Source organism: Citrus sinensis, chromosome 1 (genome assembly GCF_022201045.2).
Source record: "Citrus sinensis cultivar Valencia sweet orange chromosome 1, DVS_A1.0, whole genome shotgun sequence".
NCBI lineage: Eukaryota > Viridiplantae > Streptophyta > Magnoliopsida > Sapindales > Rutaceae > Citrus > Citrus sinensis.
The window spans coordinates 17,819,631-17,959,544 of record NC_068556.1 but is presented as its reverse complement, the minus strand read 5'-3'; the positions used below and the strand labels follow the sequence as shown (position 1 = coordinate 17,959,544).

The following is a 139,914-nucleotide window of genomic DNA, read 5'->3' as shown; positions in this document are numbered from 1 at the left end:
TTTATATAAGCAAGAAAAAGTGTTGACATCCTTATCTTGCTTTCACTAAAGTAGGATGTGTTTAGGATTTTCAATTTTTAGTAGATATCATGCTTATTATTTTGCCAAAAACTAACAATTTACATTATTGTGAAAATATAGTGCAATCTACTAAACTAGATTTCGTATTCTGTAAAATTTAATTTGAGAGATGAAAAAAAAAATTACTTAAAAAGGTGTCATATTTTTCTAAAAGATCTGACAATACCGTTAAAACTATCTTATCATCAGATACACAATTAAGACTGTCAGATAGGATATCTATATTTATACATAATTTATCCATCAGATTTAATCATATTCATGATAGAGTTACTTGAATTAATGTTATTGTACGTACCGCTCATAGTTTATCGAATTGTAAAACCACGTTTATTTCTTTTCTTTTTTTTCTCTATTGTTTATAAAAATAATTACCTCAAATAGTTTCCTTTATTGGATTTCTTACTCAATAACATTAAAGAAAAATCTAGTGCTCTTGCAGTATCACACAAATGAAAAAATAAAATGAACAAAAATAGAGCAAATGAGGACTAAGATTCTTCTTAAACTTGGACGTTGAAAGTATATAATTATGGGGTTCAAAAGGGTTATTTCCACCCAGCCCCCAAATGTTTTGACATTTGCTATTGTGCCCCCAAAATGTTCTAACAATTTTACTCCACACCCAAATCTATGAATTTGACTGTTATTTTTAACGGAACTATTTGAAATTTAATTAAATGTCCAAAATAGTGAAAATACTTCTTATCTTGAATTAGAGAAGAATTAAATGACATAAAAAGCTAATACAATAATTGATATTTACATTAAAAATTTTAATTAAAGGTAATTAAATAATAATCCCATCAATTAACTTATCAAATAAATTTAATTTATCATCATTAAATAATATATAGGGCATGAACTTCCAAATTTCGCTTTTGACCATTAGAATAAACAGTCAAATTAATGAATTTAGGTGCGGGGTAGAAATTGTTGAAACATTTGGGGGCGCAGTGAAAAATATTAAAACATTTGGGGGTAAGGTGGAATTAAATTTCAAATAGTTCCGTTAAAAATAACAGTCAAATTCACAGATTTGGTGTGGGGTAAAAATTGTTAACATTTTGGGGGCACAATAGAAAATGTCAAAACATTTGGGGGCTGGGTGGAAATAACCCTTTTGAACCCCATAATTATATACTTTCAACGTCCAAGTTTAAGAAGAATCTTAGTCCTCATTTGCTCTATTTTTGTTCATTTTATTTTTTCATTTGTGTGATACTGCAAGAGCACTAGATTTTTCTTTAATGTTATTGAGTAAGAAATCCAATAAAGGAAACTATTTGAGGTAATTATTTTTATAAACAATAGAGAAAAAAAAGAAAAGAAATAAACGTGGTTTTACAATTCGATAAACTATGAGCGGTACGTACAATAACATTAATTGCAAGTAACTCTATCATGAATATGATTAAATCTGATGGATAAATTATGTATAAATATAGATATCCTATCTGACAGTCTTAATTGTGTATCTGATGATAAGATAGTTTTAACGGTATTGTCAGATCTTTTAGAAAAATATGACACCTTTTTAAGTAATTTTTTTTTTCATCTCTCAAATTAAATTTTACAGAATACGAAATCCAATTTAGTAGATTACAATATATTTCCACAATAATGTAAATTGTTAGTTTTTGGCAAAATAATAAGCATAATATCTACTAAAAATTGACAATCCTAAACACATCCTACTTTAGTGAAAGCAAGATAAGGATGTTAACACCTTTTCTTGCTTATAAAACCATAAGTAGTTGTGGAAATAAACATTGTTTATGTCTTATTTCTTAAGACTCTATAAGGTACTTCAAACTAACTTAATCAGTAGTTGTATCTTATTGTTTGATTCATTTAAGTATTTTTGTAGGTTTTCATGCTACAATTATTATTATTTTAGCATCAATTTAGGGAAATTTTTACTTGCCAAATACAGGTTCCTTAACATTTTCATTTTTATTAGAGATCACAAACTTAATGATTTTAATTATAGTGTTAAAATAATCATTTATAAAGAGTAGTTATAGTACTTAAAAGATAGATGTTTTTTTGCTTTAAATTCGTTATTTGAACCGCTTCTATTGTGATCAACTTAATGTTAGGAAAGTTTTCAATTTCAGTTACTCTTTTACTTTAACATTTTCCCATTAAGTAATGCAGGAGAACATTACTGATGAATTAACTTGCTGAAAAGATTGCTAATTTGCACTAATCATAGATAAAACTCTACAATTAGTCTATTTAATTTTCATATATGAAGGAAAATTCAACTGCCAAAATGATGCTTGGAGAAGGTGAATCCAGCTCAAAGAAAGCAAAGACCATGGGAAATCCCTTAGCCAAAAATTTGCTTTTTCATGTACTCGTGGTTGATGATGATCCTTTCATCCGTACAATCCACTCAATGGCTTTGAAGTCCCTCGGGTTCAAAGTTGAATTAACCTGGTTCAGAATGTAAAAACAATGGCTTGTCCTTTGAAATGCTTTTAAAAATATACGAAAAATCAATAAGTAATTCAGTAAATTTGTTCTTTACAGACACATATATATACAAAACACATATACAAAGATGATGGTGATAAATTTCAAGTAATTGAAATTACTGTTAGATTTCAAGTAAATGTAATTTTACATTTGTTCATTCTTTATTATTTTGTGATATAACAAATATATTTTTTCCCGACTAATATACTATTGTTAGCTTGCTCATGGACATTCAATAAATAATATATAAGATTTTACCTTTATCCAATTCGCTAGAGTGTCCGTAACATAAATTACATGGGGCAGTTTTCGTAATATTAAATTTTAGGTGGGGTTATTTTAACTCATCAAATACTCTCTGCACCCCATTTTAATAAATATTTTTATTACATAAATGTCTTTAAGTTACAACACTATTATAACCCAACATTATAAATTTTAACGTGTTTCTCTTTCTAACATTTTTAAGTTTACATGCTTTTGTCTCTTTTTTCTTTGTCTATAATTGTTTTTCAACTTAATGTTAGGTTTTAAATTTTTGGTACTCATTCTTACATTTAGCAAAATTTCTCTTAATTTAAGCTTTCTTTCAACTAATTAGCTCCGTTTCTTAGTTTTTAGGGAGAGTGTCAATTTTTCCCCTTACTAAAATCAATATAAACTACTTATTCTCCTATTATTTTCATACAACTATTAAACCACTGGCAATATAATTTTACAGTATTACCTTTATTTTTAAATACACTTTCATTCTATTTATTATAAATTAAATAGATCATATAAATGGAAAAAAAATTAAATACTAAAAATAAGAAGTATTGTTTTGATGTGATTAAAAAATTAATAATTTTTATTCACGTTAAAACATCTATTTCTTGTTTTTAATACTTATTTTTTTTAACTTTAGTTTCTTTTGGTATGATTTAGTTAATTTATAATAAACATGCGTGAAAGTGTATTTGAAAATAAGAGTAATACTGTAAAATTATATTGTCAAGCAGGTCTTTGGCTATTACAAAGATAGTAGGAGACAAGTGGTATATATTGACTTCAGTAGGGGAGAAATTGACAATCTCCTTAGTTTTTATTAAGTATAATACATATGATGCAATGCATTTTATGAAACTTCAACAATTAAGATTCCATAACCCAAAAAAAAAATTAATTAATTTGAAAAAAGTATTTTCAGAAAGATAAAAAATTACAAATTTATTTTGAGTTTTATCGGTACTAAGATTTATAAGACTTATTGTCATTGACATAAACAAAACAACAATGCAAATGACTTCACAAAAAAAAAATGGAGTATTAAATGGGAAAGAGTTTTATTTAGGGAATAAAAAGAAAAAAAAAATCCACTGCAACAAGTCAATAATGGAGGATTTGATTTTAAGACCATTACAGAAGACAAAATAGAAATTAGTACTAGAATTGCTAATAATTATAAAAATGATATGGGTATATTGGGTATATTAGTGGGTTTATACAATAAAAGATAAATTTTAAAATTTTTCATAATGAATTTATTAAGTACATGAGTTTATTGAGAGTTATGGTGGGTTCAAATAACCTATCCTAATTAAATCTTGTTCAAAGTATAAGTTAAGGTGCAAGTAATTCCACCCAAATAAATTTTTGATCCAATCGCCCCAGTTAACATTTTGTATTATATGCATTGTTTGCATTAAACATATATACAAGTAAAAATAATTCGCTTTAAAAAAAAAAGAAAAAAGAAGAAGAAGTACCTTTAAAAGTTAATTAAGTTGAAGTTTGGAGATAAATTGTTGGTTATGTGTACTTGTTTTCATTATAAGTTATTAAGTGTTTAAATCCTTACAAAGTATAAAGAAGATGCATGTAAACGCTTGCATAATTTTGATGTAATCAATGCAAAATTGATGACATAATTACCAATTTACTTTCATTTGCAAACCACAGATAGGAATTATAATGAAATGATGCGGCATATAATCATTTATTTATATTGTAAAATTAATGTTATTAGTGATAATATAAAAAAAAGTTATGACTACTTTGGAGCTGCTCTAAGATAGAATACGAATTACGGCCACACACGTAAAGTGATAAATAATAAAAAAATCCATTATAACTTTGATCATATAATTATAAAATAATATTTTACCTTAAAACGATTTTAACATAATCAGACCCTATAAAAAATTAATTATTATGATAATTACTAAGTTGCTACGCAACATACAAAATATAAGAGTCGTGCTAGCGTCAATCAGCCTTTGGAAGCGATCGACGCGGTTGCTACTTTAAAGGGGGACACGTGACTCTTTTTTTCCTTTTTAACCCATACAATTTGTGATTAAAAAAGCCCTTATTCTTTATGCTTAGTTACTATATTTCCATTTCTTTCAGTTTTCTCAAGAAATATCATTTATTTAAGAGTTTAAATTGACATATTAGTTAACATGACAGTAACACCCTTACATAAATATTTCTTATCAAAAAAAGAAACATTAATGCTCCAATATTTCTTTTCTACTTCTTAGTTAACCTCTCTCTTTTATTGTGATACCTACAAATAACTTGATTTTTTTGTGAAGTTTATAGGTTCTCTTAATTACATTAATATGGTAGATTTAGCTCATTTTGAATTTAAGTTTTGATTTAAATATTCAAACGGCTTCGTATGATTGATTTAAGAGATTCAAATAAAAATTTTCATTATAAATATTAATTTTTTTGTCAAGTAATTTAGTGACTTATAACAAAAAGTAATTTTTATTTGTATAATTTTTTAATAAATTTAATGCAGTAATGACTCCATATTTTTATTCATAAACCTCTTTTGTTTTGTGGTTAATTGTTTGTCTCTGGAAATAAGTTAGTCAAATATATAAAGGGTGATTACATTACAAATAATCCATACAAATGGCAAAAATTGAAACTAAAATAAAAGCGTTTAATCAACCACAAAAAGCAAGAAGCAGCGACTTCGACAATTGCTCCAAAGGCGACTGACTGACGCTAGCAATGCTCGAAATATAATTTTATATCAATTCTATAAGAATATTATTATTCGGAAACGAAATTACTTATTGTTTAATGCAATGAAAATAAGTCCATTAATTGCAAATACCGCAGTGAATATAATTTCATCTCGATAGTTCTTGAAGTAAAAATGAAACTAATCGCTGGCCAATTCCGCTCATTTTTCCTCTTTGACTGAAAATAAATGTCGCATAAATTAATTAATGAGAATTAAACTTGCACGGCAACAATAATTTTTTAATATGCACCACCATGTTTTCATTTACCATAATTGGATGGTAGTAATTTCACATTAGATATTAAAGAAATTTTCCATTGGGAATATTTAATTTTCTCCAATATTTCAATAATATTGCTTATTATAAATGCTAGAAAAAATAAATAAAACAAGATACTTCTATTGACTTCTCCAACATATCATGCGTATCAAAATTATTGAAATATATTTGTGTAAAATCACATGCAAAATATGCTTTGAAATATAAGTGTGCAACTCAAGACGGGGGTGAATTGAGATTCTAAAAATTATTTGATTCTAAAACAAATTATCATGCAAATCTAAAATGAAATTAATGAAATAATAATTAAATCAATTACAACATAAAAAGATAAGGAAAGAGAGATTCAAACACGAAGATGTTTACGTGGTTCAGCCAACCTCGCCTAGGTCCACGCCTCCAAGCTTTCCGGGCTTGAGGATTTCACTAAGCAAGCCTCCAAGGCTTCAAATGTTTACACTTGACTTCTAAGGTGTCAATGAACCTTTACAACAAAAGATTTTCCCCAATCTCTTAACCCAAGTGTATCCCAACACTTACAATCACTCAAAGTAAAAGATTAAAAATTATTTTTCTCTCACATAATATTTAAGATTACACATCAATGCCCAATGTGTGAATAGATAAAGCAAGAATGTGTTTTAAAGCTCTATGAAGATTGTATTCTCGAATATAAGCACAATGATCGTGTTGTGATCAATCTTGTTTGAATTTGAATGAGCTTATTTATAGTTAGGGCTGAAAAACTAGCCGTTACAGACTGTCTGCCCGAAAACGGTTCGTCGTTAGCCATTAACGATTAACCATTTAGTCTGGTCAAAAGTTACCGTTGGGCCAAATTTCAAATAAACGGTTTGCCGTTTAAGCTTACCCGTTAACTGTTAAATTTCAGAGACCTGCAAAATAAACTTCAGTTATTAGTTCATACTAAACAGTTAAAGATTTATACGAAATAACCTTTCTGGAATTTATCAGTTAGCTGTTTGTAATTAACGGTTCGCCGTTTGTTTCCAGTAATCTACAAAACAAGTTAGCCTTATCCGTTTCAGTTAAACTTTTGCCGTTTGTTTCCAGGTACAATCTTTCATTCTGGATTTTATCGGTTAACCGTTTCAATAAATGGTTCATGGTTTAATTCCAGTGGCCTTCCCAGCTTTTTGTATTTTCCGTTTTTCTTAACCGGCTAAAGCTTAAGCAATTTGATACTCTCTGGTTTTAATCGGTTAACCGTTTAAAAGAAAAACGGTTCACCATTTATTTTCAGAATCACAGTTTAAGCCAGATTTTGCAGAGAATCATTTTCCAATTTGAAATTTAACAGTGATCTAACTTTTATGAATATAATTGAAATGATTATAAGGCTTTCGTTTATTAAGGAATAGCTCCAACATTTTAATTAAAAACCATTTAAAGTTTGTTATCATCAAAATCAATATTATTAACATATTCATGTTAACATGCTTATTTTCCACTTAAGTGGGCTTATAAATTAAGATAAATGCTCTTTTAGTTATTATATTCTAATTTTAAGTGTTTATTTAATCTAAATATTTTTTAAAAAATCTCAAAATACCTCAATCTTAAATATGTTATATTACTAATAATTATTTATTAACAAATTGACCAATAAATATCAATCTAAAATAACGAGTATTTTTTGTGCCGTTACAACAATCTTATTAATCATTATTTGAAGTAGTGTTTAACACTAATCAACTTTAAGAAATGTTTAATCTTCAAAAGGAAACAAAAATTAATGACTTGAAGATCGCTAATTAACTAGCAGTATATATCGTAAACATTAAGTAGCGTTGTTTCGGTTATGAACTTATGGTCCGTTACTAAAATTAAAGTAGTACAAGTTAATCACACTGCCTCGGGTTTTAGAAGTACTTATGTCACATGTACTAATGTTAAGTTGGCATTAATTAGAAGTGACACAAATAACGAATTCCGGCAACTTGCAGCAGAAAACCTAAAATTTATTCTGCTAATTAACTAATGACTTGCTAAAACTATCCGAGAGAAAAATTATTAATTGAACACATTTTAAATAAATACTTGCTGTTATCTGCTATGGAGTGTTTAAACACTTGCGGATACATTCAGTACACCCGAGAATGATAGAGGATACGAATAATATCCAACTCTTAAACAAGAGAATTGGCTACACTTCTATCCATCAAACACCTAATTAAAAATATGTGTCGGTGTCACATTATATTTTCCTGGTCAAAATTAAAAAGAAAACTGAAATTATTATTTTCAGAACAGACAACAATTCTCATATGTTAGAGATGAAACCATGAAGCAGTTTCACTAAACATTATATGAAATAATTTCATTTCCTACTTACAATATACTTTTTCCCTGTATGGGGCTTAATTGACAGTCCAAACTCTTAAGAATCTTCACTAGAAGTCAACAATAATATGATCCAATCAGTTGGTAGCATGAACAACCTCTAAACCAATTTCCTAGTTGAAAACTTGAAATAGTAACTAAATGGGTCTCTCGATTATACTCTATGATATAGTAGTAGTATGCACGATAAAAATAAATAAATAAGTGGCTACTGGAATTTCAAAGCCATATTCTCTATACAATACTGAGGCATGAATTAAAATTAGACAACTACATATTTAATACTAGTTTGCAATATTGAAACCAAATTTACAATTACAAGATTGAAAAAGTCGAGGGCAAAAGTAGAAGGCAAACACTCAGTATAGGCTATTGAGATTGCTGTAAACAATGACATACAGACGAGTGGGGCATAAAGGCCACCGTTGATTGAGAATGACATGCTTGAGTGGGATATTGAGACCTTATGCAGATTAGGAATCCTTATTATCTTATGATTAGTTTTCTTACTAAGTAAAGTTTATTACTTTGTTTCCTTTTTAGTTTAATTTTTTTTAATTTATGGTTTAGAATAATTATTACTAATATAAATAGTCTTCCTTTATAGGTTTTTAAGACAAAGTTCAATAATATTCTCAGTTTCCAAAACTTTATGTGAGTTTTTTAATTTAGTTAATTCTCGACATTTTACAAAATCAACGAGTCTTAATTCTGGTATTCTCTTGAATTAACATAAATTTAAATAACTCTTTTATTCCAATATTTTCAAGAATATTGAATATTTGAATGTTAAGCTTCCTCTGCATTAGTTTGGTATCAAAGCTGAAAGCCTGATTCTTAATTGTCCTCGACCACCTACCCTTTTGCTTTTTTTTTGTTTCCCTTTTTCAAAAAAATCAAGAACAAATAAATTTAAAAAACCAAAAAAAAAAAACCAGAAGCCATCATAGCAGGAGCCGTCTACAACTGCTGACGTTCTTTCCTATTGCCATTTTAACGACCAGTCACTGCCATCAAATTCAAAGGAAGCCAGCAACCAAAACCCAACCTGCATTCCATGCACCATTCCGCTGCTGAAATCATCGAAATCTGCCAAAATCCCTGCAACACAGCCGCCGACTTTCGCCATAGTTTAGCCAGCTCCACCACCATCAATCAACTCGACCTTTCTCACTATTCCTCATTGTCAACTGACGAACCAATTGCTGAAAATTGAAACCAACACCAAACCACCGCTGTTATCTCCAATTTCCGGCCAAAACACCATTTTTTTAGACACCACTGCCATCATACTTACCGACCATAAATCTTTCAGATCCACCCAACTAGTCGATTTCAGACAACTGTCACCAAAAACCTAAAATTTTGCTTAATTACTATTTTACCCATTAAATTTGTTTAATTTTCAGTTTACCCCCAGTTCTTTTAAGGCTTCCGTCTTTCTTACCATTTTCACTTAACTTTATCATATTGATATCATGCCTTTAAGAAAAGCCCATAGGCATTATGCCCTTGAGGTAGCAACTTACGACCAAGATGATGTTCCGATAAATGAATCTATGGCTAGCATGAAAGTCAGGATTGACATGTTAGCTGCACAAATGGCAGAGTTATTCGTCGATCGTCATTGTATACTAGAATGCGAAGATAAATTAAGTGAAAACTTTGCTAACCCATTCTCTATGTGTCGACATAGAATTGAGTCTACCGATCATTGAAGATGGAAATTTGGGTTGATTGACATTCCTAAATTTCAAAGAAATAGACAACCAGAAGAATTATTAGATTAGATTAATCCCATTGAGGAAGTTCTTGATAATAAACTAGTCTCACTTACTGCAACTCGGTTTCGCTGTAGGGCAACAACTTGATGGCAAGAAACAAACTTACAAGTATGAGGTAAGGCAAAAAGAAGATTGACTCTTGAGAAAAGTTGAAGAAGCACTTGTGTGGATCATTCTTACCTCACAATTACGCCAAATTGTTATACTAATAGTTACATAATTTAGGCAAGATAATCAATCAGTAGATGATTACACCATATAATTCCATTGATTGGTAGTATGCAATCACTTAACAGAGACAAAAGAACAAAAAGTTTCTTACTACAGTGGAAGCCTACAATCACAGTTTCAGGACTAGTTGAATTTAGTTGATCCATTCTCAATCTTTGAGGCACATCAACAGACTTTACAATTGGAGAAATAATTTAATCAGGATACTAATGACTCAAAGTTTCGGGGTTCTCAAAGTGTTGTTCGTAATAATTCATGTCCAACTTGCTAAACTCACAATTTCACTCCTCCAAATAAAACAAAAAAAAAATCTAATGAAAGTGGTCAAAGTAGCAAGACCCAATCCTTGGGCTCAGGATTATATTATTTCAAGTATAAGAAAAATGGACACTGAATGACAGAGTATAAAAAGGGTGGAAAGTATAGTAAAGACTTATTCGTGGGCATCGGGAAAAGTGAAGAGCACCAACAGGAATAAATCGAAGAGTTTGCTAAAGAGCCAGCTTTTGATACTAGTGACAGTGCACAATCCATTAAAGAACATGGTGATAGCGGGCGAATGTTGATAGTAAATCGAGCATTCTTCACTTTTAAAAGACAAGACAAGGACAAGCGATTATAAGAATGTTATTTCAAAGAAAGCTATATCGAAACTAAACTTAAAGACGGAACCTCATGAAACTCTGTGCAAGCTCATATGGCTGAAGAAAGGAAATCAAGTAATAGTATCTAAACATTGTTTAGTTTTGTTATCTATTAGATCAATTTACAAAAGCCAAGTTTGGTGTGATGTTGTGGCTATGGATATTTGTTATCTATTATTGGGTAGACCTTGGCTGATCGAAATTTAGTGCGCGATGGGAAAAGAAGCACCTACAGTTTTATGCTTGACAACACAAGGATTGTTCTTCTATCTACCAAGAAGCTCACTCTCAAACAAAACTTGGGTAATTATTTGTTAGGTAAGAAGCAATTTATATATGTTGTAGCAAATACTAAGATGGCCTATATTTTATTATGAAAGCAGAGCCGCGGTAATTCTAAGATACTGAAAATTGTGAAACTTATAATTGAGGAATTTCAAGATTTGTTCCCTGATGAGCTACCAAAAGGTTTACCGCCTTTTAGGATATACAACGCCAAATTGATTTAGTACCAGGTTCTACATGACCAGATTGATCTTATTATCTTATGAGCCCTATGGAGCATGAAGAATTAAGGCATCAAGTGGAAGAGTTACTGGGAAAGGCATTTATTTGTGAAAGTCTCAGTCTTATGCAGTCCCTGCTTTGTTGACTCTAAAGAAAGATGGTTCTTGGATAATGTGTGTGGACAGTCAAGTCATTAATAAAATTATAGTTTGGTATCACTTTCTAATCCCTCGATTAGATGATTTATTGGATCAGACCAATGGAGCAACTTTGTTTTTGTTTTACTTCATGGTTTAGGATAATTACTACTAATATAAATAACCCTCTCTTATGGCCTTTGGAGGCAGATTTAAGTTCAATAATATTCTCAGTTTCCAAAGCTTTGTGTGAGCTTTCGAGTTTAGTTAATTCTCAACATTTTGTAAAATCAATGAGTCTTAACGCCTTGGTTCACAGTATTCTCTTTAATCAACATGAATTTAGATAGTTCCTTTATTCCAGTATTTTCAAGAATCAACAAAATATTTGAATGTTAACTTTTATTGTATCAGTTGGTAGCATGAACAAAAATAATATAATCCGATCAGATGGTAACATGAACAACTTCTAAACCAATTTCCTGGTTGAAAACTTGAAATCCTAACTAAATGGTTCTCACTATTATACTTAATGATATAGGAGTATGCACGATAACAATAAATAAATAAAAGTATACTGGAATTTAAAAGCATATTCTGTATACAATACTAAGGCATGAATTAAAATTAGACAACCAGATAGTTATATATTAACTTAATACCAGTTTACAATATTGAAACTAAGTTTACAATGACAAGATTGAACAAGTCACCGGCAAAGTAGAAGGCAACCACTTAGTATAGGCTGTTGAGACTGCTGTAAACAATGACATGCAAAAGAATGGGACATCAAAGGTACCGTGGAGAATTGACATGCTCGAGTGGGATGTTGAGACCACAGTGGACAATATCATGCATTCCATAGATGTTTATCTCGTGGATAGCTGATGGTAAATTAGTGAATGGATTAGTTCATACATAATTTTCAAGGTAATACACCATCCACAGTCAGTGTAAACTGTATCTGTAATTGTCACCAATATTTCAATATTACCCAATATTTGTAAAAATAAACCGAATAAGAAGCTTTTATCGACTTTTCCAATATATGTTGCAAGTTAAAACTATTGAAATATATTCTCACGAGAGTTCAAATCACATGCAAAATATTGAAATATATTCTTCGTATTATACATTAACGAATAGCAATGAACATGTAGCTATCGAATCCACCAAAAAGATGTATATATATAAATATTAAAACTATACTTGCAACATTTATATATAGCCTAAAAAAGGCTTTATTCTTTATAACTTTATTAAGAAAAAGGTAAAGTTTACATAGACACTTAACAAGACACAAACTACAACAAACTCTTAACCAAAACTCAAACTTTAACTCTTAAGAAATGCAAATTTGCATTCGTTTTAAAACGAAAACAAATTAATGAGACCCATGAGACAAACCTAAAATATATGACTCTTTATTCTTGGGTAGCCAAATCTATATTCTGCTAACTCTTATTCAAACAAACAAGACAAAACTAAGATAGTTATATCATCTGAAAGGTGAAAAAAAAAAAAAAAGCACCAATCCATTGGCCTAAATGATTAAGAAAATTAACCCCCAGAGGCAATGAGATATAGTGCCATTTCTTCAATATGGTGATCAATTATTCTTCATGAGATCCTCCATGAGAGGGAGGATCTTGTCCACACTGAGTGGTTTTGTGTGGCACAAATCAAGACCAGCCTGCATAAAAGCTTCCCTCTCAGCCTCTGAGTTGAGTGAAGTGACCCCCACAATCTTGATTTTGATGCCCATGCTTCGTATCTCTCTGGTTGCCTGTCATATACAAATTAAAACAATAATAACAAGACTCCAATGCAATAGTTGTTTATTTATACTATATAGTAAACACGATAGTTACTTTAATATGTAGCAATAGAAAGCTATATATCTTTTAAATTAAAATATTTTAATTTTCTGAAATTCATTAATTGTATGCATATATATACCTCAATTCCATTCATGACCGGCATTTCCTTGTCAATGAATACAATGTCAAATTTTGCCCCAGAACGGAATAGATCAACAGCTTCTTTTCCATTTTCAGCTACTTCAACTTTGAACCCAAGCGACTTCAAGGCCATGGAGTGGATTGTGCGGATGAAACAATCGTCATCAACCACAAGGGCAAACAAACGCAAATTTTTGGCTGATGGATTTTCCATGATCTTTGCTTTCTTTGAGCTGGATTCACCTTCTCCAAGCATCATTTCGGCAGTTGAATTTTCCTATATAGATGAAAACTAAGTAAATTAATTGTAGAGTTTTGTTTACGATTAGTGAAAATTAACAATCTTTTCAGCAATTTAATTCATCAGTAATGTTCTCCTACATTACTTTAATGGGAAAAAAAGTTAGAGTAAAAGAGTAATTGAAATTGAAGATTGTATTAATACTAAGTTCATCACAATAGAAGTGGTACAAGTAACGAATTTTAAGCAAAAAAAGCATTTATCTTTTAAATACTATAACTCTTTATAGATGGTTATTTTGACATTATAAGTAAAATCACTGAGTTTGTGACCTCTAACGAAAATGAAAATGTTAAGGAACCTATTTTTGGCAAGTAAGAACTTCTCTATATTGATGCTAAAATGATGATAATTGTAGTATGAAAACCCATAGAAAATGCTCAAATGAATCAAATAATAAGAAACAACTACTGATTAAGTTAGTTTGAAATACCTTATAGAGTGCTTAAGAAATAAGACTTAGACAATGCTTATTTCCACAACTAGTTATGGTTTATATAAGCAAGAAAAGGTGTTAACATCCTTATCTTGCTTTCACTAAAGTAGGATGTATTTAGGATTTTCAATTTTTAGTAGATATTATGCTTATTAGTTTGCCAAAAATTAACAATTTACATTATTATGAAAATATATCGTAATCTACTAAACTAGATTCCGTATCCTGTAAAATTTAGTTTGAGAGATGGAAAAAAATTACTCGAAGGTGTTATACTTTTCGAGAAGATCTGACAATACCGTTAAAACTATCTTATTATCAGATACGCAATTAAAACTGTAAGATAGGATATCTATATTTATTCATCAGTTTTACTCATATTCATCACCGAGTTACTTGCAATTAATGTTATTGTACGCACCGCTCATAGTTTATCGAATGGTAAAACCATGTCTATTTCTTTTTTTTTTCTCTTATTGTTTATAAAAATAACTACCTCAAATAGTTCCCTTAACAAGATTTCTTACTCAACAACATTAAAAAAAATCTTGAGTGCTCCTAGAGCATTATATATATGGCAAGAAATAAATGGAAATAGAGCAATGTAGCACCTAAGATACTTTCTTAAACTTGAAAAATGGAAGGATGTAACTTTGGCGTTTAGAATATTAAAAAAAACTGCTTGTCCTTTGAAATGATTTTAAATATATACAAGAAATCAATAAATAAATGGAAAAAAGACGCCTATACCCACAAAATCTAGGGAAATGGTCACAAAGATCTCAAGTTTTTGAAAAGGGATATCAGAACCCCTTTTTGACCATAATACCTTTGAATATAATAATTAAAAAAATAAATTTAAAGTTTTTAATTAATACAAATTTAATATAAATAATATAATCTATCTAGTGGATTAATAGCATTAATTTTTTTAACATTTAAAATAATATTAAAATTTTAAGTAATTATATTTATTCTAATAATATATTTATATTTATTATAAAGAGTTTAAATAAACCTTTGGGTTAAATAAATTTTACAATTAACAAAATATCTACCTATTAATAATATAAAAGTATTTTTAAATATTAAATCACAATAACTAATAATCTTTGACATAAAAAATTTAAAGAAAAAGACGAATTAATGGGTCATTTACTTGATATTTTGTCTTGAGAAATAAAATATATTTTTATTATAAGAAAAAATATTTTAAATAACAAAGAGTATAAGAAAAATATCTTATAATTATTACTTTTGTTTTTCACACTGGCTAGAATCTATATTCCTTATTTTTTGTATTTTATTTTTATTTTACTTTATATATATGATTTATTTAATTAATAATAAATATAAATAAAAGTGTATTTCAAAATGAGGATAATAAAGTAAACTTATTATGTGAGGGGTTGTTGTTTATTATGAAAACAATAAAAGGTTAAATGACATATATTGATTTCAATAAAGAGAAACTGACAATTTTCCCTTATTTATATTACAAAATAATAAAGAATGAACAAAATCAAGAATGTAAAATTACATTGACCAAATTTTATTTCCTATACGTTAATACGTACTCCTCTCCACGTTCAAAACATAATTAGTGACCAAACATTAATTTTGATTTGACTACATTTTGCACCAATTGCAAATCTGAAATTACACAAATAATTAAAAGAAGCGTTCTATTGTAAACATTTTTATGGTGTCAAGTTACTTAGGTGAGAAAAATGGATGTAAATTACTTAAGTTGACTTTCTTTCCAAAGTTTGTATCAATTACACTCTCTTATCAAATTTTATAACCTATGCTTCGCTATTAAAACTTTGAAATCTGTCATCGTTATTTATGTATATATGTGTGTAAAGCACAAATTTATTAATTTATTTAGGAAAAAAGACACATACATCTTCAAAATTTGGAAAAATGATCATAAAACCCTCAAGTTTTCAACGAGAAATACTAAGACTCCCTTTTTATTTTGACTCCATAACCCAAAAAGGGTAAAAGCTCATTTAATTCATGTATTTTAATATTAGTATCCATTTAGTCCCTATATTTTAAAAAATATCTCGAAACATCTGCCGTTACTTTTTTATTTCTTTTGGCTTATTTTTACAATATTATCCTTTTATAATAATTTTTTTGTTTGAACATTAATAAAAAATAATAATTAAATTACCAATTTAACCCTAGAAAATAAAAAAATTATATTAATTTTTTTACAAGCACAATTTGCACACTTGGTAGTTTGCATACAATTTTTGACAATTTAATTTTTGACAATTAAAAATTAATATAATTTTTTTTTATTTTTTGGGGTTAAATTGGTAATTTAATTATTATTTTTTATTAATGTTCAAACAAAAAAAAATTATTATAAAAGGGTAATATTGTAAAAGTAAGTCAAAAGAAATAAAAAGTAACGGTAGGGGTATCAATACTTTAACGGTAGAGATGTTTCGAGATATTTTTTAAAATATAGGGACTAAATGGATACTAATATTAAAATACATGAATTAAATGAGCTTTTACCCTTTTTGGGTTATGGAGTCAAAATAAAAAGGGAGTCTTAGTATTTCTCGTTGAAAACTTGAGGGTTTTATGATCATTTTTCCAAATTTTGAAGATGTATGTGTCTTTTTTCCTAAATAAATTAATAAATTTGTGCTTTACACACATATATACATAAATAACGATGACAGATTTCAAAGTTTTAATAGCGAAGCATAGGTTATAAAATTTGATAAGAGAGTGTAATTGATACAAACTTTGGAAAGAAAGTCAACTTAAGTAATTTACATCCATTTTTCTCACCTAAGTAACTTGACACCATAAAAATGTTTACAATAGAACGCTTCTTTTAATTATTTGTGTAATTTCAGATTTGCAATTGGTGCAAAATGTAGTCAAATCAAAATTAATGTTTGGTCACTAATTATGAGGAGTACGTATTAACGTATAGGAAATAAAATTTGGTCAATGTAATTTTACATTCTTGATTTTGTTCATTCTTTATTATTTTGTAATATAAATAAGGGAAAATTGTCAGTTTCTCTTTATTGAAATCAATATATGTCATTTAACCTTTTATTGTTTTCATAATAAACAACAACCCCTCACATAATAAGTTTACTGTATTATCCTCATTTTGAAATACACTTTTATTTATATTTATTATTAATTAAATAAATCATATATATAAAGTAAAATAAAAATAAAATACAAAAAATAAGGAATATAGATTCTAGCCAGTGTGAAAAACAAAAGTAATAATTATAAGATATTTTTCTTATACTCTTTGTTATTTAAAATATTTTTTCTTATAATAAAAATATATTTTATTTCTCAAGACAAAATATCAAGTAAATGACCCATTAATTCGTCTTTTTCTTTAAATTTTTTATGTCAAAGATTATTAGTTATTGTGAAATAGTAGAGAATATGTGTTATATATCGATTTCAGTAGAAAATTTGACGATCTTCCTATAAACAATATATTTTTATTTCCTAACAAATACAAAATTGTTAGTGTGTTTATTAATGTTCAGTAATATGTAATATTTTATTTAGTTATAGTGTCTATGACGTAAATTACATCGAGGGTATTTTAGTAATATTAAATTTAACTAAATCATGTTTAAAGTGCAAATGGCCCCACTCAAATAAATTTTTGATATGATCGCCTAATTAGTTAACATTTTGTATTATTTGCACAGGACATAACTATACCAAACACCTAATTTTGATATTTTCTTTAACAGTGTCCATTGTTTTTGGTAAATAATAAAAACTATAAATTTTAAAAATTTTACACAATAAACCCTAACTAAAATATAATAATTTTAGAATTATAAAAATTGATTTGACATTTTCTACAACAGTCTCTACTGTTTTCTGTAATATTAAAAACTATAAATTTCAATAATTTTACATGATAAACCCCCAATTAAATATGAAACTTTTAAAATTCTAAAAATTATACTCTCTCAATCTTCTTCTCAATCATTTTGTTTTACTTTGATCTCAATTTATTCATTTATCCAACACATAATTCTTCTAAATTATCAAAAAATAGAGAGTCTTCTAACCACATAATTAGATTAATTTCTTGAACACAAAATCTCATAAAAATAATGCTTGCATTCTCTTAAAAGAAACCTATTGTGTTTATTATTTTTTTTTTTACTACTATAATAAGAAAAGACCTATATCTTGCTCTCTATAACGAGATCTAAACAATTAGAGTTTGTTGAATGCGGTTAAAGATTGTGACATAGGCTTATTTTACTAAAATTTAATTCCAATATAGTGTTTGGAATGAATAAGTAAATTAAGAATAATATAGTTTGTGCCAACCAAATTATCATATGATAATTAATTTTTTGCCCGAAGGGGACCCTTTGAATAAATTTTTAGACTAAGTTTATATCTTATGCTAACAATTATAAGGTTATTTGATATTGAGCAAATTTATAGAAATAAAAATTAAGTTTAATTTATTTAATTAAAATAATTATTTGTCCTTATAAGTAACACTATCTTAAATGGTAAACATTAAATGGGTATTTTATTTTTAAAAAAACTAAAAAATGGGATTTTTGTAATTGATAATTAAAATAAATGGATGTGGGGAGTATTTTAGCAAGTTAAAATAATCCACCTATATTTTTGTATATCTAAATATATTCATTTATTAAATTGCCCTTAGACACATATAAAAATCATAAAATATTTTGATGGACTTATGTGTCAAAATCTTGAAATTTAATCTTTTCATATTTTTTTATGAAACAAGAGGGGCTGGACTTATGTGTCAAAATCTTGAAATTTAATCTTTTCATATTTTTTTATGAAATAAGAGGGGTTACAGCGTCAATAACCAAGTAATTGTATCCTTGCCGTTCGAATAGCTTTTGTAATTCTTGCATTGAATTTAATAGTTGGATAAAAAAAAAGACAAAAAATGGGGTATCAAATCACGATTGCAAGTTAGTTGGGCTGTATTTACACATTTAGTACTAGATATATGTAAAAACAAATACGTTAAAAAAACAAAGAAATACCTTTAAAAGTTAATTAATTTGAAGTTTGGAATTAAATTGTTGGTCATCTATACTTTTGAAGTTGTGATAAAATTCAATCACTTAGAGCTTTGTCAAGAAGTATAAATTTTATCAATTTTGTAAACCTTTTGTAATACTAGTAAATCTATTTCCCCATTGAAAATGGATGTTAAATATCAAAGTTCGTGGGCCTAATTCGTATTAAAAGGTTAGCTCAAGAGTGGAGAGTTCTCTTAAGCTTATATTATCAGACCAATTGTCATGTGAAAAGATAGTATGAACCCACTTATTCATGAGTCTAACTCAAATATTATTCAGAAGCCAATTAGTCTAATTCATACCTAAAAGCTATTTTAAAAATTGAGAGTTGTCTCAAGCTTATATTAGTAGCTCGATAACTATTTTTCGTTATGTGAGATAATATTTGCGACAAAAAAAAAAAGTTGATTTCACTTGTATAATTAAAAAATGACTTTAAAAAGTTAAAAAAAAATTGATGCAATAATGAAGTTGAGTTCAAGATTCAATACAATGAACAATATGATAATTTTTTCTTTCAACAACATTTATCCGAATTTACATAAGGTAACTTATAATCCAACAACTTCCATAAGGACCATAACTGCTAAACACCTCGATCATTGATATTTATTGACAAAATTGTAATATCCTTTCAATAAGTTTGAGAAAGATGAGAAAAACATGAATTCACAAATTAATTGAGAGAATACAAAATTAATGGCTTGTCTATTGTATTTTGAAACTTAAAAATACTGGATTACATAAGAAAAAGGAAATCTTGCATCCAATTTTTTTAACACCTTGCTACATTTCCATTTGCCATGGTTGGTTTCATATCAATGAAGGGTAATTCTTAGAGACCTTCCCTAAGATTTGGTGTATTAACATCTAGATAGAAAGTATGATTGTAATTACAAATACCTCCTCCACTATTTGTATTTCCATCCAATGTCTGTTAGTAGTAGATCAATGAAATGAATAAAATACCTCTAAAGCTTAAAACACTTTCATAGCAATCACTAGGGTGCTGTTTGTTAATAGAATGTAATATGTTTTGCTCTCAGTACACGGATAAAATAAAATAAAAAACCATAATAACCAAATACTTGACATTACATACTCATTAATTAAAAAAAAAGAAAATAAATATTGGTGAAGAATTTAACAATTTTTGGACTTCAATTAAGCAAATCATATTTGTTTCAAGCAGTTCAAAAATAAAAATAGTATTTCTATCACAAAACACTCCATTCTTAACATTTTTTTCTTATAGTTCCATTGAGATTTACAAAACAATAGAACATTAGAGAAGAAACTATATAGTTTTATAGTTGAAATTACAAACACAAAAACATAACAAGTGCAAAAAGCGATATGATTTGATAACCAACCGAAGAGCTTCTTTAGTTCTCAGGAGTGCTACTAGTTGCACAATATTTTGCAGTCATTTCCTTTGCCTTGAGAAATTCTTGTCCATCTCTAACTTCAATCATTGACCTTTTTTCTCTTATGTTTCTTTGTTTAATAAAACATATCTTATTTTTCATTTTTTTAATCATATTCTGACTTCTTCCGTTTCTAATTGTTCCTGCCAATTAGTCAATATGTTGAAAATGAATCTTATTATTTATAAATATGTGAGATTAACAGAAAGCACACTAAAATGCCAAACCCAAAGGACTTATGGTTGTGGGGAATTTTTTTAAAAACAAAAGCAATTGAAATTGAACTTATATTATGCGCAAAAAAAAGAAAGTTGAATTGGCATTAACACATAAATAAGTAATGCATTTAAAGATAATCAAGAGCTCCATAAGTTTGTTTCTAGGCACAATATATTTGATTAAACACATAATAGCAAGGTTTGTATTTCATTTTTAATCATTTCATGACAGTGTTTAAATGAGAAAGCAGACTCAAAACTTTATAAAATTTAGATCAAACACAAGTTTACAGACAAAGACTTGCAATATTTGGATATTCGCAACAAGTGCACATGATCAAGTTACAAGCAGATACATAAGGTGAAATCTTATATATATATAACATTTTTTTTTTATGAAATTGGATATTCATTAAGAAGAAGAGCCAAATAGTTCAGCCAATAAGAACGGAGGTGGAACAGATCTCTACTCTCCATGGCCTGACAAAGAATTCCATGCCTGAGCTATAGAGTGGGCAGCGGAATTTGCAGATCATGTAACAAAAGAGAAAGAAACATCTCAAATAGAATTAGACAAAGCACAACAGTCTTCTATAATAAGACTAAAACTACTTGGACCCGAGAGGTTATCAACTAAGGCATTGTACACACTTAAGCAATCCATCTCAATAATAATATTGGACAGTTGTAGTTGCTTAATCCAACTAAGGCCTCTCCAACACCAAGGGCTTCAGCATCACGAGCACTAAATCTTCCAAGAACACAGCGACACCTAGCTGCCACAAAAGCACCCATTGAGTCTCGAATAACACTACCCAGGCCAATTTAAATCATATTTGTGAATAAACCCACTTAAATGTTAAATTGTAATCACAAATACGATCACAAAAATTAATTCCATTAAAAAAATCTCAATTTTTTTATTTCAATTTTATTATAAAAATTTAGAATTATATTTGCGATTACAAAACTAAAACCCACTTTTGTTTAACATAGAAATCACATGAAAATAACTAATTTCTAATGCACAATGGTTTGTTTAACTTATCACTAGTGTGAATCACACTAAAAACATGCAACAGCTTCTTCAACAACTCAAACACTGTATTAAATTCATTTTTAAACACAATATCAAATCAACCAAAAGGCTCTAGCTTCTTTGTTGTTCATCACTCTTCTTTCAAAATAAGGCTTCTTCGAATTTGAGCTTTATTTGGCGAGGTTAGAAGCATAAAGAGAAGAATTTGAGTGTGTTTGAGACTTTGGGTGGATGAATGAATTGTTAATTAGCTTGGGTTTGGAAGATGAAAGAGAAGATTTGTCCAATGCATCCTTGAAACCAGTGGATAATGAAATGCTCAGCAGGCAACTCGATAACGAGGTTGCTTTTGATTTTTTTCAACATTTTAGATAGCTTTTTTCAAGAAATTACCTCACATGGCTCACATGGCTTTGTTTGTCAGTTGAGAAAGCTTGTATATTTAGTTTTCTCCAATATCTCAATAAGATTATATACTAATAAGTTCAAAAATAAATAAAACAAGATATTTTTATTGACTTCCCCAACATATCATGCATATGTTAAAAATATTGAAATATATTTGTGTGAGAGGTGAAATCACATGCAAAATATGCTTCTTTTTTTTAACCTATATGGTAATAACAATTTCACTGCAGTTTACTAATATATTGCAATTCTCAAAAGGAAACAAAAATTAAGAACTTGAAGATCGCTAATTAACTAATAGTATATACCATTGGTTCAGTTATAAATTTATGGGTCATTCCAAAAACTGAAGTAATTCAAATCATACTGCTTCTGGTTTAAGAAGCACTCATGGCGCATGTACAGTCAAGTTGGCATTAGAAAGTGGTACACATAACGAATTAATTAATTAATTAACTTGCTAAAATTATTCAATAGAAAATTTATTAATTAAACGCATTGTAAACCTGATTTGCAATTGAATCTGAATTCAAAACTACACAATATATAAAAAGCATTAAAGAGTAACTTTGATGTGTTTTGAGAGAAAAATTATTATTTAAAAAGGGAAAGTTACATCGAGTCTTAGAGACATATTGAAACTTACCTCTGAGAATTGATCAAGATATGAAAAAAGATATATATATACTTCTTGTTATATGCTATTGCTATTTAAAAACTACAACCGAGAATGATTTATAAGTAATAGTTCTTAAACAATAGCATTGGCTGCACTTCAATCTATCAAGCACCCAATTTCGTTAATGCAATTAGACACGAACAATTTAAACCATGACGGGAAAAAACAGGACAGGAGCATTTTCAGTTGATTTTCTTTAATAAATCAATTTCTTTTTTTTTTTTTTTAATTTTGAAAACTACTTAGTAATCACTTCCTTCAACCAAAAATGACAAATTAGATGGCATAACGCAGAAATTATTAAATTTTAGACAAAGTGGTTATACTTTGTTGGATGTGAAAGTGAAATTAGTGAAAGAGAAAGAAAAGGAGAGAACATTTATTGGTGCTAAATTAAACTTATAGTACGCCAAATCTGTCTTAGTTCTACTCCGTCTAAATGCAGACCTGCTCAAAATCTAAAGCAGGCCAGAATAGTCTTAAGTTGCCCTAAGCATATCTCCTATTCTTGTGACTATGTGTTAATGACTATTTTGGCCTTTAATCAAAGGTTAACTTTCCGGTAAAAAAAAAAGGGGCAAAAAATACTAGAAACATATCTTGATAAAGTTGATAAAATTGAAACCGTATTGCATCGGAAGTTGAATTCAAAAACACAATCAGCATGAAAATGATATCAAGATCAACAAAACTCCAAACTTTCATACCACTTACAAAACTAGAATAACAAAATCATACAGAAAGTTCACAGAAAAGCTTTACTCCTTCCTACTATGAAACTTCACCAGATTTCTTTTTAGTGCAACAAAAAGGATGATATAGGTTATCGGTCTTGAATGTCTTAAACGATAGCATTGGCTGCACTTGCAATTCTCGGCCACAAATCAGCACACTCTTTACCAATTGGACCGGTGATGGCAGAACCTAAATACAACAAAACCGATACCACAATCAACAGACGCCATATTAAAGAAGAATGGGTTCAAATCAAATCAAACGTAGGCACATGATATTAAAATGAGAATATTGGCTATACCCTTCATTTCTCCCTTTGGATTCACAATAACACCAGCATTATCTGCAAAGATACATGATTTTCATTGTCAGAAATTTGGAAGAAAACATGCCTCTACTTCCATAACTTAAAAGCAAAACCAAAAAGGAACAGCAATCATTGACCAACAGACTAGCTTCCTGGCTTAAAGAGCAATGCAGACATTGAGCAATATATGAAGGTTAAGTCCAGTAAACAATGATTATTGCTAAAGAAATATGTAGAGTCCAAATGGAGCAGAAATGAGCTTCAAAGCATCACCATATCTGCAACGATGGACACAGTTAATTTTCCAGACTCGTAACTGTATCAACCGTTGAAAATTGAGGTGGATACCTGACTTATGTCTGGTGGATACAAAAGAAGAGTTTCCCTTACAATTGAGTTTGCAAAATTAAAAAGCATACTTCAAAATTGCAGTATACCAACCTTGACAGGGATGATAACCAATCTTTACCATCCGGGAATGGGGTAAGGTTGGTTACCTCAATATTGCTGGGTATGGGAGGTGCAAAGAAACCTTGAGATCAAGAAATCCTCAACACCACATCACCAGCAAACTGACCAGTTAATACAAATTCAAAATATTTCCAACAAATTCTTGTGAAATAGCAGCCAAAACAAAAGTTTAAAAAAAATGTGCCGAATTGTGAAAAGCAAGATTCCACATGGAAGATATCCAACTCGATAGAATATTCGACCATTAAGTTAATATTGCTGGTTCCAGGAAGCATCCAATCACAGTGCGCGCAATCCCACAAAATAATGTGAGATATGCACACATCAAGGCACCCCTTAACCAGCAATACCTGCTTCTTTGCTTCAGCTACATAAATCATGAAACTATTTTCTGTTTATCAAAATCAATATCTGAAAAAAAAAATAGTAATAAGACAGCAACAAAAAACAAAAATCAACAAAAGCACACTCAGTTCATTTATCTAAACAAAAAAAAAAAAAAGAAACAACGTAAATAATGAGTCCCAAAAACAAATTGAGTTAGCTCCCCATAAATGCATCAATAAACCACTATGAGAAACACAACACGTTTTGTTAGATAAATATCATGCCCACCCGTTTCCTTCAACCTTCAAAAGCGTTGATTTAAATTCAACCACAAATATACTAGAAGAATATACATATGTGTAAATGACATACAGAGTAATGCAGTCCTCTATTAACAAAATGATAATTAGTGCAAATCAGGACATAATGCATACAACCAATATTGTTCAGATATCACTGTAAAAGAATAACACAATAAACAAAATGTATCAACATTAACCACGAACCAAAAAGAATGCAGAAAGAATAATTACCTTCAAAGTACATGAAGACACCATCCTTTCTGCGCCATGGCTTGCGCTGCCTTACAATGACGGCGGGCATCACCTTCTTCCTAAGATCAGGCTTCCCTTTCTTCACGGTAGCCATAACCATGTCTCCAACACAGGCAGACGGCAAACGGTTGAGGCGACCTTTGATTCCCTTAACTGAGATGATGTAAAGGTTCTTTGCCCCAGTGTTGTCAGCACAGTTCACAGTTGCTGCCACTGGCAAACCCAGTGACATCCTGAACTTGTTACCTGCTGATCCTCCACGTCCTACAAACAAAAGGACACAAATTTTCATATATTAAAAAAAATCTTACAAAAAATAACTGGACCATCAAACCCATATCAAAGACAACGAATTTCTTTTTCCATCCCAAAAAAAGACTTCCTCGTAAAACCAACAAGAAAAGCATCGATTCTGATTTAATTTATATTATTTTAGTGCTTTTTTTACAGGATCTAACATAAACACCTACTCATTTTTTTCACTATAGACACAACAAATTCCGAAAATAAAATAAAATATTTCATTATTTTATTCTGAAACAAACAAAAAAATCAAATCTTATTATCGATGTTATATAACAAACAGTTAAGACAGTTCTTAAAACAGCAAGAGATCTAAGCGTGTGAATTTGTTCAATTTTTATTTTTTATCGGGGAAGCAAACAGAAAATGAGAAAAAACGGAATTCATAAGTTGATGATGCGAATAGTAAATGATAATGAAAACAAATGTAACAACAGTTTCAAGAGAGACGAGAGAAGAACTGACCTCGCTTCGACATTTTCGCAGCTAAAGGTGACAGCAATAGCGATCGGGGGCTAGGGTTTTTATTCCATTTATACACACGGTGGTTACCTAGGGTTTTTGTTATAATTTCACTAAATGACAATATTAACCCTAACGTTTTTATTTAATACCATATTGGTACTGATGGGCCTTGCCTTCGTATTCAATTCCCCCTTCTCTGTAGTACTGGGCTCAATGATCCAGAAGTAATTAGACTCCCTAATTGATATTTTATTTAAAAAAAATTAGGGGAAAAAAAAATAAAAGAGATGCGGTTAAGTTTAAGAGTATAATTTAGTACGTTTACCCCAAAAAAAAGGGTATAATTTATTAATAGGCATTAACCATAACATTTTTTTTTAATTTATATAAGTGATTTTTCTTCCTTTAAAAAAGATATTGTTTAATTTGTCACGTTTGATTGAAATAAATATAATTCAAATAACATTTGAAGTGAAAATATTTTCACTAACTTGCTACACGATGCTCCATGATGTGAACAGACTCATCACGTCATCCGTGTGTCCATTCAGTAAATCAATACATCTACACTCATTTTTTAGATTCACCAATTATAATAGAGAGGAAAATAACTCAAAACACGTGTAATATATTTATTGGACGACCGTTCCATATAAGCTTTTCTCTGCAATTTCTTATGAATTTATACTTTTTCATAAAATTTTTTCATTGCTCCTCATATGCTGTGATGCTGGCAAATACGAATGCCATTTTATTTTACATCTGAACAAACCGGGATAGAGTGGTATCTGTTTCGTATTCTTGAAGCTTTACTGCATAACATTTATTAGTTGCACCACCCACTGAAGAAACTCGAACAAGCCAACTAATCTGCCAAACTACTTTCATGCATCTAGCTAGCTTGTATAAACTTCAAACATCATCTCTGCAAGCATCCAAGAAACATGCCTGACAGTAACAGAATTGCTGGGGACGAACGAAATGAACACCGGTAGGAAAGTGTCTACTGAAGCATATGCCAATGCAACTGAAGCATTTCAGCTTGGCAGAAAGTAGAAACCATCAACATTCACATAACATCAACAGGGAGAAAACAGAATATTCGAGCTCCTGTCCTGATGTTTCAGAAACGCAAACATCATCTTTAGCTTTCTGTGTTCTCAGGTGTGCCTGATGGATGAATGAAAAGACTTTACCAAGACGGCAATCTTTGCAGAAAACAAGTGAAAGTACAAAGGCGTACAAGTTAGCTTCAGCAATTGCACAGATGTACGTGGAAATATGCTTGATTCTATACATCATAATTCTTAGTCACTACTATGAGAAAATATCCCGAGGAAATGCTCAGTACATTGATCTGGCTAATGTATGTTTCTTGTTGCACAGAAGAAATTCTCTTGAATCTGCAATCTCATGTGCAGCAGTAAAACTTCTGAGCCAAAAACAAATTATGATAATTAATACCCCTACTTTTGAACATTTGGTCTGAACACAAGCAGTAAGAAAGAAAGGAGCGAATTAAAAGAAACCATATCTTATGAAATGACATAACCATGTGCATAATATAAGAAAGCAGCTGCATGAACAATCCCGCCGGTTGGCCTCCAGCAAGCTTGTCTGCAACTGCAAATCCACTGACCTACTTGGGGAGTATGTGATTTAACTACCCCCTTCCTAAAGAATGTGATGCAGTGATCCCCCCGATACCTAGAAGCCCCTTCTAGCTCAACTATCTACAAGATTTATTTACAAGAAGTGAATGTGAAGCTGTAAAGTGTCTTTTGGAGGCATTATAGACAATTTATTTTTGTATCAAACTCAGCCAAAACAAATTCCCAATCTTACTTCACAAATGATAAGTAGTTCTGGCAAAACTCTAGCTACAGAGGACTAACATAATAATAATGGCAGCTTTTCTTTGAAAAAAAAATAAATAATACATGTATTTTCAATGCTTTAACTCTAATTGTTATTGACACAACAGATCCTGGCAGTCCAATGGCATATCATGATACCGGCCATTAAGGGAATTACGAACGCATTTATCTTCACAAAATCTTCCGAATTTCATTGAAAAAGGAACACATTACAATTACATGCTATGTTTTACCATAAGAATTGAAGGGTAAAAATTCCCAATCAGTAAGGCTAACCTAAGATACAATATTCGTACACTAGACAAACTGCAAGTATAAAACATAATCTCTATGGATGTATAAAATATTTTAATTTCAACTTATGCACTGCTGTTGTACAGTAGGAGTGTTACAACTACTACAAAAACCTCCATCCTGGTCCTTGATACAGCTACTTCAACTCTGTACATTTTTAGGTCGGAGTGTGGGACTCTGAGAATGAATAGATGCCACTGCAATTGAGAAAGACTGCAAAGCTGACAGAGTTGAATGAAAATGAATAAAATATAAATCGTCACGTACATTCACCATTCTCAACATGGGAGCGCCTTGCTTAGAACCCTGAAACATGGAAGTTTAGTAGGGGTCATCTCAATGGTCATTTAAGTACTCCTACAAACTAGTTATGGAATTTTTTCATAAAAAAAAACAAAATATCAGACATACTATGGAACTTTTTAGTTGACCGTCAAAACAACAATTTCAGTAACCATCTCACTACTTAGAGGCAAGTTATGTTTCTTTTGAAGTCACGCTACAGCTAATATATGACAAAATAAGCACAAATGATATGCATGTGCATATCAGATATAACCTTAATAAAAAAAATTCATTAAAATCCCATGAGAATCAAAAAATTGCTAAACGTTCTACCATATTTTCTTTTAAGCTGCCATCCAACCCCATATTTAATGTATCCCTTTAGATTTGAACACTTGAGCTAGGGGCCAACTGAATTATCTTTTAGGGATACAAAAGGTATAACTGTTGTGAGGAAACTGGAAGGAGCGAATTTATCAGTTCTTTGATCTCAAAGCCATTATTAAGACTAATAGCCTCGACCTTTTTGAAATAAAACAAGGGAAAAGTACAAGGAGAAAGACTCACGTTTACAAATAAATCAAATGAATTGCACTCATCATGCATGTCTGCTTGATATATGGCCTCTTTTTTGCTTAATCGGGTACCGAGTACAGTCAGGGGGCAGCCAAGGTCCCAGCCACCACAATCGCAGCATCCACCAGATCTCCATCTCTCAATGATACCCGAAGGGCCCCCACTTCTGGTTCTTGGCCCACCATGAAAACCTGCTGGAATTACAATATCCATACTTGTTGAGCAACCACCAGTATCCCATGCAAAAGAAGCAGAAGGTGCAGAAGTTTTCAGTGTTTCAACAGTTTTCTTGATCCCTACTTTCTTCAAAAACTTCATGCCCCAACCTCCAACCTCCTCCTGACGATTTTCAGGGAGATGTTCTTTCACAATGATGGCAGCCAATTCAAGATTTGGTGGAAGATGGTTTTCCAAGAGACAAGCCGCACCAAGTGAATCATCATTGCCGCCTAGATTTTGGCATGGCTCCCAAGAAGAATTTTCAAGTATGGCACTTGACCCACCAAATTTAGATAAAGTTCTCCGCTTGAATGAATGGGTAGTTCTAAAAGCATCTACCACTTTCTTAGACAAACCCTTACTCTTCCTTGCAGCCTGCCTTGATGTTTGCATACCCCCTCCAAAATCCTCATTACTGCCAAACAAAGTGAACTGAGTTTCCATAATTTTTGAATTGTCTGGGCAGAGATTGAAAGAAATTGACACCTTCATCTTACCAACAAGGAGTGACTCATTATCACAAATCTCATGTTCCTTTTGGCCACCCTTTCTCCAATGGAATGAGTACATATAGTCCATAGACTTACTATTCCCAGACTCACTGTTTGACAAATTGGCCACAAAGACCTCTTTCCGATCATCAATGGAGAAAACAAAATGTGGATTCCCACCATCCCACATGCACTGGAGAACTCCCAGAGAAGTAGAGGTAGAAGCAGATGAAGAAGACTGATCAGAACATGTAGAATTCGTGCTTGAAGCAGAAGCAAGTCTCTTATGCGCAATCTCAGATCCATGTTTATGGTTTCCCAGCATCCATGTTTGTTTTTCTATCTTCTGTGGTGAATAGCCACTAAATCCTCCAGGAGATTTCATAAAATCATAGCTTATCGACCCTTTAACATCATTTACACTTGTCCTTCTGAAATTACCATCACCATCTAATTTACCAAGTTTGCTCAGCAGAGGGCTCTTCAAAATATTTATCATACTCTTGCTACCCATAATTGAACCCACAACCCACTGTCCTGCAGGGCTAATAACCACACTCTCACTCCCAGTGATCATTGGACATTCAAAAATGAACCTAGCCGAATCACATGCATTTTCGGTTCTACATTTAGCTACATTCATGTCATCCCACATAAAGCCCATCTTCGCAGATCCCAAGTCCACAGAGATATTGCATTGAGCTGCTTTTGATGCACTCTTATGTATCAATTCCAGGCAACGGCGAAGATATCTCTCATCTAGGGTAACCATATGCTTTGGAATCTTCGTATCTAAGCCATGAGTACTTCTACAGAAAAAGTTCTTTATGCTACTTCTACTACTGAACAATTGCTTAACATTTAATATCAGAGTCTGCTGTGAATTTACCCGTTTCACCAACCTTCTAGACTTTAATTCAGAAGAATCCAAACCGTTGTCTCCAGATACTTCCAGTTCCTTACCCAAGCTGTCAAGTGAATCTTCTTTTCCCTGGCCATCATTTCGAGTATTGCCCAACTTATTCTCCATCTTCAGCCCCAATAATGCCTATTAATTTCAGTGAAAGTTTATCTCCATCCTCTACCTCAGATTAATCAACAAGATAGTAGACAGCTGTGAGCTCAAATTCCTTATTTCACTGGGAATCTGAAAATAACGTGAATGATTAGCATCTAAAAAGGAAAAAAAAAAAGCATTGAAAATTAAAAGACACTAATTACAAATAGATTTCCAATCAATCTGTGTTTACAACGAAGATGACTTACAGGCTCAAAATAAATTCTCAGTATAAATATGATAACACAAATCCAGTCATGACACTCTGAGTACCAACTGCCATAAGTACTTTCCCTAATAAAATAACACTGATTTATGGGAGATATAAAACACACCATATCTCAAACGACAAACAAAATAATTGGACATTAATCAATTCAACTCAATCTATCATCCACATCAAGCACAGAGAGGATATTCATAGATAGTGAGAGAGAGAGAGAGAAGATTACAAAAAATATGACATACGTGTTCAAGAAAACCGTAGGACTGCAGCAAATCAAAACAATTTTGGTTTTTTTTGTTTTTGTTTTTATTTCTTTTTCTATTCAGCTCAAAATAACCCAGCCGAAGCTCAACTCAGCAAAACAAAACAAAATATCCTCAGCCCTCGAATGTCCAAAAGATAAGATGAATAATGAATCAAAAGGGATGAGGCCAAAGCAGAAAGATGCAGTTTTTTTTTTCTCCACTCCAGTACCACCTTTTTATTAACACAACCCCACAACCACGAACTAAAACATAATTAATTAATACAAATCAAGTCATAAAAGTACCTAAATGCATCAGTAACAATAAAAGTTGCAAACTTTTGATGAATTAAATAAATAACAAAGAACCAACTTTTTGCTTACCAGAAGAAATGGATCCAAGAAACCACAAAACCAACTACAACCCACATCAAATACAAGGTCAAGCTATAAGAGAGGCACCAGCCCTTTGGCTAGTTATACTTCAAATTCAATTCTGAGCTTACCCACTAACCAACTCTTAATGCACAAAACCAACAATGTGCTTTAGAGAAAAAAAAAGGGCAACTGTTCTGTTTTAGACAACAGTTTCTAGATTTTTGGTCACAACAAAAGAGAGAAAAAAGTGAAGGAAAAAGAATGAAAAACTCAAGCAACAAAGCGTGGGGGCGTCAGCCACGTTTGTTCGTGGAATTTTGGCTTGTGGGGTCGTTTTTTTATTTTTAAATTTAAATTTATTTTCCACTGTTTTTTGTCAATTTAATCTGGGAGATGCCAAAGCCATTGATAGGCAAATGAGCTGGGACGCACGATAGAAATAGGACTCCACCACTAAGGCCAGAACAAAAGGGGCCACTAGTTGCAGAAATAGAGGAGACGGCATCAGCTGAAATGGACAGACACTTGTTCGTTAAATTTATAAATAATTTGAAAATATTTTAAAGATTGTAACTTTGGAATAATTCCAAGTTAATCCTTTTTCTCACTGTTTTTATTTTTATTTTTTTCCATTTTCCATTGTTTTTGAAATTTTGGATTTTCGTCAGATTTTTGGGTGACATGTGAAGAGAGAGAGAGAGAGGAGATAATGTGAACATGTGATGAGTAATTGGTCAAGTACAGGTGCAAATCTAGAACCCATGTCTTCTGGTCCCGTTTCTCCTCCTAAGTTTGTTTAGTTTATTTATTGCTTCTCTATTGGATGTTTGGTCTCATGGTCCTGGTTTTTGAATGTTCTCATATTCTAGTTGTCAACTGGGCGGCGTTGAATAGATATAATTATTGTTGTATTATATAAAGTGACTTTCAAAATTTAATTTTCTTAAAGCGACATTATCTTAACAAACATTTTTCAAAAATAATAATAATAACCCAAGGGGATTATTTATTATTTTTAAATTTAAATACAAAAATGAAAAAGAGGAAGAAAGTGCACAATCCAAATTGGAATAATTCCAATTTAATAAAGTGCAATATCTAATCTAGCATGCATTAGTGTTTCCTAATCTCACTCAAAAAGAGATTTTACTTTCAATAAAGCATTATCAAATATCACTAGCAAGATATGGAGTTTCCATTTGCTGTAAAATCACTGTTAAAAGTTTCAACTTTCGTAACTCGTTCTTTTCGAACGATAACCAATTAATAGTCCGTTTAGGAATGTGATGTAGTAGTTGGGCTGCCAAAGCCTAATTACTAAGTTGTTTAGTATCACTTGTAGTTAGGATTTGACAGTTTAATAATTTTTTTCTTGTCAACTTCTATTTTATAACTGTAATTTTCACTCCACAGCAACTGTAGCTTTTACTCCACAACAGCTGCTGCTTAAAAGTTACAACACTTCACTCATAAACACATCATAAAGCTTATAGCTTTACAAACTTTTATTTTGATAAATTTTACAACTATTAAGATTCATCACTAATCAATGTTCTGTACAAAAACTTCCCAAATATAATTAAATATGGTCACCACTAAGTTTCATAATAATTAACCCTAGGCATAGAAAGAACTTAAGTGAAGTCACTTTACCGTCCACATCTTCGAGTTGAAGATCCTTGAAGTGGAGAAAGGTAGTGGGTGATGGTCTCGAGGCATAAATTCAAAGGATTCAATCATGATTTTGCGTGTGGTTTGTGACTGAGAATGGAACTCCCACTAGTTGAAGTCTGTTAGGTGTTGAGTCGCTGGACGAATGAGGGTCCATTTGCATGACAAAAGGCTTCAATTATGAATGCTTCATTAATTTGGTCTAAAATTAATAAACCCAAGAATTGACCTTTGTGTTAGGGTACTGCGCATTGAATTCTCAATCTTCAAGTTACATCAATAAGATCGTGAAACGTGAATAAATTTCATGTGATCAACTTTTGTTATTGCTTTGAGTAATGAGAAATCTATCTTATTATTACAAAAAAAAAATGCGTTTGTGTGTACATCATTTTATTTAAAATTCAATATAGGATTGCTAAAAAAAAGGTTGATAATGAGAACCTTATCATAGTCTAATTGTAAATCATTTTTTGCTTGTGTTTTTTCCTCCATTTTTTTACACCACCAAGCCAATCTATTTCTTCTATGCTTCTCACACAATTTTATTAGATTTAATTTGAAAACAAAATTTCATAACAACTATTTTTTTAATTTGCTGAGATACCCAGTTACACATGCAAAATAATAAACACATTCTTTAATTTCTCCAACACAATACATTCAAAATTTCAACAATTTTATTAGATTTAATTTGAAAACAAAATTTCATAACAACTATTTTTTAAAAAAATTTGCTGAGATACCCGGTTGCACATGCAAAATAATAAAAACATCCTTTAATTTTCTCCAACACAACACATTCAAAGCCTATTTCGCTACTTTGAAATTGTCGTTTGTTTAGACTTTAGATTATAACTTACTTTCGGCTGCTAACTCAAAATGGTACCCTTGTCGTATAATTCACTCTTAAATCCCAAAATTCCCGGTAATATTCAAAATTTATAAACAAAAGTGGGACCGACTGAATCTTTTATTCAAAAAAAATAAAAAATAAAAATAATGGTAGTTATTTACTAGATGCGGTTAAATATAGTTTCTAAGAGGCTACCGAACTTCTGTCCCTATGATTGAATATCGGCAGATTAGATAGCCAATAAAAATCAATAAAATTTGACTATGTGACGATATTTTAATTTTGAGATACAGTACCCACAAAATAATACACCCACGGAATAATATAATCTAAGCCTAGTTTCAAATTTTGATTGACAAGTTTGTTTTTATATGAAAGATCTAAGCAACCACCTCATTGAAAAAAATGAAATCCTTTTTGTTGTTTTGGGGGTCGAAAAGTCTACATTCTACATTCTAATCTACATGTTACCTAACTTTTTTGTAGGATTCATTTGTCAAAAGTTTCGGAGATTTAAGTTCTTGAATTTTGGCATTTCAAACTATATAAACAGTAAGCACTTGATTTTGATATTTAAATTTGTCACCTGCGATCATGACTTATTTCACTTGCCCTCCTTTGAATGTGATTTGATTTGATTTGATTACCGGGAATATAGCCCCCACTAATAAATAAATTTTAATGTGAGGGTCAACATTGTCCACTGTCTTATTATTTATTTAGTGCTATATATCTTTCTTTCTTTTTTTTGGGGAAAACATTATGACATTCATCAATTAGTTAGTAAAATAATATAATTAATTTACTTAGATCTTACAAAAATTATCAATCACTCAATAAATATTATTTGAGATTAAAAAAAAATTTAGAATATCCGTCATCACTAATAAATGTAATTTTATCTTTGTTAACATGACATCTTTGAATTAGATATACTTTTATTGATACAAACATAAATTCGTAGTCAAATTTTGCTCCACTTCTAGATAAAATTGGACGGAAAAGTTATAACTGATTAATTTTTATGCTTAATATAAGAAAATGCTGACTTATAATCTGATCATGGACATCATTTTAAAATTATCCAAGATAGAGATACTATGATATACATCTACGATCATAGTTTAGGTTTATATTTTTATAAAATAGGGACGTTTGCTCCTACTAACTTCTATATGATTAACATATTTTTCGTTCTAAATAAAAGTAGCATTAAAATTTTCTCTTTTATTTATTTATTTTTTTTTTTTTTAAGTTTTCCTTCAAATATATGATTATTGGGCCACGCATGCTCAAGGAAGCACAGTCAAGACAGTATTAGTAACATAAGGGCTCCATACTCATTTCATGTCTTTATTTAAAGCATTGGTTGGGCAATTCTTTTAAAGCCTTTTACTTATAAAGGCTTCGGGCAATTTTATTTTTATTATTATTTTTTGGTTTATACTCTTGGCGATGGCAAAGGGCACTGTAAAAAATCAAAATCATGGCCTACATAATCACATGACTCAAATCTGAACAAAAGTTCAGCTACTCACATGCGGATAGAGTGTGAAATCGGTCATGGGGTGTCCGCTTGTTTGCATGCGGGCCACGTCTCATGTTTCTCAAGTCAATTGGGCTCGTAATTCGAGCCCGTCTCAGATTTTTTTTTTCATTAAAATAAAATTTGCTTAGATGAGTTTGCCCGAATTTTGATGCCACAAAAAAAAAAAAAATTTAAAATAAAATAAAAACGACATCGTTCCAGATGCTGCTTGTTCGGACATCTAACTCGAGCACCAACTTCGAACAAATCAATTTTTTTTGTCTTGCCTTTACAAGATGGGACAATTTTGACTGAGTAAATAACATTGCTGATTTTTTATGCAATAGAAGAAGACCTCCTTTAAACAAATGGAATTAGAGCAAGTGTTCACCTTCATGTGCGAACTAAAGAGAGCGTGAATTGGAGTCACCAAAATAAAGCTTCTATCTTATTTAATTACAATGGAGGAAACCCTAAGCATTAAAATTACATTAATTTTCTGGAAACTAGCCCTTCGGCAGGCCAGTAAAGTTGCTCAGCTAGTAGTACGTGGACATATTGAACATTAAAAAAAAAAAAAGGGGAAGAAGAGCAATCCTTTAAAATATCTACAAAAAATTACATTGTGTTTTTTCCCCCCTTCAATTTTCTATATAATCCTGACTCAGTTATTATTCATAATAATTATATATATATATAATGACCCAATTATTCAGTGTTTTGAAATAAACCTGGATCAAAGTAAAATCCTGGCTGCAACAGGGTCCCTGCAAAATTGTAGATTTTTTTTTTTTTTCTGGGTTGCTTTGTGATGAAACCACTCATATGTTTAGACATATAATAGGATTCTCAAATCATATCCAGGATTGCAATGGATTTGAATAGCTGTTGCATTGGTTGAATGTAGTCACACTGCTGATGTGTGCAAATATATCTGGATCAACCATGTCATCTTCTTCTTTAACTACTACCTGTAACACAGAAATTTAATTTAGGCTACAATAACATATTGTAACAAACATTATTTTTTTTAAAAATCATATGGGTTTTTTTTTTTTTTTGCTTACTTCTTCATCATCATCCTCTTCATGAGTGCTACTGGCTGTTCTCGTGGTTTCTCCAAAATCATCATTCTTGGCAAACCTTCCTCTGACTCTAGGCCGGCTATCGGCGAGCGTTTTCCGGCAAGCATACTGCAAATCAATTTTCGTGTGCTTGATCTAAGTAAAAATTTAATTTATGTACTAATGATATGATTTAGAAAAGAAAATCGATGGGGTATTATGTACCTTGATTTTTTTGCTGAAATTCCTCTCATTCCTTTTCTTCATGTACCTGTGAATCTTCTCTTTCCTTTGCTCGACAGATAATTTTCCCACCTTAAAAGTCGAATCTTCCAAGCTAGAGATTTCTGATGCTATAGGAGTCAAGCTTGCAGCCCCTCCCACCATTTGTTGGCTCTCACCACTAAGTGCCTTCTAATAAGAACCAGAAATTAATTTTGTGTAGGACTTGTGCTACAAAATGCATAATTTAATTTAGGCCTTTAAATGCATGTACCCATATTGTCTTTTTGTTACATAGTTAAGTCAAAAATTTGTAACCATTTAGTAACATCATGGGGAGTGTGGCAATATGTTATATGCACCTGCAAGTCACCAGGATTGAACACACGCTGAAGAGAATCCGGACAGAAAATTCCCCCATTATCACCTTGGAAATCAAGTTCTTGAAATTGCAGCTCAGAACCTCTGAGTATGCTTCCGGTGAAAAAACCGGCGCCGTCAGTGGATAATGCAGCGGTCATGGTACCAGAGACAGGCATGTAAGTGGGCATAGCAGGGCCAAGGAAAGAGCATGCGGGGGATGAAGGGTTTAAGGGCACATAAGAAGGGACAGAGGAGAGGCAATCTTCTTCGAAAACGGAGGGCAGCGGAGGATGATGGCCCAGGAGAGGATTATTATTAACAGGATCATTAGGGTAGTGTGACACCGAGAGGCCACTATCAATAGTAACAGCATCAGAAATTAGGATTTGATTAGGCTGCATTGAGGAGGAGGTGAAGTCAAATTGGAATTCTTGTGATGAGATGAATTGAGGGACTTGATGGAATGATGGTGATGAGGAAAAGTCTATGGAAGCAGAGATGTCATTGTCAATCTCTTCTTGTGATGAATCAAAGATTATTGACAGGTTGTTGCTATTGTTGTTAGTTGTGGCGGCGGTGGTGGTGGTGCTAGTGGTGGTGGTGGTGGTGGTGGTGGTTGCTGAGGTGGGTGTGTTGTTGTTATTATTATTAGCATTGTTGCTGTTAAAATTGTGTATTTCTGAAGGCAAAGAGCTGGGATTGTTGTTATTGGGGTAATAAGAAGAATTCTCTTCATAGCAACCATTTGAGCAAGATGTAACCTCAGAATTCTGAAGAGTTTCTGAGAATAAGTCAGGATCACAGAAATCAAATATTTGACCACTAATCGGGCTCGAAATATCATCCTGTAACAACACAAATTAAAAACCAATAATGTCAATTAATTAAGATCATCAAACAATATATATCTATGCAATTAATAATCACTATGCATTAACTTTATCCATTCATTCACCTTTACGTTAGCCATACCAGGAACACGATTCTTGATATTTTTCATTATGGTTTCTGAAATCCGATTCTCATACAGTGATCATCGTGATTTGAAAAAGAAAATCAAGGTTAAAAGGCTAAAAATATTCTCTATTATTTTTTTTTCTTTTTCTTTTCAAGTATGAATATGGAATTTAATCAATAAGAACAAAAAATCCTACTAAGTTCATTGGGTGTAGTTGCCAAGCACCAATCTTATATCTATAATTGATGAAAAAAGCACATCAGCTCTGGTAAAAGAAGATAATATAATACTGGGAATTTTACGTTAAGTAGAAAGATGTGTATCTGTGCTACATGTGACATGTATCAAGTAAAATGTACCCAAAACAAGCAAAAGATTAAAAACATTTTCACAAGTGGAAAATTAGAGTGTGTTATTTGAGTTCAATTTATAGAAATAGCCACATTAGAACAAACAAATGGAATTAAAAAGCACTTAAAGAACCCATTAATGTTATGCATGTGAAGTGCTTTTTTTTTTTTTCTTTTCCTTTTAGTTAATTAGGTTAGAGCCTCTCTCTAATTGTTCTAATCTAAGTGATCACAAGAATCACAATTAAGAAAAAGCTTAAACGAGAAGCATAAAAAGTCATATATATTCCAAAATGATCAAAAGGAAATAAAGGAAGGAAGAAAGAATTGAGGGGAAAACGTTGCAGGATTTGATATTGATTACTACTTTGAAGATGGAGACGGTGGCCTTTTTGAAAGCGACACATTTTTTGGTGGGCATATTATGCATTTAAGTTTAGAATACACAAAGATAGAAAAATTTGTATGGGAGTGAATATTTGTCAAACATGCTTCTTCCGCTAAGCCTGTGAGTTTTATTTTTTCTGTTTCAATCAAGTCAAAACTGAATTATAATTTTTATTTATTCATTTATTTATTTTTATGAGAATGAAACCAATTGAAGAAAATGACACCAAGAAAAGACCCCAAAAGAGAGGATCAATTATTGGGGAAAAAAACAAAAAGAAATACTTGGTTTAGGATTAATGATTTGCGATGTGAAAAACGGTTTCAAGAACTACACTTGGGATTAATAATATTCAAGATGATCTCATAAAAGATTGTATATTAAAAAAAATTTCCGAGAAAAGAATGTAGAAAGAAATTTTCTTTTTATTGTTTTAAAAAATTATATCTCAAGACCCTTTTCCAGAAACATCTTATTCAAACACTTTTCATTAAAAAAAAAATCAAGGAATATTATATTTGTAATTGAAACAAACCCTTGGCTTTCAAATAGAAAACAAAGAACAGAATTCAATTCTCATGCATACAGATACAAGACCTAAACTAAACCAAAAGAAAAGAAAATGAACCCATAATTAATTAATTTGCATGCATATTAATTTACCTCCATGATAACTGAAAAAATAAATAAATAAATAACTTGTCAAAATTTAGAAAATTACAATCCGGAGCTGCTGCTGATGATGATCAAATACGTCTTGCAACATCGTTCCTCTTGTCACCCTTCGACGCAAAAATAACAATTAAAATTACCTGTAACAATAATAATAATAATCTCCTAACCTTCAAAATGCAAGAGTAAGGACTCCGTCACGCAATAACAAGACACGTGATCATATGCACACGAAGACAGAACACATGACACAGAACAAGAAGAAGAAGAAGAAGAAGAAGAAGCTCAAGCTCTCTTATTAGTTTCAGAGAAAAATGAAGAGGTAATAGTGTGTGTTTTTCTTTTTTGGTTCTTTTGGGTTCTTGATTTTCTTCTTTGTTTTATATTTCGGACAAGTATTAAAATCTTAGCTGATAAAATGGGACAAATGGGGTGTCAAAAGTTAGTTATAAATAGCCGTTGTTTCATTTTAATTAATTAATTAATTAATCGTTTATTTATTTATTTATATTTTATTTTAAGGTTGTCCGTACTGGTCTTTGCCAGGCTGGCGCCTGTCTTAGCGTCAACCCGACACTCACGGACTGCCGATAGTTCCCCAGAAAACGGCGTGACGTCCGACACGCGTCCACTGCGGTGACGTGGCTTGAGTGGTGACGTGGCTGTGGCACCGGTCAAACCAGAATTCGGGTTGACCAAGCCTCCCGTACGGTTTCAATTTTGATCGCGGTCCCTTTGCACTCCCCCTAAGTGGAGTTCCAAATATAGCCTTTTGCCTTATTGAATAACACTAATTTTCTCTCACTTGTCTCACTAATAAAAATGAAGAATATTATGTCTCAAAGAAAGGATAAGGATTAACGCCCCATAATTTAGTAAAATAATCACATAAACCTCTTTATTTTTATTTTAAAAAAATATGGCATGCCTTTTTTAAGGTGATTGTTAGCTTTTTAATATAGTGACCCATCTGTATTTCATCTAAACTTAATTATCTAAAAAAAATTTACGTGATCATTTTTAAAAATCAGGTTGTCTTTTCATAATTTTATTAATGGTATACACATAATACACGACTCGAGAAAAATTTTAGATGGTTGAAACTTTCTAATGCTAAAGCTATGTTGTTGTAACAATTTTATGAGAAGATTTTGGTGGAATTATTAATTAATCACGCTGTTGGGTCATGGCAAAATAATTAACTTTAACTCACAGCTCAGGAAAACCATTTGGAATTTGAATAGTGTGATTTGGATTGAACAAGTGATGAGAATAAAAGAAGAGTTTGTTACCATAACAATCATTACCGCATAGAATATTGCATATGTGGAATAGTTGCTAACTTTAGACCAAATATATAATTTGATAGAGCTAGGATAAATATGAAGAAGTTACATCACACATGCAACATATGATTCCTAAAGTGACATGATCATGATTGATCTAGCAAGACCAAACTTTGAAATATATGCTTTTAATTTCAACTTGGAAAAATCCTCCTTTTGCAACTATATGAGTTGTGGCTATCAATGCCAATTCTCACTGCTTCTGTTCTCGATTGGAAGTTATGCATTTCGTCTCGATTACTTTCATGCTATCCGCATTTTTTGATCGTGAAAGATCAGTAATTTTGACACACGATTCTTTTTTAACTTTTGAGAAAAAGAAATTGATAGATTAGTCTTAAATATGCGTTTTGAAACTCGCAAATATTTACTGCAACATTTTATATCTAAGAATAATGGTCCACTTTACGCGGATAATTCATTATAATTTTGTTATTGAACTTTACAGTCTAAAATAATTTTACTAAAGAATAGAATCCATAACTTATAATTGAATAAGTCAAAAACCACCCACTCATTAATAATGTGAGATATTATTTTTAGAAGTTGATAATATCTCCTTAAAAAAATTTACTTTCATTAAGAGAAAATAATAACCTAAAGTGAGTGGAGCTCAATCTAACATCACATGATTAAGTTTTAGAAGTTCAAAATATTAGAATGATGAATTGGAGGGATAACGAAGTGGAGAGGCAGAAGAAGCTTGAAATTGAAGCTTACTGTTATGCTTTTCAATCAAGAAATTGACATTTTTCTTTTAATGTTTTGTCCACATCAAAGTTTAAATGGGGCATTCTCAACAAAAGAAAATGTCCGAACAGAGTCACTTGTACAGTTGTTCTTCAAATTGAGGTTGAAAATGTCATAACATCAAGTGAGTGCAATTCATTAAGGTAGTGTTTACATTTTGGATTGGAGTGAAAATCCTGAGGAGTGTGAATCCTAAGATTGAGAGTTTAAAGTGGGTGTGGGTGTAGGTTGTTTAATTACATTGGAATGAGAGAATAGAATTGACACTAGAATCAAATTTATGTGTTTACATTGTCTTGGATTGGGAATAAATGTTTTAAATTATAATTTTACCCTTATTTAAAGAATTATAATTTGTAATTAAAAAATTAATAAAAAAATATATTTGGAAAATAAAATAAATATTTATTATATTTATAAATTAATAATTATTAATAATATTCTTAATTATGTAAATCATAATTTTTTATTAATTTTAATTTAAATTATGTGAGTAAAAATTATTAATAATATAAACACAAATGAAACATTATTATTGAGCATATAGTACAAAATTAATATTTTCTTAGAATAAAATATTTATTATTATTAATTAAATAATTAATTAATATTTTATTAAAATTAATGTTTAATATTATTAATTTAAATATAATATTTATTTATTTTTATTTTATTACATTTAATAAAATAAATACGTTTATAATTATTATTTTTAATAAATATGATATTATTTATTTATTTTAATTATGAAGGTAAAAAGGGAAGAGGGGAGAGTGGATTCCCGCTCCCACCTCCCCCCATGGGAGTGGGAATCCCACTCCCCACTCCAAAATTAGGTGGGATCCACGGAGTGGGAATCCCACTCCCCCTTAAAAATGGTAAGTAAATACTGAAGTGGGAATAATCTACACTCCACACTCTCACTCCAAAAAGTAAACACTGCCTAAAAGTGATTGCCACATTTTCGGAATCCAAAATTAACTTTTGTGTCGTGCCTTTTTTTATCATATTCTCCTTTAGTACTTCAAAATTTATCATAAATTCATATTAAATGTTTATTTTATTCAGTCATTGTTTTGAACAGAACCTAATTTTCGTTGAAAGAATACACGAAGAGAATACACGAAGAGAATCAATTGGACTTTTGAGTTGATATTATTGGACCTATATGCATTAATTAATTGTTCTTTTGGTGAAAAAGTAAGATGAAAATGACCTTGTTTTATCCAATAAGAAAAGAAAAAGATGAGAATGACCTTGTTCGTTTCCGCAACCGAGTAATTTTGGTTCTTTGATTAGCATATCATTATGAACATATCCTTTATGTGACGTGCAATAGCGCAGTGGCTCAACTTATCACAAAGAACATTAAAAAAGATATATAGTTACATTCAATTAACCAACCCATGGTTCAATACGCAGTGGAAAAACGATTTCTTCAATGTATTAACTAAATTTTTTTATGGGAAATTATCTATGGTCCACCTTTTTTTTCACCAATTTTTAAAAATATACAATTTTTTTTCAACACTTCACCTGAAGTTTAACTTTTTTCATTGGTCCACTATCATTATAACACTGTTAGAACTTTGCTGACATCATAAGGGTAAAATTATTATTTCACAACGACACAGTAGTGGAAATGTGCAAAACAATATAACTTTAAGTGGAGTTCAGTAAAAAAAAAAGAAAAAATTATGTATTTTTTAAAAAGTTAGAAAAAAACAGGTGGACGGTAGATAATTTCTCATTTTTTATTAAGGTAAAAAAAATGAATTTTCAAAAGCATGTTTTTTCCCAATAAATTTTTGAATCTGTATGGTTAAATTGTGCATGCGTAAATGGGAATATAGGTTCTTTTTTTTGTTCTACGCAGTGGAGCATCAATCGTCTATACGAATCATACATATATGATCAGGTGCGTATGATCGCCCATCATAAATTGCGCGACTGCACTCGCTTGATCAATTTTCATAGATTATATATGATACAAAGGGTAAATTCTAATAGATATTTATATTAATTAGGTACGCGATTGTGCGCACTTGATCAATCTTCATGGATCATATATAGAACGAAGAACAAATTAACACTAATACCGGTTTACATTAATTTCATAGCCTTAGCTGCAGAATTTCTTTTGCTAGCTCAATCCCATAAACATATGTAGAGTACCCTGTCACATTATTAAAAAGATTATCAGTATTTTTTTTAAACAAATTTAATTCTTCACAAATGATTATGGTAGAAGTGGAACTCTCCTTCATGTAAGTTCCATGTAAGTTCTAACAAGTGATTTTACGCTAAGTTATTTAGCGGTTCTTTAAGTTGTTAAAGAACTGACTTGTCATTTATGAAGCCTTAAAAAGAAAAAATGGGGACATCCATGTTAGAGCAGGGCAAAGCTATGGTACCACAGTTGTATGGTACCACAGCTGGATCCAACCATTGAATTTAGCCCACAGTTGTCACCAGAACTAAATCCAATGGCTGGATCCAGCTGTGGTACCATACAACTGTGGCACCATAGCTGGACCCGTTAGAGCATAACACTTTTTCTTTTTTTTTTCTTTTTTTTTAGAATAGAGCATAACACTTAAATTCAAACAACAAAATAGGTACGACAAAATGGGTAAAGGAAATATGATTTAGTAGAACCCTAACTAGAAGAAACTAGAATTAAGTAAGATATAGTTGGTTGAAGCAAAATTTTTATTCTATAATCATTACACAATCTTCCCATGAGAGGGTAGCCAACTATTCCATACTAAAAATAAATTGATTTTCTTTTTGAGATCATAAAAATAGACCTTTTATTTCAATACGAAGATCTGCATGTTTTAAACTGTAAATTTAAAATATGTAATTGACTCGTTAACTTAATAGGAATATATTGTGTTAAACTATAATTAACTAGACATAGTTATTTAGGGTCAAAATTTTCTCGTGACATGAACTTTTTTAAATTCTAACATCCAAACAAATGATAGACAACTATAGCACCAAATATCTCTTTCATTTGGAGTACGGCCTAAATGCTTTCTCCAACAGAATTTAATCAAAAGCTAGCATGAGAGCATCATAAGATCAAGCAGAATAAAGCTCAAAACCAAAATGCAAAATTGGCACCAACTTTGACGGACTTGCATCATCCTAATCAACTTATCATCAACATATGCCTTGTGTTCGCGTGTTTCCTCACCCACCTTACCGAGAGTCTCGATAGACATATGCTATTCTAGTCATATTATTACTTTCATTTATGCCAAATGTTACGCCTATTTTGGCAATTCAGATACCCTTCTAGAGACCTTCCGCTTTGCCTGTTTCGGCAAATATTCGAGTGCAGATGTTATGTAGACAGGTGGGTTTCTTTTGTTAGATAGTAATTAATTTATTTTTGAAAAAAATAAAATAGTCTAATTTCGAATAAAGAATTATGTTAAACTAAAATACGACTCTCTTTTTTGTCATCGAAGATATATATGTATGAAACATATTCCTAGCAACGAGAGGACGTAAGGATCAATCACAAGTGCGGCAATGGCTCACTGATTAAACCTAGTCACATGGATGCCGTATTTATCCGGCCTTGCGGATTCTACATAGATATTATTTGCAACGACGAACGATGGAACATTAATTAAAGAGATCTTGTGTCGTGTGATTATGATTTTGACCTTTTACAATGATTTTTTATCCCTTTACTCCACCACGATTTGGACTCGGCCTATAAAATAAAGCTGGTTGAAAACTATTCAGATAGGTCCGCTGAGACAAATTGTATTTTACTATAAACTTTTTTTAGATGGGCAAAATTCTTGACCACATCCCTAACTAAATTCATTTCCATAAGAGTTGGATTATTGGCACTCCTCTAATCTCCTTATGAAAATCCTTTTTCAATTATATTTATTTTATTGTCAAAAATTTCCTTTTTTTTTCCTCAAATGCACTTCTAATTTTTCATTTAAATTTTTTATTATTAAAACTCAAAGTAATAATATGTTATTTTTTATTTCTTTACATTATTACCCTATACACAAATTAAAAAACTTTTTGGCAGATGAATTTTTGAATGTTAATCATTGGCTTCAATTACACATAGCTTACATTATAATTTGAACGCAATATGAAGAAATATGAAAATAATAATAGCTTATTATAATTTTGTTTAATGTATTTTAGTTAGATAAGAGGTGATATAGCTAGAAAATTAAAAAGGAAAAAATGAATTATTATGAATGTAAATAATTTGTTAGGAAAAAAAAATTACGTGTGTTTAATTCTTATTTATCCTTAACTGTAATTTTATTTGAAGTGAAGTTTTATAAGAATAATGAAGGAGTGCCAATAACTTTACTCTTTCTTTCAAGTTCACAAGATTTTGTTTGAGGAAGGAGCTTAAAACTTGTAAGCAAAGTATAGGCATATGTCTCCATTGTCTCCTGATTACTAATTTTGTATGTCCTTTACGAAATAAGATTGTACTTAAAGTTTATCAAGATCATAGAATTGATGCAATATATAGACCTATATGCTTAGGATTGATATGAAATTTGATCTGAGAAGCAAGTTGTTGGGAGAATTAATGCAGATTTAAAGCAATGCACAAGTAAAATTGAGACAATCTCGCATGCAAGGAGACATATAACTTAGCATTTAAACATTTTACCATATATGTTCATGTCCATGTCCCCTTTGTGTTCTGCCTTAAATGGTTAAAGCCCTAGACTTTTTAAAAAATTGGCCTACACGCATGGACACCATTCAATTAAAGAAATGAGAAAGCCATGTCCAGGCAGGCTGGCACGTTTGAAGGGAATCGTTCTCCTCTCCACAATCACAAAGTTATTATTGGTGCCTCTTAGTGGTGCTTTGTTGTTTCAAAGAATGCTTTATTTTTTGAGAAGAAAATGAAATAGTTGATTTTATGTATCTTCAAAGATTTCTATCGAGTGGTGTATGTTCTTCTCTGCGTACTTTTGTAGCGAACGCTAATTATTTTCAGCATGGGTGATCTTTCAGGTGGTGACATTACATCTCTTTCTGAACAAGATTAGCTTGTTTTATTTAAAAGTAGTATTTTCGTCCTCTGTGTGCATAAGATGATTTTTTTTTTTAATCTAAATATATGGTAGTAGATTTGGCTTAAATTAGGTTTGGACATTTTAGTTATATCATAACACAATTTATTTAGAAACTCTAAACAAATTTCTATTTGTAAATAGACATTAATGATAAAAGATTTTCTTCTAAATATTGAGGTTTTGCAACTTAAATGCTACATACTCATTTATCAATATTTAGAATAAAAAATTTTGGAATAAGTTTTTAAAAAAGTAGAATCATTCTAAAGTAGGAAGAGCACTTTAATTTTAGTAAGTATCGGTGGTGTCTTTTAAACCATTTTGTATTTGGATTTTTTTTATAACTAACTTAGATCATTTTTATCATGACACAACCAGAAATTTCTATCCTATTATAAGACCTACCTAACATATTAATATTTGGATAAACATATCCAAACCGATCCATAATTGGAGGGAAAAAATTTATTTACCTCTACTTAGGGTTGGCAAATTAAGGGCTTTAGCCGGGTTTTTTTAAGCCCAGACCCAAGCCCTTTAGATAAGAAGTGAAAGGGATTGGATTAGGTCGGGCCCAGACTTTTACTTATTTTTTCAAAAATTGTTATAAACTTAAAATAAATTAATAATTATTAAGTTATTATAATCAATAATGAATTTATAAATTTATTTTTTAAAAAAAATAGAGAGCTTGAGTCTGGCCTAAACTTTTTTTCCTAAACCCTTATCCAACCCCTTATGTGTGGAGTCTAGTCCAAAGCTTGTGAAAATAAATTGGGCCGGCCCCGACTTGTTTACCATCCATACCCCTACTCACAATTGTGGGAGGAGAGAGAAGGTCCTTATATTGCTCCAAGGGACTCGAACCTAATCCTTCAATTTCAAGGGAGCATATTCTTTATTTTTGGTTTATCACTTTAGCTTACATCAATTCGAAGAATTTTAGTCGCACGCAAACCAATACTCATGGTGATAAAAATATAATTGTTCATCTTAACAATATACTATGTTAATCTCCTATAAATAGTATACTATGTTAATAATATATTGATCTTGTAAGATTTTGCTTTAAACTTAAAAAAAAAAATTAGGTTGGCAAATGGGCAAATCCCAAATTAATTTTTACTTTAAACTCATCATTTATATTATGTTATAGTTCAAAGTAATCGTGTCGTGGATTTACCATGTATCTAGCAGCCCGATGGCAACCGTTTGAAGGCCACCATTCAATTCACAACATTATGCTGAGGCTCAATTTCTTTCTATTTATTTATCTATATCTATATATCTATATAAAGCTGAGACTACAAGAGGTGACGTGACATTACTATTTCTCATCTTCTTATATTCTTTATTATCTAATATATTGGTTGAGATTAAAAAATAATTACATTACAAAATATTAAAAATAGAAAATACTTATTAGGTTACAAAAGATTACATGTCTCTTCCTCTTTCTATTTAAATTCAACAATATATAACCATTAATAATAATTAATTATAAGTTTTGAAACATTCACTTATTTTATTATGCCAACAATTAAACTTTAGTAGCTTAAAATACATCAATTAATTAATATAGGAATGAATGTTCATTCATCTTCCCTCAATAATGCCATTAGAGCCTAATTTTAATGTCATAATGTCATATTTAATTATGCAACCTTTTGTTTAGTACCTTTAGGTTTCTTCAAACTCCATAAACATTAAGTATTTTATATTACAAAATATTACATATCTCTTCCTCTTTCTATTTAAATTCAACAATATATAACCATTAATAATAATTAATTATAAGTCTTGAAACATTCATTTATTTTATTAAGCCAACAACTAAATTTTAGTGGCTTAAAATATATCAACTAATTAATATAGGTAGGAAGGTTCCTTCATCTTCCCTCACCAATGCCACTAGAGCCTAATTTTAATGTCATAATCTTACATTTAATTATGCAACCTTTTGTTTCGTGTCTTTTGACTTCTTCAAACTCTATAAACATTAAATATTTAAGATTTGTTATGTTTTTTTTTAATTATTTAACCAATATCCTCTTTAGAAATATTCTTGTGCTTTTATTTTTTGACTTATTTAAATTTTTAGTATTATGTGCTTCATGGAGTACTTTTTTCTTTATGAGTTGAATAATGATAAAAATAGTTGGATAAAAAAGGTTAGGCTTTATAGGATTTGGGAGCTGTTAATATCAAGAAAAATGGAGAATTGATTAGTGTGAACATGATTTTTATTGATGAAAATGTTGTATAAAAAATTTCTTCTCCCATTGTTTTCTCTATTTTTTTCCCAATTGTTTTACACTTAATGTAGTATGTTTTTTTTTTTTTTGTTCATAGGAAAATCTAATGCATGCAACAATTAGGAAAAAATTAGTGACAATGTTTAGGCACATATTGAGTGAGGGTTCTTTGTACAATGTCAAGAATTTGCAAGTTGTTTCAACTACAGGCGAGTACATACTACTTTCAAATTAGTATAAGATTATTTTCTTGGTTATAACTTTGCTTAAGAGGTTGGAAGAAGAAATTGTTAAGATTCCGATCAATGGATTCCAATTCATATCTCCGAATTTGATTGATATACGTATGAATGATAACACAATCCTCTCATGTATTTTTTTTAAAATTATTATTGTTTGTTAATCTTTAAGTGTATATTAGAAATTACTGATCCTTATGTTTTAACATGTTTATGTTATTTTTCCATAATATTACAGATGTTGTCGGAAGTTTATGTAGTGTGGGTGATACTGAGATCGTTGGAGCTGGTTGGAAAAAAAAGAGATATAAAAGTTCTAACAGATTAGCAAATTGAATATAATTTGAAACTTATCAACAACTACAAAAGGTATAAGGTTTGTACACTTGCACTATACATATTAATATATATTTTTAAAGTTAACAAAAAAATAATTAACTTTAATAAATATAATTAGTTTTATAAGGCTACTTCATCTTTTTTTAAAAAGTCAATTCATATTTTTTATCAGTTTTATCAAGTGCAAAATAAGAAAAAATGATAATATTAAATTCTTTTTTTAAAGACGCTCGAAGCGCGGTTCTATTTTCTAGTTTATATATAAGAGGGTAGTCGTAGGCATATCCCTAACCAATGTGAGTAGAGTTAACGAAGATAGTCTTAGTAGATTTCTTATTGTAAATATAGGTACCCCAATATTTTATATTTGTAGCTCTTTCTTCATAAAATTAAAAAAAGACAAAAAATTACTCAATTAAATATTACTATCATCTCGATTAAATTTACTAAATTGTAAACATATTTTTTCATAACAAAATTATTATTATTATTAGGTAATATATTTCTTCATCGATTCAAAATTATTTTGATTTTTATTAAAAAAATTAATTATATCACATATTAGAATTTAAAGATAATTAGGGTTCAATATTTTGTGAAAATATAATAATTTAGTTAAATTCATAATAATCCTTTTATGTAATTTCTTGTAGTAATAGAATTATGGTTAAAAAAAAAGGGATTATACGTGGATATTAAAGAGTGAAAAATATTACTCAGATATAATAGATTAAGAAAATTGAGTGTGCGTTTGGGACTGCTGCGCTGTTATTATAGGGGATATTCCCCTTGAATTTAGGGTGGGGAGCAGCTGCCCCAAATGGATGCTGAATATGGGATGAAGGATAGAGCAAATTTAGAATTTAATGGGGTCTATTAAGCAAACTGAACAGTGGTCATTATATTTTGAACGTAGAGGCCCAAGCCCAAAATATCAACATGAAAGTGTTTCGTGAGTATTTACATATCCCAGGAGACCCAACTCGGTCGCTTTGGTTCCATTTACGTATCCCTAAATATCAACACGCTCCCTTCTCCGGTCTCCCTCGCTCTCTCTCTCTCTCTCTCTCTCTCTCCTCTTTTCTCTTTACCCCTGCTGCTCCGTCCATTCTACTCGCAAATCAAGTAGAAAAACTAAAGCAGCGTCGTTTCGCTCCTCCGCAAGTCAACTGAAGCAACCAGTGCATTCTCACTGCCACAATGAATTGCTCAAGTAACTCTCTCTCTCTCTCTTTTTCACTTTCATTTTCCCCGGTTAAAGGCACCATTTTATGAACTAATTCCTTGATTTCTTTTGTTCGTCCGTACAGTCTCCGGCGAGGTGCCGGAAGAGCCTGTCGTTTCGAAGAACTCAGGTTTACTCTTCGAGAAGCGCTTAATCGAGAGACACATATTGGTATGCTTTTTTTTTTTTACTTTTCTTTTTTTTTTAAAACTTAAATTCTAGGGTTCCAGTTTCTGTTTCTGTTTTCTGTTTTCTGTTTTCTGTTTCACATTCTTTAGTTAAACATATAAGCTATATAATTTAATTTTCTTGTAAACTGAGTTTAGGGCTTCGTGTTGTTTATTGTTTAGTTACTTACAATGTTTGAATTTGATTTTACTTATGAATTCCCACTCGTTATGCAGGTTTAGAATTAATGGTTTAATTATATATCTGTATCACAATTTGACAAGTTATTTATCTATTTATTTATTTATTTTTGTGCATTAGGATTATGGAAAATGTCCGGTTACAGGGGAACCACTTACTATGGATGACATTGTTCCAATCAAAACAGGCAAGGTATGCTTGGCATCAATTCTTCTTGTTGCTTTTTTTGGTTAGTTGGAAGTTCTCGTCATCATTATTTAATGTGCTCTTGTGTGATTATTTTTTTCTTTTACTTAATGGCTTGCCAAGCAGATTGTGAAGCCCAGACCATTGACAGCTGCTAGCATTCCTGGGATGCTTGGAATGTTCCAGAATGTATGCGTTTCTGATTTATTGCCCTGTGCCTTCTGTGTTAAATGTATAAGTTTGTCTGTAAGGATGTTTTAGTCAGTACTTAAAAAGAATTTGACTTTTGACTTCATTCGTTTTCCATAAACGTCTTTTTTAGCATATTACCAATTTGCTGCCAAGTTATCAGCTTGTAATAAGCTCTGATTCTTATGGAGATCTTTTTCTTTCCATGTAACATGCAGTCTCCCAGCTTTTAGCCTGTGTTTTTCATCCATATTATTGTATTGTTTCTTTATCATTAGGTCTCTTCATTCCATAATAATTTAGAATGTACGACATAGATATTATGTCTTAGTGTTTTCTTGCCAATTACTTCTATGCCAGATTTATCCAGTATACTTTACAAGATAGAGCTATCGTAAGATTTTTGTTTTGGGATCCCTTGTTCTGTGCTCTTTTAATTTTTTTAATTTTTAATTTTGAAAAGTGATACATCTTTTATAAATAATGGTAATTGTACATTATTTAATGCATTTACAATTTTTTTACTGTAATGTTGCTGATTTCTTGGCGACACTTCTTCAAACTCAAGATTTGAATTGATACTAAATTTTATATTTTAATATATGATTCTTTATGATATTTCCTGACAGTCACATCGTTTGTCTAATTGTAGGAATGGGATGGTTTGATGCTATCCAATTTTGCTTTGGAGCAACAACTTCATACGGCAAGGCAAGAGCTAAGTCATGCATTGTACCAGGTGATAGCATCTTAGGTTATGCCTGCTAAAGTTTAACTCTCATGTTGTCTCCTTACGTGGGGCATTTATTGTATATGATACGTATCATCTGTTTGATGGTATTGACATACGTACTGTATTGTGCTAGCTGAAGTTAATGAGAATATGAGGTTGCTGCTAAATAATTGATTTTTGTAGATAATTAGTTTACATGCTTGCTCCTATCGCTATGAAATGTATTTATCCGGAAAATAAGTATTGAGCCTTATTATTTTTTCCCTTAAAAAAAAAAAAGAAATACATATTTGCACTTTATGTCTTACTTTGTTTGACGATAGCCTATACAAATTGCGATTAAATCATCACTTGAGCGGCTCACTGACCCTATCATATTTATTTGTCCTTAGCATGATGCTGCTTGTCGTGTGATTGCTAGACTTAAAAAGGAAAGGGATGAAGCAAGGTCATTACTTGCGCAATCTGAAAGACAGATAATGCCTGCAGAATCAACTGCAGTTACATCTAATGCTGCTCTTAGCAATGGGAAAAGAGGTTCTTTCTCTTGTGCAGTTTTAGGTTTACTTTTGTTTCAGTATCTTTCAGATTAACCTTTTACTTATTTATTATCTCATTCGATATCTTAGCCCCTGAGGATGAGGATTTGGGCCCTGCTGGAAAGAAATTACATACTGGAATTACTCCTGCTATTATTGCTGAGCTGACAGACTGTAATGCGGCTCTTTCACAGCAGCGGAAAAAGCGGCAGGTACTCTTATAGATGGGGATGATTATACTAACACAAGTTTCATCTGTGACTTTCTCTTTGTTTGATTTGTAATATCTCATCTATTTTTCCTCTTTGCCTCTTTGTTATGTTTTAGACATTTAATCAGACATTTTGCACAATATTGTTCAATGATCTTTAATTTCTGTTTATTAGTACTTCTTTTTCTTTTTCATCTCTCCTTCTTAATGTCTTCTCTTTTCAGGTTCCTCCAGCTTTGGCTCCCATTGATGCTTTGGAGAGGTATACTCAGCTTGCTAGTCATCCTCTTCACAAAACTAGCAAACCTGGCATTGTTTCTCTCGATATCCATTACTCCAAGGTATGTTATCCTGTCAGTTTAATTTAATTAATGAAATCTCTGGATTATTTGAAACCACATTTAGGGGGTCGTAGTAGTTTAGTGTGCGTGTAGTGAAGGCATATTCTGATTTGTTATAGTTTAGCGTGCATGCAGAAGGCAGATTCCGATTTGTTATAGTTTAGTGTGCATGCAGTGAAGGCAGCTTCTGATTTGTTATGTGAATGATGTATTAATTTTCATACCAAGGTTGAGGCAGGTCTTCAGTCCACAGCTCTTGTGTTGCATTCTCACGCTCTTGGTTTCTTAAAATCCTCTCCTTATCTACAACCTTTCATTTGGTAACAACTGTCCCAACACTTGGTTCAAATACCACATTTCCTGTTGTTGAACTGTGGTTATTGTCATTTATGAATCTTTCAATTTATTTTTGTTAGATGCCTATGGTAATTACCCCTAACTCTAGCATTAGGTTTTCGCTTCAAGGTATACTGGTATAGGCAGTTGCTCCTTCAATACTGCTGTATAAATTGTTGTTCTTCTATATCTGCCTCTTGAAGAATAGATTTGAAACTTAAATCCACTGTAATTTTACCAGAAATGTGCCTAAACAATGTACATGGATAAAATGAGGTGGGAGAAGATGCTGAGATGGAAAGGTCAAATTGTAGATTTTTCATTTTTTTCTCAGAAGCTGGCTTAAGTGATACTTCTGTTTAATAGGTATTATATGAACTTTGTATATGCAGAATGAATTTGTCATGTTGGTGGGCTATGAGGTGGGGGAAATTTTGATGTTTAACTTTAAAATAGTTGAGAAAGTGATGGATTCTTATTAAAAATTTGTAAAGATGATTCCACTTGGCTTGCCATGGAAATTGAAGATTTATTTCTGGAAATTTTGAATATTGACGCACAAAAGGGTTGTAAGCCTAATCTTGCACATGGACTCACAACTTCAGCTAGGAGTTTCAATACAAGTTTATTGTTCTGGATATTGATATGCTTTCTTGACACTTTAATATTAGTTAAATTTTATTTAATTACGACTCATTTATGATTCTAATGCCTTGGTTAAAGCTTTTGACTTCTTTTTTTGTTTTTATTATCAGGATGTCATTGCAACCGGAGGAGTTGATACCAATGCTGTACTTTTTGATCGACCATCAGGACAGATCGTCACTACCCTGAGTGGTCACTCAAAGAAGGTTTCTTTTTTTTTTTTTACTTTCTTTTTCCGTTCTCCCTTCATCCCCCACCCCCCCCCCCCCCCCCCCGGCGTTTTCATTTAAATTTTATTGTCTGAGACATTGTTACCTTGTTAGGTTACAAGCGTTAAATTTGTCACAGAAGGTGATCTATTCTTAACAGGCTCGGCTGATAAGGTAGGTCATTCTCAACTTTTTCTGCCTCAGATTTCTAGTCTGGTTTGTTTGTGGTCTTCTCAATTTGATATTATACAAGCATTACATTTGATGGTTCTGAATCATTTGTTATATTTTATATTCTATTCAAATATAAAGTGGAAGATTTGATTATCTATTTTTCTTTCAATAATTGATCCATGAGACTTTGGAGGAATTGGGGTTCATTTACTTTGTGCTTCTACTTTTGGATTGGGGAACTATGGCCATACACCTTTCAGCACTGTGATATGCTGGATTGTAGGTTGTGAACATGTCATTACTGAGAACTTCAGCTTGACAGTGCATACTTAGTTGAGATGCCAATTGTTCTTCTGTAGCAGCAATGTATGAGAGGAAAACTAAATTATCCTATAAATTAGGACAAATGATGAACATCTAGTCAAGTCAGGATAGATGTTTCTCTTACGGCATTAAACAAAATACGATATGCCAATTGTTCTTCTATAGCAGCAATGAATGAGTGGAAAACCAAATTATCCTATAAATTGGGGTGAATGATAAACATGTAGTTATGTTGGGATAGATGTTTCTCTTCCAGCATTAAACAAAACATGATATATTAAGGACTGGTTTGATGGCTGTTCCGTGTCTAGAATACCATATAACTTTTGTCTAGAAAAGTATGTTCAATGGTCGTATATTTCTCAGTGTTGGTGTTTGTATCATTCTCTGTATGGATTTATTTTTAAACGGGATGTTGTGCTACTCCTTAGCCACTTAGAATTTTAGCCTACTTGATTGTGATTTTAATTCATATGTGTGAACTACTTCATTTTCCACTTTGGTTTTAGCATCTCTTTCAATCTTGATATGTTTCTTTATGTTGCAGACTGTTCGTGTGTGGCAAGGATCTGAAGATGGAAATTATGATTGTAAGCACACTTTGAAGGATCATACTGCTGAGGTAAATATGTTCTTTCAAGCACGTATTTGTTTTATAACCAGTGAATCTTGTAGCATCATGTATGAATTACAGTTGCAAAATGGTGGATACTGTGTACTTGAATTTGTTATGGAGTGAATTATTGTTGATACACTGTAAAATATTTGATATCCTTGATTTCTTGATGACCAAGTTCCTATGTGTTGTGGACATCGTGACATGACACAAATTTTGTCAGATTAGCCTACTTTAAAGTTTTTTTGTTCTTTCTATTTTATTCTTGTCTGAGTGCATACCCTACATTTGCTCTTCATTACTTTATTGTGCTATATTTTAATGTAAAATGATATGCCTCAGGTGCAAGCTGTCACAGTCCATGCCACGAACAAATACTTTGTGACTGCTTCTCTGGATAATACATGGTGCTTTTACGATCTTTCTTCTGGTATATGCCTGACACAGGTATGATCTCTCTATCCTTCCCCTCCTTCCAGTTTCGGAGTTGTGAAAAAGTGCGTTGTATTTTGTTTTTGTTCATTTAATAGACTTGAAATGCCAAACTGATTGTACTTATTATGTTCCATTGATGGAGTCAAGTCACAGAATCCGTGATGCTATTAAGAAGAGTGATATGTGTTGTATGAAATATTTTTTTATACTTGTTTGCTGGTGGTGAAGAGCAAAACAGGGTGGATTTATTCTTTTCTCTTTTTCAGTTGTAAAGAAATTAGAGGGCAGGAAAAATGGGGTTATAGTGCCATCGGTCCAAGCCCACAAAACTTGATGATTCCATATTGGAAGGAATAAAGTCCTTAGAGGGGAATCTATTTATATCAGTGAAAATGTAAATTAATGATATTTTCAAAAGTGTCCTGTGGTCAAATTCAACATATGAACTTTTTTTTCCCTACTCAACTCATTGAAAAAATAACAAAAGAAATTAACATGTTGTAACGAAAAATTTATTGTCCTCCACCACTGGACAAGTGGAATAACATTTATTTCTGCAGGTTTCAGATGCTGGAACCGACGGTAGACCTGAAGGTTATACATCTGCAGCTTTTCATCCTGATGGTCTCATCCTTGGAACGGGCACCTCAGAAGCTCTTGTTAAGATTTGGGATGTGAAAAGTCAGGTTGTGAAATTATCTGATGCATCCTCTTGTGGTTAAATTTATTCTTCTTTACTTTCTTTAATTTCTTCTAATGGTTTGCAGGCGAATGTGGCGAAATTTGATGGACATGTTGGAGCAGTTACAGCCATATCCTTTTCAGAAAATGGTTACTACCTTGCGGTAGGTTTTTAACTGTTAAGAGTAAGTAGTGGATGTAGGATCTTATATGTCATGATCTGACTGAAATGTTTGAACTGGACAGACGGCAGCCCATGATGGTGTGAAGCTGTGGGACCTGCGTAAATTGAAGAACTTCCGGTCATTTGAATCTTCTGATTCTGAGACGCCTACCAACTCAGGTATGTGTTAGCTTGATTTTTCTTGCTTTATAGCTGTCCTCTTTCTTTGCCATGGAATTATTTATATGCTCTTTGTGTACAACTCATTCTAAATCTTATTAATTCATTGTATGAGCTCATTGGAAGGTTGTGGAGCTTGCTTTTGCGAGTAGTAGTTTACTATTACTTTTCATCTCCTTTTGTTCAAGAAACTAAATGTGGTTTATGTGATCTTCTGTCCATGTTGGAAAGAGCTCAAAATTCTTTACTTCTGTCACTTCAATTTTTACCTCTGAAATATATGTCATAGCTTTGTATAATGGGGCTTGATTTCTGGTTCTTGCAGTGGATTTCGACCATAGTGGATCTTACCTCGCAGTTGCAAGTGCAGATATAAGGTAAGTTTTTCTTATGGACCTTGAAGGGACTATCGTGTTTGGATATTTTGTGATTGGAGTAGGACCACTACTCGTGTGTATGCATTCTATAAAAATGAGCCTGAAGATTATAATTGGATCTTTTGTGGTTGGAGTAGGAGCACTGGTCGTGTGTATGCATTCTATAAAAATGAGCCCGAAGATTATAAATTTATATCATATAATTGGTGAAGTTGCACGAACAAATGACTGAGTATTTTGAAGTCTCAACTAATTTGTAGCCTAGTCTTCATATCATATTGATAAGTTACATGCTTCTGCAGAGTCTACCAAGTGGCCAGCGTTAAAGCTGATTGGAATTGTATCAAAACTTTTCCTGATTTATCAGGCACAGGTGCTGCTTCTTTCTTGTTTCTATTTGTGCTTGGCCAGACCTGTAGTTAACGAGTCGCTGCATTTGATTGATACTATGAAATCTGTTCTGTTTGCAGGTAAGGCAACTTGTGTGAAATTTGGTCCAGATGCGAAATACATTGCTGTGGGATCAATGGACCGCAATCTACGTGTATTTGGTCTGCCTGGCAATGATGCTCCATCAGAATCATAGAGCATTCTAAAACTTAACCAATTTGAGAGGTGGGCACTGCCATTTTTTGCAGCCTCCATTAGTGTTTTTGTTCCGTTGGAGATGACGTGATTGGTGGAGTGCTGCTAGTTCTGGTTCCTTACATGTCTCTGTTCCTAAATTGTGGCATAGTGTTGTAGACCGGGTCTGGGATTCGAGGGCGAAAAAAATGGGGAAACTGTTTCTTTACAGCCAATCTTTTGTATCACCTTCACTGTTAAACTTTCAAAATAATTACCCTGTTTATTTTGTACTACTGTTATTATTTTTCAGAGAATCTACTGTTTTACGGATGCTAACTTCCATTTGAAACTTAATATCAAAATTGCTTTTATGAGCACACCTGGGTGATTGGCCATGTTCTTGGGGTTGCTTTTATGAAAATGAATGGGCATGGGCTAGGCACAGTAAGGTTTTTTTTTTTAGTATGTACTGAGTCTCTCAAGTCAATCATGCCAAGTGAGTTTAGTTATCATCACCATAATTGAGAATTGTTATTTTTGCTCTTTTTTGATGTTTCTTATTTAATTTGTTGTCTCATTTGCATTAGTCAGAGAGAGTGACTAGATACAGAAGGTTTTCAATCTTTTACTATGTTTAGTTTAGGATAGCTTGCGTTTATTTTTGACGATCGAATGATGTGCCTTTTTATATCTTTTGCATTGAAATATGCGGTGATCCAAAATTCTCAAGCATGCATGTTCTGCTTCTACACATGATTTGACCCATTATTTGTGGCACCCGCATGCACCACCAGTGCTTTGAAGCATTTTGCAATTGATTTTAAAATAATTAGGATGTTTTCAATTTTCCCTTTTTGATAATTAATTGCTTTGGTATATATCTCAAATTGCTCCATAATTAGAGACGGCCAAAAAATCCAGGCCTGGCCTGGGTCGTAAAGGGCTTGTCCAACCTTGGTCAGCAGCGAATGAGCTGAAAATTTAAAAGCCCACTGTAGATGGGCTTGTATATGGGTTCATAAGCTCAGTCTTGGCCCAAACTTTATATTTTATAAATATTTTATTTTATTTTATATATTATAAGCTTTTTATTTTAATATATATATATATATTCTACTTTGTATATTTGATTATTAGTCTGTTATATATTGTATAATCAACTAATGATATTTAATTTATGTAACGTCAAATTTCATAATTTTAAATTATAGAAATTCGGCTTTTATTAGAAAACATATATGACTATAACACTTATTAATAAGGATATTAAAATTATAAATAGGTTATTCATTGGGTAAATTTTGGAAAAAGTTTATTTTTCTAAATTTAATAGGGTTTTTTAAGACTCCCTATAAATTCATATTTTTCTCCCTTCTATAACCCTGAGTCCACGACATTTTCTTCTTTTTCTCTACTACTCATCTTGCCCTTGCATACTCAAGGATTCAAACCTTTGTTTAAGAGAGAATTATAACGGTTGGTATGTTTACTCACCCTATTCTCCACAAATTTTCCTATCACTCTATTTAGGGTTTTAATTGGCATGATTTTAGATTGGTACTGATCATAATGCATGATTTAGGATGTGTTTAAGTTCTGTTTAGGGCTCTGATTTATTGTTGAGTCTTGTTAATCAATTCTTAATGTATTAAGCACACTGGACAATTTTGGACAGCATGAGTATCTCGAAATTAAACATATATTTTCTGAACGATTCTTCTTAAGAACCTTATCTTTCTGAAAACTAGACATGTAGGGCTTATTTAATAAATTTTGTTTCATGAGATTTGACTTCGTTTTCAATTTTATATGTATTTTCGAAACAGACACCGCTGCACTGTAAAACTGCGACTTCAGCAGAATAATAAAATTCACAAAATTATTTGCAGTACCAAACGAGTTCGAAAAATTCTGAAATTTTAAACAGAGATTGATATATATGTCTAGTATTCACAGTTTTAATTTCATAATTTTCTGATTCGTATCTGAGTTTATAAAAATCTTAGAATCTGTTTTGTTCAGTTAAGGTATTGTGAAAAAGTTTCGAATTTTTCAAGAAACAAATAGTTTTGAAAATATTTTTGATATCAGATCTTCTTAAAAATTTTACATGAGATACCTATGGATGTTCAGAATAGTTCTGCAGAATGTTATGTCATTTTGATTTTTAGAGTAAGAGTTAAAATTATGAGAATTAGACTAAGTTGGAGGTACTTGAGGCTCTTAGAGGCAGGTTAGATCAAATTCTTTTATCGAGATAAGTAACTTCATTTCTAATATATTGGATAAGTATTGTTATTTTGATACTAATATATGTACATGTGTTTTTATAGTTTTTTGAAAATCAATTGTTTTTTTTATAAAAAAATTAGTTTGTGTTTATGTTTTCAAATCTAAAAATTATGTTATTTTTATAGTTTTAATAGAATATTATAAGCTTTTAAATATGTAATTTATTTTGTTACATGATTACCTTTTATGATTTTGTCTGTAAAATATTTTGCAACCCTAAACTATTGTTACAGACATTTATGAATCTGATATGAATGTTTGTGTCTATATACGATTTAAATTATTTATGATTGTATGGGGGCCACCTCTTGAGAGCTAGAGCGCCGTAAAATGCCTCATATAGTGCAAAGTTTCACGTATAAGTCGTTACATATGAAAAGCTAATTTGAATGTTTTGGTTCATTGTCCATAGTTATTTTTATTTTGATTCTGATCGTATAATACGATATATATATATATATATATGTTCTGGACTAGTACTATATTTCTATTCTGAGTGTGTACACGATATTCTGATTCTTTTTCTGGGTGGGTCACTGGGATTATAAGTGACACTATGTGACATGAGCTAACATTTTGTTTTCTGTGTATGTGTTATACGATTTGCTTTCATAATTAACTATACTTTTGATGTTTTGGATCACTATGGTTTTATGTCATTTTATCGTGATATGTCATTTATAAAATTTATGAATTATTATATATGTTTTAAATAAAAAAAGGTCTGGCATATTTTTGGTATTGATAAGTCTAGTATGTTGGGAATGATTTTACTTATCGAGTTGACGACTCACCTCTCGTCATTACTTTTTGTAGATTAAGTACCTTGTTGAGAGATGTGCTTATTATTGGAGTTAGAGATTTTTTTTTTTTTTGCTAGTTGAATAAGAGAATGGATAAACTCAACTTGTAATTTGAGAGTTTTGAGACTTTTGTTATATTTATATTTTTGGGAGAGATTATTTAGTGTTAGACACATGAATTTATGGTTTTAGTTGATTAAAATTTTGAAGTATTTCAGTTTAAGATTTTTGTGTAAGGATTTTGATTTGTAAGTAAGCTCCTTAGATTTGAGGTGTTATAATTTAAGTGTTCATTTATTTTTTCCTATTTTAAACTCTATTAAAAATTCTTTTAAAAAAAATTATCTAAGCCCAGGCTTGGGCTCGTGGGCTTTAGGTCCAAGCCCAACCCCTCTAAGTATGGACAGGTTTTTGGAGGGCTTGAGCCTATTGTCAATAATTTGGGTCTGGGCCTGGGTTTGAAAAAGTCCGCTTAGGCGGCTAAATTGCCATCCCTATCCATAATCCCTCTTCTAAACTCTTTACATTTGCAAAATTCCAATCTCTAATTTCCATATTCATATATAAAAATAAATATTGTGTTCTATTTAAGTTTTGTGGAATCTATGTATTAATTAAGATACATAAAAATAAATACACATTTGTTAAGACTCATGACATACGTATTGGATGTTGAAGAAGTGAGATTGTATTTTGTGGCATATGATTGTTCATGAGCAATTGACATCCATTGCTGCATTTTAATTTTCTAAATGGAACTAAGTAATTTTTTTTTCAATTATTTAAGTTAAAATTTTAATTTATCTTGCTAACTAATTTTTTTTTTTTCACTTTTTATGTGTAGGATTCTTGTTTTCAAGATGACAAAGACAAGATGAAGAGAATTGAAGAAATTACTTAAGAATTTGTAATTTAGTGTTTGGATGACTGTATTTTTAATCTTAGAATATGGTTTGGATTATTTATATTTTGTAGGCTATTAAATGTGTGGAGTTTTTATAATTTATTTTGCTTAATTTTTATTTATGAATTATATTTTGTACATGAATAATAAACGAATCAAAATTTGTTATGAATTCGTTATAGAATAAACGAATCCAAATTTAGTTCGATTCGTTTATGAATTTTACTAAATGAATTAAACGAATTAAACCGAATATTCGTTTAATAGATGAATCGAATTCGAATCTTGAAATTTCAATTCGTTTAATAAACGAATCGAATTTGAATCAGTAGAATTTTAACCAAATTCGTTAACGATTCGATTCGAATTCGATTCATTTATTCATTTTTCCACCGCTAAATAAAATGGCTAAAGTCTCAATCTTATTTCATATAATTAATCATTTCTCCCTCATATTTTAAAATCTACAGCTTTCAACTTTTTACTCCATAATTACATCAGTGCTTTAGTTTGTTTTTAAATTATGAGACAAATATTACATCAATCTCTAATCTAGAGTTCCATCTTATTTTGGAGTGAATAGGTCAACTTATTAATGCGTACAGAATATAACAAATATAACTTGTAATAACAAAATGAAATTTTAAATTGATATAAGAGGAAGGTATAAGGATTCTTTAATTTGTCCTCAACCTTTATGTTGTGCGCGGAATGCGGAATCAAGTGCACCAAATAATTACTGAAAAATAAAGGACACAAGAATTTACGTGGTTCGGTAATTAAACCTACATCCACGAAGGCAAGAAAGAATAATTGTTTATTTAACAATTAATAGAATACAATATTTGAGTAACGAATCTCACTTCCCAGAAATCTAAATATACCAAGTACTCTCACACTCTGCAGGAAAGATAAATTCCCCAGACACACTTCTCTCACTTCTCTCAAAAGCTTAAAAACTTATAAGCTTAACAATTTTGGGATGATATAGAATGGAAGAAGTACCATCTATTTATAGGAAAAATAATGGCACTATTGCACCAACCCCTTTACTATTCCACCTAATCTAAGCCAATAGTCAATGGTGTCCATTTGGCAAATTTGACAAATTTGCCAACTTTCCATTTTTTCTTCAAATATTTGGTAGCCATTTGAAATTTTGCATTCATTTTTGAATTTCAATGTCACGTGCATGACTTTTCAACACTTTAGACCTCGAGGCAGGATTAATCCTAAATTGTTCAACGTATTTTTTATTTCTTTGCAGAATTTTTTTTTATTATATTATTATTAGTTTCGACAGGCATGAGATGAAATGATCGACCTTCCGAAAATCTAGCTGTCCGTCAAGGTCACCAATTCGAATGTTGTCATTACTCACATAATCTTAAAAAAAATCTTCTATTGTAAAAAAAATATATATATATATATATATCTTCTAATGTTGACGAATGACAAAACTCACCTAATCTAATTTTGCTACTATTCGTAGCAAAATCGAGAACGATGTCCTCAAAAATTGGGTTGTTGTATGCCAACCATAGTTTAATTTTAGTGGACTTTTAAGTAACATGTAATTTATTCTCTAGCTAGTTTTTCTAATATTTTTTTCATCAATTTTATTTTACTAATTCAGAAACATTTAATTTTATCTTAGGACTAGGATCCATCTCAATAGTAACAGTATTGATATTTTAAAACATTTAATTTTATTTCAGGATTAGGATCCATCTTAATAGTAACAGTATTGATGTTTTATATCGGGATATGTAATAATAAAATCACAAATTCTTTATACAGATTATCTTGTACAAAATAACGCAATATAACTAACTTGGATGAAATCATATCACTTGCTCACATAATATTTTCATTGGATTAACAGTGTTATATACAAACTTGTACAAAATAATTTGTGACTGTACCTTTAATTATCATAGGATCACCTTATTTTTTTTTTTTAAAAAAAAATATTTACCTTAAAAATGTCTCTCGAAAGGGAAAAAAAAATATTTACATAAATCAGGTGCAACACCTTAACGTGCGCTTGATCAATAAAAAAATTGTTATTTGGCCAGATCTGATAGATTACACATTAAAACACACTAATTTTTCAATAAAATCCATTTACTGAATTAAGAAGGATTACTCAAGTGATATACCATTTGATAATTTTTTTTTTTCATCCGAAGGAGGAGAAAAAATTGAGTGAGACCGACTGCCCACAGCAAAGTTTTTCTCCTTAAAAGTAGGTAACAGTTTTTCTTATTTTTTCATTTTTCAATTTTAATTAATGTTTATAAAAATGCGGTCTCGTGAATGGGACAAAATACGGGCCATGTTAGTCATTTCGTATACCCAGCTTCGAGGTAAGGATCATTGCTCCCTATTTATACTTAGGGATGGCAATGGGGTGGGGTGGGGTGGGGTGGGATGGGGTGGGGGTGGGGAGGCCTATCCCATTCCCCACTCCGTTAGAAATTTTTACCTCCATTTTCCACTTCATTCCCCAATAAATTTAGTGGGGTGGGGATGGGGAATCCCCATGTGGGGAATGCTTTCCCTATCCCCATTTATCTATTTTATATTAGGTATAAATACATGATTTCAGTAAGTTAAAAATTAGAGACTTAAAATAAAATCATCACCATATTATAAAGTATTTAAATTCTTTTTAAAAAATATCTAAAAGTTTGAAACAATATTTTAAAATGATATTAAAAATAAAAAATATTTAAAGAGCGTAGCACTTTAAAAGAGAAAAGAAAATATAACAATGTTTCATAGTTGAAAAATATTATAGGGTTTTCTTTCATTCATATCCTGTTTATATTGCATAAAAATTAAAAAAATATTCATTGACATTATAATTCATAAAATAAAATTTATTAAATAAGAATTAAAAATATATTTATATATAATGGGGATTGGGGTGGGGGTGGGGTGGGGAGTGCAAAACCAAACTCCACCTCATTAAGAATTTGGGGATTATTTTTCCCCCACTCCCCACCCCATTCTCCAAAAATTATTCAAAATTTTTCCCATTTGGGGTGGGGCTCCATGGGACCCCAAACCCGTGGAGGATTTTGCCATCCCTATTTATACCCCATCCATGCCGGTGGCAAAACAAGCAACAAGAAACAGAAGTAAAAAATCGCTAGAAATTAAGAAAGATCAATCATCTCGTCAATGGAGCCAAAACCAATAGTGCTGGGGAGTTCTCTGGAGGTTCCTTATGTTCAAGAGCTGGTGAAAGAGCCGCTGACTGCAATTCCACCGCAATACCTTCGCCCCGATCAAGACCCTCCGTTCGCATGCAACACCAATTTGTCACAACAACTTCCCATCATCGACATGGACAAGTTGCTCTCTGACTCTGGGGATTCCACGCACTCAGAGCTGGAGAATCTTCACATGGCATGCAGAGACTGGGGTTTCTTCCAGGTACTTCGCACACTACTCTTCGCCTTAATGGTCCTTTACCTATCAGTTTAAATTTTTGGGTCAATGTTTCTCTAACACATAGTATCATACTATCATAGCCAAAGTCTCAAACCTAGTCAAATTTCATGTAAGAGCAGGGGCCGAGCTAGACTAAAATTTTGGAGGGGCCAACATTTTATAAAAGCAAATTTTTAAGTAAGAATATATTTAATTATTGAGTTAAGTTACTAAGTATTGAACTTGCAGGGGCCAAATTATAAAAACTCTATTTTAAAAGATAAAATTATAAATAAACACAACATTTATGTTTATGTAATTTTCTTAAGAGTCTTACGGGGCATTCCACCTCAGCATGTGTGTGAACCCGTTAAGATTTATAAGTCAAATACAATTATCGAGCCCTTATCGATCAGCTTAAATTTTGGGTCAAGAAATTTTCCTAACGTTAATCAATGCAGTTGATAAATCATGGAGTGAGCAGTTCATTGATAGAGAAATTGAAGCAAGAAATTCCAGAGTTCTTTAAGCTTCCAATGGAAGAGAAGAAGAAGTATTGGCAACAACCGGGAGATGTCGAAGGATACGGACAGGCCTTTGTCATGTCTGAGGAAACGAAGCTTGACTGGTCAGACATGTTTCTTATGTCCACCCTCCCCACTTATCTGAGGAAACCCCATCTGTTTCCCAAGCTTCCTCTCCCACTCAGGTTTCTCCTTCTCCCCCTCCGAGTCTGCCTATTAATTTGTTCCCAGTTAATGTGCTGGAAGGTTAAATTAGTTTTATTTTATATGTTCTTGTAGAGACACCTTGGAAGCCCACTCTAAAGAAATGAATAATCTGGCCCAAAAAGTCCTTAACCAAATGGCAAAAACTTTAAGAATGGATCCAAATGACATGAAAGAGTTATTTGAGGGAGGGATGCAGTCCATGCGGATGAACTACTGTCCTCCATGTCCCCAACCAGAGCTTGTTATTGGCCTCAACTCTCACTCAGATGCTGCCGGACTCTCTATTCTCCTCCAAATCAATGAGGTGGATGGCCTCCAAATCAAGAAAGATGGGATGTGGGTTCCTATTAAACCACTCCCAGATGCTTTTATAATCAACATTGGCGACGTTTTAGAGGTAACTCATAATGCTTTTGACCTTTTCAATAGTTTTTTTTCCCCTTTACGGCTGTTTTTATCGATTATTGGTGTTCTTTGCTATGATTCTGCAGATAATAACCAATGGAATTTATCGTAGCATCGAGCACCGAGGAACTGTAAACACGAAGAAAGAAAGACTCTCTATTGCGACATTCCACACCCCTAAAATAGAGGGTGATTTGGGTCCGGCGCCAAGCCTTCTCACCCCGGAAACTCCAGCATTGTTTAGGAGGATAGGTGTTGCAGAATACTTGAGGGGATATTTTGGACGTGAACTGCGTGGAAAATCATATGTCGACGCCATAAGAGTTTAAAATGAGCTGGATGGCGTAAGCTTTTGATAGCTTCCAAGTTCCATATATGCGGATATGGAAATCCAATAAAAAAAAAACTAAAATACAATAAGCGGATACAGCTCCGCCAATGTTTTTCATTGTATTTTGTTTAAGTTTCTTGCCAAGTTTCCTTAGTGGTGGGCTATAGCTCCGTTTGGAGTGAGGTGCTGTGGTTTTATAACCAAAGTTGTTGGTAATAAAAGCTCTTATTCCGAACTAAATACAAATTGATAATATTGGATAACTATGATTTTTAAATAATAATTTTAACAAAGATACTATAATTAAGAAGTATAATCCACATCTAAGTTTTAGGCTTGCCGAATTGATTGGGTTCAGATAGCGTACAACAACTCTTGTTGAATTTCTAACGGACTTTCTTGAAACTGTTGAATGTTGCAATTATTGAGAAGTATCTTTGGATCCAATATTGAGATGACATTTTTATTAACTTTTTGAAAATATACAATTAGTAATTACTTGATAAGAATATAAAATTGATCAAATCTTTAACCATATATGACTATACGTGTACGTGTGGGATAAGATTATGAAGAGTTGAATACGAATAAGCTCAGTATTGAATCTCAATCCTACATGAAGGAGTATGAAGAATGAATCGTTAGGTTTTTTTTTTTGTTAATTTTTGTTGTTTCATTTCTTTGTTTTCAAGAAAAATTATAATAACTTTTGAGTTATAGGGTGTAGTAGATGGGATTTATTTTCCAATTAAAGGAAAAAAAATCATGCTTTTCTGTGGTCATGTAGCCAAAAGCTAATTGCAAAATCCGAACTCTATGAGGCTTCAAAGTAAACAAATGTATATATATCAAACGAAAACAACCAGTATCAAAGGAATTACAGTCACGGGGGGCGCAAAGTGCAATTCCAAGATGGGAAAAAATGGTATCCTGACGATATTCTGATACATATATTGCCTCGCTTAACAATTAAAGAAGCTGCAAAAGCCAGCATCTTATCTTATCAAGTAGATCGATGGAGATATTTGTGGACATATTTATTATTATTCTTAATCAAATAATGCCACATTTCATATATTTCATATCTGTCATTGCATGACGTTTAGCTATAAGATCCTTGTAGCAGCAAAATGCATAGGTTACCAATTTAGAACATCAAGTTTACCTTAATGATATCGGCTTCATAAATGACTCTAAAGATGTTCCCTCACCTCTATCACTCATGCACCCGCACCACCGTTATTGAACTGTTGTTTACATATTATGTTATATATATCCAACTCGCCACTACATGCATTGCCGCATGACTTTCATTTTGAGTAAGTTTATATTTATATGTATATAATTGAAATATATGTGCATAGAGTGAGATGTGAAGTGTAGAAGTTCTGAATACATTTTGGATGAGGCATAGATGTTATAGTAGAGGGTCGAGGCTAGTTTTATATATTCATGGATTAAATTTATGATATGAGCTAAGTATGAGCATGAGATAAGTAATACAATGAGTTTTTACACGATTCGCCTTAGATCCGGCAGATGGGTTGGGTCAGGTTGTGTCATTTTAAATGCACTATAAAGTCGTGCAATTTAATAACATTAAATCTGACTCTATTAAACCATACAACTTAAAAGTATTTGTGTGTGTGTGTGATCGTTCACATTTTTTTTAACGCGAACACATTATTAAACTATGTTGTTTAATAGCATGTCTGCATTGACTTTATTAAACCGCATGATTTAACAACATATTTGCATAATAAAAAAAATAAGAGTGTTTGGAATAGAAAAGAACTATGTGTGTGTGTTTGTGTGTGTGTATATATATACACACAAACTTAGCCCAACGGATTTACCAATTAATGAATAGATGAGTCTGCCCAACTATCAGTCTGCCACAACTTTTTTTTCCTGAAATGGTAAAAAGGGGATCTGCTTGCAATATTCCTTGCAAGAATAATGATGTTTTTATAGCCTAGGAAAAAAAAAACAAAAATTAGCACAAAAATTATAAGAGACAATGAAAAAAAATTATTTTGTAGTGAAACGTTTTTCTTAAATAGAATTATTTCATATAATAAGCTATTTTTCATATTAATTTTTATACATATATCAAAATGCATTTTGTCAAATTAATGGGCTGGAAAATAGCCAGCAAAGAGATGGTAACCAAAAGCAGAGACCCATAACGGCCTTTAAAGCATTGTCGATAATGATGTTGAACAATAATTGATCACAATGATGTATGGATGTTACCGTATGAGGTTGAATGTCGAATCGTTCTGAAAAGTATTTATTTTATAACACTTGCAGGGGAGAAATGTCAAAACTAGTAAGGAGATTCTGCCAGATTTTCTACATAATTTTACCTGTTATGTTTGTTTTTATTGTTCTCATAGAATATTGTACATGTTAGCCTATTTTAAATGGTGTATTCATTTTGGGATGCAATCAAGTCAATCTTGCTAAATTGTTTCCACATGAATCCGTGAAAGGTCGTGACTGCGTGAGTGCTTGGATTTGTCAAAAACACAATGTCCAAGAATCTTCAGTCATAAGTCACAGCAATCAGTTGCTTAGAGGACTATAATTGGAATTAAGCATATAGACATGGAAATACCATTTGCCCGAAAGACGAATACGCAGCCAACGAAATGAAAGACTAGAAGGGCACACTGATGAGCTTACTTTCCTGAATTTCAAGCATACAATCCCGAAAATAAAATGATAAAAACGGTGGCTTTATTTGGTCTCTCCATGAACTGATAAAAGCAAAACAAGAGCTGGATTATGGCAATCGCTAAAAACCTGCTCCATATTTTAGCCGTCTTTGTCGAAGTCAAACAAATTGTTGGTTGCAGCCGAAAAGAAAGAATGGACAAAGGGGATGAAGCCAAAATGTTTGAATGGAGAAAGGGGATGAAGTCAAAATGTTTGAAAAATAATAATAATTAAAAATTATATTTTTAATTATTTTATTCTTTGCATAGTAACTCATTTCTCCTATATTTGATTTGTTAAGATTTCATTCATTTCATTTATCCCAAAAATTTGTTAAGCTTATAAGTTTTTAAGCTTTTGAGAGAAATGAGATAAGTGTGTCTGGGGAATTTATCTTTCCTGCAGAGTGTGAGAGTACTTGGTATATTTGGATTTATGAGAAGTGAGATTCGTTACTCAAATATTTATACTCTATTAATCGTTAAATAAACAATTATTATTTCTTACCTCCGTGGATGTAGGTTTAATTACTGAACTACGTTAAATAATTGTGTCCTTTATTTTTCTGTAATTATTTGGTGCACTTGATTCCGCTTTCCGCGCACAACAAGTGGTATCAGAGCCGACGGTTTGTACTTGGGGGATACGTATTGTTCACGTATACAATACTATTTACAAATACAGTGAAGACGGCCATTTATACTTGAGAGACAGTCTATTGTAAGTAGTGTGTATTTTTGCATGTCTATGAAAGTTTTGTCAACAAGGCGATAAGAGTTTAAGGATTCTGGTTTTTAATTGGGACCGAGTTCCCGTCTAGTCTCCTGGGAACTTTCCTGATACATTTATTCACGCGAAATTAACATCATAGAGACTGTTTTTCAAGTGGAAATAGTTCGTTGAGAAAATGGTAGAATGTGAAACTTCCAAAATTGAGGAGAGATCTACCGAGACTATTTCAGGAGACACTTCAGGTGGGAGGCGATATTTGTCAAATCGCTATTCAACACCTGTTATAGGAGGCCAGAAAATCGATGTTGAAAAGTTTGATGGGAAAATAAACTTCGGCATGTGGAGGCGCAAAGTTATGGATGCCCTTATTCAAATCGATCTCCATGTTGTTCTGAAAAATAAAAGACACTTGTATGATGAAGAAATTTGGGATTGTATGAATGAGAAAGCCTGTGGTTAGATCAGATCTTGTTTGACCAAGGAGGTGAAATACTTGGTGAAAGATGAGGAGTGTGCGATGACTTTGTGGTGTACATTGGAGGAGAAGTATATGCTGAAAAGTCCTGAAAATCGTCTTCATACAATGAGCAAAGTATATGGCTTTCTAATGAAGTATGGGGTGTCAATGCATGATCATGTCTTAAGATTTGAAAAGTTACTAGCTGATTTGAAGAATCTTGATAAAGATATTAATGATGAAGTCAAGACTATGATTCTGTTACACTCACTACCAGAGGAATATAATAATTTTGTGACTACTTTGATATATGGGAAGAGTGTGATCGTCTTCAAAGATGTTTGTACAACATTGACTAACTTGGAGATTCGGAATAATGATAAAAACTCTGAACGAGCATCGTCTGAAGCTTTGGTGAGCAGAGATTGAGCGATGGAGAAAAAGAAGAAGCATGGTGGAAAGAATTCTCGATTCAAATCGAGAAGCAAAAATATAGCTCGAGACGAGTGTGCTTTTTGTCATGAAAAGGGTCATTGGAGGAAAGATTGTCCAAAGGCTCAAAATAGAGATTGGAAGAAATCAGTAGCAGCAAACATGGCACGTAAGGAAGGAGACTCAAACTACTCATTGTCTATTACGTCTACGACGTATGTTGCAAGTTCAAGTGAATGGTTACTTGATACTGGAGCAACCTACCATTTGTGTCCTGTTAGGGAATGGTTTACAGATTTCAACGAATTAGAATCTAGTGAAGTTGTGATGGGGAATGATCGACCTTGTCGCTTGATGGGGATAGGTATAGTTCGACTCAAACTATTCGATGGAATGGTCAGAGAACTCAAAGAGGTTAGTTTTGTTCCAGCTTTAAAGAAAAATCTAATTTCTGTGAGTGCTTTGGAAGCTAAAGCCTACAAGATTACCATTGAAAATAACACAATGAAGTTTACACATGGGGCTATAGTGATTCTGCAAGGGGTTCTGCGTCACAATCTGTACTATTTGAAGTGAGGTACAACTGATGAAGCAAATGTTACTGAGGCACACAGTGACACCACCAAGCTATGGCATGTACGATTAGGACATGTTGGAGAGAAGTCTTTGCAAACTTTGATAAGGCACGAACTCTTAAAAGGTACTAAAACCTGTAAATTAAATTTCTGTGAGCATTGTGTAATAGGCAAGAAAACAAGGGTCAAGTTTGGTACAGCTAATCACGATACTCGTGAGATCTTTGAATATGTTTAATGTATGGGGACCAACCAAGACTGCATCAATTGGTGGAAGACATTATTTTGTTACATTTGTTGATGCTTTCTCTAGACGTGTATGAATGTACACCATGCGAGCAAATGATGAGGTTCTAGAGATTTTCGTGAAATAGAAGAAACTGGTAGAGACTCAAACTGGCAGAAAGATCAAAGTATTGTGTTCTGACAATGGAAGTGAATATACTTCTTATCCATTCTTGCAAGTATGCTAGAACAAGTGTATTAAAAGATATTTCACGATGAGATATACTCCGCAACAGAACGGTGTGGCTGAGCGTATGAATCGTACTTTGCTAGAGAAAGTATTGTATATGTTATCTAATGCTGGTTTAGATAAAAAGTTTTGGGCTGAAATTGTGAGCTACGCAAGTCACTTGATAAATCGGTTGCCTTCTGCTGCAATTGGAGGTAAAACTCCTATGGAAATGTGGTCTGGAAAGCATGCACAAGACTATGATTCCCTTCGTATATTCGGGTGTCCAGCTTATTATCATGTCAAAGATAGTAAACTGGATCTTCGTGCTAGAAAAGCTATCTTTGTGGGATTCAAAGGTGGAGTAAAGGGCTTCAAGCTTTGGGATCTTGAAGATAAAAAATTTGTGTGCAGCAGAGATGTCACGTTTGATGAAGCTTCAATGATGAAAGCTTCAATTTCCCAACAGGTGGAGAACAAGACCACAGAGGCATTGCAGCGGGTGGAGTTTGATGCAACTCTATATGTACCAGTTAGTTCTACATCAAAAAATAGTTCAACAATGGAGGTGACACCTAGAGTTGAAGAAGAGGTTGTTTCTTCTCATGTCCCACAAAATGAAGAAACAATTGATGATGTAAATAATAATGATTTTATAGCAACAAGGAGGCTAAGAATAGAAATAAAGAAACCCGGATGACTTACTAAAGATATGGTGGTAGCCTATGCACGTCCAGTTATTGATGATGACATCCCCAACACTTTCGGTGAAGCATTACGCAGCAGTGAAGGTGATCAATGGAAGTTAGCCATGGAAGAAGAGATGAAATCTCTCCATCAAAATCAGACTTGGGAACTTGTGGAGTTACCAAAGGGGAAAAGAGCTATTGGCAATAAATGGGTCTACACCAAGAAGTAAGGATCTCTAAATCAAACAACTCTTCGGTACAAGACAAGACTCGTAGCAAAAGGTTCTGCTCAAAAGGAAGATATTGATTATAATAAAGTGTTCTCTCCAGTTGCAAAGCATACTTCCATTCGTATCCTACTTGCCTTGGTAGTTGAATGAGTTAGAGTTGGCTCGATTGGATGTCAAGACGACATTCTTGCATGGAGATTTGGAGGAGGAAATCTATATAGCTCAGCCTTATGTTTCCAAAGTTGCTGGAAAGGAGAATTGTGTGCGCAAATTGAGTAAATCTTTATACGGATTGAAATTAATTCTTTGAATGCGTTGAGTTTAGAGAATTATGAACTACGCTTGGCTTGATCCCAAATTTTGGGTACGTAGGCAGTCGAAACAACACAGCCATTCTGGATCCTTATTGAAGGATTATATTGGGGATGATGGTTCGTTAGTAGTCGGCTCAGATTTAGACAAATTTTCGCCGAGGTGGAGATTTGTTGAAGTCAAACAAATTGTTGGTTGCAGCCAACAATTGTAAAGAAGCAAAATCAAATTGAATTTGATTTTGCAGCAGAAAAGAAATAATGGACAAAAGGGATGAAGCCAAAATGTTTGAATGGAGAAAGTGGATGAAGCCAAAATGTTTGAAAAATAATAATAATTAAAAATTATATTTTCAATTATTTTATTCTTTGCATAGTAACTCATTTCTCCTATAAAGAGTTAAAGATTTCATTCATTTCATTTATCCCAAAAATTTATTAAACTTATAAGTTTTTAAGCTTTTGATAGAAATGTGTCTGGAGAATTTATCTTTCCTGCAGAGTCTGAGAGTACTTAGTATATTTGGGTTTCTGGGAAGTGAGATTCGTTACTCAAATATTTATACTCTATTAATTGTTAAATAAACAATTATTTTTTCTTGCCTCCGTGGATGTAAGTTTAATTACCGAACCACGTTAAATAATTGTGGCCTTTATTTTTCTATAATTATTTGGTGCGCTTGATTTCGCATTCCGCGCACAACAATCTTATCCTACGGGTAGCCTTAATTTCAAGTATCATCACGTTTCTATCTTTCTTGAATTTTTTTTCTTTGATTTAACATACCCTTTTAAGTCAAAGTAAGTTTGGGTGAGCGGTATAACTTATAGTATCCGCCAGGCAAATTGTGGTGTCGATTCAACAACTATGGTTCTACTCATAAAGTAATCACTGGGTACTCCTATTGATGATATTCCTACGATTCAATATCATATGACGGACATATCAGATTTAAATGATTCATCAAAGCAACTTGTCATTCGCTTTTAGAAAATCAAATTTCAGACTATTTGAGATTTCGATCGGGATTTTGAAACGTCTCAATTTCTATCCCAAACAGTAAATCAAGACTAAATTTTATGCCGAATTTTGTTTTGAATGGGCCAGGATCACCAAGGAATTCTACGAATCCTACGTACTCTATAGGGAACTGAGAATAGGAACTTGATTTACGTTTTCATTATCCTAGAAAACAAAAACACCAAAAACAGAATATCAAATGCAGCACCACAACAACATCAGATTGAAGAGTGAGTACGAGGGTGCTGGAGTAATGGCGACGAAGAGATTGACAGCCGTGATAGTATTATGGGTTTGTGAAATTAAAGAGTTAGCTTCTCACCTATGTGTTTTTGCTTTTATAGAATAAGTTTACTAGGGAGCGAGCAAGTTTCGAAGTCAACATTTACTTTATTTTTGAGTCTTTATTTAGTAAAAGACCCCTTATTGTAATATAGTAATTAGTAAAGATTAAGTTAAAAATTAAAAAAAAAATTAATGTACATAACAAAATACATTGTATTAAAGTGTTTATCTTCCTTATCTTTTAATTAAAAATTTACTTTTATCAAGTTTGTTTACTAACACCATTGGAGATTGGATATGTTCTTGGGGTTGCTTTTAATAATAAATGAGCTTACGGGCATTGCGCAGGCACGGTCAAAGGTTTTTGAGGATCGATTTGCCAAATTCTTCGTTTACTGTTTATCATTAAGTTAATGATCGTTCTAATCTATAACTAATTATAACTCACATCGACCTTGATTGCAACGGTCGACTGTTAAGTCTCGAAGTCAACATTGAACCTAGCAGTGCAGCTGTTATCCAGAAGCAGATTTTATTTAAAATATAAATAAAAATAAAATTCATGCATTTATTTAAAGTATTAAATAAAAACCAAATTATTTATTTAAAAAAAAGGATACCTTGAAGATGTGACTTTAGTCGGAGGATGATCCGCAGAATGCATTCATCTAACTCCACCGGCGCACAAGTATTCATACTCGGCACCAGCGCTTGCTCCTCCATCATTTCTCCCAGCTAAAGCCCTGAATCGTTAAAAAAATTCCCATATTTCCTTATCCGTTGGAAAAATTAAAGAAAACAATTTTTGCTGTTAATTGTTGCACAGCTTGGATTTTAATTTGCGACTGCAATTTTGACAGCAACGTTGATTGAACTTGGAAATTGAAGCTGTTAGGTTTGCAAACTTGTGTAGTATGTAGGGTTTGTGAAATGCATGATAGAAGGGGAATTTGACTGTAACCCACAAGTCACCTTTTTGTCATAGGCCCCGCAAATGGAGGTTAAATTGACGCGTACGCACAGGTACGTTTAGTAAAAGTCTGTCCATAAATAGAGTGCGCTTAGCAGTCAGTAGAAGAGCTGCCTCACATAGCTAGCCAGTCGTGGTATGCTCAACAAGTGAATTCTTTGAAAATTTCTACACTTTTACACTTTAGTTCTTATCTAGATTTTTAGCCAAGTTGCAACTTACACGTTGAGCTCTAAAACTAGGCTAACAACACTATAAATAGGTCATCACCCCTGCCATTTTGCATAATACACAACACCACACCAGTACACACTCACATACAACACACAAGTAACTCGAGCACTCTTGTAAACAACTCTATTGTATTTTCTCTTTAGTGAGTAATAAAATTCTATATGGCCACATTGTTCTTTCTTCTCTATAACTTTTTCACAAAACATCTTATTTGCCTAACTTGAGAAATTCAATAGGCTTATTTAACAACTTTTATGATAGAAATTGTCTAAGTGCTACACGAATTGCTGCACAAAATACTCATCCCGTGACGTTATGTTTTAATTTATCCTACTATATATATTTTTTTCAATCCATATCCTACTATAATTGAAAGGGTTTTGTTAAATTAAAACCAATATAACTTACTGTCCATGTAATATGGCAATGGACTTCACTATCATGTTACTAATTTTTTTACATGTTTTGCAAGGATTATAAGTTACATAGGTTGTAATTTTGCAAAATCCTAATTGAAAACATCATCACAAACCCCCCATTTTGATATCTTTTTCTTTAACTAATTGCGCGTGTGCAAGTCTATGATAAAGATAAAGCTCGCCAATCTAATTAAGATACGTGTAAAAATTTGAAAATTATACAATTACCCTCATCTTTTTTGTTTGATTTTTGGTTCAGCTAGAAAACCAAATCAGATTTGTGGATTTTTTTGGATTTTTTTTTAAACAATCGGATACCAAAATGATATCAAAATACACACGCGATCTCAATAGTCCACTCACAAGTTACAGACCCTTATCTATATATACCCCAATTAAAAATTTAAGAAAGTATTTTTCTCTGATAATGTCTACGTCAATTTCCCTAATACCCCTATTTTAAGGGGAAAAAAAAATTAAAGTTCATAATGATTGAAAAGCAAGAAGTGGGGATTTGAGAATACAAAAAAGAGTTGGGAATGAAAATAAATATTTTTATGACAAAAAGAAATCGTAATTATAGTATATGAGTCAAATGCCTGTAACAAAAGATAGAGGACGGGTAAAATGTAAATTTATTTTTTTTTACTTTTTGTTTTTTATAAGATTTGAACACAGATTATGAGTTAAATAAAATTATTTGAAAACTATTCAACTATGCTGTTAGAACTTATAACAAAAGAGAATTATATGTGAGGAGTTCAACAAGATTTTATTTAGGGGTGGGCAACACCAAACTGAAATCAGAAAAAAATTTTGTTCGACGTGATTTTTTAGTTTCAGTTCGGTTTTTTTGAATTGACATTTTATTTGATATACATTCTAAGCTAAACAAAATTAGTTATTAAAAATAGTGACAATAATTTTGAAGATTCTTCATTTTAATCCAAAATTCTTGCAATTTCTTTTTTCAATATAAATTTGTAAATTATTTTATTTTATTTTTTATTATACATTGACCATAGTAAGTGCTGGTTAAACTGAACTGAAAAACCGATTTGTTAATCTAAACCGTTAAGCAACCGTCATCGAAAACCTGAAATCAAATCAAAAAACCAATATTGAACTAGACTATCGACTCCGGTTCAGTTTTTATTTTCCTTACTGAACGGTTTTTTTTTTTAATTGGCTTTTTATAAAATTCGATAAAACTGTGTAAACAGATAATGGCTCTGCTCGTTTCTTGTCTATAATTTATATAATATTTAAATTACACATAACGTGAATCAAATGAAAAGGTTTAGATCGAATCTCGGATCCTCACGGACATACAAAATTACTACAAATTATACGATTATATTATTATGAGCATCACAATTAAAAACCCAAAAACTTGGAAAATGGGCAACCGAGCACTACATCTAATAAAAGTGCCCCCTTGAGTGAAAAGGAGGGGGCAAAAGGGGCGAGATGATAAATATAAAATGAAGACCATGATGCTAATGTTCTTGAAAAATACAGATGATTGAAGCATTTCTCAACCTTGCATCAGGTAAGGTGCTGAGATACGTGTGAAAAACCCCAGAGCTGCACAAGATTAATGAAAAACAATGTTAAAATATATGCAGCAAAAGTCCAAGAAATTTTACAACTTAAAATGTTCCGTTGAGAACATAGTTCAATTTTTCGCATCTTCATGAAATTGTATTCAGCCACTCTCTGTATCTGAAACGGTGCTCACAGTTCAATTTTTCGTATCTTAATGAAATTGTATTCAGCCACTCTCTGTATCTAAAACGGTGTTTGGTATATGTAGATTCATCCACTCCAAGTTTCAACACCAAAATGATGAGCGTAGGTCATGAAATTCCAGTACCGATTCATCCAATCTTGGAAAAGGGTATAATACCTAGGATTTAATACCCCATTAAGGGAGGGTTTCTTGAAGTATTGGCAGCAGCCCCTATGATTCAAGTTTCAGTTGTAGATAAAAAAATCGAAGTCTCAAAAAAAAAAAAAAAAAAACTCCCTAAGTAGGACGTTTATGTAGTTAAAGGCCTAAGTCAATGAACGTCATGAGCTAGAACATGCATTGGATTTCCCCACTTCAAACACTATACGTGAGCCAGTTCCCTATTTCCTCGCTCTGATAGCTTATAATATGACTTACCTCAACATTCTTTAACTCAAAATCTTCATTATGAGCCAAGCATAAGTTCCCAAAAGTGTCACACGCTCCACTAGTTCCACTTAACCTTTTCACAACAAAGACAGGAATTCAGACAACAGGAAACTATAAAAACTTAACAACCTTGAAGAAGTGGAGCAAACTTCAAAATGGGAACTTTTACAAAATTAAACTTACAGATCTCCATCCAAGCACAAAGCAAAGTTGCCACCTCCACCAAATGCTAGTAAGTCATTCAAACACATGTAGTAATATCGGTTGGCACCTATTTCCACAAATAACAGACAATATTAGCTTTATAGCATGTGGCAAAACCTTCATTTAATCTCTTCTTGAGAAATAATCTTTCAATAAACTGCAAGTACATAAATCCTAAAACTGTATTCAACCACCAAGATAGCATATCAAGATAACATTAATTAAAATATCACGAATGAAAGCTTCATTTTATCTTTTCTAGGGAAATGATCTTTCAGTTGAGGTTGTAAGATACAACATATAATAGTCAAATAGTATTCTGATATTAAAGATGGATCACATATAATGCTCAAATGTTAAAGTGAAAAATGGAAAAGAAGTATCCACAGAGTTTTAACATGGATGCTAGCAGCATAGACTCCTAATGCACAGTAATCATGGATCAGAATTGTTGCATAACATCTTACAGAGCTCTCATGCCTTTCAGCTCATATGAAGCGGACATACAAGAGGCCACATCATGACCAACAGTGCTCCAAAACCAGTTTCAAAGTTCATCCTAACATTTGTACAATTTGCTATCCTTGCATTTGAGGGCATTATTGTCCTAGATTTATTAACTTGATCAATTCTTTTAAATTACAATAGTAAGATCGAACTTTGGCCATCACTGAAAAGGGTTAGTTAAAATTTTATATATGGGGGTGTTGACTTACAAAGAAAGCATAACTGTGGTTAAGAGTCTTTTTTAAGAACAATCCTACTCTTCCATTGTCGTGTTAAAAACATTTTCAATGGCTGATCACATGGATGGACAGAAAACACATGCTGTTCCCTGCTTTTTTAACCATCAGTTTAACATGATATAATTTCCAAGCTTCCACAAATGTATTAATTTTACCTTACCATACACGGCATGATAGGATACTCATTCATTACAAGGCCAATGCAAAGAGTAGGTACAAAAAGAACACCTCTGCGAAATGAAGTTCTGAAAAAGTGACTAAGATGGCAATGGATATTATTGGCATCCTAGTGCTTTATACAAGAGAACTAAGGCATCCTAGTGCTTTATACAAGAGAACTGACCATAACATTCCTGAAGAAAAGTTTTAATGTTATGCTCCACAGCCTACCAAAATCTTGCTGTCTAAGGTGATAAATGGCATCTACTCATCCATATGTTTTTCATTAATTCAACATGTACTTCTGAGGAGCTTTGGGAAAAGATTATGCACTAAGCAAAAAGTAGATGAAAATGCTTACCAGTTGGTCTAAAGAGCCTTGGTTCCCCATATATTGTTGTGAATACAAATGTTTGGTTTGTCCCCTATCACCAAAACAGAGAAAAATTTGGTAAAGAGATTTCACAAAATTGTAATCAAGCAAGATAACAGTGCACAGAAACACGCCAGGCATGCAAAAGAGCAAAGTAAACCTCAAGAGCACATGCAATGTAAATTAGGTTTGTAACAGTGAAAACATATTAACTTACTTGATACTTTCTCTTTGGGGTGGGTTTCAAAGGGCATTCTAGCAACCCACCAAATACAGCACCTTGCCTATCTCCAACGACCTAGAAATATCAAAGCAAAATGCGCATATCTAATTACTGAATACTTTCAGATGACCACATCATTAACTTTGTGTTACGAGAACTCAGTAGAAAGAGACACTAACATACCAACAAGCAAGGACCAGAAAGGTCAGCACTCTTGCGAATAAGAGTACGGAGTGATATGCCATGTTTCAAAGTACTGCCCTTCATTCGAAAGAATTAATACTGAATCAAAGTCCAGATAATAGAACAAAGGGCCAATCACAAAAAGCTGAATTTTAGCAAGACTTACCTATACAATAAAACCCACTGGCAGCCTTTGACAAGATTAGGGATGGATGACTGCAAGAATTCATATAATTCTGAGGTAATAAAAACAGAGTCTTCCCTTACATTAGATAAAAGCTTTGTCGGACTAGGTAGGTCAGTTGCTTCGGCATATGCATCAGAATCACTACTAGTACTTCCGCATGCACAGTCCTTGTCATCATCATCAACACTAACACTACCTTGCTTGTTCATGCTTAATGGACTATTTTCATTATTCTGTATACCTGGGCTACATGCGGTCCTGCATTCTTCAAAGATATCCGCGGGTTCAATTTTCTGATCAAAATCGTCACTAATTTGTCTGCAAGGAATTGATCGAAGTTTTTTAAGTTCACGGTGCTTTTGGCTTGTTTTAGATCCATCAGAACTAGCCAAAGGGCTGATGAAGGAAAAAAATGACGTCAAGGATTTCCCCCCTTTAGAGTATGACCTGGCCTAGACATTTAAAAATCATAACAACACAAATTACTACCAGTCAAATATACAACATCTCTCCCATTACAATCCGTGAAAACAAGAAAAAACAATAAAACAAAAGTAAGACAATAAATTTTTTAATGTTTATAATCCCAAAAGGAAAAGAAAAGGCCCTCTTAACTAAAATGGATGGCATACTTCCATAACTTGGTAAGTTTGGTTTTCTCTATGCCATTTGTATACATATTCTTATGTACTTGCATATGTACAAATGTGCATATACATTCATAGAAAAGAAAAAAATGCATAAGCATGTACATATATGAGTTTCATTTGTATCTAGTAAACTTGAACTATGTTGTTTGCTACATACAAAAATGACACGTTTAAGATTATTAACCCCACTGCTGTGATTAAGGACCAACTGCCATTAAACAGACTAAAGTCTCTGCATCTTTTGTTACAAGCTAAGGACTTTGAAATTACATTCCCAAGAAACAAATGGATCTCCTTACTTCCACTTTTAACATCATGCATGACAATTTTGAGTGTAAGTACGCTTTATTAGTTAATATGATATTCGCACACATCACAAGAATTTCCAAATTTAGCGACCAACAAAAATAAATCATTCACAAAATGTTGTAATGTAAGAAACTGTAAATTGGATCGTGACAAATGCATATATATTTTTTTCCCTTTTCCATATTATTTTAAAACAATAATAAACAGATATCATCAGAATCACAAAATGGTACGAAAATCGAATCACATTCAGGCCTTGAAACTAAATTCCTAACTGTATAATCATGAAACTAATTTCAAAAGGCAAATGAAAAGAAGTTTATCCATAATTTTGACATAAAATTGAAGTTTTAATTTTTTATTTTTCCAAATTCAATTTATATTATCAATATCAACTTAAAAAAAGCATTCCTAGGCACATGTCAATCAACAGTAAAGTCAGCTTCTCATCCACATTGTTTAAATTCAATCAGATCTTACATTATACACCGACAAAAATAAAAAAATAAAATAAAAGCAGCTCAATTATTTAAAAAACGTAATACGTGAAATAAACGAAGAGATCGCTGAACTGATTTAAAAAAAAAAAAAAGAGTACCTGAGGATCGTCGTAGGGAGAAGAAACGGAATTATTGGGAGAATCAGCGAAGAGACGAGATAGCTTCTCCGTTACTTTTTCTTTAATCGAATACATTTTATTTTTTTTTTTAATTTTTCTAGTTTTTTGAGAAAATAAATAAATAAGACAATGATTAGAAACAACGGTAGCGTCAGCTTCAATGGTAGTTTTCGTTAATGTGTATCGATGCGTAATGTGTGAGTGTTTTAAGGAGAGAGAAAGAGAAGAAAAGTAAAAAACGAAAAAGAGAAAATTTTGAGTCGGTGGAAACGAAACGGAACGGAAGTAGTGGGACAAAAGACCGACAACGGTCTTGTAAGAAGGGGAGGTTTGGGAGGAATCAGGAATATTAAATGTGATACCAAAACTGAATTCATATTATTTTACGAGAGCTTGGGGGGCCCTTGGATCCTTATTTTATTGGCAACGGCTCAGATTTTATGTTGGGTTTGATTAAGACCAATAGCGTTGCTACACGCGGAAGAAAAATGATCGGATTGTGAAGGATTAAGATCCAATCCTGTTTATATCTTCATCTGAACAAATTATTTTAATATGATTATTGATTAATAAATTAAAAAATATATATATTTAAATCATAATCATCCACTAACACAATTGTGAAACACAAGGGTGGAACATAAACACAATTCGGTTAGATTAGGGTAACAAGAATTTGCTTGAAATTTGGAAATGAAACACAATTAGCGATGTCATTGTTTGTTACCGTTTATTTGTTATTATTATTATTATCATCATTATTTTTTATGCTGTTACCGCTTATTTATGTGTTATTTTTTTTTTCTTTTGAAAGTTAATGAAAAGAGAAGAAGGCAAAGAATAGGATTAAGATTCTCTTATGATTTTGATCTCTTCCTGTGTAAAAATATATGTAAGTGATTGGTAGTTAATAAATAAAGAAAATGAAGAAATTAAATCCTACTCAAATACTATTACTTAAAGACACGTGACACAAGATTTTTTAAAAACTTATGAGAGATCAGATCAAAAGATGATCTTTATCCGAAAAGGATAGGAGAACATTGGTCACTATGGTAAAAAAAAATCTTGAGAGAAATGAATTACAAATTTTTATTTGGACAATTTTAACCTTTGGCTTTTAATACTTGTCACTAATTTTTAATATTTAACTAATTATATTTATTTTAAATTTGTTTTCAAATAAACTATATTGTTTAACACAAAATGTTTATTTAATCAAACTTATTATCACTTTAATTTAAAAAATTTATTTAAAATAGCAAAAATAAAACTCTCTTATCCGCCGTCGTAGCCAGTGCCAATAATAGGGAAAAACTATTTTGTAGTGCGTGAATCTCATCATTTTGATCTAAATTTTCAGTTCTATTCATTTGATAATTGATATACTAGATTCGCCTAAAAAAATTTCAATTCGCTAGAAATAACTATGTTTACTTAAATCCAAAAACTATGATCGAAATTTGAAAAAAAAAACACCATTTTTTTATGTCTCAAAAAAATGCAACTTCGTAGATCAACTGATGAAGAATTTTAAGTGCGCCACCCAAAATTATAATTATCTTCCATGTTGGTCGATCGAGTCAGCTTAGTGAGCCACTGAGTTACAAGACCTTAGGTTCATGTTATAAAAAAAAAAAAAAAAAAAAAACTACTATTCCAAATAAGAGCCTTGATATCATATATAACCCCACTAATCTCCAAATTGCTACTAATTTTTCCTGACATGATGCTAATAACATTAAATGAATTAGACTCCATCACAAGTGGAGTAAGCTCTTAATCTACTTTAATTTAATACCTTCCAAATCTATATTGGCTTTCGCTGATTCAATATCATCAAATAAAGGTCTTTTATTAGTTATTTTATTTTATCATCAAATAAAGGGACTTGACTTTATTGCAATTGTGGTACCGTGTCACAGTTACAATCAGTTATTAGATCCACTTAGATTTATTGTTGCACCCCTCATCCAAGTGGATTTAATGGTTGGTTGCAACTGTGGCACGGTACCACAATTACAACATTATCGGACCACAAATAAAGATCTTTTACTAGTTGTCTTATTTAATACACTGATAAGATATTTGAGATCTTTCTCTTTGAATAAGATTTCAATTCCAGCGATTATTTCATTAGATATCTGCTAATCAAATCTTAACGATGAGCCAACTTGATTCTATTATGGTGGATAACCACAAGCATATGATAACACATCTATTATTTTTAATAACATTAAGTCATGCTTATCAGGTAAGATTTATTACAGTGCAATTGTTGAATGACTTTTACAGCTAAATTTAATACACAAAAATGTCGAGAAAGCTTTTGTTTCTCTCACTGGATGCCATCATCCAAAAGCAACTTCTAGGAAAAGTAATTCTCAAATCAGCTTCTAGGAAAAGCTCTTGTTAATCTTCAGTGAATGTTAAGGTGCAAATAAGAGTAAAAGCCTAATGTTCAATTTGAGGTGCTAGGACTCGTTTGGGAGATGAAAACGGATTTGGAAAAAGTATTTATTTATTAATCACATTTTCATACAAACACAGTAAGTCAGTAAGCTATCTTTTTTTAAATAATTTTGAAATATATAGTTTCTTTTTTTCTTATTTTAATTAAAAAAACAAAATTTAACCCATATACATCTTAACATTAATAAAAAAAAACAAAATTACTAACGAGTTCTTTGATTATCACTTTTGATTTTTTTCTCCGTAAAGCACATTTAACATTAAATATTAAAGGAAAGACATTCACTAAAATTTTAACACATAAACATACATTTAATTATTATGATTGACCAAAAGCATTGGGCTATGTTTGCACATTCAAATAGTTCACAGTATCTTGTATCTTCATTAAAGCATGTCAAGAACTAAATGATTTACTTTTTCATAATGAAGGTGAAGTCATTCTAAAATTAAAAAAAAAAAAAGTTAAAATTGTTCCTAAACTAATATGCAATAATTTGTGGGCATTTTTTCATCATTGATTAACTATAAATCTGTCATATATGGCCTGTTATGTGGTGAAAATTTCCAAAAAGCAATGCCAACTGTTTTCAACTGATTTTGGGGTAGGAAAATCCAAAATCAATCTTCAACAATGAATTTATATTTTTGGGGGAGATGGGGTACCTCACTAGTTTATTGTGTGCGGTGCGGTGTATCTGAAATGCGGGGAGGTGAGAAAGGGAGAGAGAGTGGTAACAATGGTGGAAGATCAGAAACAAGAGAGGTATCCTTCAAAATGAGCTTCACGCCTGCAAAACAATGAAATAGAGGTTAGAGGTGAAGCCAGGGGTACCCCGGCGTTCACACTCCGACGCTCAAGTTAGCAAACTCAAGCTTTTATTGCAAAGTGAGCTAGCTAGCCCTCTGTAAATTAGGGTTTAAGGTTGAAGAAAACCTTTTTTTTGGAGTGTGAGTGTTTTTGGGCGAATGAGAGCATGATGGAGAATGAAACCTAGGCGCCTTTATATATGGAGTACCTTAGCTGCCACGTGGCATACCCTTTTTGGCTAACGTCCTTTTACCGCTTTTATGATTCTTGGGGCCGTTATGTGCATGTTCGCGGCGTATCTCATCTTTTGGAAACGTGGCGTGCGCTGGAGAGTGGTCCAGGGTACCTCTGCAGTAGCTGTCGGGTAGGCGGCTAGGGACCACTGTCCTTGGGACAGTGTCCTTCACTTTTGGCAGAGGTAGCAGACGGCTGTCCCTCCTTTTAGCACGTCGCTTTTGATTCTTAATTCTGACAAAATCAAATGATATCTTTTAGGAGGCGGAGACGTTTCTCATGGCGGATATTTTCGGTGGATTCTCTTGCATCCGCTTTGCCGGGTACCTCGAATTACATGGGGTACCCCCTATTACGCAGGGTACCCCTATCTGTATGGGATACCTCTATTTGTATGGGGTACCTCTATTTGTATGGGGTACCTCTATTTGTGTGGGATACCTCTAATTGTGCAGGGTACCTCTATTTATACGGGGTACCTCAAGTCATGTCGGGCACCTCGGATTATGTAGGGTACCTCCGATTGTGCTGATATCATTCCATTGGCTGACACGTGGCGCTCTTTTTTTTTTTTTTTTTTTTTTTTTTTTTTTAGCCTTGTTCATCTTCCCTAGGCTTTACTCTCCCTTTACTCTTTTTCTTTTATTTCTTTCCCATTTTCTTTCTCACGTTTCTCCTTCCTTTTTCTCTCTTTTCCTTCTTCCTTTTCTTTCTTTCTTCTTTCTCTTTCTCTCTCGGCCGGCGTTGATCTGGTACGTTTTCCGGCGTGGATCTCGGCTGCTGCAGTGGCGGTTTTGGGCTCCAGATCTGGTCGGTTCAAGGCGATTTCCGGCGGCTCACGGCGAGATCTCAGTCCGGCGATACACACGGTAACCCCTCCTTCATCGTTTCTTTATTTTTCCCTTGGTGCTTTCTCTCTTCCTTCCCTTTTCTTCTCTTTTTCCGTTTCGGCTTGGTGTTTTTCTCTGTGATTTCCGGCGTCGGTTTGGTGTGGTTGCGGCCGGCGTTGGTTCGGTGGCTGCAGCCGCGGCAGCCGGCGTCGGTTTGGTGGTTTCCGGCGTTAGTTTAGCGGCTGTAGCTTCTCGATTTTTCTCTTTTTTTTTTTGTTTCGACCGGTGCTTTTCTCTATGATTTCCGGCGTCGGTTTGGTGTGGTTGCAGCCGGCGTCGGTTCGGTGCTTGCAGCCACGACAGCCGGCGTCGGTTTGGTGGCTGCAGTCTCCTCTTCCGTGTTGTCTTCTCTGTTCTTCGTTTTCTTTTTTTTTTTTTTTTTTTTTTTTTTGGCTGGCGTCCTCCTTTGGCGGTTTCCGGCATCCTTCTCGTGATCTCCGGCGTCGGTTCTCGGTGGTTGCAGCCATGACAGCCGACGCCGGTTGCTGCAGCTTCTTCGTTCTTCATTTTATTTATTCATTTATTTATAAATAACTATATATATTTAAGCTTATTTTTGTTTTTATACTTGCATATTTTTACCCACTATTTTTGGTTGCCTGCAGCTTCATTTCGCCGCGATTATCAATCCCGATCTGTTGAATTGGTGAATCACAGGTATCCCTCCTCGCTTCTCCTCCTTTGGCGCATTCACAGTGGCGCTATTTTGCATACTCTGAGAAAATTTTGTTTTTGGTTTTTGTTGTTTTTTTTTTTTGTTTTGTTGGTTGGTGTTTGCATTTGGTGGTTGATGTGTGGTGGATGGTGCTTGGTATGGATATATTGTTGTTTGGAAAACATGTGGCTTGTTGGATGTGTTGTTGGGGGCTTGTGGATATGTTGTTGGGGGCTTGTGGATATGTTGTTGGGTGTATCGTTGGGTGTATTGTTGGGGAACTTGTGGATGTGCTGTTGGGGGCTTGTGGATGTGCTGTTGGGGAACTTGTGGATGTGCTGTTGGGGGCTTGTGGATGTGCTGTTGGGGAACTTGTGGGTGTGTTGTTGGGTAAAAGTAGATGGGCAAAAAGCACACGGGACCCCCGATGAAGCGACGTAAAGTTGGGGCTAGTAGGGTTGACAACCCTCCTGCGGGTTCCCCTTCCCACATCTCCATCAGCGAGGGGGATCGGTCCCCTCCTAATTCCTCTAGGAGTTGCAATTCTCGTTCTGAGCCCCCTCCTCCTAGGAGTACCCCTCGTGTCAGCCCACGCTTTCCTAGTAGACGGCCTACCCCTCATCCTCGAAAGAAGGGTAAGCCAACCAAGCCTAAGGTTCCAGCTCGTTCCTCGGACCAGCCGCCTAAATCTCCCCCTGCCACACCTTCAAAATCTAGCAACCCTTTTTCCCTAGGCATTAGGAGGGCTACTTTGGGGGAGTTGGAGCAAATTAGAGCCAAATACAATATTCCTCCGTCTGTCCAGCTTAGGGTACCCCATGTGAATGAGCGACCCGAGTGTCCAAAGTCTGATGGGATTGCTCTCCATATCGACCTCTTCGATCTAGGACTCCGCCTGCCCCTCCAACCATTCTTTATGAAAATGTTTAATTACTTGGGGGTAGCTCCTGGGCAGCTGTCCCTTCCAGGGTGGAGGACACTGACGGGCTTACATGTGTTATGGTTGGAGGTCGTGAAGCGCGACATTTCTGTTCGGGAGTTGAGGGGCCTTTACCAATTCAAGAAGCCTAAGGGTCCCGGCATTGCTTACTTCTCTCCCTGGGGTGATCATGGCCACATCGTTGAGGGGAACCCCGCCTTGAAGAAGGGTTACCGAAAGGGATGGTTTGTCGCTGAGGGTAGGTGGGGGACAGAGACTCTAGGTGAGAAGGGCGACCCCGTGGAGGTTTCTCATTCCTTCAATGTAGACTGTAAGTATCTCCCTTACTTATGGTTTTTAATCGGAATCTTTCGCCTGAATGTCTCACTAACCTTGAGTTCTTTATGCTTTCACAGGTGTGACATGGGCTAAAGGATCATGCCCAGTTCAGGAGGTGGGGAGAGAGGTGAAGAAATTTATGGACAGGCTTCGAGGTGCACAGAGGGGTAGTGATGTGCTGGAGGAGAGCCGATTATGGAGAGCGGGGCTGATTGACCGAAGTCCTACATCTGCTCCTGGGGGTGACTCATGTATGATTTGGGTGTCGGGGGGTATCCTATTATTACTTATGGGACTGGGGTACCCCATTATTATTGCATTCTTCGTTTCGCTTCTCCGCTTTCCATTTCTTATTTTTACTTTTGCAGTACTTAGTACTTGTCCAGCTAACATAACTTTTGTGCATTGGGTGCAGTCATGGAATCGACGGGTGATGCTTTCGACGCCTTCTTCCAAGCGGTAGTGGGCGGTGCTTCCGGATCTCAGGATTCGGCGGTACCCCCGAAAGGCTCCCGACCTCCTCGAGCTCCCGGTCCAAAGGGGAAATCTCAGGGTACCTCCCACAGCGGGTCAAAGGGTACCCCTCGCTCGAAGAAGAGAAAATTCGGGCTGGTTTCTACTTTCCCCGATGAGTTACGTGAGGGTGACTTAGACCCGGCTTCTAACAAGGAGGTTTCGCACTTGGCTCGCCACTTTTACTACTCTGCTGAAAATGTTACCTCCGAGGTTGCTGAAGAGGTTGGCAAGATGAGCTTGAGCCAGCGTTATGGTCAAGCACTTAGGGCTACCCAAGAGGTAGGCTTTCTTGGGGTACCCTGGGTGTACTCTTCATCATTTTTTTTTTTTTTTTTACTTATTTGATCTTTTCGCTATACACATATATTTAACATGTCTTGCATGACCCGCAGGCATCCTTTCTCCTTAGCCACTGCCTTCCGGATCTCGACTCCCTTGTTGCCGCACAGTCAGAGGTCGACAAGTTAAGGAGTGAGCTTCAAAACCGTCAATCTCGTGAGGATCAGCTCGCTCGAGAAGTTAAAACTCTGCAAGAACGCATTGCTGGCCTATCGGGAGAGAAAGCTAGGGTGGAGAAGGATTGTGAGGAGTTGAGGGCCACCAACGGGGATCTGCTATCTCGGCAAAAGACGATGGCGGAGGATGCATTCTCACTCATCATGACGGAGGTGTGGAGTGTGGATCCGGCGTTGGAGGTACCCCGCGTGCAGAAATTCGTCAACAAGGCTGCCATTCTGAAGACAATTGCGGAGCGGAAGAAGTCTTCCCAGGCACGGTCGGGTACCCCTTCTGGGTCGCCTGGGGTACCCCATCAGCCTCAGTCGTTGCCCGCCTCGGATGCCCCTATTTCGGCGGCTCATATTCCGGGTACCTCGGAGTCTTCTGCCGATCGCCCTCTAGAGACGGATGTTGGGGATCGCGTTCCCCCCTCGGTGTAGCCTTCTCACTGTGCTCTTGTTTATCGGATCTATCCACATTTTGCTATTTGGACCTTGTTTATTTCTTTTTGGTTTCTCGGGATATTTTGTTTTATTGAGACTTCTCTTTTGTTATGATATCATACCATCTAGTCCTCTTGTACTTTGCATTATTCTGCAAATGAATGCTTGGCTAAACTGTTATCTTACAAATTCCTAGGGTACCTCTCATTTCATCATTTTTTTTTTAAAATGGGGTACCCCTGGTACCTTAACAAGTATTCAACATCAGGCGCCTGCTGGTTTACACTGAGCGGCGAATTTGGTGCATGCCCTCCTCGGCAACCATGGCGGATTTTCCACAAATAGGTAATCAAAACATCGTCGCGACATCTCGATCAAAAATTGAAAGTGCGCAATTGGTCCAACCAATCAATTTCTTATTCTTTCGAAGTGCTCTCCGAATTTTTGAATAGCTTATCCCATACTTTGCAAAAGTACGAGGACGGAGGTGTGGGTGTTCTCATACCTAAGCCGAACTTCGTGCCGCTAGGGTATGCCGGTTTTTCTTCACCCTCGGGTCCTCTTTGACCCTCCCTCTCTTTGTCTAGGTAGCTTTGTCATGCTTCCGCAGAAAGGCTACCCCTGGGCTGTTCACTCCATTGCCTATCTTGGCTTTACACAGATCGTCACGATCTAGGCATATCAAGTACCTTGGCTGGTCCTGTGATAGGTTAGTCATAACTGACAAGCGTATGGCGAGAATTGCATATAACCAGATGCGAGGGTATATTAATGGCGATAAATGAATGTAATCTGCATTCTAAGATCGAAGTGGCGAAAAATAAAGAAAGAACTCACATCATATTTGTTGAGAAAGAAAATGCATTTATAGATAACGAAAGCGTTGATCAATACATGACTTAGCTTTGTTACCCTGAGGAGAATGGGAGACCGCAAGACCTCCTATTCTTTTCATTTGAAAATTAAAGAAACTCTAAAGTTGTAACTGAACAACATAGGGCATTTGGGGTACCCTACTTGGCCTATCACACAAAAACATTAAAGAAAGCAAATAACAGCAAAAGACTAAAGGTTGAGACACTGTCCTTTAGTAATATTTCCGTAGCATTGCAGCGTTCCAGGGGTGCCTCACAATTGTGCCATCCATGTGGAGTAGCCTGTATGCACCTGTCCCAACGGGTTTGTCGATGCGGTAAGGTCCTTCCCAATTTACCCCGAAAGCACCTTCGTAGGGTACCCTAGTGTTCTGAGTTACCCTTCTCAAGACCAAGTCTCCTTTCTTGAAGGATCGAGGGCGTACCTTTTTTTCATATAGACCCGAAATGCGATGCTGATATATGGCTGTCCTCAGTTCTGCTCTAGCCCTTTTTTCAGCCACCAAATCAAGGTTTGAAGCAACCAAGGAGGTGTTCTCGGCCTCATCGAAGTATTCAACCCTGTGAGAGGGTACCCCGATTTCTGCAGGAATCACTGCGTCAACACCGAATGCGAGGGAAAACGGGGTCTCCCTGGTGGAGGTGTTTTGAGTAGTCCGGTATGCCCACAGTACGCCAGGTAGCTCGTCTACCCATGCTCCCTTTCTTTCCTCTAGCTTCTTCTTCAGGATACCTTTGATAATCTTGTTAACGGCTTCGACTTGCCCATTAGATTGGGGGTGGGCAGGTGTAGCAAATCGGTTGGCTATCCCCAACTCCGAACAAAAGCTTCGAAATTTTTCATTATCGAATTGCTTGCCGTTATCACTGATAATTGCATAAGGGATTCCAAATCTGCAAATGAGGTTCTTCCAAATGAATTCGGTGGTTTTCCTTTCTGTGATGCTTGTTAGTGGCTCCGCTTCCGCCCATTTTGTAAAATAATCTACCGCCACGATTGCATGTTTTGCTTGCCCCTTCCCGGTAGGTAACGGGCCAATGAGGTCCACTCCCCACATAGCGAAGGGCCAAGGGGAAGATATAACTGTTAGCTTCTCTGGGGGTAGGTGGGGTACCCTGGCGAACCTTTGGCATTTGTCACAGTTTCGTACCATATTCTTGGCATCTTCCCGCATGGTTGGCCAGTAGTACCCCTGACGGAGAGCTTTTTGCGCCAGTGATTGTGCTCCATAATGATTGCCACAAATCCCCTCATGTATCTCCCTCATGACATACTCGGCCTCGTCGCTTCCCAAGCATTTAAGGTAAGGAAGAGTGAACCCTCTTCTGTATAGGGTATCCTGGATCAGGCAATACCGGGCAGCTTTATACTTTAGTCTTCTCGCTTCACTTTTATCTGAGGGGAGGTCTCCATCCTTGAGGTGCCTTATGATAGGCTCCATCCAAAGTACCTCGTTGGACAGTGATCCTACTTCCAACGGCTCTAGGAGATCAATGCTGGGGGCGGGTATGTGTTCTGTTGTGATGGGGCCAGCTGACTGAGCTACACCAAGGGACGCCATTTTTGCTAGGGTATCGGCTTCGCTGTTCTCCAGTCGGGGTACCCTTTCCACTTTAACCTCGCAAAATTGGGACATCAACTCTCTGGTTTTTTCGAGGTACCCCTTCATGTTTTCCTCTTTCGCTTGATACTGTGCGGTAATCTGGCTTACCACCAACTGTGAGTCGCTCTTGACGTGTACCCTTTTTGCTCCCAAAGCCTTCGACATCCTCAACCCCGCTATGATTGCCTCGTACTCGGCTTCGTTGTTTGAAGCCTTGAATCCGAATTGCAGGGCGTAGCATATTTTCACCTTGTTCGGGTCGATTATAATAACTCCTGCGCCACTTCCGTGTGAGTTAGAGGAACCATCCACATATATTTCCCAGACCTGCTCCTCTTCATCGGTAGGTGGGGTATCTAACAGGTATCTCAGATCGCCTTCACCACTTGAGTCATTGGCGAATTCCGCAATGAAATCAGCAATGGCCTGAGCTTTAATCGCCGAACGAAGCTTGAAGATGATGTCGAACTCACTTAATTCGAGGGACCATCGGAGAAGCCTTCCGGACATGTCTAACTTCTGAAGGATTTGCCGGAGGGGAAGGTTGGTGACGACTGCAATGGTGTGAGCCTGAAAATATGGTCTGAGCTTCCGTGCGGAGACAACCAATGCCAAAATGATCTTCTCAGAGGTGGGGTACCTTTTTTCGGCATCAACCATAGCCTTACTAGTGTAGTAAATAGGTCGTTGTACCCCATTATCATCCTCTCGGAGTAACACAGAGCTGGTGGCATGCTCGGATACGGCGAGATATAGCAGCAGCACCTCTCCCGGCTCAGGTTTGGCAAGTAGTGGAGCATTCACGAGGTACCCCTTCAGTTCTTGGAAAGCCTCTTCGCAATCGGGTGTCCATTGGAGCTTTTTACCGGTCTTCAAAGCTTTGAAAAAGGGCTTACACCGGTCGGTAGCCTTGGAGATAAAGCGGCTCAGAGCAGCTACCCGGCCTGCCAAGCTTTGAACCTCCTTGATGGTGCTTGGCGATTTCATGTCAAGAACTGCGCGAATTTTATCGGGGTTGGCTTCAATCCCCCGTTGTTGTACCATGAAACCGAGAAACTTTCCCGAGGTTACCCCGAATGCACATTTTTCAGGGTTTAGCCGCATCTGATGTTTTCTCAAAACGGTAAAGGTATCTCTGAGGTGCCCCAGGTGTTCCCCCGCATGCACCGATTTGGTGATCATGTCGTCTATGTACACCTCCATGGTGCGCCCGATTTGTTCTTTAAAAATTTTGTTCACTAGCCGCTGGTAGGTAGCCCCGGCATTCTTCAAACCAAACGGCATAACCTTATAACAGTATAACCCCCGGTTGGTGATGAAGGCTGTTTTCTCTTGATCGGGTTCGTACATCGGGATTTGGTTGTACCCGGAGAAGGCGTCTATAAAACTAAGCATTTCATGCCCCGCTGTTGCATCAACCAGCTGGTCCACCCGAGGAAGCGGGAAGCTATCCTTGGGGCAGGACTTATTCAAGTCGGTGAAGTCCACGCACATGCGCCACTTTCCGTTTGATTTCTTGACAAGAACAACGTTGGACACCCAATCGGGGTACACTGCTTCCCGAATAAACCGTGCTACTAATAGGCGGTCTACCTCTTGTTCAATTGCATCGTACCTCTCTTGATTGAAGGCGCGACGCTTCTGTTTGACCGGTTTATTATGCGGGCTGACATTGAGTTTGTGACATGAGAGAGAATGTGGGATACCCGGCATATCCGAGTGGGACCAAGCAAATACATCGAGGTGCTCACATAGGAAGGTGATGAGTTTCTCCATTTGTTCCTTCGAGAGGTTGGAGCCTACTTTCACTGTCTTTGTTGGGTCGGTGGCGCAAATCGAGACTGAAATAAGATCTTCAACTGGGGTACCCCGCATTTCATCTTTCAATATTCGGGGATCCAAAGGTGCCTCAACTTCACATCTGGGCTCCTCCTGGTCCCCGTGAGGTACCCTCGAGCTATCCCCCGTAACTGCTTCCATCTCCCTTGGTGAAAACTCCAACTTTTCTCGTGGGTGGGCTACTTGAGGAGATTTTTTCAGTACTGTTCTCCGCTGTCTAGCAAGTGCTCGCTTTGAGGGGGAAGGTGTGGGCTGGCTGCCACTAGGGTACCCCTTCATTGGCGGATCTGAAGCTATTTGGTAAGTGACTTTGGAGGCCACGGAATAACATCCACGAGCCGATTGCTGGTCCCCTTTAATGGTGATAACTTCTTGGGCGGCCGGGACTTTCATGGCGAGATAGTGCATGGATACCACCGCTTTAGTTGCTACTAAGAACGGCCTACCCAATATAATATTGTAGGCACCCGGGTGATCTACAATAAGAAAATCAATCATATGAACAACACGGTGAGGTACCTTACCAAGTGTAACGGGCAGCGTAATGATGCCTTTTGGTATAACCATATCTCCGGCGAACCCAATAAGAGGCGTAGCATATGGGGTGATCTTTGGCGACTCAATCAATAGCTGATCCAAGGCGCTTTTGAAAATGATGTCAACGGAGCTACCGGTATCTACGAGAGTTCTTGCTACCTTACCAGTGGCAACCTTCAACGTAATTACGAAGGCATCATCGTGGGGGTACGAGATGCCCTCCGCATCTTTTTCTGTAAAAAGGATAGGCGGGGGATGGTGGGGTACCTTCGGTGTACCCCATTCATTAAGGTTGACTTCTCTGCCCATATTGGTGGTTATCGACAACGATCTACCATAGCCTTTGATAGCCCTCCTAGATTGGCCCGCTAAAGTCGGTCCGCCCATGATCATTCGGACATACACGCCTTTCTTGTGTCCAAGGGGTACCTCTCGTTCGGGACTGCCATCAGCTACCCGCTTGCCTTTATCATGTTCCGCAGATTTCCGAGCTTCTCTCATGCCAGCAACAAATTCTTTGAGGTACCCGCTGAGAATCAAAGATTCAATTTCTTCTCGCAAGGTGAAGCACTCGGCTGTGCTGTGACCAAAGTCCTCATGGAACTCGCAATACTTCAGGCTACGCTTCATGTTGGGGTACTTCTTCATTGGCTTAGGAGGGCGGAGGAGGCCACTATCCCGAATATGGTAGAAGATCTGCTCTGGGGATCGATTCAGTGGGTGGTAAGATTCATACCGAGGCCTCGGCGGTGGCTCTCGCTGATCCGGTGGTGGCGATCTTGGAGGTTGGGGTACCCTTGAGGCACCCTGAGGGTTATACCCTCGTCCCCGCAAGGCAGCCCGTGGAGGGCTCCGTGCTCGGGGCACCCGCGGTATTGGGGCCTCCACCCTCTTGGGCTTCTCCTTGTTCTTTGTAACATCGGCCTTATCTTCTTGGCGCTTCAATTGGCATTTTTCGTCCATCTCCACTTGTTGCAACGCCCGAGAACGGGCTTCCCCATATGAAAGTGGACGCTTCTTTTGAAAAGAACGCCATAACTTACCCAACCGTAAATTTTTCTCAAAATGGGTCAATGTGTATTGGTTTCCAAATGCTCCGGTCCGCAGCACCTCTTGGTGGAAACGACTTACATACTCCGCCAAAGGCTCGGCTTCCCCTTGCTTGATAAAGGCAAGTTTGGAGGCTACCCTATCTTGAGTGGAAGCATAGGAAAACTCTTTAGTAAATTCAGATAACAATTGGTGTAAGGAAGATATGCTACCCGCCTTCAAAGAGCGAAACCATGACTTCGCGGGGCCCGTGAGTGTGTGTGTAAACATCCTACACATGGCGCTCTCATCTACACCCTTAATAAGCATTTGGTCACGGTATAGCTCAGCATGCTCCGAGGGATCAGTGGTACCCGAGTATTGGGGTATCTGAGGCATGGCAAACGCCTCGGGGAGAGCTGCTGTCCTAATCTCCATAGTGAATGGCGATTGGTAGGTCATTGGCGTTGGTGCAGCTGTGATGTTTTGCTTCTCGGAGAGGAGCTTCACTTGGGCTTCCAGGTTCTCCATCTTTTCCACAAGTTCGAGGGGTACCCTCGGTGTACCTGATGATGTCGCCGCCATTTGAGAAGCCCTTTTGGCGTTTAACTTCTCACGGAGATCCTCGTGGGTACGCTTTGCACGCCTCGTACCCTGGCTACTGCGGGAATTGCAAGAGGCGGTGGAACGCTCGTCGCGGGAGCCCATGGTTTGAAACTTAGAACGGGTACCCGATGGCCTAGGCTTTGGCTTGCTGGCCTCGGGTACCCCTCTTCTGACCATAGCTTGGTCGTCCGTTTGAGGTGGTGGAGCTTCTAGCGTCACTGGTGGAAGTGAACTTTCGGGTGCCCGAGATCCAACCGCCCTAAGTATTGCGTGAGCAAGATCCTCAAAACGCTTGTGCGAAATAGGTTCTTCTTCTTGGCGAACACCCGTCGACTGCTTGACACCCTTGCCCTTACTGATGCGGGCTACCCTTCTCGCGGGATCACTGCCTTCACTGCTGCTGTCCTCTCTCATCCTTGTAGGATCCCCCATTAAACCTTCGGGAGGTACGTCGGGTGCCATGTATTGGAGTACACACAACAACTAGTTTGGTAACCGTGGAGGAGGCTTTTTGTGCGTCTCCCCACAGACGGCGCCAATTGTTTTCAACTGATTTTGGGGTAGGAAAATCCAAAATCAATCTTCAACAATGAATTTATATTTTTGGGGGAGATGGGGTACCTCACTAGTTTATTGTGTGCGGTGCGGTGTATCTGAAATGCGGGGAGGTGAGAAAGGGAGAGAGAGTGGTAACAATGGTGGAAGATCAGAAACAAGAGAGGTATCCTTCAAAATGAGCTTCACGCCTGCAAAACAATGAAATAGAGGTTAGAGGTGAAGCCAGGGGTACCCCGGCGTTCACACTCCGACGCTCAAGTTAGCAAACTCAAGCTTTTATTGCAAAGTGAGCTAGCTAGCCCTCTGTAAATTAGGGTTTAAGGTTGAAGAAAACCTTTTTTTTGGAGTGTGAGTGTTTTTGGGCGAATGAGAGCATGATGGAGAATGAAACCTAGGCGCCTTTATATATGGAGTACCTTAGCTGCCACGTGGCATACCCTTTTTGGCTAACGTCCTTTTACCGCTTTTATGATTCTTGGGGTCGTTATGTGCATGTTCGCGGCGTATCTCATCTTTTGGAAACGTGGCGTGCGCTGGAGAGTGGTCCAGGGTACCTCTGCAGTAGCTGTCGGGTAGGCGGCTAGGGACCACTGTCCTTGGGACAGTGTCCTTCACTTTTGGCAGAGGTAGCAGACGGCTGTCCCTCCTTTTAGCACGTCGCTTTTGATTCTTAATTCTGACAAAATCAAATGATATCTTTTAGGAGGCGGAGACGTTTCTCATGGCGGATATTTTCGGTGGATTCTCTTGCATCCGCTTTGCCGGGTACCTCGAATTACATGGGGTACCCCCTATTACGCAAGGTACCCCTATCTGTATGGGATACCTCTATTTGTATGGGGTACCTCTATTTGTATGGGGTACCTCTATTTGTGTGGGATACCTCTAATTGTGCAGGGTACCTCTATTTATACGGGGTACCTCAAGTCATGTCGGGCACCTCGGATTATGTAGGGTACCTCCGATTGTGCTGATATCATTCCATTGGCTGACACGTGGCGCTCTATTACCTTTCCCATCTTTCCCTCAAACACCAACATAATCTTTTTATACCTTTATTTATTATTGTTCAATTATAATTGATGAACTATTGTCGATGTTGTGATTTGGTGGTGTTGATAATACAAGCATACTTTTATACCAACTTTATCAAATATAGTTTCTAATAATATATATACACCATCACATTTATAATATGGGTCATTGTTGTTTTGATGTTCTTTCTTTTATAAACAATAGTTGAGAACGATGATTCAAATATGGCATATTCACATTCATTTGCTATGTTGAAGCATCAATGTCAATGGTGAATTTAGCTCAATTGCTGTGGTTGCTTTTGTTAATTCCACAATTAATTTAATAATCACCTAGAATAAAACGAACAATATAAAAGACTTTATCTAATTCAAACATGTGACAAATATTACATAAAAAAGAAAAAAAATTGATTAAAAAATTAACTTTGTCTTGGATTTGGACCGTCAGACTAAGAACAAACTTCTTCAATTTTAAATCGAAGTTTAAAAATGATCCTTTACATTTTGTTAGATGTAAACAATCCTTTTATACATACATACATATACACACAAACATATATATATATATATATATATAAAAGAGACTTAAATGGGAATGGATTTTTTTTTTTTTTGGAGTTAATATGATCAAAGTAGGTATTTTAGATCAGAAGGATCACATTGGATCTGTGCATTGATTCTAGATCATTCATAAATGATTAAAGAGTTCTATCCTGACTTTTCTTCATGTCTCAAGTTCAAAAGATGGCAGGCTTCCATATTTATGAGAATCAAATATTTCTTGTGTCTTGAGGGCTGCCTCATGTGCCCTTAGAATCAAATTGAAAATTAAATGAGATTCAAAGGATTCAAACAGAAACTACCCAGTTCAAACCCTAGCTCCTGCATTATTAAATTTTCAGTCAAACTTCATACTCTTCTCTCCCAGAAAAAATAAAGATTCCTCACCGCTCCACACCTTGTTTTAAGAAAGAAAATAATTTTGATTTTTATTATTAAAAAGTATTCTACTTTAACCATTTTGTTCTCATTCTCTTCAAATATTAATATATATTATTATAAAATCAAAAAACAAACATACCCATTAAATAATGATAAAAAACACTTCAGAATTTCAATAAAAATAATATTTTATCTCTAGTTTATCAGATCGACATTGTACTCTGCTGCTCTTGTGCAGCGCAAAAGATGCCCTCTCATTTTTGCACAACTAGGCCATCCAAACGGAAAGTTATTTCCCAAATCACCACAAATCAAGAACACTTTTCTTTGAGCTTATAAAGAGAAAAAGTAAAAATTGATAAACTCTGAAGCTGAAGCCTAAGCATCAAACTACAACCCTACAATCTTTTACTTTCAGTTTTTAGCCAAAACCCACCTCTGAAAATCGTCCAAAAATTACTAAAAATCATTCCTGCACACTCATAAAACTGCCATGATTTGATCCTGTTTAGGCCTTGCCTCAAATGGGTTTTAGCTCAAAACCCCAGTTTTTACTTACTCTTTCTTTACTTTGCTTCTTCACAAATCTTGCTGAATCTGATACTGATTACACCACTTTGGTGTACAAGGGCTGTGCCAAGCAGTTTTTTCAAGATCCAGTTTCCTCTCAAGCTCTGTCTGCTCTGTTTGGGTCCTTGGTTTCACAGTCCACAAAGACCAAATTTTTCAAAACCTCATCGGGAACCGGCCAGGCTTCAATTAGTGGTCTGTTTCAATGCAGAGGAGACCTTAGCAACAGTGATTGCTACAACTGTGTGAGCAAGTTGCCGACTTTATCAGACAAACAGTGTGGCAAGACCATCTCTGCTAGAGTTCAGCTACTTGGTTGCTACATGTTGTATGAAGTTTCAGGCTTTCCTCAAGTTTCGGGCTTGGAGATGCTGTTCAAGACTTGTGGGTCCACTAATGTGGCTGGTAGTGGGTTTGAAGAGAGGAGGGATGCTGCACTTCAAGCGATGGAAAATGGTGTGGTCAGTGGCCATGGTTTCTACACAACAAGCTATCAATCTGTCTACCTGTTGGCTCAATGTGAGGGTGATTTGGGTGATTCGGATTGTGGTGATTGTGTTAAGGGTGCTGTTCAAAGAGCTCAGGTTGAATGTGGAAGCTCTATTTCCGGCCAAGTTTATCTCCACAAGTGCTTTATTAGTTATAGTTATTATCCAAATGGGGTCCCAAGGAGACAGTCATCATCTTCTTCATCGTCTTCTCCAGATTCATCAGGTAAAAAGATTATCTAATCTCCTTTTTCTGATTTGTGGATCTAATTTGACGGACTAGTTGCTAATTTCACTTTGAACACTTTCCTCCCCCTCTTATTTGAATGGATATATTTTGTTGGAAATATATTCTAAATGTTAAATTGGGGATCTGTGTGTTTCATTGATTGGTGTAGGACCAGGACCAAATACAGGAAAAACAGTGGCCATAATTCTAGGAGGAGCAGCAGGAGTTGGATTTGTAGTTATTTGCTTGTTGTTTGCAAGAAATTTGGTGAAGAAACATGATGGTATGCTAATTTAGAACATCAGATGAATCTCATTATTCTGCGTTGAATTGATATTAGAATCTGTTATGTTTGCTATTGCTTACACCTGTGAATGTGCTATCTTGTGCAGATTATTGAGAGAGACCAGGCAGTGGATTCTAGAGAGGTAGTGTACTTTTTCGAGGTGGATATAAATATTTTTTTTCAATCCAACAATTTGTTTCTTCTTTAGAATTGGGTTTTGTAATGACTAATGAATAGGAGAGTCGGTGAATGAAAGGGAGAGTAAATGTGGGGTTTTGATGTTACAGCTGGTCAAGATTTTTGTTGGGAATGAGAAGTAAATTACATTACAAATTTTCACAAAGTTGAAAAGAGGATGTGAAATTGAAATTGAATCTTCGTCATGCATTATAGAGAAGGGGTGGAGTAATGCTCAAGGAGTCTTGGTTGGCATTTTGTTTATTTTTTGCTTCATTGCCATGTGGGTGTTTGTGTCTTTTCCCCCCTTCTCCATACTAATGCTTCCCCATTTTCTTCACTGCTTTATGCTTTTTAGAAAGTTGCACCTCTCTTTCTCTTTCCACAAATACATACATAGATGTTGACTATATTATTTATGTATTTCATGGTTGGTTTTACCAATGGTAGATGCCTTTATTTTAAGCAAAAATCAGAATGTTTTACGGTGTCCATTAAACTATTCACTCAGTTTTGATGACCGTTATGGCATTATGGGCTTTTGATTTGATGCAGTTCATTGGGAGAGTTAACATAACATAAAAGGTAAGCATAGATAGACTCCAAACCTTTATATGCTTTTTCAGGATAGTAACCTTAAAGACCGAGTGACTTTTACTTTACTTCTTTATCACAACCACTTTTACCTTGTCGATCTTGAATCACAAGATTTGTTTCAAAATTATTAGCAGAATCAGTAAGAGTAGGCTGCAAATTCTTCTCTCTTTCCCACTTTATTATAATTAAGTCAGCTCATGTTCTCTGGGGAGTGTGGTAGACAGCTAAGCTGCAATCAACACTATTTGGCTGCGAGCAAATTTTGTTGTCTCGAGCAATGCCTATAGAAGCTTATGATACTTTGCTTCCTTTCACAAACTTTATGGGACCCGATTGCTTGGACTCATATGTTCCTTTTATTTTCCGCTTATGTTTTCATTAATATACACATTTATGATAGTTAGACTAGGTGATATTATAACTCAGGTCTACCGAGCATACTTTGGCAATTTTGTGCCGAGAAATTCTAGAATGCATCGGGGGTACCATGTTAGTCATATAATAAATAAATGATGCTATGACATATGTTTCTTTTGTTTGAAAAACCATCATACATGTAACAGTTATATTAAATTTAATTGTACATGTCATGCGTACATCAATTGATTGTAATTCATTATAAGTATTCTATAATTTTTCCAACTCTTCCCGCCATCTGCCCTGTAAGACGGCAGAAAAGTGTTTTAACACGGGATAAGTGACCTATGGCTCGGGTGGTGTATCTAAGCTACTTATACTTTGCATCTAAGGGGAAATTAGTGTAATTTTAATTGCAAAAATATTAACTAAGACGGTACGTAAGTGATTGTATCAACGTGTCTCCTTTTTCCATCTTGATCACAAAAGCAACTCTCAAAAAAGTGCTTGTGCCAAGCAACTAGAAATTGGTGCAAAAAGTGATTCCCAAACTCATTAAACAAGCAAACCAAGTCCATGTCAGTCGTTGCTCAAATTTGACATTATGGTATTGGAACGCCAAGTGAAGCTTGTTTGAATGAGACAATCGTATTCATGTACCATTTGTGGGCTAACAGATGCAGAGCCACTACCTGTCCTGTCCATTTGCTATTTGTCTTTTGTTTGATGCTTAAGCCAAAGCGACAGATGGTGCTGGCATAACATGTGCCATGTGATAAGAGAAATTCTTTCTTTTTAAATATAATTTTTCTTATGATTCCCTAAAAAATTCTTGCATTTCATAATTGTGCCTTTCGAAGTTGAGAAATTGGGGACGGTATTAAGCTGCCATTGTTTTGGACGTTATTCCAATCTTGAGGACATATCACATATGCATGCGATCGAAGGTGTAGCCTGTAGCATTATATATTACGATATATTAATATTATTAGTAACAAGTCTACGGTTCTTAAATCGTTTCTGTGATGGCTTGGTTCGAAAATTTAGATTAGAATATATCAATTTTGCTTCTATTTTTTTTTTTGGGGAGAAAAATTCAATCTCTACAATGCACATGAGAATTCTCTAGTCTATATTAATATTATTACTAGTAACAAGTCTACTGTTCTTAAATCGTTTCTGTTATGGCAACACATATTAGTATTAAGACTTTAGTTATCTTTTATAGCCGTTTAATAAAAATTTAATGATTGTGAAAATAATATAATTTTATTAACTTGTATTTCTATGACCGTTAAATTTTTATAAAACGACCGTGAAAGAGTCATGTTTTTTACGTTATCACGTAAGATAATAAGTTTCTAGTATTAATAAAAGTGAGATTCCTTCATGTGTTCTATCATTGACCAAATTTAGCAGGCCAAAAAAAAAAAGAAAAAAGAGGACAAAATGAGAGATTGCTTTTGCTAAGTCCATCATTTGAAGCAATTACAGAATCCAATAAATTATGTACACGGAGCCTTTGACGTGGACGTTTACGCAGTGATAAATGATGATTTTGATTTTGATATTGATATACTATTTTCATCTTATTTTATTTTTTTTGAAGATTTTGATGAACTGTTAATCAATCAATGGGAGCCTGACGGTTGTGTACAGCAGCAACCAGCGGATCGAATGATTTTGGTCAAATAACTATCAATTCAAAAGTGAACGACTAATAGTACGCTGCCAGGCAATACGTGGGTCCCACCCTCGCAGTTTTCAGGCCTACAGCTGTTGTTGTGTCCGTTTCTTTTGGCTTTTACAGTTGTGAGAGAAAGAGATTGTTAAATCTCCATCACATACGAAAGAGAAACGTATTTCGCAATAACCAAAAAAAAAAAATTTTTTTTTTTTTTTTTACTAGTAGTTCAAAATATAATGAATAATGGAGATAAAATCGTATTCAAATTTGCCAACACACACTTGGACAAATAAATTAAAAAATTGCAATGGAATATACATCATCGATGGCTTTTCACCAGTTAAAATCAGTCTCTCTCATAAAAAGTTTCATTTTGAAATACTATTGACGAGGACCTGTCTATGGTACAGATTCTGTAACAAACATCTCCCGTCATCCCACCATCCGATTCTCTATTGTTTAGTTTCTCACTCCACATCCAACGGCTGATGCTGCAGTCTGTAGCTTGGATTAATGCTTCTAAAAGTCATGATTTGTTTAGAATTCAAAGTACTTATTCTCTTTACACACACAAACACTAGTAAAATAAAAGAAAATTTTTTTGAATTATTTTAAATAAAAGAAAACTAAGAAAATATTTAAACTATTTTTAAATAGAGTAATTGTTTGGAATTTTTTTACCTTTCTCTTAGTTAAGTTAATGAAAGATCTCAACTATATGGATGTGTGCTAATAACTATTTAAACTGTTGGGGTGGAGTAACAAATATTAATTTATTTAAGTGTGTAATTAAATTTATTTTTTTATTTAAGGACAAAAATTCAATCAAAAATATAAATTCATTGTTCAAACAAACAAAAATTATTTTACAAATTCATAAACTAACACTTTATTGTTATTAGTAAATTAACATATTTTTACTACATAATAAAATAATTGATAATATGTTAAATAAATCTTATTTTTACACATTTTTCATGTGTGCAGTATAGAGGCTTCAAATTATAAGAAAATTTTAACAAACATATGAAAAGAACGAAAAACACCGATAACTACCACATCTGGTTCTAGATGAAATATTTTTAATTAAATATCCTCTAATACATAGTTCAACAATTATGTGGATATACCCTACAATTAGTTATCTACTTGGATAATTCAAGGACGGTGTAAAAAGGTCCAAAATTCTTTTATTTGAAGATATCAAGAAATAATTTCATGTGAGTATACTTTTTTTTTTCTTCCCACTAACACCTGTAAACTTATCTCTCAAAATCACTCACAATCACTCAAATCAACACATTAATTCAAATGTGTACAACAATGCTGCTCATATCTTTTTCAACTTTAATAACTCATATATGATTGTGCTTCTTATTATTATTTTTTTTTTTTGGTTAATACATGATCTACATGACATACTTGATGTACTTCTAATTTTGATTATTATTATTTTTTTAATTTTATTTTTATAATAACATAATTTTTCGTTGTATCTAATAATAGAATTTTATTGTTTATTTATCATTCTAGTTCTATAAGTTTGACCCCTTCCACAAACATTTGTGGTTTTTTTTTTTTTTTGGGCATTTTGGAGATTTAGTGAATTTCAATGCGCTTTACAACCCGAAAAATTTGTAGTAGGAGCCATTTCATTGTTGGATTGCTTCCTCATGAAATAATTTAATTGGACTTCATTGCATTTCACGTTGCAAACTTTTGATAGTTCAGCTAATTCTTTGAGCCAAATAGACAATATCTCAATCGGGAGGGAGAATCCTATATCACACAATATATCTGACAAGTCGCATTATATGTCTGACGAAGATGGATGCATACATCTTCCAAAAAGAAAATTTATATATTAGTTTCCTCCAATATTATTTATTAGATATATATTTTATTATTGAAATCAAATAAATTTGAAAAGAGTACATAGAATGTACCTAAAAAATGCAGTGAACATATTAAGATTGTGAATCTTCAGAAAATATATATGTTTTTTAAAACTGATGTAGTCATTATTATTGTATGCTCTAAGAAAAAGTGATATTTTGTGACTATCCATCGTATCTTGAATGAATGCTATCCTCAATTATGTTAAAATGTAATTAGCTCAAATATCCTAAGTAGGGTTTAGATAGAATCTTCCAAATCTATTTGCAAATATTACAAGCAGGTGATACAAAGAATGAATCACAAATATAATTTATAAATTATAGAATAATTGACCTCTCAATAGACACTAAAATAACATGTCAAACATAACTTGATAGTCATGCAATCGACGTTGAGTTTGAGGAAAACTATGGGTGCGTTTAGTATTACTTTTAAATTCTATTTTCTATTTCTAAACTCAAGAAAAACCAAGTATGTATTCGTTAGTTCATTTTTAAAAGTGTCAAATTCATTAAATATTTTTAACAAATTTTTTTTTCTTATTTTTTTCCTTCAATATAGTATTAAGCTCCTTTTATCATACTCAAAAATAACAATGACGACGACAACATCATCATCATCATTATCATTTTTCATTTTCAAAGTTATTTTTAAAAATAATACTCAACACATTTTTAAATTTCGAAAATTGTATTTTCTCTCTCATTTTTATTTTATAAAATAAAAAACAATACCAAACACATCCTAATATTTCGTGAAACATTCATAAACTTCACAAATAATATTTCAATGAACGAATAAAGATATAAAGCATTTACAATAACAATATTGAATTTTTTCAAAAGAATTTAATGGGTCAGTGGGTTCTATAACAAAAAAATAAAATTCAAAGCAAGAAAAGCTTTGAAAACATTTAACTTTAAATAAATTACCATAAATCTCCACAGGTACAACTACCGTTCAAAAATCTATGGTATCTGTTAACATCCCTCACAACAATCTCCCTCTCTACCACTCTACTAATGTACTTAAAAGACTCATGACAATCTCTACAAATCCTCAAATTCTTAACAATTCTCAAAGTTTTCCCTCTTGGAGCTCCACTAACTAAACCAAATGCCAATGCCAGCTTCTCGCTGTGATACCAAAGAGCTTCCCTTTTCTCCCTGTCTCCCACATTATGCAACATCTCATCCCAAACCGGTACATACCCTAACCTCTCACACTCCTCCATCAACTCTGCTAACTTCGCGTAAATATCCTCTGTTCTCTCGTGCATCCTATCACCTGCCAAGAACACATGAACTTTTCCTTTCACTTCAATCCAACTCCTCCCGCCTTCTTTCCTCACTCTCCTATCTTTCATCACCTTCCTCACTTCCGCTACTTCATCCCACCTTCCTACTCCAGATAATACATTAGCAACTATCACATATGCCGAGTCATCATATGGGTTTATATCTATTAACCTCTTACCCATTTTACTGGCCATATCTGCTTTTCCATGTATTGCAGAAAACGATAACAATGCCCTCCACACAGCTGCATCCGGCTCAAATGGCATTGCCATTGCAATCCTCTCTGCATCCTCCAATCTTCCAGCTCTTCCCATTGCACTGATCAAACACGTATAATGCTCTAATCCCGGTTCCAACTTATAACGTCCTTTCATTCTCTCTATCCACTTCTCACTTTCACCAGCCAAACCCGCGTTACATAGAGCCGTTAAAACGGCCAAAAAACTATATTCATCAGGTGCAAAACCTCTCATTTCCAGTAAATGGAAAAGCTCAAGCACCGTACTTTGATCTCCTTGTTGTGCATAACCAGCCATCATAGCATTCCAAGCGATGGAATTTAACACACTTAGATTCTCATCAAACACCCTTCTCGCATCAGAAACAATCCCAGCTTTCCCATACCCATCGATCAATCCAGTCCCGACAATCACATTCCTATCTAAACCAGAAACAACAGCATGTCCATGAATGACCCTGCATTGCTCCATCGCCGCCAGCTCAGCAGCCGCACGCAACGCCCCCGACACGCAGTACATCGTGGACCCCACGTCGGCACTTCTCATGTCAGCAAACACCGACAATGAGTCCACCAACCGCGAATTCTGCGCGAATCCCACGATCATCGCCCCGTAGCACACGACGTCTCTCTCGCGAATTTCATCGAACACTTTCTTGGCATTGTCGGGTGAGCGAAACCGAGAATAGAAGTGGACGAGAGCGGAGCCGCAGAAGGGCTTGTCGTGCAAGGAGAGCTTCAGGGAGAGGGAGTGGAGGGAGAGGCCGAAAAGGAAGGCGTGCGAGAGGGAGGCGCAGGTTTTGAAGAGGGAGGCTAAGGTGCGCTGGTTGGGGAGAAATGATAGGGTGGGGTGGCGGAGCATGGAGAGGAAGATGTTCAGGGAGAGAGGGGAGTTGGAGTGAGCGGAGATCAGGGCCGTCCATGAGACGATGTTGGGTGATGGGATATGGTTGAAGAGGCGGAGGGAGTAGGAGAGGAGGTTTGATTTGGAGTAGTTGGTGATTAAGTTGTTGTAGATGGAACGGTCTGCTTGTGATGATTTTAGGGCTCTTGCGTGTACGATTCGTGGGTCTGTGCTCGTGTTTTGTGGCTGTGGCTGCTGGTTCAAGTCAAGCGCCATGCAACTGAAAGTGAGTTTGTTTCGTTAACGTTTGGTCTGCTCCTCAAGTATGATTCACAAAGCGCCATGCAACTGAACTGGTTTGTTATGGTTCATGCTTGCTTTCTTTTATGCATTCGATAAGATGAAAATGTAAACCCTATTAAATTAATTTATTTTCAAAATATTCTCAAATTATTGTAAACTTAGATTTATTACTTTTTCTCTTTCAAAAATAAGGGCAAATCCGCAAATGAGACATGAGGGCACCTTGATTAAAAAATTATTTTTACTATACTCAATTTATTAGGGGTGAATTGAAATTAACCATTGCAAAAAATCATGTTCTCTCCACCGGCTTTGGCAGTGCATAAGTGGGTGCACAACCATCAGCGGGAATGTTTTCTTGTACTTTCACGATGAACCTCATAATGGCATTTGCTAAGTGTAGTCGGGGGAAAGTTATGTTAACCTGGGAAGCTCAATTTAAGATGTCCCCGTGAATAAAATATTCTTGATTAAAGATACTGAGAAACTACATCAATAAGAGAGAACAGACGTTTGGATTGCTAAATGAGGAAGACTTGACAAAGCTAAGTGCTTGATAAGATTGAACGACTTTTACATTCACGATGTCGAAGAAAATGCAGCCAGGAAACAACCTTCGCCAAAACTTTAAGGTGATTTTGAGTGCTTTTAAACCAGTGCCGCAGCACAGGTCAGTCAGCCACCAGCTCTTGAGAAAATTCAATCAAACAAGAAGGCATGCGATGGCCATTCACTTGATTTCAGTCTTAACCTAAGGAACATCAGGCCTACAAACAGTATGTGCCATCAATCTGCAAATGCAAGAAAGAAACAAGATTCCGTACACTAAAATATTCTGGTAAGCACAAAGCACGTAACTTGATTGCATGACTACAATGGAGTGAGTATTTGTTTGCGACCTGCTCCTAATTTTTATGGCTATGCACTTGCTCATAATAATTGCAGCATCATAACAGAGAACTACGAAAGCTGGAAACACTGATTCGCTAACCGTTTAATACCCACTTCAATCCTATAGTCTCACTTAAAAACTTGATATCCATAAGACCATAACTAACGCTGTCCTCTGCTATAAAGACAATCTGTTCAACATTCCTCTAGCTGTGAAGACATTATTAATTATTTAACCCTATTACTGCTAAAGATTCATTTAGGTTAGTGTCTAATGTTGTAATTAATGCAACACAAACTCTATTGAATAACACAGAGCATATTAGTGATGGCCAAACTCACTAGAAAACAATCTGCAGATATCTATATTAATCTTAGTCTGTTCAAAGTCATGAAGTCCTAGCGATAAAAGTAAAGGAGTTCGAAATACGAGGCTCCCCGAAACTCGCTCGAGTAAGATAAACAAGAAGTTGCTTCTGTAGCGACAAGATAACTAACCAAAGGTTTTTGTCAATATGTATAACATGTAATAAGCTCCAATTTTAATGCTAAGCTATTCAAGGTAGATCGACCTTCGAATTAAATGAATCCATATCAACACCAATACATTAAGCTACTGTAGCCTAAGACGGAACTTAGGCTCTCTATTTAAGCACTAACAACTAATTACATAACTTTTCTCTCGAATATTGCTGCAATTAAACAATATAAATAATTAACACTACTGCAATCCCCAAGCAATCAAAACCAAACAAGTTTAACATAATAATAAACGCTGAACAAAAGAAAGTTGACATTTTTATATCATAGATCCAAAATTTATCCAACATTCTTAAAATATTTCCAAAACCCTAATACATAAAAATGATAGAACATTAGCAAAACGCAACACCTCCTCAAACCTGACCCGACCCGGACCGATTAAAGTTGAATTCACTTTTGAGCAGGCGCGAGCGGGGGAGCGCCGAGGAGGCTCTGCTGCTGCATTTCGAGCTCGTTGAACTGCTGCTCGCGGTCCATCTCGATGATTAGCGGGACCACCAGGATGAGGAAAGTGGTCCCCGCGATCCACGCCGCTTTTCCCGTGCTTTTGAGGAGCTTATGGGAGACGTACGCCGCGTCCGAGGCCTTCTGTTTCGTGTAGGCGACAATCGGAGTATCCGATACGCGACGGGTCACCTTAGCCAAGAAGCCAACCTCGCCGCTGTTGTTGGTAAGTCGCTTTTTGCCTTGACCGGACGACATCGTATGGGCGGAGACGGTGGAATAGGGAGCAATGTGAAAGAGAGAGAAAGGGCTTAGGGTTTTTGGTCCCCGACGGAGAGACTCTTATTGCGACCTTATAATGGGTTGCTTTTGGGCTTTTTTCGGAGAATTTAAAGCCCATATTTGAGATATTGGATTTAGGTCCAAAACGGTTTATTATAATTTTAAGGGTTAATTTTGTCCTGCACCCAACTGTTTCAATATTTTTCGCCACACACCCATATGTTTCGAAAATACTCACTCCACACCCAATTTCGTTAATTTGACCGTTTATTCTAACGGTCAAAGGACAAATTTGAAAATTCATATCCTAAATATTATTTGATGATGATAAATTAAATTTATTTGATAATTTAATTGATGAAATTATTATTAATTACCTTTAAATAAAATTTTTTAATGTAAACATTAATTATTAAATTAACATTTTATCTCATTTTGTTTTTCTCTAATTCAAGATAAGGGGTATTTCGGACATTTACTTAAATTTCAAGTAGCTCCGTTAAACATAACGGTCAAATTAACGGAATTAGGTGTGAAGTGAGTATTTTCGAAACATATGGGTGCGTGACGAAAAATGTTGAAACAGTTGGGGGCAGGACAAAATTAACCCTAATTTTAATAATGGTGGGCACACATTGAAGACTCAACCATTCAAAGGTTAATCAATGAGTGTAAAATCTCTCTTTATATACTGAAAACTAGGGAAAGGTAAGTTTAAAACAAGTTCCACTTCAAGGGATTTGGATATTAGAGTCTTCACAACTAAATCCCTGTTATAATAATATCCCTTGCGGCACCACAGACCCCTGCTTACAACGAGGGTTGAATTACAAACCCATGGAGCTGAAACAATGTACGCCAAACCAGTACTTCCATTTCCCAGAAGAGCATCTTTATACGCGCGACCAATGCTAGAAACATACTTTCCCATCTGCAGAGGCTGCTGATTAATATAGGAACCTGATTCTGTAGCATTGAGGATATCAGAATCTGAATGCAGGTTCACCACAACCGTCCCATGTTTGGGGTGGAGCTGATCACTGAGGGCTTTGACAAACGGGGAATCTGGGTCCCAAAGTTTACGGGGGAAGATGTCGTCACCATCATAGGCATCGATAAAGACCAAATCGTACAGATTGGTGCTCCCGAGGATAAACTTCTCGGCGTCTGCTTCATAGAGGTTTAACCTCTCATGGGTGCCTTTCCACAGTACTTCGTCAATAGTATTGGGTTTCGACATGACACGCTCACCAGATGGAGTCATCACTGAGAAACATGGAAAGCCCATTGCTTGAACTGAGGCTGAGATAACAATGGGGTCAATCTCAACTATGTGGACAATAGCACCTGAGACAAGCATAGAATACTTAATCTGAAAGCAAGGATTTGTTTACAGAAATTCTTGCGTAATGCAATATTTTGGGTGTACTCAATGACTCTTAAGAAAAAGCATATGCAGAAGAGGTAATGTGAGCATCAATAACTCTTCGGAGAAAGCACATACAGAAAAGGAATTGTGAACATCCCCAACCTTGAATTTTGCTGGCCAAAAATAATGGCAAGCTTCCACCTCCGTGACCAATGCATAATATATTCATTGTTTTCTTCCCGTGTGCAGCACTCACAAGATCATAGTTAGAAGAAGCAATAGTAGCCAACCCAGTTGATACCATACTCTTCAGATCTACACTAAGGCAATAAACCATCAAAAGTTAGCTGTGACTTCTATGAAAAAGACATCAAAATATAATCTACAGAGGCTGGGACTAGTAGAAAAAGCTTCAGATTGAAGGTAGGGGCAACGAACAACTCATATTGGTAGATTATATTATTCTGTTACAAAAGAATATCGATAAGAATAACAGAAAACTTTTTCTTTTTTTATATGATTGCTGCAAAATTTTATTTAGAAGAATAACAGAAAACTAGTGACTGAAGATGAAACACCATGTCAATCATATAATAACACACGACATCAAATCTAGTGTCCAAAAAATCACCCAACTTATATCATCATACACATTCACGGTAAGAAAGCATGAAATTCTTCAATTAACTACTGTGAGTTCTAATTCACAAGAGTCACATTGATTTGGGTAACTCAAATGATATGCCTCTTTGTTATACTTGGCAAGAACCTCTTCCAACTCAAGTAATCACCATACAGCATTGTCCTATTCCTCAATCATTTTTTTCTCATTGACTGTGAATTTACAAGTGCTGTGAGTGTAGAAGCTCTATTTAGTGCCACTGATTCACAAAAGCAATAAAGAACAATGATGTGGAAGTTGATATGTATTTTCTTCTCCATCAGTAGCAGCAGGCTATATGATAGGGGTCAGCCCTTGCCCAACCCACAGATCAACCAGCTCCAAATGCTGGCAATAATCAATCTTATGATCGTAGGTGGCCCATCTTTAACTTCAACTGAAGGCCGATTCGCATATTCATAAGAATATCCATCACGTAAAGATTGTTGAAGACTAAAGAAGTCTGATAATAAATATGAGTGAAGGATGATGCTGATTGCTGAAAGTAAAATGAACATGACAAGAAATACTAGGGCAGATTAGATGAGATTAAGCAGCTGCTACTCTACCATTAAATCAGCGGACTTGAAATATGGACAAATATTTGAGCCGCTTAAAACGTGATGTTAAACAGCCAATTCATCATTATAAAGTAAGGAACTGGAATTTACATGGAACAGCCAGGCAATGAGCCTGCTGCATATAGCACACAGTGCCTGGTTCTGATTCCCGACAAGCAGCCATAACTTTAACAGTGCTCTGGCGAGTATCCTCATTAAAGCGAAGCGTGCGCCATTGATATCCAAGCACTTTAAAACGCGTATTGTCTCCATAACTTGGATATATCCCTGCACACCTTTGCTGCAGCCATCTCTCCATTTCTGGCCACCTCTCTTTACTCTAAAAAAAGGGTAGTTACATTTAAAGTAAGAAAATAACCGAGTCGTATAGGTGCTTCTGAAAAGTGCTTTCGTAGAAACCACAAAAGTACTTACTATTAAGTACTTCTGCACAATGCATTTCAAGTTGTTGCATAACAAACCAGTAAAGTGCTTATTTGAAGAGCAGTCTTTTTAGAGATTCAATTAAAATTTTGTACAAAAATTGAACTAACCAAACAATAATTACTAATACAGAGAGAGAGAGGGGGAGGGACTGACGGGTCTAGAAGAAGGGTAAGCAAGAACTGAAACGACGCCGTTTCCTTTATTGGAAGTCGAGCGGAGAAGGGTGTAGCCGCCGGAGCCAGTTCCCCACCACTCCGACGAGTAAATCCAGTCACCCTCGTCCTCAATACGACGTCGTGCGGCCGTGCAAAGCCGCCGGATGTTCCATCTCCAGCTCCCCCCAGCTCTTTGCCACATCACGACTGACTCTAATCTCACTAAAATTCCACTCAAGCTTAAACCCTAGCAAGTTTTTCTACTTCATTATTATTAAGAACTAACGGCTCTTAAAACCCCAAACCGTCTTTTGCTTTCTATTTTAGTACTTTTTTAGAGAAGAAATAACCCCACTTGTTTATGGTGGGAAAGGGCTAAAGAGAGTTTTTTTTTTTTTCCGAATTATATTATACGATCAACACAAATTTAAATTCATTTAATTAATGAAAAAAAATAAAGAAATAGTAATAAATCTTTGTTAAATTTTTATTAATATTTTATTACAGTTTTTAATTTAAATATCATTAAGCTAATTATTCGAGACTGAGAGTCTATTGAAGCGCGGATCATGGAGCAGTAGTGACGAAAAATAGAATTGTCCTGTAATATTTAAAAAAAAGGACTCCCAAAATTTTTATCACTGTAAAATAAATTAAATTATTATCAATAATCTAAATTAGACACCAAACACATCCTTATTATAATTTTTTTAAATAAACATGTAAAAAATAAAAATAGAGGACAGAAAAAAAAAAGTGAATTAGAAAATCCAGTATTTTCTAGAATTGATCTTCGACGAGAGTAAAAAAAAATTTCAAGGACATAATGGGAGACGTCAGGGCCGAAAAGAGACAACAATTAAATGAACTTAAAAAAGATCAATCGAAAAGTACCATCTAAACACAGAGTCGTATCGGATTCTAGCTTCCGAAATCAAATGACTGCCAAAAGTGTAAGTCAGTAGGACCCACCACTAGCCAAGTGGCAATCGCGACCATTAATTTCCCTGAGGCTTTCTGATTCGGCCGACCATGACGATGATTCCTTGTAGTGCCGTAAGACGGAAGTCGCCATTTGCCATCTTCTTTCTCATTCTTAAGGCAACTCTCAGGTCAAAACAAAACAACCAGACACAACAAGCAAAGCAAAGCAAAGCGATCTTCGTTGTGTGCTTTTTGTTCTGTTCCTGACTTCTCATCTCAAAAAACGTGAAACTCCACTTTCATTTCCCACGTGCTTCACGTGTTTTCTTTGTCTTTGCTTTGCTTTAGCCACGGAACTTCTTTTATTCGCAGGCCCTTGCCCTTGCATTAATAGCTGAATAAGCAAAAGCTCTCCAAGAAGTCAAAGCAGAGAAACAAACCCAAGTAAGTCTTTTTGATCTGGGTTTTTCGTTTATTGATCATGAGACGTTTATTACTTATTTATTTATTTTCATTTATTATGTTTTTTCGGTAGTGTATCCGAAGGTGAAGGTGAGAGAAGAGAAATACCAATATGATGAACATGTTGCAGTTGGTCTTCAGCTTCTTGAGTCTCTCTCCTTACATGTTCCTTCTTCTCCCGGTATTTTTTTTTCTTTTATCCAAATATTTCCTTTTCAATATCATATTTCTTTTTTTGGGTAATTTGGAATTTTGTTGTGTCTTCTATCAATATTTATTTATTTAGTAATCAGCATGATATCAATTTCAAATAGGCTGAACTCCCTTTCATAATACAAAAGCAATTGCAATAGCTTGATTCTTTTTATGACATGGGGAACTTGGAAACAAATAGCTCTGCTAGATATTTGATCATCTCATCTTGAACCTGAAGCATAGGAAATTTTCGTGGTTAATTAAGCCATGAGTTATTATGATAGATGGTTTTGAAGATTGAGAAGTTGACCCCAGCAGTAGAGGCTTCTTCATTTTTAAGGATTTCTGATGCTTTGATTTAGTATTAATAACTCTAAGTCAGTCTTGATTGGAGTTGATGTATTGAGTATGTAATGACCTGTTTGTTTTTCCAGAGATAGAGCATCGGGATGATTCTCGAGCATTCATTGCAAGAATTCCAAAATCTCCTCTGCGAAATGTAGTGACGCCCACAAATTCTACGCACAAAGGTTAAGTTTTATTATATTGTAGCTTCTGATACAAAATTCCATTTGTTTCTTATAGAGTAACGTTCAAGTTCTGATATATGACTATACTTCATTGACAGAAGCAGAGCAGAACAACTATACAAAGATTGATGAGAAGGAAAAACCAAATATAAGAGTCACATCTCCGACAATGGACTCTACTTCATTGTCGGATGACAGGAAGAATGATGTAAAGATTGATGAGAAGGAAAAACCAAATATAAGAGTCACATCTCCGACAATGGACTCTACTTCATTGTCGGATGACGGGAAGAATGATGTAAAGATTGATGAGAAGGAAAAACCAAATATAAGAGTCACATCTCCGACAATGGACTCTACTTCATTGTCGGATGACGGGAAGAATGATGTAAAGATTGATGAGACGGAAAAACCAAATATAAGAGCCGGTTCAATCCTGCGTCCACGTGCTGTCTTATCTAGTCCTGGTAAGATAACTTTGCTTAATTATGTTGACATTAGTTTGAGATTACATTCTGTTATTAGTCCACAGAGAAAGAAACTGATGACTAGGAACTTGAATATGAAATGCAGTAATCAAATCTGCAGCATAAATAGGTTGTATATGATTCTCAGAGCTTTCACTATGATTGATCATTGTGTTCATCCAACACAGCATCACACTCATTGTATGTGATTTTGTGAATGTTTAATTCTCCAATCAATTGATTTATCTCTAAGGCTACTAATACGTGGTAGTTGATAAATTTTGTATTCAGATAATGATGCTGTAATAGGAAATAAAAACAGATTGAAAGGAGAGCGACCAGCAGCTTTGAGGAATCATGATATGGTTTCAAATAGACATGCAAAGGCAAAATGTAAAGCTAGCTCGACTCGCATCAAAAGTCAACTAAACACAACATCCTCCAATAATGTGCATGAAAATAAGAGTGATATTAAAGGCAAGAAGGGCTCAGCAACGGCAGATCCCAGTCAAAGGAGATATCTCAGAACTTGGAAATTTTGATCGATTGTCGTTCAAACATTATACAGACATGAGTGTATTCACAGATACGGAGTGTTTGATTTCTTTTCTTTCCTTTTTCCCCATAGGAAAATTGGAAAAGCAATTGTGCATATGTTACAAATCACATACGAAACACTGTTTACACAATCCTTGTATTTCTTGGAGTAAAATTTCTCTCTCTCTTGAATATAGGAAGAAGAGAAGGTTGAAATGATTTTAGTCATGCTTATTAAATTACAGACTGGAAGTTTAAGTTGGAAAACTCCCTTGAATTTTTTAAATCACTGTCCCATTTGAAGATCCACCTCACTGCTTCCTTGAGGCCTCATAAACCTGAGAAATATGTGACGTCCATCTTTTAACAGGTTAACAAAGAATGATAGTATTTGCTTCCGATTATTGTCAATTTCTGCTTAGATCTTAATCAGCAACTCTCATTCGCAAAGTCGGCCTTAGTCCTTCAGAAAGTCAGCTTCAGTTCCTACCTCAAATCCTCAAATCCATCGGGTCCTCAGCCTTCGATCAGCTTACGTACTCGACTGTTCCCAATTTTGGGACAGCCATAGGATGTTAAAGAGTAAGTGACCAATGTAGTCTCACTAGTAATATGCATCAAAAAGAATTTCTCTCTCTATCTCTGTATGAAGTAAGTTCAAAAGATAACGGAGCCTATGGAACTTGGGGTGTGAACTGTCTCCTGAAAGAAATACATGCCCACCATCGTTGATTTGAATCCAACTACAACCTGGTTCCTTCTTAACACCGTTCTCTTTCATTTGAGCAAATATCCTCTTAGCATCTTCTCTTCTACCACAGCTCAGATACATTTCTGTCAAAATTAGATATACGCCAGAGTTATTAGGTTCTAGTTCCATAACCCTCTCACCAGCAATCTCACCCACCTTGATGTTGTTGTGGATTCTACAGGCTCCCAGCAAAGCTCCCCAAACAGTTGGAGAAACTTCAATTCCATCTGCTCTTATTTCATTTAAAAGATTCATTGCCTCATCTATAAGCCCGAATCTCCCAAGCAAGTCAACAACACAAGTATAATGTGCACTTCTTGGCTGAAGAAAGTACTTGTTTTTCATACAATCGAAGTAGTATCTACCCTGATCAACCAGTCCTGCATAACTACAAGCGGATAGAACTCCCACAAAGGTTATGTCATCGGGCTTAAAATCTGTTAACCTCATTCTTTCAAACAGCTCTAGAGCTTTTTCAGCGTATCCATGGTAAGCCAAACCACATATAATAGAATTCCAAGATATGATATCATGGATTGGCACGGAAGAGAATTCCAGCAAGGCTGATTGTATGTTTCCACATCTTGCATACATGGTTATCATTGCATTAGAAACAGTAGTAAACTGATTCCTGGCTATTTTAATTGCCTGTGCGTGGATTTGTCTTCCGAGATCTAAGGTTGGAAGATCTGAACAGATTGTTAAAACACTAGTAAATGTTGCATTATCAGGGGATGGACCTGACTCTTTCATTTGGACAAAAAACTTCAGACCTTCCTCCCCGAGATCATTTTCTCCTAGTCCAAATATCATAACATTCCACACAGTTACATCTCGGGTTGTCATCAATTCAAAAACCTTAATTGCACTTCCAACCTCACCCATTTCGAAATAACCAACAATCACATTTGTCCATGATGCTATGTTGCTGTACGGGTATTTCTCAAGATATGCATGAGCTTCCTTGACAAGTCCATTTCTTATTAATACCGAAATAATTGAGTTCCAAGTCTTTTCACATGTTTCAGGCATTTGCTTAAAATAGCTAATTGCAGCATCAATTCTTCGGCTATTAACCAAACCATTAATTAACTGCTTCCACGAAGTCAAATCACGGTCATGCATTTTTTGAAACAAATCTTCAGCTACACCAACGCATCCATTATCCAAGTAACCAGCTATCATCAGATTCCAAGCTTGAACATCCTTTGCAGGCATCTTATCAAAGAGTTTACGTGCTTCAACTATCCGTCCTTCTCTCACAAGTCCATTTACCATAATTGTCCAAGAAGCAACATCTCTAGCACCCATTTCTTTAAAGTAACTTTCCGCCAAATCCATCCTTTGACAATTCACCAGTGCTCCTATCACCAGATTCCATGAAACCACATCCTTTAAAGGCATACCATGAAAAACCCTCAAAGCTTCATCAATCAAACCATTACACACATACCCAGAAATCATCGAATTCCATGTTACAACATCTCTAACCTCCATCCCATCAAAAACCTCCTTAGCACCTTGAACATTATCACTCTGCATCAACCCTGCAATCACCGTATTATAAGTAAACATATCACGTTCAGGCATTTGATTGAATAAATACATAGCGTTATCTAAAAACCCATTTTTAAAGTAACCCCGTATCATCACATTCCACGTGACGGTGTCTCTTTGGGGCATTTCATCGAACAGGTTCTGGGCTTCCTGTATACGGGCATTTCTCATGAGGCTAGAGATTTCTGCGTTGATGGGTTTTAGGTTCAGAGGGGTTATGAGCCTTTGGTTGGTTGTAGAGATTTGTGGGACCGTGTGAGATAGTCGTCTGGTGAGAGTTAAACAGAGGGTTTTGGTGAGTTTGAGGAAGGAACGAGAAGACAACATGAGGTTCCATCTAGTTTGAAGACCCAATTGGAGGGAAAGATGAGGAGACCTTCTACATGTGTGGGTATGTAGATAGAATTTTTTTTTTTAAATGGGTAAATATGTAAATTGCAATATCATTTATAAACTAAGAAAGGTAGAGCTCTTTGTCAGGATTAGGGATGGCAAAATTCGGATCTGGGTTCGGGTAGCCTTCCCGGATTCGGACCCGGACCCGGATTTTGCCATCCCTAATCCTGATAAAGAGCTCTACATTTCTTCCAGATATGGATAGCATTTTTTTTTTTTGGACTCAGATCTTTTCACCCGGGTCCGGATCTGGGTCCGGGTTCAACCTGAAAAAATCTAAATTTTTGAATTCTGGATTTTGAACCCGGATCAATGAATCAATATCAATTTCTAAAATTATAAAAATAAAAAATTAATACATTTCCAAGCAATAACACATCCAGATTAATTAATAAAATTAATTAAAAAATAATATTAAAATTAGATATCCGGGTCCGAGTTCTGGATGTACGGGTTAACCTAAACCCAGACCCGGATATATCTGGCTTATTAAAATCTATTCCGGACCTGATTTTTTTTACATTCCGGTATGGGTTCAACCTGGCCCGGATTATCCGGGTTCGTCCAGGTCCGGGTTATTTTGCTGGTAGTGTCGTTAAGGTGCACCAAATTTAAAACCTTACCATTAATATAAATAATTAGTACAGAGCGAGTAAGGATCGATCCCACAGAGACTATGCTAGTTATATTTATTATTAACTCCAAAGCAAGATTTAAAATAAAATAATAGTAATAATAATAATAGTAATAGTAATAATAATATAAATTAATCTAACTAAAGAAAATGCCAATTAAAAATAAAAGGGGGATTTATGAATTTTTAACTAAATAGTAAGAAATAAAGAAATTAAAATTACGAACAAGAATTTAATAAAAACTCTAATTAAAGGAGAAAGAAATAATAATGATGAAAACTTTGGTTAAAGGATCATTCGCTACCACCAAACATGCACATAATATATTAATTCTATCATCAATTTATATTGAAACTATCAACCGTAGACAACAATAAGCTCTGTTAGTCTCAATCTTTCCTTAATATGTCGTTAGGCAAAATAAGCTCTTCACCTAATCTCTAACCATTAAATAATTTAAAACAAGCTCTTTAAATTTAAGATAATGAAAGCATTAAACAAAGAAAGATATTAGTTTGATCTAGGCAATAAACACACAAGCTCGGATTATTTAACCTAGGTTATGTTCTTCAATTGAAATCACTGATTCCAACCTGCTACTAATGATTAAAATATCAAGACAATTACGGATCAAGAATTTTAATCTAGCAATAAAATTTATTCAAGTCCTATCTAATTGGCCACTCAAACAAAACAAGAATAAACCATGAACATTAATTATAGAAGAACATAAACAATCTCAATTAAATAAATTGAATGATAGAATTTAAATTTAATTGCATAGCATGTTTAGGGTTTTGAATTCACCCTCAACCAAATAAAAATTTAGCCTAACATAATTAAATTGGGAATAGAAAAATTGATAAAACCAGTCATGGAGATTAATTCAAGCGGCTGCCTTTTTCTTCAATTGAATTCCGGCTGCTGATTTTTTTCTTCTCGCGGCTGCAATGTCAAATTCTCTTCCTCGAATTGCGTCTGCACTCCTTTTTGCTGCCTTGCTCTCCTCTCCTCTTGTGTGCCCGAATTCTTCCTATTTATAATGCTTTGGCTTTGTTTAAATCCTTGCCTGGAGAGAATTAAATTCCAAGCTCAAAACCGCCACCTCATGCTTCAATTAATAAGCCAATAATGATTTCCTAAAGCCAAAAGGCTTTATTCTCTTTCCTTTCACGTGGCCACTTTTGGTTTGCAATCTTTGTTTTCCAATTTTGCTTTCAAGTGATGGCTTGGCTTGTTCTTGGCTTGTTAATTGGCTTCCATTTTCTAATTTTAGCTCCATGTGCAACATTAATTTTTGCTTTGGCCCATATAAGCTTTAATTAAATTTATTTTCTAATTCTTTCCAATTCTTGGTCTCTTGTGTACTTTTGTCTCTCAATCTTCAATCAAATTTCTTTCCTGAATGCTCCGATTTGATTTCTCTTTAATTTCAGAATATACCTAAAATAACAAAATAAATAAAACTAAGATAAAAATTAACACAATAAAATATAATATATTAAATTAAAAATTAACTAAAATAACTAAAATATTTAAGACCAAAACAAAAAAAAGATAGAGAAATTAATAGCAAAATATATGGAAAATATACACTTATCATTTGCCATCCCTAGTCAGGATGGGCAAAAATGCCCGGCCCGACCTTCACACATGAGAACCTAGACAAAGGATTAAGAAAAAAAGCTCAAGTCAGGTTCAGATTCACTATTTTAAAAAAAATTATAAATTATTATAATATAATTAAAATTGAAAAGTAATTTAAAAATAAAAAAGAAAATTTAAATTCTTAATTTATAAATTAATGATGATTCAAAAAAATTGAAATTATGATATTAAACTATCTCTTTTGTGTTAATTAATTAAGAGAATATTTGAATTAAAAAATCTAATATTGAAGAAAATTAAATTTATAAACTTTTATTTACTTTATTTATTATTTTACTTTAAAATATTCATTTTCGTTAATTTATTTATGATTATAATAACTTATTGATCATTAATTTATTTCAAAAAAATAAATAAAACCCAAGCTCAGCCCAAACCCTCATGCTTAACTTAAAGTGAGCTTATGAGCTTGAAAAAGTCCGGTCCAAACCCACTATTTGCCCTCCTATTGGAACTCACCAAACTACTCATTAATTTTATTTTTAAGAATAATTTTTATGATTAAAATATCTTAAATTAAATTATAATTTTGTACATTAAAATATTAAAAAACAAAATTTCTACTCTTTGAACTCATCTTTGCATCTAATATAATTTCGTTAAACTCCAATCACATTTTCGTTAAACTCCAATCATATCTTGCAAAATTACTATCATGTACCAAGAATTTGAGTTCTTTTGGTGTTATCTTGTCTGGGACTAGAGATGGCAAAACCCCGGGCCGGGTCCGGGTATTGCCATGACCGGACCCTGCCCGGATGCAATCGGTCCGGGTCCGGGTCCGGACCGGGTTTTAATTCGGGTACCCGAATTTTATATTTTTTAATATTTTATGTGTATATATTTTTTATTTTTTGATAATTTTATAAGTTTTAAATTTATTTCAATAAAATTTGACATGAAAATATAAACTTTAAGTGTTTAAAACTTTATATATGTATAATAAATAAGTCAAATAAATATAAAATATTTAAAATAATATATATTTTATAATTTTTTTAATAAAATCCGGGTTCCGGGTTTATCAAGTGATGCCCAAGACCGACCCGGCTTCATACCCGGGCCGGGTAATATCCGGCCCGCAACAGCCGGGTACGGTCCGGGTCCAGACCGGGCGGGTATTTTTGCCACCTCTATCTGGGACTGTGAATATATCAACTTTAAATGAAGTTGAAGTTGAGTCACCATTTTTTTATCGCAACGTGTACGTGTTGACATCAGTATTTGATGTCTACAATGGGGCATTGTCTTTGAGGTTTGATCTTATTTTGGAAATTAATGAATTTAAGATTACCATTTATCATACAAGTCTTGAAAATGTTTATTACCTTGCAATACGATTGCAAGTACTTTGCTCTATCATAAACAAGTCTCAGCCTTAGGTTGCAAATATTTTTTGGCCATTCTAATTAACTTATCTGGGAACTATTCTATCTGGTAGCTTGGATTCTATAACTTATTGTGATCATCTTCTAATGAATGCAAAAGGTAAAAACTTTCTTAAAAAAAAAAGAAGAAAATTTAATGAAAGATTTATTAAGGATTTATAAATAAAATTTATGGGTTTAATGAGCAAAAATGCTATTATTGTAAAAATTGGGTTTATTAAGGGTATACTGGGCATTTAAGTGGGTTTATCGAATAAATTTTAAAATTTTAAAATTTTAAAGTGAGTTTATTTAGTAAATGAGTTTAGTGAGTTATTTGGTGGATTCAAATAGCCCCATCAATTCAGAAAACATTAAAAAAAAACTTATTAGAATGAATTTTACATGTTTTACCTCTCCCCTCACTCTTTTCTTTTATATGACAAAAAGTTTCGATTTTAGCTTGGGCCTTATAATTGTTTATAGCAATTAGATTCCAAATATTTTTTATTTTTAATTCAAATTGAGCTCCATTAGCATTATCTAAGGTTGACTGGGTCAATTGAAAATTCACAATAATATTAGACTAATAGAATTAGTAAAAGATGTTAATGTATAATTACCATCTAATTAATTGAGTATATCTTATTCTTATAAAATATAATATTATAATTTATTGATTTGAAAATAAAAAAAATTTATTGGGGTCTTTTTTTGATAGTTATTCTATGTAGCAATCCCAATATATGAGTTAGAAATGGCCATATTTACTGCTAAATACATATTTAAAGAAAAATAAATTTTGAACTAATCATGGGAATGATAGAGCACCACGAATAAATTGTATAAATTAATATGGACAAGCTATGCAGTATGATTGTATAAATTTATCCCAACTCACCTAAAATTGTAAAATAAAAAAATATCCCAAATCAGAGTAAGAAGCGAATAAAATAGCCCAGCAACTCTGATCCACAGTGATCACTTGACTCACCTTATCCAGTCTTACTGGACACAAATCTGCCCACATCAGCTTTAGCCACCAATCACACTAGTTTCTCATTCTGTCCCTAATCGTAACCAACTTTTAGCTTAACTGAAATAACCACCACCACCACCACCATCATCATGGCTGCTACAGCTGCTGCGGCCATAGGCTCATCTTTCTCCTCATCCATGCACACACCCAAATGCTTGCGTGCAAAGCAATGTCCAGTATCTCTTGATCATAACAACAATGTTGTTATTCCAATGATGAAGCTTTCAGCACCTCGAGTGTTACTGGCCTCCATTTCACAGCCTTGCACTATTGAGCCTCTTAACATAATCGGAGCTATCCCACAACAGAGCAAATGGCGTGTGCTGAAGATGTCTGCTGCTGTGGCGCAAGAAGAGGCGGCAGCCACTGCTGAGGAAGAAGCTTCTGGGTTGGTAGAGGAGGAAACGGAGGAAGTGCAAGAAGATGGAGAGGCTAAAGCTGAGGCTGAGGCAGGGCCTGAAGCCGAGGCCCTGGCACCGCCTCCTCTGGGTGTGAATACAAAGCTTTATTTTGGGAACTTGCCTTATAATGTTGATAGTGCTCAGCTTGCAGGGATAATTCAGGACTATGGCAGCCCAGAGCTTGTTGAGGTTTGTTACATATTCAATATAAAAATGAGAACGAGTCAATTTGTGATTATGGTAATATCTAATTATCAATTTAGAGAAACAGTTTGTTTAATAGTTTTATTCATTTATTTTTACTAGTGGAGTGCTACTTGCTAGTAGTTATAATTTTGTTTGACTTATGATTTGTGGAGAGAGGAATTGATAACTTAGACTGTACGATTATTAGTGGATGATTTCTAGAAGAGGGTTTCAGGAGATTAGGCCGCGTGATGAGGTCAGGTTCTTGTTTCTCTTGCCATGTCTTCCTGGAAAATTGGGGATCTTGTATCGAGCTGTGATAAATTATCTACTGGTCAGCGAATCATAGTAAAGCTACTTCCAATGCATGACTCAAATAGTGGTAGAGGTCTGATACAAGGAAATGCTATCCAAGTTAACAGTTAAGTGTGCACTGGCTAAGCTTGTTCAATCTGGTCTACTTGCTCAATCAGGTTGAACTCGAGTTCCACTGTTTGTTTGTAGAGTTTGATTGCTAATTAGTAACCCAAGCATTGGCACGATTGATATTATTACATAAAGGGCTACATGCGACAGTATTAATTTCAGAATTTTTTTTCAAAAGATTGAGTTCCAAATGTGCCGTAAGGCTGCTAAGTTGTGATGGGAATCAAGTAAATTTAATGTGTATGGCCAAACAGTACTTTATGTTGCACTCATCTGAAACCAGTTTAAAGTAGACTGAACATTTAAGTGCCTGTTGAAAATGGTGAATTTTGGTAATCCATGGTCAGTTCCAAGTAATGAAAGCATGAACAAGACAACTTGATATCAATAAACAGCTCAGTCTCCATCCAACTGTAATGGATTTGAGCTTGATCATCTTAATATGTAATTGATTTTATACTGGTAAAGTCTTCTGGCTATTCTTTTCAAAACTTCTGTTTGATTTTTAGAATTCCTCCATTCACTCAGGCTTCCCGGATCAAATAAACAGAGGAGGAGAGATGGAGTTCCTCTGTGCGTGGATGTGGACTTTTACATCCTAATTATGACTCAAAATTTTAATTTAGTGTGGCGACATGAACATTTTTTGCATTGAATGACCTTATTATTTTTTTTTTTTGGTTTTTTCTGAATCTTCGGTCCCATAACTTACAGCTCTAGGATTTTGGAATGTTTCTATTAAATCTAGGATTGGAAGAATCTATAAAAATATGTGAAAACAATTATATCTAAGTGAAGATTGGTTGCTTTTAATCAGCCAATTTCAGAATTAATAAAGGATGCTGACATGCTGTATTCACTGAGGAGAAAATATCCATTAGGTTCTAGGTTTATTGATAAAGTATATGGCTTTTGTTTCTCATTATAGATATCATAAACCTGCTGAGCAGTATATAAGCAGTTTTTGAACTTTTAATCTCATATTTGCATACAACATACTTTAATTGTTTACCATCAATCTTGTCATTCTAACTGATATTTAATTTCTCTGTTTTTCAAATTTTTTTTCCTTTAACTTAATTTCTGCTAATTGTTACAGGTTCTTTATGATAGAGAAACCGGAAGAAGCAGAGGTTTTGCATTTGTGACAATGAGCACAGTTGAAGATTGTAATGCGGTCATTGAAAACCTTGATGGAAGAGTAAGAATCTCTTTATATGCAAATACATCTGTTATTTCATCTAGGCGTGGATGTGTGTGCATAAACATGCACTTTTGTGTGTATATTCGTTTCAATTCGTTGAATCTTGGAGGGCTAACAAATTTGATGAAGATATCACAGAATATATTTCGATAATCATCTAAAATGTAAAAGCATACATAAATCCTTATCATTGAGCTTCAACTTAAAAGACTTGTGCTTTTCCAGGAATATTTGGGGCGGATTTTGAGGGTGAACTTTTCCGACAAACCTAAGCCTAAATTACCTTTATATGCAGAAACCGATTTCAAGCTCTTTGTTGGGAACTTATCCTGGTCAGTAACAACTGAAAGCTTAACTCAAGCTTTTCAAGAATATGGAAACGTGGTTGGAGCAAGGGTTCTTTATGATGGAGAATCTGGAAGATCTCGTGGTTATGGTTTCGTATGCTATTCAACAAAAGCAGAGATGGAAACTGCCCTAGAATCTCTTAATGGAGTGGTATTGATTCTCTCCTTTTTATTCTTCGTGCTCATTCTAAGGCACATATAAATTCGAACTTTCAGAAGATTACTAATCATCTCTTGTTCTTTATGCTACCTTAGGAATTAGAAGGACGGGCAATGCGCGTGAGTTTGGCACAGGGAAGAAGATCATAAGCCTACTTAAGTATTAACTCGGGAAAATTGGGAGATTGTTATCAATTGCATTGAAGAATCGGAATGATACCACATTATCTGCATGTTACAAGTGCAGTCACTTGGTGTCTTGGTCAGTGACCTGAAATTTCTTCCCTTTCATTTCATGTATTCCATTCAGATTCCACTTGAGTATTTACCAAAGTGGAACTTGAGAAAATTTAATGAGTTGTAATACTTGCACACTAAGGCAGCTAGTAAGTGAGGTTACTTTTTTTTTTCCTTTTTTTTGCCCCCAAAAAATATCTTTTATTAATATAAAAAAAAAGATAGAAAAGAGGTATTTGGCACAGATTAGTGGCAATTAGTGTTTGATTTTGTAGCATATGAAGCCATGAAGGAGACATAATGCTATGCCTTGCTCTTTAGAAAATTTGCAAAAGCATCTTGCAAGCATTATGTGGTACACAGTTTGTTGGAAAAGGAGGACTATTACACTTTTTTTTCCCTCTTTATAAAAGAGAGGAAAATTTTAGTGACTATTCCTTTATGAAAGAGAGAAAAATTATAGTGTCTATGGTTTCAATTTTAAGTGGGGTGAGGGTGACTAGGATTCAAGTTTTAAGTGGGTTTTGGAGGAGAGCTTTTGACCATGGGAAGCGTTTTTTTCCCTTTTTATAAAAACGCTTTTATAAAAGTATCCACTGCCGCTTTCTAATAAAACAAAACTATTTGGAAATATTCCTCAAACTAATCGCAAATATCCTAAATTCTATTATTAAAATACAAATTAAATGTATTTTTTTCCTCGAAAGTAATTAGTCTAATCTTGTTATTACATTATTGTCAAAAAAAATCTTGTTATTACATTAAACCCTCCAAATACAAATACTCTATATAGGAATAATTTCTTCATAATAATAAAAAATTATGGTCACAACTTGGAACCAGTTATAATTAAGAATAAATTTTACATTGTAATAAATTATATTTTTTATAGGTCTCGTCTTAATAAACTTACTTCCACATAGTAATAATATTTCAAAAATATATGTTATGTTACATAAAATTAAGATGGAATAAAATATCTTTCTAAAGTTATTTATGAAAATAATTTGTTCTTTAAAGTTGTAACCACATGTTTCAACTAACGGGTATGTATTAATTGATTAGCATAGACACTTAATAATTGGTCAACAAAATAATTAATTTATTAATGTCTATGCATTGAATTTGACTCACTTATTAATTTATTAATACATAATATAATTTACCTCTTTATCACTTGTATTAAGAATAATTAAGTAAAGACAATAATATTTGTATTATACTTTTATTAAATTATAACCGATAAAGAATAAATGTTTCTAACCCTAATAATATAATTATATGGAGATTTTACTGTATTATTCTCAATTGCATCATCCATCACTATCCATGAAAGAGCTAGAGACGTCAATATGTTTACGTAATTCAATTTCATCCTTTCGTTGAGAAATCATGCAAAACTAAATGTCCAATCATCCCATGTAATGAACCACTACTCAATCAACTTGCACCGATTTTTTTTTTAAAAAAATCAAAATCCACCATAAAAAGGCAACGCCTCCCTTAATCACCTTTTTAGATATTTTTACTTTAATTAAATATTATAAAAACATAATGATTACGTGCTTTGACGACACTTTACTATATCATGATAAATGGTTACATAATCAGATTTTTTTTGGCTTTGTTAATTTTTTGATCATTTTGATCATACGCTGACGGTGATGGGATACAATACCCTCAAATACCGTAGTCGAACCCAAAAACTTAAAAAAATAAAAAAATAAAAACACTTTTGAAGTACAAATCTTTTTCAATAAAATTAACAAAAATCCCAAATACATTATTAAATTAGGCCGAGAGAGAGCGGCCGGCGGAAAACTCACACAGCACTAGACGAGCCGAAGTGTGCGAAAGTCTCATTTGGGCACACTTTTTGCACCAATTGTGGCTGCCACTACTCATGATGAGCCTAAATGCCTAATTCTTATTGGTCGAAAAATATTAAAAACAAAAACTGAGAAAAGAAAAAAAAAAGGAAAACCAAAACCCAGATACAGACACAGAAAATGAATAATAAAAAAGTGAGAAAGAAGCGAAAACAGATGAAGCAGAAGCAATAAAAACTCAACACAAAAAGCCCAAAGAAAGACATAAAACCAAAAAAAAAAAAAATCAGTGGAGAAGATTTTCTCTCAAATTCTATCCCTCTAGGTATCTTGTTTTACTTTATCTATCTGAGAGTCTGACAAAACCCCACACCAATGATAGAATTTTTTTTTTCCCTTCCCAGTTGCTTGTGGTTATGGTTATATTTGAAGTACAATCTCTGTATGCTTAATAAGAACTTTTGTTGTTGAATTTTTTGTTTTTTGGTTACAGATCTTGGTTTGGATCTAGGGTTTTGTAGGGTTTAACGTTTTGCTTTCGAAAATGGCCTCTCCATTTCCTATTCCAGTCACCGCTGCTCAGGTTTCCGCTTTTTTGCTTCCACTTTATCTATTTGGGTTTTTGTTTTTTGTTTTTTTTTTCCAATTGGTTTTTCCTTTTTGGATTTAATTCTTTTGTGTGATTGGTTCAGGTGGGCACTTACTTCGTGGGGCAGTATTATCAGGTACTACAGCAACAGCCGGATTTTGTTCACCAATTTTACAGTGATGCCAGTACCATGCTTCGAATTGATGGCGACACTAGAGAGACTGCTACTGCTATGCTGGTATGTTGTTTTTTTTTCCCTCGTTTTTGTTTAAATTTTGGGTTGTTTGATTGAAATGTTGACTGGTCAATTGGGTTGCTGCTGGATGCTCTTGATTGCTGTAGCTTTTCAGTGCATTGTTGTTGTTTCAGGTTTAATGGTTGGGCAATGGCTCTTCTGCTGTACTTTATTGTGAAAATTTAGGATTAAGTCTATAATTGGAATGCAAGTACTATTATTAGATATAGGTAGCTGATAATAAATGGGGTGCTCATTCTGATGCGAGACCCTCAAGCATCTTAATTTGAAACAGAGAGGGAATTATACAAATGATAATGTTGGGCTCATTTTATTTTTAATGGCTAGACATTTAGGTATTGTTTGTATGAATTGCTTCATTACGTGAATACATTAGAAAATCATTGTGAATTTATATTTTGGGACTATACATATTTTTTTTTTAATTGTTTAGCTGTCCAGTTAATATGAGATGGTTTCACCCAGAGTGTCCATTGATTGATTTTTTTTTTTTTAAATACATGTAATTGAAAACTTTTATGTGTGCAGTAGAGGCAAACGTTGTGGATTTTTTTCATTAATTTTTTCTTTTTCTTTTTCTTTTCTATTTGGCAGCAAATCCACTCACTCATCATGTCACTCAATTATTCGGGAATTGAAATCAAGACGGCTCATTCCCTGGAATCTTGGAATGGAGGTGTTCTTGTGATGGTTTCTGGTTCTGTGCAAGTAAAAGATTTCAGTGCGAGGAGGAAATTTGTTCAAACTTTTTTCCTTGCACCTCAGGAGAAAGGTTACTTTGTTCTTAATGATATTTTTCACTTCATTGGTGAGGAACAATTTCATCACCATCCAGCAGTCTTATTAGCCCATAGCAATTTCAATTCCAAGCTTAGTGCCTCTGTGACTATTCCAGAACCAGGTACCTGTATATCACGAGTTGTGCAGTTTTAGGGCTTTGTCATGGCATCGCATGGCAGAATAAGGGGATTTTTGTGCTGTTACAAAGAAGCGATACTGACTATTGAATTATATTATCATATAATTTTATGGAATCTTAATGATTATATGTTTTGCATTCATTTTTGTTATTCTTGGTTATCAGCAAGAATGTTCTGCATGCTATGTATGTGAATTATGTATGCACTTTATTATTGTCTGGGGTTATCAGAATATGCGGCTGGTGTCCTTGGAAAAATAGTTGGAAAAAAATGGTTTGTCTTACTAAATTCTGATATTGTGACCTGCTTATGCCTAAGTGCTGATTCATATTAAAATATTTCCTCCGAAATATCAGGTAGAAATTTCTGATATTGTGAATTAGTGAAATGTTTTATAAAATGAAACCCCTTTTTTGTTGACAGTACCGAACCATTTGATGGGTGGTGAAATCCAGGCAAGGGAATATGTGTCTCCTGTTGATGTCAAACAAAATGGTCTAATTGACGACTACGGTTTTCCAGAGCAAAGGTTACAGCAAGTCCCTGAGTCTGAGAATATTTTGGAGGACAGTCCTGATGAAGAGTTGGATGGTTCACTTCAAAATGCAGTTAATGCTGCACAAGATTACCTGCCTGCTTCTGTTGAGGAACCTGTTGGAGAGCCTCAAAAACATACTTATGCTTCAATTGTAATCACTAATACACATAGTAGTCATATTTTCTTGATTTCTTTTGTTTGTTTACTTTTTATTGTGGTTGTGTGCGCACTTGCGTGTGTACATATCCGTAGCCTATTGAATGGGAATTCCTTGATACAGAAGTACTAACTTTTTTCACTTTCCCACTTAACTATTGGCAGTTACGGGTTGCTAAAGGACAATCTACCCCTTCGGTTACTCCCCAGCCTAGTGTTAGCAAGAATATATCACCTGTTTCAGATTGGAATCATGTTTCTCAGCCAACTACTCAGCAAGAAACTGTTTCGTCATATGCATATGAAAAGTCTTGGGCTGACACGGGGGAGGAAATTTCAGCTGTTGAAGATGAAGGTCATCTTTTAACTGCTATAATTATGTATCTACTTTATGCTCTAGGGAATCATAGTATGACAAAACCTTACAGAACAAATTGAAGTCTAAATCCCTCTACTGAACCCAAAAAAAACAAAATAAAGGAATTTTCGTTTAATTGCTTTTACAGCGTGAATATGTGTCTAAGTGTTTGAATTTATTTATTAAAGGTATTATTCTTTATCTTTGATGTTGGGTCCATGCATGATTTCAGAAGAAATAAAGTCGGTTTATGTGAGAAACTTGCCTCCTAGTGTATCTGAATCTGAAATTGCGGAGGAGTTTAAAAAATTTGGTGAACTCAGTTCCGAGGGTGTGGTAATCCGGAGTCGCAAGGTTCGTTTACTTGCCTTGTGTTTGGGCTGTATTGGAACATCCTTTTTTATGAACTTAACACTCTAAAATTCTTTTCATATTCGTAGGATGTTGGTATTTGCTATGCTTTTGTGGAGTTTGAAGATATGACTGGTGTTCGCAATGCAGTCGAGGTTTGCATTTTAATGTGGCATTAATTTTACTACTATTTTTTCTTTTCCATTCTCCCTCTCTCTGTCTAAGGAAGGAACCTGGGGTGGGTTTTTAACAACTAAAATTGGAAGAAACCTGGGTGTTTTTTTTTTCACTTTCTGTTGTTTTGTGGTTCATTTAAAAATTGATATTAGTTTGTTCAACTAGGAACTTTGTTTCGACAGGACCCTGAATACTGGATTTTGTATATTGACTTCTTTTGCATCCCTTTTATATTATGCAGGCGGGTTCTGCACAAGTTGCAGGGCGACAGGTGTATATTGAGGAGCGTAGACCGAACAGCAATATTCCATCTCGAGGAGGAAGTATGTGTTTTGCTCTTTTTTGGTATACTCTTGCCATATAATGCACCTGGAAAATGCTACGCTGGGCTGAGTATACTCTCCCCCTTCCTGCCCATGTTCTATGGCATTTGAGTTTGAACTTTGCTCCTTGTTGCTTGTTCTTTTGTTTTTCTAATGATTGAAACTGTAGCAGGAAGGGGGAGAGGCCGAGGCAGCTACCTAACGGATGCTCCGCGGGGGCGTTTTGGCTCAAGAAGTTATGGTAGAGGAGGTGGCTATGACGGGGGTGACAGAGACTACAATAGACCGAGAGGAAATGGTTTCTATAGGCCGTCCCCGCGCCAAGATAGAGGACACTCAGTCACCAAGTATCAAGAAGTGGATAGAATTCATCCGAGTAGAAATTTCTAGATGCTCTTAAACAAAGGGAATAGATCAAAATTTTGGGTCCAACCATTCAACTCTGACGCGTTAACCTTTGTTGGTTTCAGGCGCCATCATATATAGATAATTTCATAAAGTAACATTGATTTTAGTATGTCGGTTTTATTGTCTTGGAAGTTTTTCAATATTTTACCTTGTTTGATAAAATTTTTTTATATTTTAATAGCAAAATGTGTTCTTCCATTGAGAGCTCTCTGTTCCAAGTGAAATCTAAGCATTTTCTTTCCTATTTCTTTCATTTGTTTATTCATTATTTGTAACTTGAGTTTCAACAAACTCATATCAGAGGTTTTGCTTAAACAATTATCATAAATGTTATCCCGCTTTCTTTATTTGTTTTGTATTAATACAACACCAGCGACCGACTCTGGTAAATAGAATGATCCTTTAAATGACCTTCAATAAGCATTTTTCTGCTAATGATATATTTTTCTCTTTGTTGGTACGAAGCAAGAAAGACGGATACCAACGTTATTTTAATATACTTATCGCTGTTTGCTTGGGCTTTGATCCCCAAAATGTCATCACATGCCACTGAAGATGCCTTGAGAATCAGATTGCTGAGCTACTAATTTTTTGTTAGGCATAAACATTTGCTGTTGTTACTGCTCCTTGACGGATGGGAGCAACCTGCCGAAACTGATCACTGCTTTTGCTATCATCTTCATCTTCTTCTGTTTCCCAGAGGAAGCAAGCATATGCTGCGAGAACATGGCTGCAAACAAAGAAGCAACAGGCCGAGAGTCGGTCAAATTAAATAATGAAACAAATCTTTTCTAATTAACACTTGAATCTAGGTCTCCACAAGCATATATTTTGATTCCTGTCACAGAAAGGGACCTTTTGCAATTCCTGAAAAAGAAAATGGACACATTGCAGAACCAAGGCGAGCAAAGTGAATATCAAGGTCATACAAACACAATTAATAATGGGATGGTGATTCTGCAAGAATTTTTTACCTATCCGCAGGAGAGGCTTGAACCGCTCGCTCAAAATAGCACAACGCTTTGTCATGATCGTGGTGAAGTTCCCACACCAATTTGGCATATTGTGACATGATTTCACCATCACCTGGGTTAGCTAGTATGGCACGCGAGAAATACTCCTCTGCTCCTTCAAGGTCTCCTTTTGACTGTCAATCAGAACCAAATAAGAGAATCGAAATAATCAAGAGGTATCAATCTGAACATGCACAATAATTAATAGGTCTAAGCATAAAAGAATCAACATATAAGAAATAGTTCAGAGATAAATATTATGATATAACACAGGGCAGCGCTAGGATCTGTATTGAACATGTGTGAAACTCTGAATCCCTCTATGAAACAAAATGTATCCTGCAAATACTTAGTCATTCTGTTTCTCAGAGAATATGATTTTGGTAGCGTGAAATCCTACATGCTGATGATTTACGGGAGATAGCTTCATCTTGAATCCTAATGAGCCTAAAAAAAGGATAAAGGCCCAGAAGAAATTGCCTGGTTTGCGAGAGCCCGCTATAAATTCTACCCATATATATTCTGATCGCCAAGTACCAGACCTGAGTGTACAACTGCACATGCTATAACAATCGATTGCATTTTCACAGAAATGCAGGTTTTATCAAATATTGCATATGTCTTTGTAGTGAAAGCTGAAGATCCTTCTAACAGATGCCTCACTCAAGCATCAACATTCTTTAGGCCTAGAGCATGGATTCTATTTCTAATATCCTCAAAACACGATATTAAGTGCTACATTTTAACCAATCCAACAAAGTAGACTAGCTGGATGTCTGTGGGAACATACATATAGGTAAGAGTGATGCGGCTGAAGTCCATGAGTTATTCTTGAAAAGAGAACATGCATCTCACCTGATATAAAAACTGAGCATACTTCCTAAGGACCAAGGGGTTGCAAGGATTTTCGTCAACCATCCTTTTGAGATACTCCTCAAGATCGCCACTGCTGTTGGTATCAGCTGCCGTAAAATTTCTCTCGTCAATGCTGAGCCCTGCTGCAATGCGCAAGGATGGGCTAACTGGCTCAATTTCTTTATTAGAAATTGAGTCTTCAAGTTTATTCAAATTGTTTCTTTCTATCTGAGAAAAATATCATAGAAGCATTACAGCCTGTTCAACCATTAGTTACAAGGAGGAAAAAACAAGGACTCACTGTTAAGCAATCACAATTCATAAACCAAGGTCCTTACTTGAATAGGTAGAACTTGAATGTGCTCTTCTTGTGCTGTATCATCTTCCCCATCATCCTCCATTTCCCAGAGGAAACAGGCATAAGCTGCAAGAATGTTGCTGAAGACAAGATACAGAAGGTTAAATTTTGGACAAGTGAAAACAATAATACTCCCTAGAAGTTGAAGCAGCCAAATTCAGAGTCACTCAGCTGTTCAAAAAGTAAAATTAAAGAGGCATTTCTGTTGAGGCAGCCGGATTACTTGAGTACTCACCTATCTTGAGGAGCAGCTAGAGCAGCTCGTTCAAAGTATGTCAAGGCTCTATGCTGGTCACGATGGAGCTCCCAAACCAGTTTAGCATACTGCATCCAACTTGCACCATCTCCAGGATCTGCCATTGTTGCATGATTATAGTAGTCCTCAGCTCCATAAAGGTCTCCCTTTTTCTGTTAGGAAAATATGACAAAACTTGGTTTTAAACAGTTACAATCCCTGCTTTGTTTTCAGGTGCAAAGTATGAGATTTCCGCGAAACTAAAGCTCAACAAATAAAAACTTCTATGCAGATTAAAGCTAATTAATTTTTTTTAATGTAGAATTTACCAGTAACCACTAAATTACAATCAGAAAACTAAAAAGCATAGACCAAATGATGGTTCTACTCTTAAACAGATGGATACATAGTACAATATGGAGATCTGCACATCATCCTAATTTTTCAGTTGGTTGCCTGATTCAAAGAACGTAAAAAAAAATATTTATTGCTTTGCAGATATATGATCTCCCACAAATATCAATTATAAACTTTGTGAACTACAAATCAAGCCATTTCGAAACACCCTGAAATCTATCTTCAAAACAAGCTTCAGCACCCAAATAATCCTTGGATATATTATCCCTCATCTAATATACAAAGTAGAATTTTCCTTCATATACAGCTGAAATTGAATCCTGCTTAAACAAGTTAAAATCAGTATGTCTAAATTAAACCAAAATCAGAAAAGCAGAGAATGAATTATCCGCTCACCTGTAAGAGCTGAGCATAATTTCGTAGAAGCAAAGGATGGCAGGGGTATTCATCAATCATTCTCTTATAATACTCCTCAGCCTCTGCACTATCATCAAAATTCGGCATAATTAAATCAACAACTTCACCGGCATCATCAAAACCAGGAACACTAATCCCGAGTCCCGTGGCCAGATACATACGAGGACTAACCGGCCGTTCAATTTCTTCTCCAATCCCATTCAATCCTTCTTCCCCACACTCTCCCTCCTCTTCAATCAGCCCCATATTCTTTTTACTCCCAAAACTGAAGTCACCACTGCTAATACCTGAACCATCTACACACTCTCCAATTGTTACAGTCCTAGTCAAGGGTACTTCTTCACTTTCTACTCCATCAACAGAACTATAAATCTCGAAAGACGGCGCAGACCTCAACATGGTTTTGTTGGTTTTGTTATGTAAAAACGAAGACTTCTTCTGCGCACACAAGTAACGAATCTGATCTTCTATGTCGCAAGAACTATGACTATGTGCCAACCCTTTCAAGTTTCCATCCGAAGAAGCTCTTCGAAGGCCTTTAAGGCTTGAACTGCAATTTTCTTGGGAGGTTGGAGGTGAGCAGCATGACAGTGTAGTTGAGTTAAGCCTGTTGGTGTCTTCTTCTACATCCTTGTCAGGACTGTCTGAGAGGCTCGGAGACACGAGGGATCCAATATTAACTGGGGTCGATGAGCTTCTTAGAAGCATGTTGTTTGATGCTACTTAAAGTGATCTGTTTTTGTGCTTTGCTTCAGATTGTAAAAAATTCTGCACGTATGAGCTGTAAATGATGAGCAAAAAATATATCTAAATCTAATCTCCTCAAGTCAAATATTAATAATAATAATACAACACGTACCGTTATATTTCTCTGCCATGCCCACGCTCTTGTATGTGAATTCGCAAATAAAAATATTTTCACAAGATGATTTACAACTAGAAATGCTTGATGCTGCAACAACACAATGAATTGCAAATGGGGTAAGAAAGAAACTAGGAAAGTAACTATTTTATTATTATCAAGTAAACTGATTCTTTCTTGCATTAATTAAGCTCCAAGATGCCTTTACCAAATGGAGGTGGGATTAAAATTATAATTTGCTTGAATGTCGTGAGTCGATAAATAAGATATAACAGGATGCACGTGATTCCATTCTAAGTAAAGGGGGATTCTCTCTTAATCCCCGTGAAAATTAGTTTTGTTTTGGGTGCTTTCTATATCAGGACAGAAACCAGAAAGCAAAAGTTGGCAACATTTGATTATAAATTATCATATCACATGATACCATGATGAGCAAAGTTTCTTTATATCCAGTTATCTTGGTAACCATCTATGAGGTCGCCAAAATGTCATTTGTAAGTAATCAGACATAACTTTTAATAAATAATGTAATTTTGCGTGCGTTACAAGGGTAATGTTTTATGTTATAATTAATCATATGAATAATTAAAAAAAAATAATAAAATATACTTACGTCTAGGCCTTCAGAAGTGCAAATTCATAAAAATTGAAGGCCGGCGTCTCCCTGAGTTTAGAATGACCCTTATGACAGATGAGTGAGTTGTGCGGTGAGACTTTTGCAGAGAGATCTGGTTTTTTTGGTTTCCGGATTGAAGGGAATTTATTATTTTTCTTTAGGTGTCATTTGTTGATATTTATGCTTCAATTTGCTTCTGAAGAAGAAGAAGTGACGCGTGTGATTTTCCATGAATAGGTGTCAGTTCAACGTGATCCTCTTAAAAGTGATGGTGACTTTGTGAATTGTGAGTAATTGAGCAATAATGTTATGTAAACTATTTTTCCTGTATTTATTTATTTATTTATTTTTTTGCGGTGTGTTAGTTTTTGTACACGTATGCGTGATTGAACATTCAATTATCTTATGAAGCATGGACAAAGGAGGGGTGTTCAGAAATCAATTCAATACGTTGGATTTATAAAAATTTGATATGTAAAAGTTTGATTTATAAATTAATGGATTGAATTGGACTAAAAATTTAATAATTCGCAATTGGTGGATTGATACATATCTATTTATGTAAATTTATAAAAATTTATGAATTTATAAAAAAAAATATTTATTTAATTAAAAATAAAACTTATAAATATGACATTAATGCTTACTAATAAATAAATTAATTAAAATATAGTTACATTAACACTATATTATATCTTATCTGATAATAATAAAAAATAAAAAATAATTAAATAAACAATATAGCTTTCTAAATAGTTAATTTCCATGTACTGATCTAAACAAACGAGATTTTTTTTTTCATTTTGATGTGTTATATTTGGAAACTTTAAATGTATTTTCTAGCTTTATTTAAATAATTAATTAATTTAAATCTTATTTAATTTTAAATTTGATTGATAGTAAAATTATTTTTGTATTTAGTTAGTTCGTGAATTGGACATAATTAAAAATTTTTAGTCCGCAAACCAATCCGTAAATTATAGCAATATTTAACCCTTAGCTTACATTAATCAATTTCCTACTCCTGGTATTCGATCCTTACCCCACATTCTAGGAAAGATCTTTATATTGGCATCTTTTTTGCACATGCTTATGTACCCTTTAGAACAAATTTGCTATATGTATATAATTGTACTACATTATAGCAATATTTATTGTTGATGCTAAACCAATGAACAGTAAAATATACATTTATGCATGGTCACTGATATGTTGTATTTAATTTGAATAATACCAATAGAATTGGTCAAAAAAATAAAAAAACAATGCAATTACTAAATCTAAAAGTAATTCTATTGTGATTTTTTAGGGTTTGCCAAAAGCATCATTCTCTCTCTCACACGTACTTTTTTATTTATCTTTTTACAATTCTCTAAACGACGGACCTCATCCTCAAATGTTGTTTCAACTTGTAGCGGTGTAGCCTAATGCACTTGTTTCTCAACTTATACTGAGAGAATGTGTTCTAACTCCATTAGCTAATTTTCTTTAGATAAAATCGATTTCTCTCTGAATATAAATGGAGTAGATTTTTTCAATTTAATGCTCAGTAGACTCTTCAAATACCCGTGTCTTAAGTTCTAAAAATTTTCATATTGTAAATATCTATGCATTATAGTAATTAAAAAATAACCCTCAAATTAAAAATATTTTCATAGACTACCCTTAAACCTCTGGCAAAATATTTTGTTTTTAAATAAAATTATTCTTTTAGTATGAGATAAATGTTTACCATTTTTCAACTTCTTAGTTGAAACATCAAATATTGAATCAACAATAAATGCCATCATATAACGAGAAGATTAGGTCATTAGTACTCTCAAACTTTACCAGTATATAATATGTGTCGACACACTTAAACCTGATATGTTGCTGCAAACAGATTGGGGAAAACAA

General features: G+C 34.2%; 19 protein-coding genes across 31 annotated transcripts in view; 7 read left to right on the top strand and 12 right to left on the bottom strand.

The window, feature by feature from the left end:
* LOC102615277 (two-component response regulator 24-like) overlaps window positions 1-9,363 on the bottom strand; it is an 11,458-nt gene extending 2,095 nt beyond the window's left edge. The window contains exon 1 of the mRNA XM_015533692.2: window positions 9,283-9,363. Coding sequence (XP_015389178.2) covers window positions 9,283-9,363 — 81 coding nt within the window. The remainder of the gene's footprint in view (window positions 1-9,282) is intronic.
* Window positions 9,364-13,146: 3,783 nt separating this feature from the next.
* LOC107178451 (two-component response regulator 24) lies at window positions 13,147-13,757 on the bottom strand. The gene is made up of 2 exons (XM_015533690.2): window positions 13,497-13,757; window positions 13,147-13,323 (listed from the first exon to the last, which is right to left on the bottom strand). Exons 1-2 carry the CDS (start codon window positions 13,755-13,757, stop codon window positions 13,147-13,149), a joined length of 438 nt encoding a protein of 145 aa, XP_015389176.1.
* Window positions 13,758-23,696: 9,939 nt separating this feature from the next.
* Window positions 23,697-26,426, bottom strand: LOC102607109 (60S ribosomal protein L23). The gene is made up of 4 exons (XM_006489583.3): window positions 26,274-26,426; window positions 25,485-25,769; window positions 24,148-24,189; window positions 23,697-24,035 (listed from the first exon to the last, which is right to left on the bottom strand). Exons 1-4 carry the CDS (start codon window positions 26,284-26,286, stop codon window positions 23,953-23,955), a joined length of 423 nt encoding a protein of 140 aa, XP_006489646.1. The 5' UTR covers window positions 26,287-26,426; the 3' UTR covers window positions 23,697-23,952.
* Window positions 26,427-28,314: 1,888 nt separating this feature from the next.
* Window positions 28,315-32,330, bottom strand: LOC102606610 (uncharacterized). 2 transcript variants are annotated; one of them, XM_006489581.4, is made up of 3 exons: window positions 31,927-32,330; window positions 29,297-31,162; window positions 28,315-28,750 (listed from the first exon to the last, which is right to left on the bottom strand). In XM_006489581.4, the coding sequence occupies exons 2-3, from the start codon at window positions 31,043-31,045 to the stop codon at window positions 28,586-28,588; spliced, it is 1,914 nt and encodes a 637-aa protein (XP_006489644.2). In that variant the 5' UTR covers window positions 31,046-31,162; window positions 31,927-32,330; the 3' UTR covers window positions 28,315-28,585. The 2 variants fall into 2 exon arrangements, with proteins under 2 accessions (XP_006489644.2, XP_052290854.1); XM_052434894.1 differs by lacking the exon at window positions 31,927-32,330 and adding an exon at window positions 31,282-31,450.
* A 3,903-nt stretch (window positions 32,331-36,233) lies between these two features.
* LOC102630806 (uncharacterized) lies at window positions 36,234-40,372 on the bottom strand. 3 transcript variants are annotated; one of them, XM_006489578.4, is made up of 5 exons: window positions 40,042-40,372; window positions 37,624-38,469; window positions 37,265-37,453; window positions 37,043-37,168; window positions 36,234-36,946 (listed from the first exon to the last, which is right to left on the bottom strand). In XM_006489578.4, exons 1-5 carry the CDS (start codon window positions 40,084-40,086, stop codon window positions 36,830-36,832), a joined length of 1,323 nt encoding a protein of 440 aa, XP_006489641.2. In that variant the 5' UTR covers window positions 40,087-40,372; the 3' UTR covers window positions 36,234-36,829. The 3 variants fall into 3 exon arrangements, with proteins under 3 accessions (XP_006489641.2, XP_006489643.2, XP_052297005.1); XM_006489580.4 differs by lacking the exon at window positions 40,042-40,372 and adding an exon at window positions 38,580-38,895; XM_052441045.1 differs by lacking the exon at window positions 40,042-40,372 and adding an exon at window positions 38,580-38,887 and having other exon boundaries at window positions 37,265-37,450.
* Window positions 40,373-51,005: 10,633 nt separating this feature from the next.
* LOC102630495 (pre-mRNA-processing factor 19 homolog 2) lies at window positions 51,006-58,888 on the top strand. Its single transcript, XM_006489577.4, has 18 exons — window positions 51,006-51,224; window positions 51,322-51,407; window positions 51,726-51,797; window positions 51,918-51,980; window positions 52,633-52,719; window positions 53,106-53,250; window positions 53,343-53,464; window positions 53,688-53,804; window positions 54,896-54,991; window positions 55,109-55,168; window positions 56,040-56,114; window positions 56,451-56,555; window positions 57,104-57,229; window positions 57,311-57,388; window positions 57,471-57,567; window positions 57,893-57,944; window positions 58,247-58,317; window positions 58,415-58,888. Exons 1-18 carry the CDS (start codon window positions 51,212-51,214, stop codon window positions 58,528-58,530), a joined length of 1,581 nt encoding a protein of 526 aa, XP_006489640.1. The 5' UTR covers window positions 51,006-51,211; the 3' UTR covers window positions 58,531-58,888.
* Window positions 58,889-65,631: 6,743 nt separating this feature from the next.
* Window positions 65,632-67,664, top strand: LOC102630196 (protein SRG1-like). Its single transcript, XM_006489576.4, has 4 exons — window positions 65,632-65,954; window positions 66,413-66,660; window positions 66,755-67,079; window positions 67,174-67,664. Exons 1-4 carry the CDS (start codon window positions 65,700-65,702, stop codon window positions 67,414-67,416), a joined length of 1,071 nt encoding a protein of 356 aa, XP_006489639.2. The 5' UTR covers window positions 65,632-65,699; the 3' UTR covers window positions 67,417-67,664.
* A 10,500-nt stretch (window positions 67,665-78,164) lies between these two features.
* On the bottom strand, window positions 78,165-83,110 carry LOC102629906 (uncharacterized). Its single transcript, XM_006489575.4, has 8 exons — window positions 82,763-83,110; window positions 81,185-81,657; window positions 81,019-81,091; window positions 80,830-80,910; window positions 80,601-80,664; window positions 79,314-79,401; window positions 79,119-79,203; window positions 78,165-78,535 (listed from the first exon to the last, which is right to left on the bottom strand). Exons 1-8 carry the CDS (start codon window positions 82,856-82,858, stop codon window positions 78,497-78,499), a joined length of 999 nt encoding a protein of 332 aa, XP_006489638.2. The 5' UTR covers window positions 82,859-83,110; the 3' UTR covers window positions 78,165-78,496.
* A 3,835-nt stretch (window positions 83,111-86,945) lies between these two features.
* Window positions 86,946-90,676, top strand: LOC102608590 (uncharacterized). 2 transcript variants are annotated; one of them, XM_052438708.1, is made up of 6 exons: window positions 86,946-87,169; window positions 87,796-87,847; window positions 88,246-89,095; window positions 89,181-89,354; window positions 89,519-89,898; window positions 90,012-90,676. In XM_052438708.1, exons 3-6 carry the CDS (start codon window positions 88,246-88,248, stop codon window positions 90,555-90,557), a joined length of 1,950 nt encoding a protein of 649 aa, XP_052294668.1. In that variant the 5' UTR covers window positions 86,946-87,169; window positions 87,796-87,847; the 3' UTR covers window positions 90,558-90,676. The 2 variants fall into 2 exon arrangements, with proteins under 2 accessions (XP_052294668.1, XP_052294686.1); XM_052438726.1 differs by having other exon boundaries at window positions 88,243-89,095.
* A 971-nt stretch (window positions 90,677-91,647) lies between these two features.
* On the bottom strand, window positions 91,648-97,512 carry LOC127903659 (uncharacterized). The gene has a single exon (XM_052444016.1). The coding sequence runs from the start codon at window positions 97,510-97,512 to the stop codon at window positions 91,648-91,650; it is 5,865 nt and encodes a 1,954-aa protein (XP_052299976.1).
* A 1,931-nt stretch (window positions 97,513-99,443) lies between these two features.
* LOC102629433 (plasmodesmata-located protein 2) lies at window positions 99,444-101,601 on the top strand. The gene is made up of 3 exons (XM_006489574.4): window positions 99,444-100,871; window positions 101,044-101,157; window positions 101,267-101,601. The coding sequence occupies exons 1-3, from the start codon at window positions 100,112-100,114 to the stop codon at window positions 101,272-101,274; spliced, it is 882 nt and encodes a 293-aa protein (XP_006489637.2). The 5' UTR covers window positions 99,444-100,111; the 3' UTR covers window positions 101,275-101,601.
* Window positions 101,602-106,639: 5,038 nt separating this feature from the next.
* Window positions 106,640-108,680, bottom strand: LOC102628290 (putative pentatricopeptide repeat-containing protein At5g52630). Its single transcript, XM_006489568.4, has one exon. The coding sequence runs from the start codon at window positions 108,531-108,533 to the stop codon at window positions 106,806-106,808; it is 1,728 nt and encodes a 575-aa protein (XP_006489631.2). The 5' UTR covers window positions 108,534-108,680; the 3' UTR covers window positions 106,640-106,805.
* A 1,547-nt stretch (window positions 108,681-110,227) lies between these two features.
* On the bottom strand, window positions 110,228-110,791 carry LOC112495598 (mitochondrial import receptor subunit TOM9-2-like). The gene has a single exon (XM_025092137.2). It carries the CDS (start codon window positions 110,694-110,696, stop codon window positions 110,385-110,387), a length of 312 nt encoding a protein of 103 aa, XP_024947905.1. The 5' UTR covers window positions 110,697-110,791; the 3' UTR covers window positions 110,228-110,384.
* Window positions 110,792-111,330: 539 nt separating this feature from the next.
* On the bottom strand, window positions 111,331-114,953 carry LOC102627797 (uncharacterized). Of its 2 annotated transcripts, none has more exons than XM_052431820.1 (4): window positions 114,807-114,953; window positions 113,422-113,650; window positions 112,252-112,404; window positions 111,331-112,067 (listed from the first exon to the last, which is right to left on the bottom strand). In XM_052431820.1, the coding sequence occupies exons 1-4, from the start codon at window positions 114,807-114,809 to the stop codon at window positions 111,379-111,381; spliced, it is 1,074 nt and encodes a 357-aa protein (XP_052287780.1). In that variant the 5' UTR covers window positions 114,810-114,953; the 3' UTR covers window positions 111,331-111,378. The 2 variants fall into 2 exon arrangements, with proteins under 2 accessions (XP_052287780.1, XP_024947903.2); XM_025092135.2 differs by lacking the exon at window positions 114,807-114,953 and adding an exon at window positions 113,911-114,387.
* A 179-nt stretch (window positions 114,954-115,132) lies between these two features.
* On the top strand, window positions 115,133-117,251 carry LOC102627113 (uncharacterized). 3 transcript variants are annotated; one of them, XR_371888.4, is made up of 6 exons: window positions 115,133-115,280; window positions 115,372-115,479; window positions 115,928-116,023; window positions 116,122-116,490; window positions 116,597-116,691; window positions 116,782-116,930. XR_371888.4 is itself a non-coding variant. In XM_052431897.1 (6 exons), coding segments are annotated over exons 1-6 (723 nt in total). In that variant the 5' UTR covers window positions 115,133-115,279; the 3' UTR covers window positions 117,033-117,251. The 3 variants fall into 3 exon arrangements, 2 of the variants coding, with proteins under 2 accessions (XP_052287857.1, XP_006489627.2); XM_052431897.1 differs by lacking the exon at window positions 116,597-116,691 and having other exon boundaries at window positions 116,122-116,322; window positions 116,425-116,490; window positions 116,782-117,251; XM_006489564.4 differs by lacking the exon at window positions 116,597-116,691 and having other exon boundaries at window positions 116,782-117,251.
* On the bottom strand, window positions 117,009-119,821 carry LOC102626845 (pentatricopeptide repeat-containing protein At4g02750-like). Its single transcript, XM_006489563.4, has one exon. The coding sequence runs from the start codon at window positions 119,660-119,662 to the stop codon at window positions 117,632-117,634; it is 2,031 nt and encodes a 676-aa protein (XP_006489626.2). The 5' UTR covers window positions 119,663-119,821; the 3' UTR covers window positions 117,009-117,631.
* Window positions 119,822-124,392: 4,571 nt separating this feature from the next.
* On the top strand, window positions 124,393-127,574 carry LOC102626548 (28 kDa ribonucleoprotein, chloroplastic). The gene is made up of 4 exons (XM_006489562.3): window positions 124,393-125,030; window positions 126,553-126,654; window positions 126,883-127,155; window positions 127,260-127,574. Exons 1-4 carry the CDS (start codon window positions 124,530-124,532, stop codon window positions 127,311-127,313), a joined length of 930 nt encoding a protein of 309 aa, XP_006489625.2. The 5' UTR covers window positions 124,393-124,529; the 3' UTR covers window positions 127,314-127,574.
* Window positions 127,575-129,346: 1,772 nt separating this feature from the next.
* On the top strand, window positions 129,347-133,503 carry LOC102624651 (nuclear transport factor 2-like). Of its 4 annotated transcripts, none has more exons than XM_052435197.1 (10): window positions 129,347-129,554; window positions 129,723-129,812; window positions 129,922-130,056; window positions 130,669-130,975; window positions 131,418-131,683; window positions 131,854-132,043; window positions 132,279-132,400; window positions 132,487-132,552; window positions 132,816-132,967; window positions 133,070-133,219. In XM_052435197.1, the coding sequence occupies exons 2-9, from the start codon at window positions 129,774-129,776 to the stop codon at window positions 132,936-132,938; spliced, it is 1,248 nt and encodes a 415-aa protein (XP_052291157.1). In that variant the 5' UTR covers window positions 129,347-129,554; window positions 129,723-129,773; the 3' UTR covers window positions 132,939-132,967; window positions 133,070-133,219. The 4 variants fall into 4 exon arrangements, with proteins under 4 accessions (XP_052291157.1, XP_052291159.1, XP_006489616.2 ...); XM_052435199.1 differs by having other exon boundaries at window positions 133,067-133,219; XM_006489553.3 differs by having other exon boundaries at window positions 129,350-129,554; window positions 132,816-132,897; window positions 133,067-133,503.
* A 120-nt stretch (window positions 133,504-133,623) lies between these two features.
* Window positions 133,624-138,187, bottom strand: LOC102625304 (uncharacterized). 3 transcript variants are annotated; one of them, XM_052435192.1, is made up of 8 exons: window positions 138,016-138,187; window positions 137,400-137,492; window positions 136,520-137,321; window positions 135,767-135,939; window positions 135,512-135,611; window positions 135,174-135,401; window positions 134,280-134,452; window positions 133,624-134,035 (listed from the first exon to the last, which is right to left on the bottom strand). In XM_052435192.1, exons 3-8 carry the CDS (start codon window positions 137,246-137,248, stop codon window positions 133,900-133,902), a joined length of 1,539 nt encoding a protein of 512 aa, XP_052291152.1. In that variant the 5' UTR covers window positions 137,249-137,321; window positions 137,400-137,492; window positions 138,016-138,187; the 3' UTR covers window positions 133,624-133,899. The 3 variants fall into 3 exon arrangements, with proteins under 3 accessions (XP_052291152.1, XP_006489621.2, XP_052291153.1); XM_006489558.4 differs by having other exon boundaries at window positions 136,520-137,308; XM_052435193.1 differs by lacking the exon at window positions 137,400-137,492.
* Window positions 138,188-139,914: the final 1,727 nt, after the last annotated feature.

Excerpts from the sequence above, each read along its gene's own strand:
- LOC112495598 (XM_025092137.2), bottom strand. The coding sequence starts at position 110,696 with ATGTCGTCCGGTCAAGGCAAAAAGCGACTTACCAACAACAGCGGCGAG.
- LOC102626548 (XM_006489562.3), top strand. The coding sequence starts at position 124,530 with ATGGCTGCTACAGCTGCTGCGGCCATAGGCTCATCTTTCTCCTCATCC. Across the intron at positions 126,655-126,882 it reads TTGAAAACCTTGATGGAAGA|GAATATTTGGGGCGGATTTT; the intron begins GTAAGAATCTCT and ends GTGCTTTTCCAG. Across the intron at positions 127,156-127,259 it reads TAGAATCTCTTAATGGAGTG|GAATTAGAAGGACGGGCAAT; the intron begins GTATTGATTCTC and ends ATGCTACCTTAG.
- LOC102629433 (XM_006489574.4), top strand. The coding sequence starts at position 100,112 with ATGGGTTTTAGCTCAAAACCCCAGTTTTTACTTACTCTTTCTTTACTT. Across the intron at positions 100,872-101,043 it reads GTCTTCTCCAGATTCATCAG|GACCAGGACCAAATACAGGA; the intron begins GTAAAAAGATTA and ends TGATTGGTGTAG.
- LOC102625304 (XM_052435192.1), bottom strand. The coding sequence starts at position 137,248 with ATGCTTCTAAGAAGCTCATCGACCCCAGTTAATATTGGATCCCTCGTG. Across the intron at positions 135,940-136,519 it reads ATTATGCTCAGCTCTTACAG|AAAAAGGGAGACCTTTATGG; the intron begins GTGAGCGGATAA and ends TTTTCCTAACAG. Across the intron at positions 134,036-134,279 it reads CAAGCCTCTCCTGCGGATAG|CCATGTTCTCGCAGCATATG; the intron begins GTAAAAAATTCT and ends CTTTGTTTGCAG.
- LOC102607109 (XM_006489583.3), bottom strand. Across the intron at positions 24,190-25,484 it reads TGTCTTCATGTACTTTGAAG|ATAATGCTGGTGTTATTGTG; the intron begins GTAATTATTCTT and ends GTATCTTTGCAG. Across the intron at positions 24,036-24,147 it reads TCCAAAGGGAGAAATGAAGG|GTTCTGCCATCACCGGTCCA; the intron begins GTATAGCCAATA and ends TGTTGTATTTAG.
- LOC102608590 (XM_052438708.1), top strand. The coding sequence starts at position 88,246 with ATGGGCAAAAAGCACACGGGACCCCCGATGAAGCGACGTAAAGTTGGG. Across the intron at positions 89,096-89,180 it reads TCATTCCTTCAATGTAGACT|GTGTGACATGGGCTAAAGGA; the intron begins GTAAGTATCTCC and ends ATGCTTTCACAG. Across the intron at positions 89,899-90,011 it reads CACTTAGGGCTACCCAAGAG|GCATCCTTTCTCCTTAGCCA; the intron begins GTAGGCTTTCTT and ends CATGACCCGCAG.
- LOC102627797 (XM_025092135.2), bottom strand. The coding sequence starts at position 114,114 with ATGTGGCAAAGAGCTGGGGGGAGCTGGAGATGGAACATCCGGCGGCTT. Across the intron at positions 113,651-113,910 it reads CTTACCCTTCTTCTAGACCC|AGTAAAGAGAGGTGGCCAGA; the intron begins GTCAGTCCCTCC and ends CCCTTTTTTTAG. Across the intron at positions 112,068-112,251 it reads TTTGGCCAGCAAAATTCAAG|GTGCTATTGTCCACATAGTT; the intron begins GTTGGGGATGTT and ends TGCTTGTCTCAG.
- LOC102626845 (XM_006489563.4), bottom strand. The coding sequence starts at position 119,662 with ATGTTGTCTTCTCGTTCCTTCCTCAAACTCACCAAAACCCTCTGTTTA.
- LOC107178451 (XM_015533690.2), bottom strand. The coding sequence starts at position 13,757 with ATGATGCTTGGAGAAGGTGAATCCAGCTCAAAGAAAGCAAAGATCATG. Across the intron at positions 13,324-13,496 it reads CGGTCATGAATGGAATTGAG|GCAACCAGAGAGATACGAAG; the intron begins GTATATATATGC and ends TGTATATGACAG.
- LOC102629906 (XM_006489575.4), bottom strand. The coding sequence starts at position 82,858 with ATGTATTCGATTAAAGAAAAAGTAACGGAGAAGCTATCTCGTCTCTTC. Across the intron at positions 81,658-82,762 it reads CTCCCTACGACGATCCTCAG|GCCAGGTCATACTCTAAAGG; the intron begins GTACTCTTTTTT and ends TTAAATGTCTAG. Across the intron at positions 80,665-80,829 it reads CCCCAAAGAGAAAGTATCAA|GGGACAAACCAAACATTTGT; the intron begins GTAAGTTAATAT and ends TTTTGGTGATAG.
- LOC102630196 (XM_006489576.4), top strand. The coding sequence starts at position 65,700 with ATGGAGCCAAAACCAATAGTGCTGGGGAGTTCTCTGGAGGTTCCTTAT. Across the intron at positions 66,661-66,754 it reads AAGCTTCCTCTCCCACTCAG|AGACACCTTGGAAGCCCACT; the intron begins GTTTCTCCTTCT and ends ATGTTCTTGTAG. Across the intron at positions 67,080-67,173 it reads ACATTGGCGACGTTTTAGAG|ATAATAACCAATGGAATTTA; the intron begins GTAACTCATAAT and ends ATGATTCTGCAG.
- LOC102624651 (XM_006489553.3), top strand. The coding sequence starts at position 129,774 with ATGGCCTCTCCATTTCCTATTCCAGTCACCGCTGCTCAG. Across the intron at positions 130,057-130,668 it reads AGACTGCTACTGCTATGCTG|CAAATCCACTCACTCATCAT; the intron begins GTATGTTGTTTT and ends TCTATTTGGCAG. Across the intron at positions 132,401-132,486 it reads TGGTAATCCGGAGTCGCAAG|GATGTTGGTATTTGCTATGC; the intron begins GTTCGTTTACTT and ends TCATATTCGTAG.
- LOC102630495 (XM_006489577.4), top strand. Across the intron at positions 51,408-51,725 it reads TAATCGAGAGACACATATTG|GATTATGGAAAATGTCCGGT; the intron begins GTATGCTTTTTT and ends TTTGTGCATTAG. Across the intron at positions 53,251-53,342 it reads TCTTAGCAATGGGAAAAGAG|CCCCTGAGGATGAGGATTTG; the intron begins GTTCTTTCTCTT and ends TCGATATCTTAG.
- LOC102627113 (XM_006489564.4), top strand. Across the intron at positions 115,480-115,927 it reads ACATGTTCCTTCTTCTCCCG|AGATAGAGCATCGGGATGAT; the intron begins GTATTTTTTTTT and ends TTGTTTTTCCAG. Across the intron at positions 116,491-116,781 it reads TGCTGTCTTATCTAGTCCTG|ATAATGATGCTGTAATAGGA; the intron begins GTAAGATAACTT and ends TTTTGTATTCAG.
- LOC102628290 (XM_006489568.4), bottom strand. The coding sequence starts at position 108,533 with ATGGCGCTTGACTTGAACCAGCAGCCACAGCCACAAAACACGAGCACA.
- LOC127903659 (XM_052444016.1), bottom strand. The coding sequence starts at position 97,512 with ATGGCACCCGACGTACCTCCCGAAGGTTTAATGGGGGATCCTACAAGG.
- LOC102630806 (XM_006489578.4), bottom strand. The coding sequence starts at position 40,086 with ATGTTGCAAGACGTATTTGATCATCATCAGCAGCAGCTCCGGATT. Across the intron at positions 37,454-37,623 it reads TCAATCCTGGTGACTTGCAG|AAGGCACTTAGTGGTGAGAG; the intron begins GTGCATATAACA and ends GGTTCTTATTAG. Across the intron at positions 37,169-37,264 it reads ATTTCAGCAAAAAAATCAAG|TATGCTTGCCGGAAAACGCT; the intron begins GTACATAATACC and ends ATTGATTTGCAG.
- LOC102606610 (XM_006489581.4), bottom strand. The coding sequence starts at position 31,045 with ATGGAGAATAAGTTGGGCAATACTCGAAATGATGGCCAGGGAAAAGAA. Across the intron at positions 28,751-29,296 it reads CATTTGATTTATTTGTAAAC|GGTTCTAAGCAAGGCGCTCC; the intron begins GTGAGTCTTTCT and ends TCCATGTTTCAG.